Source organism: Dromiciops gliroides, chromosome 3 (genome assembly GCF_019393635.1).
Source record: "Dromiciops gliroides isolate mDroGli1 chromosome 3, mDroGli1.pri, whole genome shotgun sequence".
In the NCBI taxonomy this organism is placed as follows: Eukaryota; Metazoa; Chordata; class Mammalia; order Microbiotheria; family Microbiotheriidae; genus Dromiciops; species Dromiciops gliroides.
The window spans coordinates 441,759,633-441,903,811 of record NC_057863.1 but is presented as its reverse complement, the minus strand read 5'-3'; the positions used below and the strand labels follow the sequence as shown (position 1 = coordinate 441,903,811).

At 38.5% G+C, this 144,179-nt stretch overlaps 1 protein-coding gene across 1 annotated transcript; it reads left to right on the top strand.

Annotated features, from left to right (window-relative positions):
• The first annotated feature begins 37,733 nt into the window (after nucleotides 1–37,733).
• Nucleotides 37,734–137,416, top strand: ITGA6 (integrin subunit alpha 6). The gene is given in 27 exon segments (XM_043997948.1): nucleotides 37,734–40,024; nucleotides 92,004–92,128; nucleotides 95,881–95,960; nucleotides 98,308–98,563; nucleotides 100,901–101,032; nucleotides 103,551–103,667; nucleotides 104,998–105,208; nucleotides 110,500–110,693; nucleotides 110,828–110,916; nucleotides 111,563–111,681; nucleotides 114,075–114,173; nucleotides 114,997–115,058; nucleotides 120,237–120,397; nucleotides 120,560–120,703; nucleotides 122,561–122,676; nucleotides 122,786–122,845; nucleotides 122,847–122,977; nucleotides 123,102–123,184; nucleotides 123,287–123,366; nucleotides 123,519–123,596; nucleotides 123,685–123,787; nucleotides 124,903–125,076; nucleotides 126,382–126,483; nucleotides 126,569–126,679; nucleotides 126,780–126,878; nucleotides 129,010–129,135; nucleotides 135,105–137,416. Coding segments are annotated over 27 exon segments (3,399 nt in total). The 5' UTR covers nucleotides 37,734–39,839; the 3' UTR covers nucleotides 135,267–137,416.
• The last annotated feature ends 6,763 nt before the right edge of the window (nucleotides 137,417–144,179 follow it).

Genomic DNA, 144,179 nt, shown 5'->3' with positions numbered 1-144,179 from the left:
CATTTACATGATTGATTAGAGAAATGCAAATAAAACAACTTTGAGATATCATCTTATACCTAATGAATTAGCTAAAATGAGAGAAGCCCTTCATTTGGGAATGGCTAAACAAGTTGTAGTATATGATTGTGGTGGAATACTACTGTGCTTTAAAAAATGATGAGGGCTGCTAGGTGGCGCAGTGGATAAAGCACTGGCCTTGGATTCAGGAGGACCTGAGTTCAAATCCAGCCTCAGACACTTAACTACCTGTGTGACCCTGGGCAAGTCACTTAACCCTCATTGCTCTGAAAACAAAACAAAACAAAACAAAGAAAAACACGGAAAGACTTGCATGAAATAATGAAAAGTGAAATGAGCAATACCAAAAGAACATTATATATAGTAACTGAAATATTATCCTAAGAACAAATTTGCATGACTTTATCTTGAGTATCATAAATACTCAAACCACCTACAAAGGACTTATGAAGAAAGATACTATCCATCTCCAGAGGAAGAACAGATAAATAGAAGTATGTTAGTATATGTATGTGTATCTGTGTATATGTTTGTGTTTAATTGTAGCCTTCTCTAAGGCAAGGTGGAGAGGGAGGGAGAAAAAAATTAAAAGTGCACAGCAAAGAACAAAAGAAAACTTAGAAGGAAGCACAGAAAAACAGGATAGCTTTGAAAACAATGTGTAGTATTTATTTTAAAAAAGTAAAAAGTCTAAGATGAAAATTTATAGTTTTATATTGAATATTCTCTTTATGTTGTGCTGCGTACATGGAAATGTTCCCCCTTTTGTATTTAAGTTCAAATGAATAAAAATTCAAAATATATTAATCACTTTTATAATTTCTTCTAGCACAATGCTATCATATCATCTTTATGTACCACAATTTATTTAGCCATTCCCAACTGAAGGGCACCTGCTTTGAGCCCAGTTTTTTGCTACTACAAAACTTGTTTTTGCAGTTAAATTTACCCATGATTTTTAAGTGAGTTTTTTAGATGATATATCCTTCAATAAGAATATAGTAATACCTCCACTGACAATGTTTTCTTTTTATAACAGAAGCTAAAATATAACTTTTTTAAAAAATTGAAAGTTTTGGGGAGTTCCATGAACCTTGAATATTTATTTTTAAATGTAGGTTAATTTTTCTTTGAATTGAAAATGAGTGAAAAGCATATATTAAGGACTGCTTCCCCCTCCCCAAGCTGCCAATGCTTTCCCCTTTAAGACTGCCTCCATCTACTTGTTATGTATCTTCTATGTAGTTAATTAGGCACATTTGATCTTTCCCATTAGACAGGTAGCTCCTTGAGAACAAAGGATTTTCTAATTTTTAATTTTTTTGCTTCTCTTAATATCCTTAGTGCTTAGCATGGTGCTTGGGACACTGTATTTTGTTGTTCAATTATTTCGATCATATCTGACTCTTTGTGACCCCATTTGGGGTTTTCTTGGCAGAGATACTGGAGTGGCTTGCCATTTCCCTCTCCAGCTCATTTTACAGCTTAGGAAACTGAGGCAGACAGGGTTAAGCAACTTGTCCAGGATCACACAGCTAGTAAATGTCCAAGGCCAGATCTGAATTCAGGAAGATGAGTCCCCTGAGTCAGGCTAGTCACTTCATCCATTGTGCCACATAGCTGCCCTGGAACAGTATAAACACTTAATAAATGCCTGTTGTTTGACTTGTTACTGACTACCAAGCACTGTGCAATATAAGATTCTTAAGAAAAAAAAAGATTTCTTTTTTTTAAATAATGTTTTATCTTTTCCCCCACAAGTAAATAAAATTTTTAACATTCATTTAAAAAAAATTTGAGTGGGGGGGCAGCTAGGTGGTGCAGTGGATAGAGCACCAACCCTGGATTCAGGAGGACCTGAGTTCAAATCCAGCTTCAGACACTTGACACTCACTAGCTTTGTGACTCTGGGCAAGTCACTTAACCCTCATTGCCCCCCCCCCCAAAAAAAAAGAAACAGAAAAAATTTGAGTTCCAAATTTTCTCTCACCCTTTCTCACCTCCCCACTTCCTGAGATAATATGAAATTCATTATAGGTTATACATGTATAAAAATATTTCTAAGCCCCCATGGATTGCTTCCTTATTCAAAGCAATACTGGATGGAATTGGAGCCTTCTTACTCCAATGCCTTTTCAGAACCCTGAGTTCTTAAAAGCTTTATCAGTGGAGCCACGATCTGTCAAGGGCTAGTCAAGCCAGATGGGCTTTGTCTATTGTTTGCAGACTGGCATCCAGAGATTCGGAGAGTCCTGTGGCTAGAGGCTTGGCCACTGAGTGATGGATTTGGGGAGATTTTAATAATTCACAAAGATGTCTTCTAAGGCTCTGAGGGATTGAAATTGGTGTCAGTGTACTGAGTACCCATTCATGTCCATGAATTTATGGACCTTCAAAGTATTGAACTATTTGATAGAACTGAATTCCAGGACCACAGGAGAATTTGGACAGTCTAGTGGGGTTTGACCTTGACCGGAAACAGATTCATTCTCTGCTGGGGGTGGTGACTCATAACCATTCTACAAATGGAGGATCCAAGGCAAGGGGTAGGTTCTCCGAGTTATGAAGAAAGAAGGGGCAAAACCAAGATTATAACTCAGAATTCCCTAAAGGGTGGGGAAGGAATGCTGAGGCTACGGCCCCATTTGAGCATTTGAAACAGTTTGGCTGCTCTATTTTTCTCTCACAATCAAGCTAAGCTTTATTATTATTATTTTTTGTCCTTGGGATGATTATCCAGTTTTCTTAACTGTGTGCTTCAGTGCCTTGGACCACAATGCTTAGAGCTTCATCCAAAATCATCCTGAAGGAAGGATAGTGTCCTTTCATGTTCTTCTTTGTCTTTGCCCCTCACCGTATACTGGCTTGCCTAAAAAGGAGCTAAATGAAAGTTAATAGGCTGTCTGAGACTTGGAGTGCTAGTCAGTCAATTCCCAACATGTAATCTGGTTATAATTATAGCTCAAGGGAAGGTGGGGATGTGTTTGTATGTGTGGAGCAGGAAGGCACAATGGTGGTATTGCTGCCTGATGTACAGGCAACACTTCTCTCCTTAGTACAGGTGTCCCTGCCCCTTGTGCAACTGACAAGCTACTGGCAGCCTTGGGATTGCTTCAGATAAATATCCCCCAGGGTTATGTCTTCTGCCCTGAAACATGTGAAGACACAACCCACAGCTATCTGGGTGTGGGCCTGCATTAGTCATCAAGGACCTGGAGAGAAGTTTCCTTTAAAAGTCAAACCAACCTACCTACTTCTGTTTCTGGGAAAAAAAAAAAAACAACAATCAGGAGAACTTCACCTAGACTTGGGCCCAGTTGCTAATGCAAATAAACCAAAACAGGCTTCCAGAGATGCCTTCTCTAAAGAGAACTGGAGTTTCAGAGATACTCCCCCGAAAAGAGTCTAAGGAAACCTAAAGCTGAGATCTCCTGCATTTGAGACTTTTCAGCAACCCAGGAGAAGAGTTTTGGAGCAGGATTTCAGTCTAGGCATTATTTCCAGATTATTAGACTTCTTTTTTATTTTAATAAAGTATTTTATTTTTTTCCTGTTACATGTAAAGATAGTTCTCAACTTTAGATTATTAGACTACCACTACTACTTTGAAAGTTTTCATTTTTGGTGTAACATGGGAATAGACTGAATATATACTTTGGGTATACAAAACGAAACCTTGCTCAAACATCAGATCCTTGGCACAAATCACACAAATCTCTCAACAGCTTAGAATCCTTAATCAAGCTTTTTGAGGGCAGGGACTGTCTTTTGACTAGTTTTGTGCCTGGCTAATAGGAAGAGCATGATAAATATTTATTAACTGATTGAACAGAGGCAGAGGAAGTCATACAACTATGCTTCCTAGATACATTATATATTCATGTTGTCTTTCTTTAACTGGACCCTCGCCAAGTTAAGGTAGTCTTTTTTGGGGGGGTGGGGGGTGGGGCAACGAGGGTTAAGTGACTTGCCCAGGGTCACATAGCTAGTGTCAAGTGTCTGAGGTCGAATTTGAACTCAGGTCCTCCTGAATCCAGGGCCGGTGCCTTATCCACTGTACCATCTAGCTGCCCCCCAAGGTAGTCTTTTTAGTCCTATCTAATTGACTTCCTGAAGCTATTCCATGTATTTTCATCCTTCCTCAAGCTTCTCAAAGCTCTCCCTCCCAAGGACCTTGCCTATTTACTGATAACATTGAGGCTATAAAACAAGAGGACCCTCCTCTCTTCTATTTGTCTCAAACTCCAGTGACATCATCACCAGGCTCTGTACCTTTTTCTTCTTTTCCCCACCTTTCTCCTCACCAAGACCAATATATATGCCCCTTGATCTCATCGCCTCCCCCTTCTCCAGTAGATTTTTTTTACCTCAATAATTTTCCCTCTCCTTCCTTCCCTTCCTTCCTTCCTTCCTTCCTTCCTTCCTTCCTTCCTTCCTTCCTTCCTTCCTTCCTTCCTTCCTTCTTTCCTTCCTTCCTTCCTTCCTTCTTTCCTTCCTTCCTTCCTTCTCCTACCTCTCTCCCTCCCTCCCTTCTTCCTCTTTACTTCTCTGTTTCTATATCTTTTTCTTTTCTTTTTCTTTTCTCCCTCCTCTCCTCCATTCTTTTTCTTTTTCTATTTCTCCTCCATCCTTCTCTCTGTCTCTGTTTCTCTTACTATCTCCTGGTTCCTTCCCTTCTACCTTGAAACATGCCCAAATCTCCCCTAATCTTAAAAAACCCCAAACTCCTTTTCATTAGACTACTATACCCTCAAATGATCATTCTTTATATTGCTCTTTTCTTTGTTAACCAAAATCATAGTAAAATTAGTCTGCCTACATTTCCTCTCCTTTCGCTCTCTTCTAAACTCTCTTTAATCTGACCTTTGACTTCATCACTCAACTAAAACTTCTCTTTCCAAAGTTACCAATGATGTATTAATTTCCAGATTTGATGTTTTATCAGGCTTTCGATACTGTTGGCCACCCTTTCCTCCTGGATACAGTACGTTATCTTCTCTGAGTTTTTGGAATTCTGTGCTCTTCTGGTTCTTCTCTTACAGGTCTAACCTCTCCTTGTTCCTTTATTTATTTATTTGGTTGGTTCATCATGCATATCACACCCCTAACTGTGGGTGTTCCCCGAGGCTCTATCCTAAGCTCTCCATCCTCTTCTCTCTACATTCTTTCTCAGTTACCTCATCAGTACTTATAGATTTAACTATCATCTCTATACCAATGAGTCACACATCTCTATCTGTAGCCCCAGTCAATCCTCTGATCTTCAGTCCCACATCACCAATTGCCTATTGGACATTTCAAACTGGCTATCTTGGAAATATCTAAAACATGTCCAAAACAATTCATTCTCTTCCCTCCCCAAATCTATCCCCTTTTGTTGTTGTTCCATCATGTCTGACTCTTTGTGACCCCATCTGGAGTTTTCTTGGCAAGATACTAGAGTGGTTTGCCATTTCCTTCTCCAGCTCCTTTTACAGATGAGGAAACTGAGGCAAATAGGGGTAAGTGGCTTGTCCAGGGTCACATAGCTAGTGTCTGAGGCTGGATTTGAACTCAGGAAGAGGAGTCTTCCTGATTCCAGGCCTGTCACTCTACCCACTGAGCCACCTAGCTGCCCCTTTGAGGGCTTCCCTATTTCTGTTGAAAGCACTGCCTTTTTTTTCAGTTAATTCTTCATCCTCCTTGACCCTCCATATCCAGACACATGCCACATCTGCCTACTTCTACCCCCATAACATCTCTCTATTCATACAGCCACCACCTTGCTTCTGGCCTTGACCACCTTCCACTCGACTACTGAAACAACCTCCTCATTTGTTTCCTGGACACAAGTCTCTCACCATCCTATTCCTTCCTATGCTCTGCTGCCAAATCTCTCTTCCTTAAACACAAATCTGAGCACTTGGGCAGTTACAGCAGTTTTCTATTGCCTATAGAATAAGCTACAAACTCCTCTCCCCAGCTTTTAAATCCCACTCAACCTAGCCTCAGCCTCTCTCACACCAACCTCACTGGACCTGACTCAGCTCTTGCACTTGCAATCATCTCTCTGTTCTTCATACACTATCTACCATCTCTGCCTTTGCACCATTGCTGTTGTTCAATTGTGTCTCCGACTCTCTATGCCATGACACACCAATACTGTCTATGGGGTTTTCTTGGCAAAGATAGTGGAGTGGTTTGTCATTTCCTTCTCCAGTAGATTAAGGCAAACAGGGTTAAGTGACTTGTCCAGAGTCACACAGCTAGTAAGCGTCTGAGGCAGTATTTGAACTCAGGTCTTTCTGATTCCAGGCCCAATGCTCTATCCACTGAGTCACCTAATTGCCTTTGCACTGTATACAGTCCTTTCTCACCTCTGCCCCATATAATTAATCTTTTATTTCAAGAAATAACTCAAGCACCAATCTTCCATATGAAGCCTTTCCTAATACCCCATATTCCCTTCCTAAGTCTGTATTTATTCTCTTTATATTTAGTCTGCATATACATATATATGTATATATATATATATGTATGTGTATAAGTATATATGGGTGTGGTGTGTGTAAACACACACACACACACACACACACATATATGTGTGTGTGTACTTATTGTCTCTCTCCTTACAATTCTTTTTTTTTTTTGGTGAGGCAATTGGGGTTAAGTGACTTGCCCAGGGTCACACAGCTAGTAAGTGTTAAGTGTCTAAGGCCGGATTTGAACTCAGGTCCTCCTGAATCCAGGGCCAGTGCTCTATCCACTGTGCCACCTAGCTGATCCACTCCTTACAATTCTTGAATAGGAATTCTTTCATTCCTTATATTTGTATCCGTAGTTCACAGAACAGTGCCTGGCACATATGAAGCACTTGATAAATTCTTGTTGACTGATTAATTGAATCAGTAAGCAATTAATGAGTGTTTACTGTGTGCCTGACACAGTGATAAGCAGTGGAGATCCAAAAAAAAAACTGGGGGCAGCTAGGTGGCACAGTGGATAAAGCACTGGCCCTGGATTCAGGAGGACCTGAGTTCAAATCTGGCCTCAGACACTTGACACTTACTAGCTGTGTGACCCTGGGCAAGTCACTTAACCCCCCATTGCCCTGCAAAAAACCAAACCAAACCAAACCAAACAAACAAAAAAACCTAAAACCAAAACAAACCAAAACAAGACAAAAACAAAAAAATAAAAACAAAACAAAAAGAAACAAACAAACAAAAAAAACAAACCCTGAGGATAGTTCCTGCCCTCAAGGAGGTTATATTCCAGGACTGAATATAACAGATAAATAAATGGGTATAGTGGGGGCCTTTCTTCTTCCCTCACCCCAGCATGTGCAGTCACTATTCCTGGTTTCAGAGAACCATATGGAAGCCTGGAAGATGGGAAGGACCTGCTTCTGGCCGTGTATGAATAATTGCTGAGGGGCTTGCAATGGAAGATGTTGTAGAGTCCCTTAATTGGCACTGAGCCAAAAGAGATGTTGATCCATTGGATACACAAAAATGAGCATCCGATCCCTCCATCTTTCTCTTCTTTTCCAGCTGTGAAGCTTGTGGACTGTCCCCAGAAGCCAGGAGGAGTCAGAAGGAAGAGACAGAATTGCTTTTCCAGTTTGTGAGCCTTTGCCTCTCTTGTGTTTGTTCTTTTTTGATGTTAATCAAATGAGTGTATCATTGTCATGCCTGGTGTAATCTACAAAGTTCCAAAGGTCTGAAGGTTCCAGGAAGTTTACAAGTCCAGTAGCTGTTGTGTACCCAGAGCAGCAGGTATAGGTCCTGCATTAGAGAGGATGATCACCAACAAGAAATTTGACTCAAGCCTGATCCCTAAACAATGCCAGATATAGTTGTACAGTCCAGGACTGAGGTGAAGTATAAAATTCCTGATTAGTGATCTTGCAATACTACTTGATATTCTTTTTAAAAAAATTTTCTTTTTAAGTGAGGCAATTGGGGTTAAGTGACTTGCCCAGGGTCACACAGCTAGTAAGTGTTAAGTGTCTGAGGCTGGATTTGAACTCAGGTACTCCTGACTGCAGGGCCGGTGCTCTATCCACTGCGCCACCTAGCTGCTTCTGATAAGGCTTAAATATTAGCCTCTCATTATTTATAATTGTAATTTAAATTACATTCACACATAAAGTATAATTAAAACCATAGGTATGTTATAATTCTGCTAATCCTATTAATTCTGTTAATGCATGCTGTTATTCTTCTATGTTTGGCTTTTTGTATATGTGTGTGTGAAAAGGAATAAATTACCTATCTCACACCTGATTCATAAGATACTTTGTTACTTTCCTCTTTGGGGAAGGCCCCCATTCCCCAAGACACCATGGTAGAGGCTTATTAATGAGCCAGTGAGGGTGAGAATAGATAGTCCTCTCTCATTAGGTGCTGGGTTCTAGAGGACTGAACCCACTTCAATCATATGACTGGGCATAGAGAAAGGAGGGGTGAGTGCCCCCTGTGTGCTCATCCAAGTTATCTTTCTTTCTTTCTTTCTTTTTTTGGTGAGGCAATTGGGGGTTAAGTGACTTGCCCAGGGTCACACAGCTAGTAAATGTTAAGTGTCTGAGTCCAGATTTGAACTCAGGTTTTCCTGAATCCAGGGCAGGTGCTCTATCCATTGAGCCACGTAGCTGCCCCCACAAATTATCTTTCAATGTTAGACAGGAATATGCAAAATAAAAGCAGAGTAGATATAAGGTAACCTTAGAGGAGAAGTCGCTAATAGCAGGAGTGACTGGCCAAGGCTTCCTATAGAAATGTTGTTTAAACTAAGCCTTGAAGGAAGCCAGTGATTGTAAAAGTCAGAAGTGAGGAGGAAAAACATTCCAGGAATAGGATACAGTCAATTCAAAGACATGGAGATAGGAGATGGAGCATTCTATATGAGGAATTGCAACTGCAACTAGCTAGACCATTGAGTGTAAGGAATAATGTGTAAGATGACCAGGAAGATCAAATGATGGGGTTGGACTATATCATATTTGATATTCCTTCCAGCCCTGAGTTTTTGTCTATTTTTGATAATTTCCTAGCTTTTGGATAGAGTGGTACAAACCCTCCCCCTCCCACACACACATACATACATACATATTCATGTGTGTATTACTTTTATTGGGGCAGCTAGGTGGCACAGTGTATAGAGTACCAGACCTGCTGTCAAGAAGACTCCTTTTCCTGAATTCAAATCCGGTCTCAGACACTTATTGGTTGTGTGACCCCCAGGCAAGTATAATCATTTGTATAATTAGCTGGAGAAAGAAATGGCAAACCTCTCTAGTGTCCTTGCCAAGAAAACCCCAAATGGGCTCACAAAGTGTTGGAAATGACTGAAACAACCGAATGACCACGAGAACAGCATGTCCCATTTATGACAAAATATTGATAATAGTAGCAATTTTTGAAATAGCATAGGACTGAAAACAAAGGAGATGCCCATCAGTTTATAAAATGCTAAACAAATTGTGGAACATGCACGTGGTGGAATATTACTAAGCCCTAAGAAATGATGAATATAATGAATGCAGAGAAACATGGGAACACTTATATGAACTAGCATAAAATGAAGTAAAACCAGAAAAAACAATATGCATGATGACTACAAGAGTGTAGATGGAAGGTACAAAAAAAATTTTTTAACTGAACTCTGCAATTATCATGACAAAACTTGTCCCTGAATAGAAGATAATAAAATGGACTTCCCTCCCTTATTTGCAGAATTAAGGGACTTAGATTATGGAATACTGTATACATAGTCAGATTCAGTTGATGAGACTGAGGTGGTTATTTGGGTTTGCTGAACTGATTTTTTGGTCTTTCTTTTAAAAAATTATTTGTTATAAGGAATGGCACTCTGAGTAGGGGAAAGCCAGAATATATTTGGAAATGAAAGTAATATAAAAACAAAAGATATTGGAGTACCCAGAACTTAGAGATAGGCTGAACAAATTATGGTATATGAAAGTAATGGAATATAATTTTTCCATAATAAATGATAAAAAGGATAGATTTTGAGAACCTGGGAAGACATGTATTAACTGATGCAGAATAAAGTGGGAAGAACCTGGAAAGCAATTTTTATCATAACAAAAACAGCATAAAGTAAATTTCCTCAGATAGCTCTAAGGACCCAAAGCAATGAAATCTGTTAATTTTATAGGATTAATGATGAAGCACGATAGCTACCTTCTGACAAAGGCATGATGGTCCATAGGTACAAAATGAGATGTATTTTTAAAAATGCTAAGTGTATGGATTTGTTTTGCTTGACTATATTTATTTGTTACAAGGATTATGTTTTTCCCTTTTTACTTGGGGGGTGGTGGTATGTGTGATAGGATTTCAGAGGACATGATAGTGTTGTTGAAGAAAGAAAAGAGTGATTGAAGTCTCTTTAAAAATGCATGGAAGGGAACTGAAGGAAGTTTAGAGGGAAACAGACAAGCAAGACAGCTTTGAAAACATGAATTTCTTATATATATATATTTTTTTTTAAAAAGCAAACTATAAATAATAGAGATTCACACTTTCACATTTAATTTTCTTTTCTTATTCCACTTTGTATGTAGAAATTTTGTTTTTTTAAATTAAATTTTTTTTTAAATTTTAAGTTCAAGATAAAATTTTTTTAATTCCAAAGTATATTGATAACAATTTAAAAACAGACTGAACATATTCATAAGTATTCCAATATATATGGTGTTGTCCATATATATTCCCAACACTGGATTGGTGTTGGTAAAGAGGACTAGAGCAAACCATACTACACAGAAATAGGATCATATTCACCAAATTTTGGCATAACACAAAAATGGAATATCTAATATTATGGCTAAAAAATGGAGTTCCTAAATAGATTAGAATTCTGGGCTATCAGGATGAGATTTAAGAGGGATAAATGTAAAGTCTTATTTATAGGTTCAAAAAACCAAGCATGCAAGTACAAAATGGGGATCTGGTTTTATAACAGCTTATGGAGAAAAAAAAAGATTTTAAAGATTTGGCTTATCCACAAGTTCTTTGCACGCAGGGAGAGTATGTTTTTTTATGGATTCTCTCCTGGTACCCGACACAATGTTGGATATATAGCAGGTTCTCATTGTAATTGAAAAATGAGCAAATCCTGTCCTCTCTACCTCTAATATTACTACTAATATTTTGAGATTTATCAGAGGATTAGAATAATTTGCATAGCCTGACACTTGTCACTAAGGGAATGATGGGGGTTGAAAAGGGCAAATGAAAAGGGATTATAATTATTTAATTCCAGCTTCAGAAAGACTACTCAACAGAGGTGCCACTCTGCTTGAGTCTATCCCAACCTCAGGGTAGTGTTAAAATGATTCTATTATGTGGTGGAAGCATACTGTCTATACCCTGAGTCAGGGAAATAGTAAATGGAATTTATTTGTTCAAACTTAGCTAGGAGTAAGAGATGGAGACCTACTGAGGAGGTTGAATTAGAACATTTTGCCATCTGCCCTAGTGGACCTTTTCTATGCCAGCTTATGGGGGCTATTGGCTTAACTACAGAGTTGAGAATATATCAATTAGCCCTGAATACTATTGGCCTAGGTGGTCTCACTCTAAAAGAGTTGTAACACTTTACTGAGAAAACAATAGTAACTCTAGTGGGAAGTGGATAGTAGTTCTGAAGATGGAGGGCAGAAATAGTGGTTATAAAAAAGTTCTTAGACTCTTAGAAAGTAGATGCTAACAATGGGGGAGCTTGGTGTGATTTGGTCATCCTTGTGTCCCTCTGCTACTGTCCCACTGAAGTAGTTGCAGAGGATGCAGAAGTTCCTCAAGTATGCTGAGTTATTGCTGAGTTCCTAGACTTTAGTCTCCACTAGTACTGTGAGTCATTGCAGACTTTGCAGGTCTTGGGGAGGACAGTTGATTCTCTAACAATCTAGAGTTTCTCCCCTTGTTTGAGAGAGCCTCAACCTTTATGATAAATCTAGAACAACTATATAGGTCTTTGGAACTCACCAAAGGTATAGGTTGATTCTCTCTAGCTGTGTGTTAATTCTCTTTCTCTTTTTTTGGATCTCAAAAGTATTTTTATTTTCCAGTTACATGTAAAGATAGTTTTCAACATTTGTATTTATAAGATTAAAAAAAATTTTTTTTAGTGAGGCAATTGGGGTTAAGTGACTTGCCCAGGTTCACACAGCTAGTAAGTGTTAAATGTCTGAGGCCGGATTTGAACTCAAGTACTCCTGACTCCAGGGCCGGTGCTCTATCCACTGCACTACCTAGCTGCCCCTGTTTTTATAAGATTTTGAGTTCCAAATTTTTCTCCCTCCCTCTTTTCCCTCCCCTCTCTCCAAGACAGAAAACAGTCTGATATAGGTTATATAAGTACAATCACATTAAACCTATTTCTGCATTAGTAATGTTGTGAAAGAAGAATGAGAACAAAAGGGAAAAACCTCAATAAAGAAAACAAAAAACAAAAAAAAAGTAGAAACAGTACTGTTCAATCTGCACTCAGATTCCATAGTTTGTTTTTTTTTCTGGATGTGGAGAATACTTTCTATCATGAGTCCTTTGGAATTGTCTTGGATCATTGTATTACTGAGGAGCGCTAAGTCTATTACAGTTGATCATAGCACAATGTTGCTGTTACTGTGTACAATGTTCTCCTGGTTCTGTTCACTTCACTAGGCATCAGTCCACTTAAGTCTTTCCAGGTTTTTCTGAAATCTGCCTGTTTATCATTTCTTACAGCACAATAGTATTCCATTACATTCATATACCAGAACTTGTTCAGTTATTCCCCAATTGATGGGGATCCCCTCGATTTCCAATTCTTTGCCACCACAAAGAGAGCTGCTATAAATATTTTTGTATGGGTTAATTCTCTCTTTAGCAAAGCTTATTTCTTTTCTTTACACTATATGTTGGAGTGACTCCCTGGGTAAAATAGGACTACCCATCAGGAAGGGGTTTATTTGATTGCCTATGGACTTTGGCTTATTTCTGTATTATTTGTTGTGTGCAATAAATTTCTTCTGTGTTCCTTGCCTGGTTGGCTTGGTGCTTGTAAGGGAATTGAGTTCATGAGATCTAATAATAAACCAAATGAAGATGTTCCCTCATTTATCTAGATAGGGCACAAGCCATGATGTTATTATTGACGTCTCCAACATCGAATGAGGTCCAGATCTTCTCAATTAACACATGGGTTACATAAGTGAATATATGTTGATTGATTACCCAGGCAGATTTTGCCATATTATTATAAAGTTTCAATCTTTTTCTTTTGAGGCAATAAGAAGGAGTGAACTGGGTAGATGGGCTTTCAGCCCCAGCTTAGTCTAATGAATAAAGCATCAGGTTGGGAACCAGGAAATCTGAGTTAAAGTTATAGCCCACTCTGCCAGTAACTGGAATTATGAACTTAAATGGGTCTAGGTTTCAATTTCTTCATATGTAAAGTGAGAGGCATTAGATTAGATGAGACAATGGATTAGATCATCTCTAACATGTATCAAGTGGTCAACAGACTTAAAAGTTCAAGAATCGTTTTATAGGAAGATAAATAATATCCACATATGACAGGACCTCATATTTACAGTGTATTTATGACATATTCATTTTTATCCATTGAATTTTTATAAGCCAAAATTAAGTAATTACCATAATGGCACAGTCAAGTAGACAAAGAAGAGCTACGATGATCTCCATTCTCAAGACAGAGAAATTGAGAACAGAAAGGATTTGGATGCCCAGATTCTATCCGTGGTACAGAAATGGAATTGTGGAATAGAACTTAGCTTTCCAGACTACCCTAATCATGGACCATGCTGCCTTCCAGTCTCCTTTCATCAATCAAGTAGTCATATTCTTGGATGATGTGCAATAGCTTGGGAAAAAAATGGAGCGATTTGCTTACCTTTTCAGAAATCATAAGGCTGCAGTGTAGGCAAGGGAGCACCAGAACAGTGTCTTAGGAATAATTGCACTGGCCAGGACATTCCTGTCTTCCATTGCCATTCTAGTTGCTCAGCAACCACCCTCTGGTGGAGTCTTGAAGAGGGCTTCAAAGTCTGTCTTGGCTTAAATTACTCTGGTCTTTGAGCTGGTATGTTAATAAGGAGATAGGGAAGAGGGCATAGTGAGGCTACGCAGTGGACAGAAAGCTAGGCAGGCAATCTAGTTCATTGTCAGTTCTCCACTAACTATCTAGGTAACAATGGTTAGGTCACTTCCCCTCTCTGACTCATTTCCCTCGTTTGTAAAAATGAGGGGATAGTGTGTGAGTCCTAGGTTCCTATTCCACTTAAGTTTTATATAATGTCTAAATAGTTCTTTAGTCATTAGTGTCTTCCCTTGTGCATCTGCATTGTTCCCTGTGGACTGTGTAGACATTTCTATGAAGCCAGGATTCATTCTTTCAGCCACCATTCTTTCAGCATGATTATGTTGGTCAATTAGAAACAACTGTTGTGTCTCACATTTTTTTTGTTTGTTTTTGGGGTTTTTTTGTGAGGCAATTGGGGTTAAGTGACTTGCCCAGGGTCACACAGCTTGTAAGTGTTAAGTGTCTGAGACTGGATTTGAACTCAGGTCCTCCTGACTCCAGGGCTAGTGCTCTATCCATTGCACCACCTAGCTGCCCAGTGTCTCACATTTTGTGGAACAACACTACAGAAATAAACTTTTGAAAAGATTACTTGGGGCAGCTAGGTGGATTCAGGAGGACCTGAGTTCAAATCCAGCCTCAGACACTTATCACTTACTAACTGTGTGACCCAAGGCAAGTCACTTAATCCTCATTGCCCTCCAAAAAAAAAAAAAAGAAAGAAAGAAAGAAAGAAAAAGAAAAAAAGATAACTTGGCACATAAATGACTCTCCAGGACACTTTTTCATCTTCCAACATTTATTTGTACCTTTTCCCCTTCTCTATTTTCCTCCTTAGCAATGCCTTTTGTTTCTGTCTCCCTACTCCCCATCATCTATCTCCAAACTGACTATAGTACCTATAAGCATTGGTGATAAACAGAGCTAAAAAGGATGCTGATTTGTAGCATAAAACCATATGTGTCAGATGGGTTTTCCTTCTTTTCTTGCAGATCTGGAGGGCTGAAGACCCCACAATTGTCCCTAGTTAGCCTGTTCCAATGTTTTCGCAGTCATGAAGTTCTCCTTTGTAGCTGATGAAAGGACTTTACTTTTAGCCCAAATCAGTTGTATCTCACCTGGTCATAAAATATCCCTGATGAATATCCTTGTCATAAACATTCTTCAAATACTTGAACATGATAACTGCCAGGGGCAGATAGAGGTGGTGCAGAGGATTGAGTGCTCAGCCTGAAGTCCAGAAGACTTTTTTTTTTTTCCTGAGTTCAAATCTGGCCTCAGACACTTACTAGCTGTGTTATCCTGGGCAAGTCACTTAACCAAGTTTGCCTCAGTTCCTCATCTGTAAAATGAGCTAGAGAGAGAAATGGCAAACTGTCAAGAAAACACTAAACAGGGTCATGAAGAGTCAGACACAACTGAAACAACTGATACCTGTCAAGTATAAACTTTTTCTAAGCAACCCAGTTCTTTCTGGTATTCCTAAATACCAACTTTCCACTCCTTTAATTATCATAGTTACTTTTTTAACCTCCACTTTTCCTACATCTTTTCAAAAGTATAGTAACCAAAATCATACACAACACTCTAATGTTTGACTAATGCAAAATATATCCAGATATTTTTTGGCCATTGAATAACCTAATTCTTATTAAAATTTTGCTTCCCCCACACCCTCACACTATTGCATTGCTTATTCATACTTTTCCTATGGTCCCCTATGACCCCATGTCTTCTTCCCTTTATATTTGTTCCTGGCCAATGTTTTCCTGTCCTGGACTGGTGTTCTTGGATTTTTGTACCAAATATACCACTTTACATTTGCCTCTGTTGAATTTTGTCTTCTTTTTTCATAGGCCAACTTTTTCCATTTTGTCAAGGCTGTTTTGAATTTATTTTTTGTCTTCCATAGTTTTAACATTCCTACCAAATTTAAGGTTATCTGCAATTTTCATTAGCATATTCTCAATTCTCTTCATCTAGATGGTAAATATAGATATTAAAAAGAATAGACTGGGGCAGCTAGGTGGCTCAGTGGATAAAGCACCAGCCCTGGATTCAGGAGGACCTGAGTTCAAATCTGGCCTTAGACACTTGACACTTACTAGTTGTGTGACCCTGGGCAAGTCACTTAACCCTCATTGCCTCACCAAAAAAAGAGGAAAAAAAAAGAATAGATCTCAAGACTAATCTCTGTGGTACACCATTCAAAACAGCCATCCAGGTTGATATAAGGCAATTGATAGCCACTCTTTGAGTTTGATAATAATAACAATAATATTTATATAATGCTTTTTTTGCCAAAGCACTTTGTAGATATTATCTCATTTGTATCTCATTTGATCCTTACAAAAAGGGTGTGTGGTAATACCTGTGAGGTAGGTGCTCTTGTTATCTTTATTTCACAGATGAGGAATCTGAGGGAGACAAAGGTTAAGTGACTTGATCGGGGTCACATAGCTAGTAAATGTCTAAGGCTGATTTTGAAATCAGATTTTCCTGACTCCAGGTCCAGCAATTCTATTCATGCTGTCTCTGAAACCTGACCCTGAAATAATTTATTGATTTACCCCAAAACAATATAGTCAAAATTTGCCTATTCTTCTCCAAACTGTCAATGAGGCTATCAGGTAGAAGAGAATAAAAAACATTTTACTGAAATCAAGGCAGACTACAGAAAAGTGACATATGGAATATATCTGTACTGTCATTTTGTCATAGAAGGAAATTCAATTGGTCTGGCATGATTTATTCTTCACATCGACATTTAGGTAACTTCCTTCCAGAGACCTTTGTTGTGTTATGTATATTCCCCATTCTGGACATTGAACAGGAAAGCAATGGCACAACTGATCTTGATTTGACATATTTGAATTAAAAGCTCTATCCCACATACAACTTTTTGCAAAATTCTAAAGAATTTCCTTCATTCAAGTTCTATTTCTATGTCTAATCATGATGTGGAGGTACCCCTGGCTTCTCTATGCTAATAAAGAATAAGTTTCTACTTAACTGGATGGGTTTCAAGTACAGGCCAAATGACAAATAGCTTATCTGTTATCTGACGATTAATCTCACTGAGTACTGAAAGACTCATCCTGAGAAGGTTACTCACCAGAGAATGCCTTTTTTTGGATTTAAAAATCAGCTACTAAGACATGGAAGGATTATGAACCACCCTGATGAACTTATGGCTCTTTTAAAATGCATACCAATTAGATGAAAATGGGCAGAGATGTCACAGTGCAAGGAGACCAGGGCTTTGCCCCAAGTGCCACTTCTAGACAGGTGGGGTACACATTCTTCTTGTGGGAGATGGTTTCCTCCCATATTCCTTACCTCATGAAACTCTGCCATCCTGAACCACCACAGGGCATGACTGCATCTGAGTCTACATCCCTGAGGCTTCATCACCATGGTGTCCCTCTCCTTGAGCCTGTATTCTCCCACATCTCCCCTAGGGTGAGGGCTACATTCTCTGGCTGACTATTAACCTTCTTTTCTGATGCAATGACACCCAGGTTTGGACTGTACTCTGCATGAAAGCTACTCTCCCTCCCTCTAATGAATTTGCTCAACTAACAAAATTCCTACTTAGAGCCCTGAATAGCAATACCTCTTGGTAACACTGACAAAAATAAGTATTTTATTGCTTTTCCTGTTTTGAGGTTTCATGGACAAATGAGATTGTGTCCTACCACAATGAAATGAAATAGGTGTATATTTCTCTTAGTACAGTTTACTGTCAAAAAATATAATAAACACTGAAATATGATGTTGGTGGTAATCATATCTAATCAAGCTCCAAAAAGCCTGCCTAGAAGTTCAATTCCATTAAGTATACAGCTTTGGTTCACAGCTTCTAAACACAAGGCCTCTCTTAACACTATCATAAACATTGTGATTATGATAAATGCTTCCATATCTGCTTGTTTCAGGCATAAATGCTTTCCTTCTTTTTACAGAAAATTTGGGATAAGGCAAATGCCATCGATCCTATTTATATTCATTTGCAATCTTAGCCAACATCTAAATCCAAGGCTCCAGAGGACAGCAAAATATCTTAAATTAATACAACTTCACTGCCTAATGCCAGGGACTGATGGGAAATTGGCCTCCCCCATAGTGCTATAAAGAATATTCATTTTTCCATCTGGAAACTGAACATGTGTGAGGATATTGAAAACTGGTGTGATTTCAATAGCTATATAAACTTCACATGCTCATAAGGCATTTTTTACCTTTATGAAATAGATTTCATTGTAAGGAGACATCATGGCATAAAGATAGAGAGCTGGTCTTTATGATAGGGTTTTGCTCAAGCTCAGATCATCTGAGATGAAGGCACCCATGTGGGAGACAATAGAGACCCACTTCTGGGAGAAGTCATTCTGTATTCCCTTACCACATGGGTGGGAACAACCTCTTTCTGTTGGCCACAATGGGCTCCATCTTTGAAACCATCAGACTGGGATAGTGCCTGTTTCTTTTCTAGTGATGTTTGGGGCCGAAGGTCTTGCTCATTGACAACATGGTGACCATTCACTAAGCTGGGGGGAAAGGAAAGTGGCCCTTTCCTATCCCACCTTATGCCCAGTGGTCTCAAGGTTGAAATGAGCTTGGGGTTTTAGTCTTATTTTGTTCATCTTTTTCAGTTCTAAGCAGAGGCAATGGAGTCCCAATCCCTGGTGACCTCGGAGCCAGGATTCTAGGCCAGATGCTGTCTGCTCCAGAAGGAAACCCTGAGAATCCAGAGTGACAGGAATCAAAGCTAAGGAAGCTTTGGACTTGGAACTTGGTGGGATTATGCTATATAGAAAGTGAGTTAAACTGTGAACCTAATACCCCTCTGTTCTCCAGAGACTAAGGGATATATAAGGGGGAGGGGGATAATCCCCTCAGGTATCAGAAGGAAATGTTTATATATTTGTTCATGCTGTCTTTTTGAAGTGCTGGAGACCCTAAAATCAGGGGAAAATAATCAGTGGAGGATTGCCAATGGCAGAGACTAGGTACCTCCAAACTCCTTTAAGGATATTGAAGAACTCTAGGGGAGGGGTAATATGTAACACACAGGGCCTTCAGGCAGTGGGGGCCAGACTTTGTTATCATTGTTATTATTATTATTATTATTATTATTTATTTATTCATTTATTTATTTATTTTTAGTGAGGCAATTGGGGTTAAGTGACTTGCCCAGGGTCACACAGCTAGTAAGTGTTAAGTGTCTGAGGCTGGATTTGAACTCAGGTACTCCTGACTCCAGGGCTGGTGCTCTATCCACTGCGCCACCTAGCTGCCCCCAGACTTTGTTATCATGGATGGCTCTTTGAGTAAGAGGCAGAGAGGGATATGTTGCAAAATGAAGGTGACAAAACAAAAGATATCAATTAAAACTTTGTTTTAAAAAGATTTTCAGGAACTGGGTCTTGATCAGTTTTTTGTTGTACTGTTGTTTTTAGCCATGTCTGACTCTGTGACTCCATCTGGGGTTTTCTTGGCAAAGATACCAGCCTGATTTGCCATTTCCTTCTCCAGCTCCTTTTACAAATAAAGCAAAAAGGGTTAAGTGACTTGCCCAAGGTCACACAGCTAGTAAGAGTCTGAGGCCAGATTTGAACTCAGGAAGAGGAATCTTCTTGACTCCAGGCCTGGCAGAGCACCACTTAACTACCCTACTTTCAATATTAGTAGTCTGAGTCAAGTAAAAAAAACCTTATTAAGTACCTACTATGCCCTAGGCACTGCTTAGTACTGGTGATACAAAAAAAATTAAGGAGAAAGGTGAAACTAGTTGAGAGGATGAAGAAGATGGGACTAGTTGAGAACTGAAGACAGGAGATCCAGGAGGTGGAAATGAGGAGGAAGAGAATTCCAAAGATGGGGGACAGCCAGTGAAAATGCCCTGAGTTGGGAGATGGTGTATTATGTGAGAGGAACAGCCAGGAGGCCATAGGAACTAGGAGAAAAGAAATTCTCTCTTCTTTTTCAGAACTCAGATTTCAGTGACAGTTGCCAGAAGTTCCATGGAAATGTGGAATATTGAGAGAATGGGAAAGAAATAGAGATACCTCTGTGAGGGGAAATCTCCACCTTACAAATAGAAATCCTTTTAGTGGAGGCTAACATCCCAAACTCTCCCAGAGGCTCAGAGTTTTCTCTTTTGTTAGAACTGCTCTTCAGCAATTAATGGGCTTTCCATTGTGTTTCCCAACTGTTCTGCACAAGTGAACCAAACCGAGAACCCGTTGAAGTCATTGAAGCTAATACAACTGGAGCTATTGTTTCCATGGCTCCCATGAAACCTCTTTGCCAAACCGATTGGATTTACAGTTCACTCGATAAGCTTGTCCGCTCAGGACAACATAAGGCAGTGAACCTTTGCACATAGTGAAACTGGAGCTGCTGGGGGGGAAAAGTCTCCATAAGGAGGAGAGAAGTGAAGGCCTCCTTTGGGGGGTAGGGGAGAGGAGGGGCAGCTCAGCTCAAGCGTTGCAGAGTTCTCCTTCCTTCTTGGATACCTTGTGCTGTTCCATCCGGGATATTTCTATTTGGGGCAAGAATGAACACAGCTTGTATTCCAGCTCGGCTGGAAAACTGTCGTTACTTAAAAAGAAAACATCTTTTGTGTTAATGGAAATGTTAAGGCTGGGTATTAGCTGTGTGGAATATAAAAGGGCCTTTAAAATAAAAATGAAGTAAGTGAAGGGAATCAGAAGTGAAGTAAGTTGGAATCAGTGGCTGCCATAGTTTTGTGAAAAAGCCAGGATTTAACACACCGCTTGTGCTTTAGATCCATCACTAAGGTGCCTGGGAATTTGTCCAGAGAGCCATGAAATTATCACCCCCAAAGTCCCTGATAGCTACCCTAAAACAGGGCATTGTCACCATATCTCAGAAAATCTTCGGGCAGTGACGAGATCTTTGCTTGTCATAGTGTCATTGAAAATAATGGAAGGGTAGATGTAGTTAGCTGAGTAGAATTTAAATACCCCTGATGTCTTGAGGGATTCCTAATTATAAGCTATATTCAGAATAGGACTACAATTTCAGACACTTATTGGCTACATGACCTTGGACAAGTCATTTAAGCTCTTATTATCTCAGTTTTCTCTTCTGTAAAACAGAGATTACAACTAGGTCCCAATCTAATAACAATTATATTAGTAATTATTAGCATTTAATAACTATAATATTATCAAACATTTAGTAATACCATTGATAACGTGTTCATTGGTACTCTGAATAATTAATGTGTATTAATGATTATTCATATTAGCACAATAATGATCATTATAATGAATCCCATGAAACCGTTGCATCAGTTGGATTTGCACTACATATTTCCATTGGTATGAAATCAATGACCATATTATACAAAATTACAACTTTAGCGTGAATTCCAATAGGGATTCATTATTTGCACTCACCAGAATCTAGCTGTATAACAACAGGAATGAATGAAATAATTGATGTAATTTTTTTTTTTTTTTTGCAGGGCGATGAGGGTCAAGTAACTTGCCCAGGGTCACACAGCTAGTAAGTGTCAAGTGTCTGAGTTCAGATTTGAATTCAGGTCCTCCTGAATCCAGGGCTGATGCTTTATCCACTAAGCCACCTAGCTGCCCTATGTAAAGTATTTTGCAAGCCTAACAGTGCTATAGAAATGTTAACAACAATAACAGTAATTATTATTGCTATGACAGCAGGCATCATGATTTAGTAGATAGAGAGCTTTCTTCAGAATTAGAAAGACCTGGGTTCAAGTTCTGATTCTGACACATACTTGCTCTGGGTTATGTCAGTTAGCTTTTCAGCAGTCCAGGCAACTCTCTAAGAGTGTAAATAGCTGAGTTGTCTGTTTGTAGTGGGTATTCATTCCCCATTGAGAGTACCTTATATCAGTGATATAGCAAGTCCAGAGGAAAGATCATCCCTTTCACTTCTAAAATTCTATAGTTCTTTACTGCCACAACCCACTAAAATATACTATATAATCTTGGGCAGGTCATTTCTTTCTGGGACTCAGTTTCCTAGTTGTTAATAATAACAACAACAATAATAGTAATAACTAGTATTTATATATTTATATAGTGTTTTCAAGTTTACAAAGCACTTTACATATACTATCTCCACTTTACAGATGAGAAAATTGAGGCAGGGAAGAGAATAAGCATTTATATAGTTCCTACTATGTGCTAGGCATTGTGCTAAGTAGTTTTACAGATATCTCATTTGATCCTCACAACAACCCTGAGACGCAGGTGCTATTATTCTCCTTGTTTTACAGTTAAGGAAACTGAGGCAAACAGGGTTAAGTGACTTGCCAAGGGTCACACAGCTAAGAAATACCTGAGGCCAGATTCAAACTCGGGTTTTCCTGATTCTAGGCCCAAAACTCTTATCAAATGTGCCACCAGTTTCCTCTAGGTTAAACTGGATAACCTAAAATTCTAATTCAGATTTAAAAAAAAAAAAGATAACCTCTTGGGGCAGCTAGGTGGCACAGTGGATAGAGCACAGGCCCTGGAGTCAGGAGGACCTGAGTTCAAATTCAGCCTCAGACACTTAACACTAGCTATGTGACCCTGGGCAAGTCACTTAATCCAAACTGCCTCACCAAACAAACAAAAAAAAGATAACCTCTTCAGAATGATGAACAGGAGCAAAATACTTAGTTGCTTGCCTTCTGCTCTCACTGTTCACACACTGTTCTATAGGAGTATATGTTATGTGTTTGACAGACAGCTCCAAAGTCTGTGCTTTACTGATGTTGAGTTGCTTACTTGACTTCCTACATGAAGCATGTCAAATTTTATAGGGGTCTAACTGCATCACCTGTTTCAAACTAGAAATTGTGAGAGAACAGTCATATCTGTTTAGCCTACATCTTGCCATATCTAGCACTACGAGGAAACACATATTAATAAATAATACTTGGTAATTGTGATGATTAAGGGAATTTCAGAATTACAAGACTGAATGAATGCTATAAATGACGCCACCAAAAAAAAAAAATCTGTCTAAATTCATAAGCTTCAGGCTTTATCCAAGGAGCAAAATGAAATTAGCATGATTTAAATGTGTGTTGAACTCACTTGAACTAAGTATCTAGTCTTTCTTCAATAACCCATGAAATGCTTATAAATAATATTAGAGTCTTTTTGGATTTGAGAATAGGTATTTTCTATGGACTTCTTGTCCTTTCAGGCTTTAGACTGGGCTAGAAGCTAGAAATGAGACTTTCTTCTGCTCCTTAGGTGTAAGCCACACTGTGGCTTCCTTTTGAACTTGTTCCTTAATACACTGCTCAGAGCCTTTGATAGTTCTGACAGAGATATTATAAATAGTGAAAAGTTTGAACTATTGAGAGAATTACAAAATGTGACACAGAGACACTAAGTGAGCACATGCTGTTGGAAAAATGGTGCCAATAGACTTGCTCGATGCAAGGTTGCCACAAACCTTCAATTTGTAAAAAATTCAATATCTGCAAAGTGTAATAAAGTGAGGCACAATAAAATGAAGTATGCCTGTAATTGCTTTTTAAAAAATTTCTCTTCTGGATTATACTGAATTTTTCTAGTTGTCATCCTTATCTGTTGTTCCCTCTTTCCCTTCAGCAGCAAGGTAGTACAGGGGATAGAGCACTGGGCTCTATCAGTCAGAAAGACCTGATTTCAAATTGTCTCAGACACTTATTAGCTATATGATCCTAGGTAATTGAGTTTGTCTCAATTTCCTTAGCTGTATAATGGTTGTAAAGATAAAATGAAATAATACCCTAGAACTTTCCTCAGTTTACCTTATGTCTGAGATCCAGAACTAAGTAGTGGACTCCCAAACTGCCAGTTGGTACCTGTTCCCACTGCAGTGCCCTGAAAAGGTCTGGATGGGGGGACTGGTATGGGTCTGGAACCTCCTCTTGCCCCAGGGCACAGCCTTTCCTTTTTCTCTGGCATGCTCTGCATGTCCCTGGCCTAGGGCACAGACCCATCCCCAGTGTCCAAAGCCCTCTTTGTCTGTCTCCCTATCCCAACTGGGGCTCGAAAAATAACTCTGTGTGTCCTTTTCTTAGATTTCTCCTTCAGTTGAATATATCTTTCCCATTCTCTTTTATCTTTTGCTTTCCTTCTTTCCTCAGCTATTTGTAAAGCCTCATTAAACAGCCATTTTGCTTTTTTGCTCTTCTTTGTCTTTGGAATATTTTTTTGTTGCTGTCTTCTGTACAATTTTGCAAAGCTCTGTCCATAGTTCTTCAGGCATTCTATCTACCAGATTGAAACCCTTAAGTCTATTCATCACTTCCATTTCATATTCATAAGGGATGTTATTTAGGTCATTCCTATATAGTCTGATGGTTTTCCTTAATTTCTTGAATTTAAGTCTGAATTTTGCAATAAGAAGTGTAAAGAATTGTTATTTGAGACTTTTATGACCCCATCTTTTTTTTTTTCAGGGCAATGGGGGTTAAGTGACTTGGCCAGGGTCACACAGCTAGTGTCAAGTGTCTGAGGCCGGATTTGAACTCAGGTACTCCTGAATCCAGGGCCAGTGCTTTATCCACTGAGCCACCTAGCTGCGCTGATGACCCCATCTTTTGGCTAGAATTAAAAAAAAACTCAGCGCACACACTGGCCTCTGGGGCTCTGCAAACGACATGGTGCTCCACCCACTGGTTGTAGCCGTCGCCAAGGCACTGGCACCTCACGTCATCACCACTCGCCGATGCCTACATGAGCCTGGCAAAATTATAATGATTGGAAGCCTAGTGAGGACAGCATGTCACTGTCAGAGCGGCCAGCCAATTGACTGGGGGCTGCCTGGGGTTTGCTGTGAAGTGGGGGGAGAATTTGCCATTCTAGCTGGAAGCTGGAAGGCAACAGGAGTGCTGCTGTGTATTCTCAGCTGATTCCTGGGCGGTGGTGTTTTTCAGGTTGTATAATTTCCCTTTCCTCATTTTATTTCCTTTCCCTTGATCCTACTGATCCTGTTTGTGTTTTTTTAAAAGCACTTTCTTGTTAAAATAAATCCTGCTCTGTTTTTTTTTTTTAATTTTATTTTTTGCGGAGCAATGAGGGCTAAGTGACTTGCCCAGGGCCACACAGCTAGTAAGTGTCAAGTATCTGAGGTCAGATTTGAACTCAGGTACTCCTGAATCCAGAGCTGGTGCTTTATCCACTGCGCCACCTAGCTGCCCCCCTAATCCTGCTCTGTTTTGAGGGAGGCTGCTGGTCTCCTTCCTTGCCCCAATATTGTGGCAAGCCACTTAGCTAACACTCCCCAATTAAAAATTGGTCCCCACAGAAGCTCATTATCTGAGCCACAACCAGATCTAGGTCTTGTTTTAACTGATTGTATGGAGATTCTCTACCTTTGGCTGCAAAGTATATAATCAATCTGATTTTTATATTGACCAGTTAGTGATGTAGAGTCACCTTTTGAGCTGTTAAAAAAGAGTGCTTGCTATGATCAGTGAGTTAATTTGACAAAACTCTACTAGTCTCTGCCATGCTTCATTACCCTCCATCCTATTCCCTCCCCTTGATATTTACTCTATTTTCTATCTTCTTCCACCTTATCCCTCCTCAAAAGTGTTTTGATTCTTACTTCCCCCTCCCCCAATCTGTCCTCCCTTCCTTCATCCCTCCTTATCCCCTTCCCTCCCATTTCCATGCAGCACAAGATATTACTATATCCACTTGAGTATGTATGTTATTCCTTCTTCGAGCCAATTCTGATTAGAGTAAGGCTCACTCATTCCCCTACTCCTTCTTTATCTTCCCCTTCACTCCATAAGATTTTTCTTGTTTCTTTTATGTGAGATACTTTACACCCTAACATTTCTCCCTTTCCCTTTCTCCCAGTGCATTTTTATCACCTCTTACTTTTATTTTAAAGATGTCATCATGGGGCAGCTAGGTGACACAGTGGACAAAGCATCAGTTCTGGACCAAGGAGGACCTGAGCCCAAATTTGGCCTAAGCTGCATGTTCCTGGGCAAGTCACCCACCCACTATTGCCCCACCAAAAAAAAAAAAAAAACCTAAAACACCCAATAAAAAATAATTGTTTTACAGATATCATCCCTTCATATTCAATTCATATCTGTGCCCTCTGTATAAGTATATTCCATTCAGCTGCCCTAATATTGAGAAAGTTCTTATGAATTAGAAGTATCATCTTCCCATGTAGGAATGTAAACAGTTTAACATTTTAACATCCCTCATGATTTCTTTTTCCTGTTTACCTTTTTATGCTTCTCTAGGGTCTTGTATTTGAAAGTCAATTTTTCTATTCAGTTCTGGTCTTTTTATCATGAATGCCCGAAAGTCCTCTGTCCTTTGTTATTGAAGTCCCATTTTCCCCCCTGAAAGATTATACTCAGTTTGCTGGGTAGGTGATTCTTGGTTGTAATTCCAGTTCCTTTGCCCTCTGGAATATCATATTCCATGCCTTCTGGTCCTTTAATGTGGAAACTCTTAGATCTTGTGTTATCCTGACTGTGGCTCCACAGTACTTGAATTATTTCTTTCTGGCTACTTGCAATATTTTCTCCTTGACCTGAGACCTCTGGAATTTGGCTATAATATTCCTGGAAGTTTTCATTTTGGGATCTCTTTCAGGAGGTGATTGGTGGATTCTTTCAATTTCTATTTTACCCTCTGCTTCTAGAAAACAGGGCAATTTTCCCTGACAATTTCTTGGAAGATGATATCTAAGCTCTTTTTGATCATGGTTTTCAGGTAATCCAATAATTTTCAAATTCTCTCTCCTGGATCTATTTTCCAGGTCAATTGTTTATTGAAGGAGATATTTCATATTGCCCTCTGTTGTTTCATTCATTTAGATTTGCTTCATTGTGTCTTGATTTCTCATAAAGTCATTAGCTTCCATTTGTTCAATCCTAATTCTTAAGTGATTATTTTCTTCAGAGAGCTTTTGTATCTACTTTTCCATTTGGCCTTACAGGCTGTTGAATTTTTTTTCATGACTTTCCTGGATCACTCTTATTTATCTTTCCATTTTTTTCTCTGCCTCTCTTACTTTATCTTCAAAGTTCTTTTTGAGTACTTCTGTGGCCTGAGACCAATCCATATTTTTCTTGGAAGCTTTGGATATAGGAGATTTGACTTTGTTATCTTCTTTTGAGGGTATATTTTGATCTTCCTTGTCACCAAAGAAACTTTCTATGGTCTGCATTTTTTTCTGTCTGTTCATTTTTCTAGCCTATTTCTTTTTTTTTTTTAATTTTTTGGGGGGTTGGGCAATGAGGGTTAAGTGACTTGCTCAAAGTCACACAGCTAGTAATTGTCAAGTGTCTGAGGCCAGATTTGAACTCAGGTTCTCCTGACTCCAGGGCTAATGCTCTATCCACTGTGCCACCTAGTTTCCCCCTCTTATCCTATTTCTTGACTTTCAAGTCCTTAAAGTGGGACACTGCTTCCAGGACTCACTTTCTCAAGCTTCAGGGGGTCCAAGGTGGTATGATTTGAAGAGAGGCACATTCTGCACTCTGCTGGACTGTGCTCTGGTCTGTAAGTTACCTCAGGCCTGCTTGCTCTTTAACCTGGGAACAGAAATCTGGTTCACTGTACTTGCAAGCATGGCTGTGTCTGCACCTCTCACCCACCTGGGCCGCAGTCCCTCAAGACTGCTTCCTGGTTCTAAGCCCAGGGAACACAACAGTTCTACCTCAGTACCAGCAGAGACCCCTGCTATCTCCCTCCAGCCAACCTCTCAACCCCCTCAGTGGTCTGTGAGCTGAGTTCTAGAAGTAGCTTCCACTGTCTCTAGCACAGCATGCCTGGGGCAGTGCAGCCTATGGCTGGATCTGTATGGTACAGCCATGGGGCTGGGCTCCACTCTCACCCTGGTACAACAGACCTTTCCTGCTGACCTTCTAATACATCTTTGGCTAGAAAATTATCTCACCCTGTCCTTTTGTGGGTTCTGCTGTTCCAGGAATTATCTATGGCATTATTTGTAGCTATTTAGAAGGCTCGTGTGGGGAGCTCTGTGAAGTTATTGCCTTTATTCCTCCATCTTGGCTCTGCCCCCACAGTGAGTCATTTTTCTGAGACAGACAGAGAGGTCTGTAGGCATTAGGGTCTGGTCCTGGCCAGGAGCATGCCATGAGGAGGATCCTGTCAGCACGTAGAGACATTATGCACCAAGACAAGAGGAGGCCCCAAGTGTAGCACAGAGGAAGCAGAATAGGGTCCCAATTCAAACCTCCAGCCCAGTCAGATGAGGGCCTAAGGCAGTAGCTGGGTGAGTAAAGAGAAGGAATTAGATGTGAGAGATATGGAGGTTAGAAGCAAGTGATTGACTCTGGGATTTGTTCTATTTGATCCCAGAAGGCAGAACTAGAAGCAATGGGTACAAGTAACAAAGGCACAAGTTTAAGTTTGATATAAGGAAAACTTCTCAATAATCAGAGCTATCCAAAAGTGGAATGGGATGCCTTGTTAGAAAGGGGAGCTTCTCCTTTCTTGAGGTCTCCAAGCAAAAACTGCATAAGCACTTGATAGGTATATTATAGTATGGATTCTTTCTTCAGATATGGGTGTTTTGTGGAGGTCTCTTGTAACTCTGAAATTCTGTTGTTCTGTGATGTCAGACACTGTTAACATTTAACACAAGATAAGCTTTAAAAAAAAAAAGAAGTATTGGAAGTTTTAAAGAAGAATTTTAAAAATGATCATTATCCTACCACAAAAAACCTCCCCATGTTTAGAAGTTAGGTATATACTTGTAACTTAGCCACTTTTTCAAAAACTGTTTACCAGGAATATATATATATATATGTATGTGTGTGTGAATGGGTCGATAAGCATTTATTAAGTACCTACTATGTACCAGGCACTGTGGTAAGTACTAGGGATACAAAGAAAAGTAAAAAATAGCACCTTCCCTGGAACTCACATTCTAATGAGTGTGTGTGTGTGTGTGTGTGTGTGTGTGTGTGTGTAGGACCACATAAGTTAACCTTTGAAAGTAAAAAAGAAAAAATGCTAATTTTTAAAAAATGAAACACAAAAGAGTGACTCTTCCCATTCCGCCCCCCCAGCTTTGCATTATGTTCAAAATGCTACTGAGATTATTTACAATGATAAAAAATGACAGCATCTGACTGTTGGCCTCAAGCAGAAAGTCCTATAGAAAGAAATATGTGTATTTTGGTTATTTACAGGGAATATATTAGGAACTTCTAAAAATTCACAAACCTAGAAAAATCAAAGACCTAACTGTCTTCCACCCTCTCTACCTCCTCCTTCTTTACCAATCTGGCATTTGACCAACCATTTCTGTAGCTAACAGCAACCAGGGAGGAGTTTGGCTTTTATAAGGAAAGTAAACTTTGTCTAGAGCAAAGAGGGAAAGGTTCTGTTTACCAGGGGCATCCAAATCTGAACCAATTGACTCAGGGCAGAGTTTGGGAGGCCGAGGCAAAACTTTTGCTGGTGAGTTTTCTGGTACTTATCCTTCTCTGAACAGAAAGAACAAGCAACCTGTGTTAATTTTGAACAGTCCAACCCAACTGCCAAAATGTTACTGCCGGCTACTTCATGCCAGAAATCAAGCTTGATCGAGATCACGCTTCTTCAACTGCTACACATCCTGGAAGAGGCAGGAAATGTGGTCTCTATGGAATAATTCTCTGCCAACGCTAAAGAAGGGACTGAAAGCATACTCTTAGTAGAAACTAAGAAGTAGGGAAGTCCTGAGTCCTAATCCCCTGTATGGGAAAAAGCCCATCTTTGCTTCCCCATATTCTACCTCAGGATAATAGCCTTTGCCTCATGGCTATGTGATAACTTAAAATAAATGATGCTTCTAAAGAGTTATAGAAAGGAAACTAAATATGCATTATCAATAAACCCAAGTCTCCCCTTTACTGGAAATGAACATACATTTCTAGTAATATACATGAAGCCAGAATGTGTGAGCCTTCATTTTGGCTTTGTAACCTGGGACTTGCAAATTAGTTGTTAAAGAAATAGTTCTGTTATTAAGTGACTCTAGAGCTCCAGGATTTTTTTCCTCCTTTTGTTGTTTCATAGTATTTACAAACAAAAAACAGAATTATACCATTTTTTCTTCTTGAAAATTTTTATATTTTTAAAAAATTATATGTAAAAACAAATTTTTAGCATGTTTTTTTTTAATTTTGAGTTTCAAATTATTTCCTCCTTCTTCCCTCCCCTCTCATTGAGAAGGCAAGAAATTTAATATAGATTATGCATGTGCAGTCATACAAAACATATTTCCATATTAGTTACGTTACAAAAGAAAATTCAGACCAAAAAAAAGCCCAAGAAAAATAAAGAAAGCAAAAATAAATGCTCTGAGCAGCACTGGGATTTTATCAGTTCTTTCTCTGGAGGTAAATAGCATTTTTTATTATAAGTCCTTCGGAATTGTCTTGGATCATTATATTGCTTAGAATAGCTAAGTCATTCACAGTTTATCATTGTACAATGTTGCTTTTACTGTTTACAGTGTTCTGGTTCTGCTCATTTCACTTTGTATCAGTTCACATCTTTTTTTCACATTGTCTTTTTTAGGTTTTTCTGAGAGCATCCTCCTCATCATTTCTTTTTCTTTTTTTTCTTTCTTTTTCTTTTTTGCAGGGCAATGAGGATTAAGTGATTTGCCCAGGGTCACACAGCTAGTGTCAAGTGTTTCAGGCCGGATTTGAACTCAGGTCCTCCTGAATCCAGGGCTGGTGCTTTATCCACTGTGCCACCTAGCTGGCCCCCTGCTCATCATTTCTTATAGCACAATAGTATTTCATCACAATCATATACCACAACTTTCCCCAACAGATGGACATCTCTTCAATTTCCAATTCTTTGTCACCACAAAAAGAGCTGTTATAAATATTTTATACAATCTTTTCTACATCAGAAGTTAGTGTTATTCTCAAATATATTAATGACTTCCTAATACAGTTGTTCAATCTAGTTAAATTTTAATTATCTACATGCAATTATGTTACAGATTGTTTTCAGCAGTTTTAAAATTCAAGGTTAGTTTCCTTCACATAATGTGTTGCCAGCCAGCCTCTTCCTCTAATCACCCAGGCAATATGTTCTAAGGGGATATGAATTGATTTTACTATTAACTTAAGTAAAACATCTAAGAGAATAATAACCTGTTTGAAAGTCAGTAGGTACGAAGGTGCATTTGGAGTCAGGAAAACCTGTGTTTGAATCTGGTCTTAGTAATGGAATGGGGTAGTGGCCATTGAGAGCCAAGCCCTGATGAGCATTTGTGGTATGCTCAGACTTATGCAATCCCTCACTGAAACTTTGGAGCACACACAGGTATCCTGTGACTATTTCTGGTCTGCTTACTTTGTGGTGAAAAAAGGCTTTACCATCAGTTTTTTTTTCTTTTTTTCCCTTTTTTTTTCAGAGCAGTGAGGGTTAAATGATTTGCCCAGGGTCACACAGCTAGTAAGTGTCAAGTGTCTGAGGCCATATTTGAACTCAGGTCCTCCACTTAGCTGCCCCCTTTACCATCAGTTTCTGAGCCAGCAAAAATTGAGCATGCATACAAAAGATCCCAGTGACTGAACCTTTGTTCTGTTTCCTCCCTGGCTGCATTTGAGTAAGGAGGCAAGAACGGCTGTAAGCCTGTGGTTAGGGAGAGTGCCAGTGAACTACTCTCCCCACCCAGGCTAACATGAAGCATGAATGCATGGCCTTCCTGCTACTTCTGTCCCTGTTGTATTTATTCTTTCCTACTTTAGGTGGAGAAGTATTAGAGTCAGAACAGATTAGGATGTGACCTTGTAAGCTCTAAAGGTCAAGAGAGTACCAGGGGTCTGGGACTAGAGTCCATGTCAGAGTTTACGCCTAGCCAACCAGGTGAAAAGTGAAGGCCTGAGCAACCTGTTTGACCAGACCAGCAATGGACTAACACCTAGGTGCTGGTTTATAGTTTATGTAGCTATCAGCTATACCATATCCAGAAGTAAACTTAGTGGGACAAATGCTTTCTGGTATACCCTTTAAGATAAGCCCAGGGACCATTATGGTATAAGGGAGAGTGTCCCTTGGTTGGGTGGGGTGTTTTGAACTTCTGTTCTTGGATATCTTCTCAGTAAATATCCCTTTGTAAAAGCTAATTGAGTAAAAAATGGTAGAATGCTAATCAAAGGTATTGATAATACTAAGGACATATAACTGGCACTGGTTAGATGAGATAATTGACAATTGAGATCAAGGAGAACAATATCAGGATGCCAGTAGCATTAGAAAGGCTTTTATTTATTTATTTATTTTTGAGGGGAAAATTGGGGTAATACAGGAGTTATGGGTCGTGATACCATAAAAACGGGGGGGAGGGGAATGGTAGTGAAGCATTTTTTAAAAAAAATACACTAAAGAGAACAGAAAGCCTAAAGGGAGACAATCAGGACAGCTTTGAAGCTAATCTGTAGAACTCATTTTATACTGGAAAAAATCAAGCTGATTGTATATGTAATAGGGATTTGCAGTTTCATATATATATATATATATATATGAAACTGCAAATATATATATATTTGTTTTCTTTCTTTCTTTTTTTTTTGGTGAGGCAATTGGGGTTAAGTGACTTGCCCAGGGTCACACAGCTTGTAAGTGTCTAAGGCTGGATTTGAACTCAGGTCCTCCTGAATCCAAGGCCGGTGCTCTATCCACTGCACCACCCAGCTGCCCCAGTTTCATATATTAAACAAATCGGTTAGTTGTTGCTCTGCATTAGTGAAGACTATCTACAGTGGAACTTCCATTCACCAATGACATCACAGGTCCACATCACAGGCTGTACCCATTTCAGGGCTAGGAATTAGGGGAGATACAAGGTTTAGATAAGACAAGATTCCTGCCCTCCTAGACTGGATCTAGTAGGATGATGTAATACATAGATAAATAGTTGATTTTGATGTATGATAAATACATTAGAGAGATGTAAAGAAAATGTTTTTATGAGGTTGATGGGAAAAGGTTGTTACTGACCAGTAAATCGCAAATGACTTCCTGGTAGAAGTAGTATTTGAGTTGAGCTGTAAAGGATGACTGTGAATTCAACATTGCCATGATTTGCAGGAGTAGTGGGGGAGCAGGCAACAGAGGTTAAGTGACACTTGCCATGAGTTATTGATATGTTCAGTAGTTTGCTGTGGGGTAATGTTTGGTTGAACAAAAATATCTTTTTTTTTCTAGAGGTGTGGTTCTCAACAAATGGAAAAGTATCAAAAAGATTTAATCCAGTTATTCTACCAGTGGATTTATAGATTGGCTTTTAAAAAGAACAATTGACACTATTTTTTTTTAGAAATAATGGGGTTTTTTTTGTTTTGGGGGGGCAGTTAGGTGGCGCAGTGGATAAAACACCAGCCCTGGATTCAGGAGGACCTGAGTTCAAATTCGGCCTCAGACACTTGACACTTACTAGCTGTGTGACCCTGGGCAAGTCACTTAACCTTCATTGCCCTGCAAAAGAAGTCGAAGAAGAAGAAGAAGAAGAAGAAGAAGAAGAAGAAGAAGAAGAAGAAGAAGAAGAAGAAGAAGAAGAAGAAGAAGAAGAAGAAGAAGAAGAAGAAGAAGAAGAAATAATACTTTTTTGTTTTCTCCTTGGAGAAATTAAGAACAAAAATTAACTTCATACTTGGATCTTGGAATTCGCATTGCATATAGAACGAGTTACACACAGCTTCATTTTCCACTGATAGAAGGGATGGGGAATCATGTTGAATGAAGTTAGGATCTTACTCTGACTATAAGGAGAAATTTATTGAATTCATTTCTTCCAAAGATTTTTGAGCTTTTTTCTGACTGGTAAAAAAAAAAGGCTTTTTTTTTTCAGAAAATAAATAATGATAAAAAAGAATCTCATCTTAAAATATAGTATCCAGTGGCTCTTGCCATAAAACCTTTGATGAGGCCAATGTAAATAAATATGAAATATTCAAATAAAATTTACTTTTTAAACATTCATTTTCATTTCAAGGGCAATAAGAAAAGTTCATTTTGGATTTTTGTGATAATCTCTTCCCTCCAACCCCCCAAAAGGGGAGAATTTCCCATTTATAGTGCATCTAAACTACTGAAAGGCAGTGCTTAGGGGACTAGCCTTCAACTCTAGAAGACTTAGCTTTGAGACAAGTCCACAAAACATGCGACAAATAGAATCAAATTAATACAGCAGCATAATGTTTAATAAACCCAAAGACCCCAACAATGGAAAGCTCGCTGACTTTTGATCTGGAGAACATGGGTTCAAATTCCATCCTTGCCTGTGTGATTGTAGAAATATCAGTCTTTTGGGGCTTCAATGTCCCATCTGTAAAATGAAGGGATTGTATGAGATGTTCTTTAAGGTTCCTTCCAACTCTAGATCGAGCATCCTGCCTCTGATGCTCACTTGCTGTGTGATTATCTGTCACCTCTCATTGTTCCAGGCAATGAGAACATGAGTTATATAGAAGAGTTGTCATTTTGCATTGATGGAAAGTTTCTACACTTGAAATCTGTTTTCTGACCTATGGATAGACTCGCCTTGTCCCACCTCTACTGCATCACTCCCTTTACCACCTGCTACCCACCCCCACAATTAAAAAAATAGATCAACTTACTCATCTGTTCTTAGTTTACCACTTTCTAATTTCTTCTAGGATGCTGCAATCTCTTGTTCACTGTTTCTTAGAGTTTCTTCCCCAATCTTTCAAACATGATGAAGTTTTAGCAAAACCTTTTATCACTTACCGGAATTTAGTGAACCACTTCTGATTTATCCATTTCCACTTACTCTCCCGTCATGCCCCACAGCCACCATTTCTTTATCTTGTATCTTCAGGCTGCTGCATTCTCCCTTACATCCCAGACAGCTTCTTATCAAGTATCCTCCTCCAGGCCCACTGTAATCTCCAATGCTCTCCTGCTCCTTCCATCCTTTATCCCTTGAGACTGACATCATGCTCAGCAGAGCCCAAGGGATCTCCAAACCCTGCTTTTGGAAAATCTTTATCTCTTGCTTTTCTACTTCTCGCCAAACTCTGTCGGCCCTGAGGAAGTCACTGTTGAATCACAAGCTTTGATTGTTATTGTTATTGTTAATCTGTCAGGAAAAGCAGGAAATCTTCAAAAAGATTCTTATTAAAAATGAGTCCCAGATCTTGACTCATTCTCATCCATGCTTGGCATCCGGGTCAGGGGAAAGTTAGGCTTGACCTCATAGCAAATAGCAAAGAAACCCCTTTATCCAAGTCACAGCAAAACAGAAATCAGAAAAGGAATACATAGAAGAATATGTGTTAGACAATACAAGGTGAAGGAGGTGTTTGGGAGAAAGAAGACTCAGCTCATTCAAGGGTTTCCAAAGGGAAACTCTCCAGAGTCTCTAGAGTAGCAAGCTAGGACTAAAGACATGATGGAGACTGGTTCTATGAAGTCTTTTTCTTCAACAACCTGAAGTGAAATTGACCTCATCCATCTTCTTTCTTGAAGCTGGAAGCCAACTCAAAGATGACTTGAAACTTGACCAGTCTCAAAGGGGACTGGCCCTGAAGAGTTGTGAAGGGGCACTGGAGGATGCTGGTGGTCTCTCACCTCACAGGGCCTTCATCTGCACCAATAATAAGAGAGTCTCATAGCAATGGGCTTTGAGACAAGGATTACATTCACATGGTAGTACGGTATGTTGTTTGTACTTCATATTGGGAAGGTATTTCTCCTAAACCTACTCCTCTTAAAATCTCTAGCTTCTTTCAATGTAGTTCATGGGCTACTTTTATAGCAAGCCTTTCTGAATCATCCAGGCTATAAGTTCTCTCACCTTCCTCAAATTAACATGCTTATATTCACCTTTGGCCCAGCCACACGAATACTAACTGTCCCAACTTTACCTTCACCTCTCCATGCAGGTGTCTTTCACTGAGGACAATATAAAGCAGGTGGATGTTACAACCTAGAGTGGGACCTTGAGATCCTGGCCGCATACATCCCCACCCTCCAGGTGCTGAAGCCAGGTGTGGTCCCAGTGTATGCTGAGGATGGCACAACCACCAAATATTTCATAAGTAGTGGCTCCGTCAAAGTATATGCTGTTTCCTCTGTAAGGCTTCTGGCAAAGAAGCTGTGTCTCTGGAAAGCTGGACATAGTAGCTGCTAAATTCAGCTTGGAAAAAGGTCCTCTCAGATCTTTCAGGGGCATCAGGAGAAGCAAATTGGGCTAAGGTCCAGATCAAATTGAAGCCACTGAAGTCAAGGTGAGAGCTTGAGTTATAAAAATCAAGGGCTGAGGGGCAACTAGGTGGCACAGTGGATAGGGCACTGGCCCTGGAGTCAGGAGTACCTGAGTTCAAATCCAGCCTCAGACACTTAACACTTACTAGCTGTGTGACCCTGGGCAAGTCACTTAACCCCAATTGCCTCACTTAAAAAAAAAAAATCAAGGTCTGAACCTTTGCAAACTGCTGTTGATCAGTATGTTCCACAAAGTTACCTTGAGCTAATTGGCTCAGAAAATGCCCAAGAAGAAGAACATCTACTCTAAGCCTTCTATTCATCAATCATCTCTCTGACTCTAGAACCAGAAAGGTCCGCAATCCCCAACCACATGCATATATCCATCCTAAGGTGCCCATTTCCCATATCCCAGTCTCAGTCTCTCTCTCTCTTTATATCTATATCTATCTATCTATCTATCTATCTATCTATCTATCTATCTATCTATCTATCTATCTATCTATCTATCTATCTATCTATATCTTCTTCCATGGGAGTAGTCTTCAGTATGATCCTATTTAATCCTAGAGTTAGGTGAAGACCTCTCCCTTTCGATCTCCCCAATCTCAAACCCTCACTTCTGCTGCTTGTCCCATTCTTATGAAGCCCCTCTTCTTACTATAAGAGTTAGCATGCTTGAAAAGTAGCCTGGTGTGTGATATCCAGGCAAGTCATGTAAATTCTCAGCTTGTTTCCTCATCTGTTAAATGAAAGGATTGGACAGGATATATATGACTTTCTCCCAGAAAAATATAAACTCCTTGAGGGCAGGGTCTGTTTTGCATTTTTCTCTTTTTATTAGTACTAGGTAACCTTTTTATTGTGTCAAGGACCCCATTGTTAGTCTGATGAAGCTTAAGGACCCCTTTTCAGAATATTTTATAATGCTTTTAAAAGAAGCCTTTCTTAATCATCCTTAATATTAGTACTATCTCCAGTATATCATGTATATACTTACTTGTTTCCATGTTCTCTCCCCCATTAGACTGTGAGCTCTTTGAGAATAAGAATTATTTTTTGCCTTTCTTTGTATCCCCATTATTTAGGATACAGTACCTGAATATGGTAGACACTTAATAGATGCTTATTGACTTCCTGCATAAGAGATGATACATAGGATTATAAAAATTTTATTACTACAATATATGAAATTAACAAAAAGTATATATTGAAATACAATTATCAATATATTTTTAAAATTTGCAATATAGTTATGTATCTAGCAGCAGGTCTAATAATTACTATATAAAATAATCATATTATGATTGGATATAAATATATTACATATAAACTATCTTACAAATATGATATAATTACTATATAATTAATTCCAAAGTGGTGATGAGTATAAATGATATTTCAAGATATCTGCAACAACTGTAATGTAAAAATGAAAATATCTGATTTCGGTTGGTGACAAAGTCAAATTACTGCTAATTTACTGTCTTTACTGGCTACATCCATAATTGAAGGAAATGTTAAATTTCTGTTAGAGGTTAGTGAAAATAAAGACATGATTTTTTTTCCATACAAGTTTATAGGTCCCCTGAAATATGCAGCAGACTTGAGGTTAAGACCTTCTGTTTTAGTGCCTAGCACAACGCCTTACACATATTGGGTCCTTAAATGCTTATTGGATTGGATTAGACTCATTGTCCTCAAGGATATGAAAAGTTATCATGAGGAAGACTGACTAATATTTCTTGAGTTTACAATGGCTCAATAAACTGGAATTCATTCTGTGTAATCCTGTCAGCAACTGTTAGGTTACACTTGTTGATACTATAGAATTACTAGTATTATCTCTCACTATTTAGTTTGGGCTAGGCTTGACCTGAGTAATTTTTGACAGGGAAATATTACATGGACCACATATATGCTCATGAATTAATTGACTCATTCAGTAAGTCAAAAGATTAGGGAACTTGGTGTGTTATGGCCCTGTCCCTGCTATGGACTGCTTTGTCCTAGAGGATCTGGCAGTAACTACCAACCCGCCATGTTCTTCAGCAAGGAAAGTCAGGAGCATCTTTTGTTGTTTCCTACACATATCAGGCAATGTCCTCTGTGCCCTAATTTTACATCCAAGCATATCATATTCCCAAGAGGGCTTATTACTACTCTTCTTTTGGACATTTTAGATTCTCTGAAACATCTGATATCTTTGGCCTTTCCTTCTCTCTTAATTTATGCATCCAATCGGTTTTTTAAAAATGCTATTAAATTCTGTTTTCAGTCTCCAATCCTTTCCTCCTTTCCATCCCCATTCCCTGGCCTTCTCCCAGGTCTTCATTTCCACTTATCTGGACCATAGCAATAGTATCCACCCTGCCTCTTATCTCTCTCGTAAATTATCTGTGGCAGAAAAAATCATGTTAAATGAGAGATTCGTGTGAGATTTGGACCCTTTTAAGGTACATTTGCCAGTGCCAGTTTTAAATATCAGCTTTTTCCTGTTTAGTTTCCTCTTTAGGGGCTCAATATGTAAAATACATTTTGAATGACTGAAACCACAATGATTTCCCTGAAAAACATTTATCTTCACTCATCCATCTGCATGTAGCTTTTGAAATTGAGATTAGATGGACAGAGTCTATAGGACAACATATGGCAGAATGTAAGCAGGGGTCAGTAGAGAGCTCATTATAATTGTTATGAACTAACAAATATTAAGTGCCTTCAACACTCTTTGCAATATATACTGGTCCAAACTATGGGGTCTCAATCCAAACCAACCACCATCCCCCGGTTTAGATGCCAGAGAAAGTGACACCCTAGATAAGGCGAAGTGGAGTCTAGCAGCGGTAGAGTGGGCTAGATAACGTTGCAGGACCCTTCCTAGTCCAGTGATCCAACTAGTGCCACCAGTGCGACACAAAAGTCGCTCTTCTTCCACCTCTGGAGCTCATGGGAACAGGTAAGCCAGGGATGGTGAGCCACGTGTCGAAATGAATGAGTTAGAGAAAGAGCGACTTTCAGAGCGAAAGACTTTTCCGGGACTGGCGTTCTTGGCAGGGGCTGAGAGAGAGGGGGCTGGGTGAGACGTCCCTCAAGAGCAGACTAGTCCGTGCCCTGGCCGGAGAAGGTGCAGGCTGGGCGGGGAGAGTGCCGGCCGGCCTGGCCCCGGGAGGAGTGAGAGAGTCAAGGAGGGGAGGGGGGAGAGGCGGGGCCCGGCTTCCTTCGTCACTTGATAAAACGCCTGCGAGTCTCCAGAGAACAACGGGCTCTTTCAGCTGTTCGTGAGCGGGCTGCGAGGAGGAGACGCTGGACAGGGAGTACGGCTAGTCCCCGGGGGTGGGGCAGGGGAGCCGAGCCAGGGGAAGAAGGTGGTACTGGTGGTGGTGGCGGCGGCGGCGGCAGCGGCAGCAGCGGCAGTAGCAGCAGAGGCGGCGGCAGCAGCAGCAGGTCCCTTTCTCCTTTCCCTTCCCCGCCGAGCCGTAGTTGCCGATGGCGGCTGCAGGGCAGCCGGAGCTCCTCTTCTACCTGTCGGCGTGTCTGCTGCTCTGTCTCTGCACCGCCTTTAACTTGGACACCCGGGAGGAAAACGTGATCCGCAAGATCGGGGAGCCCGACAGTCTCTTTGGATTCTCCCTGGCCATGCACTGGCAGCTGCAGCCGCAGGACAAGAGGCTGTAAGTTCTCAGCCCGCCGCGTCCCTCTCCCCCTCCCCCCTTGCCCCTCACCACCATCCCTCCCAGCCCTGCCCTGCCCTCCCCTCCTCCTCCCTTCTTCTCCCCTCCCCTCCCCTCTTCCTCCCTCCCCTCTTCTCCCCTCCCTCTGCCTCTGCCTGCAAGAGCCCCGGAGGCGGCTCTTTTGAGAAGAACCGGAGCACGTCCACACCCCTGAGCGGCAGCCTGTCCTCTCATCGCCCCACCCGTAGCGGCTCTGCCCTGCGGCCGAGCAGGTCGGTCCCAGGTCTGTGTCTGGCTGGTGCTGGCGACCTGGGAGGGTTGCGGAGGGGGACAGGTACTAGCCAGTGCTGAACGCGCTGCCGGAGGCTCGGGGCTCCTGATACATGCTTCTCCTCCGCACGAACCCCCATCCTCCCGGGCGGTGGCGGAGGATGAAAGGGAAGGGAGGACACCCTACTTGGTCCCCTCCTGGGGTAGGGCAAGTGCTCAGGCGGCGGCGGCGGCGGCAGCAGCATTTCTCTGATTTCCAACTTTCACCCCCACCCCCACTCTATCCCCATTGCCCCCCGGGAGAGTTTATTATTTTTTGCGGGGAACCTGGCAGGTGGCGGCTTTTCAGAGGTCCACCTTTGTGTATATGTATATGTGTGCCTGGGAGGAAAGTTGTATCAGAAGATCTGGCTCTCCCCCTCAGAGCTCCACCTTTTTGTATGTGTGCGTGAGTGTAAGTGTACACTTGTATCACAGATCAGGGTCTCCCTCTTAGAGGTCAGCATTTGTATATGTGTATGTGTGTTCATGAATGGGTATGTGTGTCTATGTGTGCATGGGGAGAGAGTTGTATCAGAGAGATTCGGGGCTCCTTCTGAGAAGTTCACGCGTGTGTGTGTGTGTGTGTGTGTGTGTGTGTGTGTGTGTGAGAGAGAGAGAGAGAGAGAGAGAGAGAGAGAGAGAGCACGGGGCAGGGGGGGGAGGGGGAGCGCTGTATTCGCGAGCTCCGACGTCTCAGTTGAAGAGTTCGGGGGGCCACTTGTGGCAGACACGAGTTTGCTAGTCCGTTTTTATTGTGTTTCCTGTGGTTTACCTCTCAGGCGTGTGCGAGTCTTGGGAGAAGTAGATGGTACTTTCCTGGGGTGGCCGAATGAAGTCTTTAAAAACATTTTTTTAAAGGTGGAGTTAACCAACCACCTGTTAGCAGAAATAGATCAGCTGAGAAAACAAGCTATAAAACTAGGTCATGTCCCCTTCCTCTATAACCTCCCAGCACGCTGCTGCTGCTGCCCCCGCCAAAACCTCGAACCCCGTTCCTTTTCACTGGTCTCCCCTCCCCCTTCAGAAGTTAAAGCAAAAGTCCGATCTGGGCTTAGTCTCTGGGAAATAAAGTATGAAAAAGTGACATACCCCCCCCCCCTCGCCCCATCACTGTCTCTACCCAAGCCTACGGAAAAGTGGTAGCTTAGTTGCCTCAGCCCATCTTCTCTTTCATTCTTTCTAAGAAAACTTCACAAAGTATTGCTACCCACATGATCCAGCTTATTAGAAACCAGTGCGAGGCGGTTGTTTTTCTTTTAAGAATATAGTGCTGGGGAGAATAAAAAAAAAATTTTTTTTTTTGAGCTTGGTTGTAATCACCGTGTTGTTGCATTCTTGATCTGGGCTGGGGGGGGGGGGAGGAAGAAAAAGAAAGAAACAACAAAAGGTTTCCCCCTTCCCCTTTTAGTTGAGTTGAAGTCATTCCAGAATCAACAGACCGAAGAAAACAGAATGCAGTTTCCAGGACAGAACTTTTCTGCCTGGGAAAGGTACATAGAGTTATAAGCCTTTTTAGAGGAGCAAGGAATGAAGATGAGAAACTTAGAGTTTGCAAATACTCGTTGGGGACTGACTTAAAGAGGCTGTTCAGCATGGCATTTTTCTTTTACACCTGTTAGTGGAGCAAAACATTTTTAACTTAGTAGAAGTTTGAGGGATCAGGCCTTGGCACCGCTGGACTCCTGTAGAGCTTAGTGGTTAATTTTCAAATCTGAACTAAGAGAATGCAGTGTGACCTAACTGGTTCACCTTGTAGAGCTCTCTGTCTCCAAAGGGCGGGATTATGTAAAAATGTTGTTGTGTGTGCAGATTTGGAACCTTCATGGTCAAAGCTAGTCACAGGCCTGCCCAAGTAGTAAATAATTTGTTGGGGACATTTTTTCCCTACAAAATTCCTGGCAGATTTGATGACTGATTTGTAAATTCTAGATCAAGCCAAATTATAAACAACATTGGGATATGAAGGATTTCCTAAATTTATTTTCTGAAATTTGGTTAAGATGAGTTAATCATTTTCAAGTCTCTGATGTCTTCCTTTTTTATGTATCTGCCCTGAACCTTTAGAAAATTCTATTCAACCCATATTGAGACAGAACCAAAACCAGTTATTGCTCTCTAGGAATTTCTAAGTCAGTGATGTGTACCCAAATAAATGTGATGCATAATAGAATGATAAGAGCAAAGGAGAGATTGGGCAAAGTACTCTAGGAAAAATTAAGGAGAGAGAGATCATTTTTCTTCAATGAAGTATCAAGGAATTTTTTTTTTTGGAGGCTGTAGTGTCTAAGATAGTCCTTGAAAAAGAGTTTTAGATGTGAAACAAGTGCTTTCCAAATATGGAGAGTGGTCTGGGTTGAGAGTCCCGAGGGCAAGATGAGATGGGGAACTGCTATTGATAGAGAATGAGAGCCTCAACTTCGGTAGTGGGAGTATAAATGGAGACCATTTATAAAGTAAAAGAGATTGGGAAGGTAAAATCAACAGAACTTGACAACCAATTGGGTGAGGGGGAAGGGGTAAAAGAGGAGAAGGAAAGATGATTTTTGGTTTTCAACTTGGGAAGATGGTAATGCCATAAATAGAAATGGCAGTCAAGGGGCAGATCTGGGAGGAGCATCATGAGTTTAGTTCATTTGGGTACATACTGAGTTTGAGGGATTAGTTAGTTACTTAGAAATGGACATGTCTAGCAGGTAGTCACCCATAGGACTGGAACATAAATGATAGATTGAACCTAGAAAAAGAACTGGGAATCATGTGGGTAATTGAACCCACTAGAATAGATAAACTTGATAAGAGAGAGATTGTAGAGACTGTAGAGAGCAAAGAGAGGAAAGAGATTTAGGGATTAGCCATATTTGGGGAGCAGGCAGAGGATGATAGGAAGGATGCTAAGAGATAGTCAGGACGAAAGGAGATGAGAATAACCAGAAGTAGGGGATTGTCAGTAATGTGAAATGCCTGTGGGTAGGTTAAAAAGGATCTGAAATTCTTTGACTTTTTTTAGATTCTGGATAGAGTTAAAAAGATGAAGAATTTATGTTATAATCAAGTGAAAAGCACCCTGTCTAGGAATGTTCTTCTCAGAAGTTGACCTTAAAGTACTAGAAGGTGAGAAAGTATCTGGTTTTTAGAATGCCCACAAAGGAAATAGGACCCTCTTATGGGAACTGCTCACTCTCTTACCTTCAGAATTGTTGATACGGTAGGATTTCAAGATCTGGAAGTTTATCCATTTTATTTTTGTTTATTATCTAGTAAAAAATCTGCACCATTTTACAGTAGTCTTACAAAACTATCAATTACTTCTAGTGGGAATTTTTTTTGGTGGGGAGGTGTGTGATCACTCAGGGATGCAGAACCAGCTTAGCAAGCTGCTTGCATTGCTATGACTGGTAGTAATTTGGGGGGAGCATTTTTATTCTGCAGATAATGAAATCAAGCTATTCTTAGGGTCAGCATAATAAAAATAACCAGAGGGCTAGAGTGAAGTGAAGGGTCATGGGAGCTGCCAAAGGAAATGCACCGGTGACATAGAGCAAGCCTAATTTTATAGACTCTAGCCCATTATATTGTACTAGTGAGAGGCCATCCAATAGAATGTGAAGTGAAGCGAAAACATATTAATTGTGAATTTCAAAAGCAGGGTCCAAACAAATAATGGTTGAATTATCATAAATTCCAAATGTTGAACAAGTAGGCATGTAAACAGATGAAGGCCTGATTTTTAGTTAGAACCTTATGTTTAAATAGAATTATATTGAAAAGGTCTCCATCTCCACGACTGATACCACTAGTGGTGAAGACAAAATCATGATGAAGCCAGGTGTTGTCTGTAGGGTCTGATCGCTGGGAGTCTTTTAGCTGCATTACAGTCATAAAACATGAACTTTTCCAGATTAAGTCTCATATTTTAGATTCTTTTTTTTTATTTAAAAAAAATTTTTTTTTTATTTTAGTGAGGCAATTGGGGTTAAGTGACTTGCCCAGGGTCACAAAGCTGGTAAGTGTTAAGTGTCTGAGGCCGGATTTGAACTCAGGTACTCCTGACTCCAGGGCTGGTGCTCTATCCACTGCGCCACCTAGCTGCCCCTCATATTTTAGGTTCTTAATTCCTCATCTTTTTGTCAGCTCCTAGACAATATGTAGATAAAGGTATAAACTTTCTCATTCTGAATATTACAGCTGAAAGCTTTGTTGGCACTCTTTAGATTAATGTTGCAGGGTCACTGGATTCTGTTTTGGAGTTTATAGGTTGACGAAAATTTCAATGCCATTTTTACCTCAGACTCAGACTGGATCTTCTTATGTTGTGCTTTACACTTAGTTCTTTTTATAATTGAGCTCCATAAGAGGGGATAATTCAAAGGTTTTGTCTTTAGCTGAGTGGTGTGACATACAAACTTGGAGTAAAGAAGGCCTCATTTTGAATTCCTTTTTCAGTCACTTACTGGCTGTATGACTAGCCTCAGCCTCAGTTTCCCAATCTCTAAAATAAGGATAATAATAAATAGTACTTACCTCACAGGGTTGTGGCAAGAATCAAATGAGATAATATGTGTAATGGCACTTTGCAAATCATAAACCATTTATAAATATTAACTTTATCACAAGTCAGCTATCACCCCCTCACTAGAAGGAAAAAGTCTAGAAGAAGTGGGGGGAAGGGGAAAAAAGGAGATAAGTGACATGGATTCAACCTTCTAGACCTGGGAGGAACTTCAGAGATCTGCATCAACCCCCATAGTTTTACAGATGTGGAAAATGAAATCCAGACAAGTTATCTGCCCAATAGTACCCATTTAGTAATGGTAGATCTAGTCTTTTGACTTTTAATCTAGTGCTGTTTACAACTGTGCAAATTGCCCCAATACTTTTTTTTTTGTTTTTGTTTTTGTTTTTGCTGGGCAATGAGGGTTAAGTGACTTGCCCAGGGTCACACAGCTAGTAAGTGTCAAGTGTCTGAGGCTGGATTTGAACTCAGGTACTCCTGAATCCAAGGCCAGTGCCTTATCCACTGAGCCACCTAGCTGCCCCCGCCCCAATACTTTTTAATAATCATTCAATCTATTCATACTTACTTTGATGGATCCGTGATTTTATCTGCTAGAGCAGATAAATATCCCTATATGCCTTTCCTATGCTATCTTTGCCCATTTTTCTAAAAAATCCTGGAAAATCTGCCCTATGGCTAGAGGCTTTCCGTGTGTGTGTGTGTGTGTGTGTGTGTGTGTGTGTGTGTGTGTGTGTGTGTGTGTGTGTTTAAATTTCAGGGATACAGTGTAGCATTTGGGAGGTCCATCTGTTGTATCTCATCCTTGTTACCCAATTGGACCACTACCTTTTCTAGTCATTTCCTTGGTAATGTCTTTTGACACCATTTCTTCTGCATAAGTCATTGTTGGTAACTCGTTGCAGCCTGCTTAGACCTGCCAGGTGTTTTTACATCGCCCTTTGGATTATTTGTAATTTTGATTCTTTTGAGATCATGGTATTCCACAAGTTATAACTATCTAGCGTCACTGAGAAAATATTAGTTTTAAAGAGATGGGCTTTCGTAGTGAAGGCCCTTTGGGTCCATGGGAACCACTTTACCGTTTTTACAATGATGCCTAGCCTGAATTCATCAATTCTGGGCTCCACACCTTCCATGGGCAGCTCTTGACTAAAACACATATTTACAGAGGAATTCTAAGGGTTATTTGTGTTGCTACGTCTCACAATCTATTCAATAAGAATTTTTCATTCAGTGTAGATGGTCAGACCAGTTTCCTTTGCATTCCTATCAAATTTAGCCACAAAGTCCAGTACTGTGCTAGGACTCCAAGCAATAAGTAAGATATCATCTGCATTTATGGTCTACAGAGCAACAACTATTGGATTGTAAACTCCCTGAGGGCAGAGAGCATTTGTTGTCTTATCTTTGTAAATGCTCCATGTAGCTTCTTGTACATAGTAAGCATTCATCAAATAGTTGTTGAATGGATTAAGTAATACTGATACTTTTTTAGGTTTAATGTTGACTTAAAAGGTTGTCTTAGTGGTTTAAGTCTTAAGTCTGTCTAGTTAAAATTCCATTTCCTGTATTATAGGTAAGACCCAAGTCTTCCTAACTCCAAGGCCAGCTTTATCCACTATCCCAAGGTGCCTTTTTGAGATTTGAAAGCATTGATTAGATTTTTATTTTTGCCCATAAGAACAGTGCTTGTGGGGAATTATTTATAAATAGCATTAAGTGCTATATTTAAGCTTTTTAAAAACAGAACGCTGTATTTGAGTACTGCATTTGGAAACGTGTTAGGTTGTGCCTAATGCTTTGGGGACTGTAAAGCTGCTTTAAGTGGCTTTTTTGGTTTTCCACAAAAGGAGAATTTCTTGATTCAAGGCTTATTTGACCATAGAATTTATTGAGTTCATGAAATAATATCTTAAAGTCTGTAATCCTCTTTCAGTGTTTAAGGAGTAGTCATCCCTTGAGGCAGAGGGATGGACTTGATGACATGGGCAAAGTGCCTTCGAGCCTATGATTCATCTCTATTAGCTCTTCTGGTAAGACATGAATCTATGGCTGGAAGGCAAAATATCTAGACAGCTGGAGACATGAAAAGAGTCTCTGTACTTGGCACTTCTGGATTTCTTCTCCCTTTTGGGGATTCGCCTTCTCTTTTCCCTCTTTCTTTCCCACTACCACTGTTTCTTTTCCATGGCAGATATGTGTGTGTTGAAGGGGAAGGTCCCACATGCTACTTCTCGATTCCTGACTCTTTATTATAGTGTGTTAATTATTTTTGCCATAGTAGTTTAAAAAAAAAATGAAAAGCAGGACTGGGATGACTTTTAGACCTGGCAAAATTTTGTCAGTCTCTTTTACTCTTGGGGGGACATTTATATACTTTGATTTATTAAATTGTACCAAGGGGCAGCTAGGTGGTGCAGTGGATAGAGCACTGGCCCTGGATTCAGGAGGGCCTGAGTTAAAATCCGGCCTCAGACACTTGACACTTATTAGCTGTGTGACCCTGGGCAAGTCACTTAACCCCCATTGCCTCACCAAAAAAATGATCAGCTCATTAGAGTTACAAAAGTAGATCATGAGGCTAATGAGATCTGGGGAGGCTTAGGATGTTGGCATGGAGGGGCGGAAGGAAGCCTAGAGTCATTGCAGTGTAGCCTGTATGGCTTTGAGCCACCTACAATTTGGATTCATTGTATAGGTAATTCTGTCCCATGATCCATATCCTTTTATCATTACTGAGTGTTAGAAGCCTATCTTTTAAACACCAGTATGGTCTTTTTGCAGCAGTGATCAGAATGGGATAGATAAAAAATACTGATATTTCCTAAAGTTGATTTAACTACTACCCCCTCTTCCTATTCAAGTCTGGACCCCGCCTATTGTCTGTGTGAAGGAGGTTTAAGAGGGGTGTGTGTGTGTGTGTGTGTGTGTGTGTGTGTGTGTGTGTGTGTGTGTGTGAAATTCTGGACTAACTGTAAATACAACTGCATGTTATGATTTGGAGAATTCTTTATCCATTTTGCTTTTCCAGTGTGAATGATTTGTTTGTATCCCCAGTGTCTAGCATACAGTATGCCCTAAATAAGTGCTTCTGGTTTAAAAAAATGACCCCAGAATATTTTAAGGTTTTCTTGTTGAAATCAGTGTAAGACAAAATGTCACTTCATGTACAATAAACTTAGAGCAACAACAGATGTGGCTTGGCTCTTATACTTAAAACTTAAGGATATCTAGGAGGATAAACATGCTTTGCCATGGCATTTCCCTTGGAGCCACTGTCAGTAGAAGAGTTGCTTGGATTCATTATGGTAATTTGTATGTTGTATGCACCAAAGCCCACCATTACGGGCTAGCATCCCTTATTTTCCTTTATCCCTTTGCCTTTTGGAGTGGTTTGAATAGGAAGATAGAGGTTTGAAGGGGTAGCAATGATGACAATTAAAAATTAACCCCATCCAGCTCAGTGTTAATTACATAGACACAGCCATTACCACACAGTATGTGTGTAAATTTTGGGGTTGGGGTTTGGTTACATTTAGAAGCAAGTTTTTCCCCTTTTTTAGGCCCAATTCCACATTTTTGACTTCAGCATTTCCAGGATCTGTGATTTCTTTGGTGTGACACATGCAAACCCTAAGCCCCATAGGGGATGGTCTTCATAACTGTGGCTGAAAAATTTGCCACTTTGCAGCTAAGCTGCAAGGTGGTGGGTGGTGGGCCTCTCTGAATCAAGCTGGTCAGGCCCATAAACTCTGCAGCATAATCTTGAGAACCCAGGATCACCTCACTACCCCCCCTCCTAATGAACCCTCAGAGTAAGGCTTTTCCACAGTAGGTGCTTCAAAAGCTGTGGAAGAAAAATGCCCTTTAGACTGTTGATAATCATTAATAATGGGATTGAGTACCAGATGAAGTAGTTTTTTGCATTGAAGACTAATTTGAAAGAGAGAAGATGAATGTACAGAGAGTTGTGATGTGATGAAGTTCTTGCACTGGCCATTGTCATGAAGGTGGAACTCCCATGGAGAAGGATTGTATTATGGCCAAGGAGAATTCTTAATAAAGAATGCCAGCTGTCATTTTTCTTCCCTGGTTGCCATGCCTTCTCAACCTCATGTCAGAAAAGTCCCTTTTGCGTCTCTGGGAAGCACAATAAATAGTTTGCAAGCTAGTGCAGTTATTTTAGAGGTTTGATAAAAATTGGGCTGCCCCATTTTGTTTGATTCATTACATTTTAATCTAATATCCATCTACTCCAAAACTCAACCTAGTCAGTAAAGAAATATTGAAACTTCCTACAGTTGGGAGACACATAGAGCGTTTTGAAACACTGTTTTCCCAATAAAAACAAGTAAAATTTATCATGAAGCTGGTATTTAAAGGTAAACGGTGATCTCTTGGAATTAATTGAAAGCAGCTAATTGTTAATCGCTCCCAAATAGGGACAAGTTGGATGTGTTTCTCACAAACACAGTTCTCTTTCAGACTAGTAACTGGACTGATTACTATCTTATCTTTTCCTGTTTGGCTCCTCTGTGGAGAAAAACACAGCACAACAATTCCTAGTCAGTTTACCAGGTCAGAAGGTTGACATTTGTGTGAGTAAAATGATGGTCAGCTAGGGCATGCAGCTGTCAGTACATTTTCTCTTTTCAGTTCTAACAGATCTTTAAAATATAACTTCTCCCTCCCTTAACTCTTGAGACAAAAAGTAGAGAAGTGCAGAGAAAATCTTTGTCTGGTGAGAGTGTGAATAAACACTCAATAAAAATAGAGAATGTCTGGCTCATTAACGCGTGTGTGTGTGTGTGTGTGTGTGTGTGTGTGTGTATTTGGGGGCATCGCTAGTAAATGGTCTCTTTGGAACTGTTTGGGAAGTTGACATTTGTGACTTGTGGTACATCATCCTCATCAATGGGATATACTCTCAATGCACAAATGCGCACGCGAGCGAGCACACACACACACACACACACACACAATATGGTGTTCCAGAAGTCTTCGTGCAGGTTTAAACTATTAAAGCTTATGTGTGTGTGCATACACACACATACATAATACACACACACACACACACACACACATATATATATATACACACACAGTAGCCATAGTTGATGGATTGTGTGAAAAACAATGCATCACATATGTTTGAAATGCCTTTTCAGCTATAATTTAAGGCAAATATTTATGTTAATTTTTTTCTAAATCTTAGATGGGGAAATAAATAAGCAAGAATGTTTTGAAAGAAAAATGTTTGCAGAATTAATGACATGATGAATAATAAAGTCCTTGGTGAATACCTGTGCTTTGTTTTCTAACAACAACTAATATCTGTTCTGACTGCAACCTCAGTAGTGTCTAAGATCTGTCCTCAGTTTGAGTGTCTTCTTGAGGAATTCAAAATAAACTTCATTTGAAGTGCATGTCTTTGGCAATGTATGGCTTCCTTATTTTCATTAAAAATGGTCAGTGTTTTAGGTTTTCCAGTCCTCTAAAAGGGTTGGAAGTCTATGAACCAAAAGTGAATACATGAAAGATGAATTAGCAAGCATTTATTCAGTGCCAGTATGGACCAAGCACTATGCCAGGCACTGGAGATTAAAAAGACAAAAATGAAACAGGTGGTGGCCTCAGGGAGTTCACATTATTTCAATAGAATCTCTATAGAGAACTCTCAATGTGCAGACCCTTCCCTCCTCCCTTCTGCCCCCACCTTTGCAGACTGTAATCTGGCTCTGACTTGATAGATTAATGTGAAGCAATTAGGGTTTAGTTGATTTCCCTGGGGATCATGCAGTTCATTATCAGAGGCAGGATTTGAACCCAGTTCTTCCTAACTTAAAACCTAACCCTTTATTCATTATATCAACCAAAATCTGAACCAAAAATGTCATGGCCCAAATAATTTCTTGGAATCACAGCAAGAATTGGAAGACTTCCTTTCATATCGTATCATAGTGTACATCCTTCTGGTGATGTGCCCTTTCGCTAAGGTGTAATTAGTACTCATGATAAAACAACAGCATCTTGTCTTTCATTCAGAAGATCCCAGTTGAATTAAGCCATAACAAAGGCATGATACAAAAATGAAGCCTAAGGGATATGCCCATGGCATATGATAGGAAATATGGATGTTGTGAATCTTTGGTAATTTCAGGGAGTTGCCAGAAAAATGAGTGGACATTTGTTTAAATGTACCTATCCTGTACTGAATGGGGTTTTTTTTGTCCTTTGTAACTAACTACTAATAGGTTTCTCTATAGAGATGATATCATTCTACCAGTCAGTTGATGCCATGCTTTTTGATAGAATGTAAACTCGCTGGAGGGAAGGGGGTTTCATTTTTGTTCTTGTGTCTTTGGCATCTAGAAAAGCACATAGTACATGCTTAATAAATACTTGTTGACGAATTGATTTGTAGTTCTCTCTCTTTCTCCTTTTTTTTTGGAGGGGGGCAGGGAACTGAGGGTTAAGGGACTTGCCCAGGGTCACACAGCTAATAAGTTTCAAGTGTCTGAGGCTGGATTTGAACTCAGGTCCTCCTGAATCCAGGGCCAATGCTTTATCCACTGTGCCACCTAGCTGCCCCTGATTTGTAGTTCTGTTGTCGTCATAAATGATTATGGAGCATTTTAAGAAAAAATCTTATCCCTTTCCCTCAGTTACATGGCTATGTCTTCCAGTTCTACTGATAACTTCTATCACAATCTCGGGGTCAGGGTTAAAGTTAATTACCATAACAGGGCCATGGCCATAAATCAGAAGCAGTTTGGGGCCTCTTTCATTATAGGAGAGCCCTATTACACGTGGTGGGATTGGGGTAGGAGCAGGGTAACATGTAGCAATGGAAATGGTCCCACAGTAATTCATCTTTAGCATTAAAGATAGGAAAATAAGAGGGATAGGAAATGTGTGACTTGAATCGGGGAAGAGATACGTGATCAAAGGGAAGATTGTATTAGGGCTATACATCTTATATTTAAGCTACCAGGAACTTATAGTTCTATAATTAAATTCTCTTTGTATCACTCTTTTTCCCAAAAATGGGATCCAGATTCATACTGTTGAATTTGACTTTCAGGCTAAAATAGGTTACCAAGTTCAAATGAATGCAGGACAGACGAAGTCCAAATTGTATTTTTGTATTGGTTGCCATAAAGTAAGTATATGGAATTGGGAGCTGGTGATAAGAAAGAAGACTGTGATTTGGGGTTTTTTTTTTTTTGCTGTTTCAGCTGATTTCTCTGTAATCCCAGCATCCCTTATGTTACCTCATGTTGATTACTACTTTATTTATTACTAGGAGAGTCGTGGGAATCTTTGTTCTAAAGGGATGTAGTCAGCCCTTTGTATATCACGAAGTGTCCTATTACTCAAAAAATGAGGTGAGAGCTAAGGAGGTAACTTGAAAGAACTGATTAATGTGGAAGTGAAGTGTCATTCAGATTATTCATGAGCATGAGTCATAGATTAAAGAATTTTAGAGTTTCTGATTTAGCCCAATCCCATCATTTTACAGATGAAGAAACCAGCCAAGCTAGTGACAGAGGCAGGACTGCCACCTAGTTCTCCTGACTTGTCCAGTGTTCTTTCTGCTAAATTATGTTGTTACTTTAAAAAAAAAACTGATTTTTGCTTTCCTGGGATTTCTTTAATCAATGGCACATGACTTCATGCTTGATAATGTTGCCTTAAATTGAAGGAATCGGAAGTTTTACATCGTTATTGTCTTCATAATGATAATAATTAACAGAGCTGGTGAGAAAACACATTGGCAGAACGGATAAAAGCCCTGGCCTCAGGAAACCTAGATTAAAATCCTGCCCCTGACTCATACTGGATGTGACTCCAGGCCTCCTCCCCATTGTTAGAGGAAGTACCCTTTCAGGAGTACCTTACCCTGATGAAATCATAGGTCTAAAAAAAAATGGGCATTTTTATTATTAAAATTATTTTATTCTTTAAATTATTATATATCAGAAGCTAACCATTTCCTAAAAATGAATAGATAACACGCCCTTGTATTATAAAAACAAATTCCAAAAAAATCCTTGAGAATATAGCAAATGAACTTGTACTTGAACTGAGCATCTGATGCCCACAGTTGTTTAGATACTGACTTATAAAAATTTAAGACAGTTTCTAACATGTCAAAATACTGGATACTTTTAATATCCAAACTATGTAGATGTATAGAGATCTTTTTGGTGGAAGAAATAAAAACCACGTGAGAACAGGATGAAGTATATGCCATCTCCATAATCCTCTATGCTATCGGAGTCATTGTTCTGAAGATGCTTTTAGTGAACCTACAAAAGATGAACTTATAATAATAATAATAATAAGCTAATCTAATAGTGCCTACTATGAGCCAGGCACATAAAGCTAAGTGTTTTACATGTGTTATCTCATTTGATCCTCACAACCATCTTGGATTTGTTGTTGTTGTGGATAGAGTGCTGGGCCTGGAGTCAGAAAAACCTGAGTTCGAATTCAGCCTCAACTTGTTACTAACTGTGTGACCTGGGCAAGTCACTTACCCTGTTTGCCTCATTTTTCTCATCTGTGAAATGATCTGGAGAAGGAAATGTTAAACCACTCCAGTATCTTTGCCAAGAAGACCCCAAAGGGAGTCATAAAAAGTCAGACATGACTAATTGACTGCATAACAAAAAATAGCTATAGGAGGTAGGTTCTATTATTATCCTCATTTTGCAGACAGGGAAACTGAGGCAGACAGTGGTTAAGTGACTTTTCCAGGGTCACACAACTAGTAAGTAACTTTCTAAGATTGGCAGAGTACTTTAATATGCAGTCACATGTAATCATCACATTGAGGTAGGTTCTATAGTTGTTATTCTAGATCCTTTTACTTTATAGTCAAAGAATCTGAGGTCTGGAAAAATGTAATTACTTAAGATGATAGATTTATAGCTCAAAGGAACTTTGAAGATTATCTCTTCCACATTTTACAGATAAAGAAATTTAGGCCCAGAAAGAAGGTCAAGTTGATTTGCCCACTCTCACAGAAGTACTAAGTAAGTATTAAGTTGCAGGGCCAAAATTTGAATGTAGGTCCTTGGACGCCAAATCTACCACTCTTCTCCTTTACTCTCAGCAAATAACAGAGCCAGGATTGGAAGCCAGGTTTTTTATGCCAAATTGAGACCTCTTTCTTTGTTGTTGTTTGTTTGGTCGTATAGTCTGATGAAGCCCATGGACCCTTTCTCATAATAAGGTTTTTAAAGTGTGTAAAATAAAGTATGTAGGATTACAAAAAAATTTTGAAATGGTTATCAAAATATGAAAAAAAGAAAAGTTCACAATCCCCAGGTTATTAAGAACTTCTCTATTATATCAAAGGCAGAGACATTTATCCTATCACTGTGTCCTCATCAATAATCAATACAGAACCTTGCACGTGGTAGCTGTTCATTAAATACTTATTGATAAACTCATATTGTTTGGAATGGTCCCATCTTTTGTCTCCCTACTAAATTGTAGATTAAAGCACACTTTTTTTTTTTTTTGTGGGGCAATGAGGGTTACGTGACTTGCCCAGGGTCACACAGCTAGTAAGTGTCAAGTGTCTGAGGTCACATTTGAACTCAGGTTCTCCTGAATCCAGGGCCGATGGTTTAACCACTGCGCCACCTAGCTGACCCCCTCCCTACTAAATTGTAAATTCCTGGACAGCAGAAATGCCCCTGACTACCCCTTTAACATCCCTTACTGACACCCTCTACTGCAGGCAGTAGGCACTTGTTGGTATTGTTCTGGAGTGGAAACAAGTTATCCCTAAAAGCCCAACTTGAGTTATTTCTTTATATACCAAAATGCCTCTTGAAAGTTCCTCAAACAATCTGCAGAGGCCCAGACTTGTTTCACTTTACATTCCCAGGTTCTAGTGGAGGTTTTGATATGCCAGGAGCACATTTACAGGTTGAAGTTCAAAAGGAAGCACATTGTACAGGGAACACCCAAATCTGGCAACAGCTAGCCTCGGTAGGTAATAACTCTCTCATTGGCGTGGATGGCTCATTCCTTCTTTGTTTAAACTCTTTTTCCATGGCTTCCTTCAGGGCTGTCAGTGTCAGTCCATTTAATAGGTTTTTTCTTTTTCCAATTCTGTGACACATTTCCATGGTTTGGCCATTATCGATTCATCCGTCCAGATCCTGCTATATGTAGTTTAACCCACTTGCTATATGCTTTATTGGTGTTTTCATTAGATTTCCCCCAATATGATATTCCTATAGTATAACTCTTGGCTTTTCATATGGGAGTAGTGAGCCCAAGTTCATATGCCAAGAATAATATTTTAATTAACTTTTTTGCATCAGGTTCAGAAAATAATATCTGCTCAACATTGAAGCACAAGGACAAGCCATCCAGTGTTTTCATTTATATAAACAGGTTACTTACTGAGGGAGATAATGAAAGAATCAGCCAATGGAATAATGCTGCCAACCAGTGCTATTCTGTGGCAGCTGGGTGTCTCAGTGGATAGAGCGCTGGGCCTGGAGTCAGGAGGATTTGAGTTCAAATCAAGTCTCAAACACTTACTGACTGTGTGACCTTGAGCAAGCCACTTAACCTCTGTTTACCTTAATCCACTGGAGAAGGAAATGGTGAGCCACTCCATCGTCTTTGCCAAGAAAACTCCATGAAAGTATGGTCTACAGTATCATGAAGAGTCAGGCATGACTGAAGAACAAGAGGTGCTATTCTGCCAGAATCCTAAATTTAAAGCTATGACGTACCCATTTGTTTTACAGATGAAGAAACTGAAGCCCAAAGAGATGAATTATGTTACCCCAGTTCATATAGGTAATGGGTTGCAGAATCAGGACATGGGCACAGATCCTTGGACCCTAAATCTACATTCTTTCCACTCCACTATTGCTTCTTGTCATCTTGTCTGAAAACATAGAAAACTAATGTCAATTAGTGAAAAGAATCGATTTAATTCAACAAACACTTATTTGCTGTGTAGCAGTAGAATTCAGGTGAAATATCTACTTGTCCTCATATAACTTAGCGTGAAATGACAATAATCCCCAATCTTACTAAGTAATACAAAAAGTATGTGACATCATTAGCTAGTGGCTACAAAGCAAGATTGGGTAATTTTGTTTGTTTTAAATAGATTTTATTGATTTTTTTTAACATGTCCTAGATTTCCCCTGTGACCTTCTTCCTCCCTCTTCCTGAAAGTGATTCCTATAACAATTTTCTTTTAAAGAATAAGAGGAAGAAGAGAAAAGATGTCAGCAAAACTGATCAACCTATTGAAAAGATCTTGCACTTCAGAAAAGCATGTTGCGGGGTGGGAAATCATCTTCAAGTGCCTCTTCTTTGAATCTACACTCGTTCTTTATCATTTCATGGCATACATTGTTGATTGTTATGCAGTGGTTTTTTGTGTTAAAATTGTTTTCACTGTACATTTTGCATTGACTCATGGAAGTCTTTCCACGTTTCTTTATCATGTTCGTCATTTTTAACAGCACGATAATGTATTCCATTACATTCACAAACCACAATCCGTATAGCCATTTCCCAGTCAATGACCATTTACTTTGTTTCCAGTTATTTGCTACCACAAAAGGTGCTGCTGTAAATATTTTGGTGTCTATGGAGCCTTTCTTTTCTGTCAGTGATCTCCTAGTACTGGACTCTCCTGGTCAGAGAGTTTGGACATTTTAGCCACTTTATTTGCATGATTCCTAATTTCTTTCCAAAATGGACATACTAACTCATGGTTCTGCTAATAAGGCATTTGTGAGCCCGTATTTCTACAAACTCTTTTCCTATCCTTTGTCATCTCTGCCAGTTTTCTGGGTATGAGGTTTTTGATGTGCATTTCTCTTATTATTACTGATTTGGAACACTGCAAGATGGGTTAACTGCTCCTATTCCTATATACTACATACTCTAGCTAATAATTGTTTTCATTGTGATTTCATCAATATAGGGAACTCTTAGATGGAGAAACTTCCTTTACCAAGACAAGTGAGCTCTTTCTCTGCAAATCAGTCTCAGAGAGTTGCTTAGAGCACAAGAGGTTAAGTCATTTGCCCAGGGTCACACAGCTCAGAGTGAAATTACCTGCCCGAGGTCACCCAGGCAAGGGAAGTATCTGAGGCAGAATTTAAACCTACTTCTTCCTGACCCCCAAAGCCAGTTTTGCTTCCTAGACCAGGTGGTCTTTCCCGAATACTCCACCCAGATTCTAGAGGGGTTTGTTGGGGGCCCACTGAACACGTTTCCACATCCAGTCTGAATTCCTATTCTATCTGAAGAAGAAGCCGAGCTCTCAGCTGTTGGGATCTATTGATTTACCATCACCCTCAGCCCTCCTGATTGAATAGACAGCCCAAAAGGCCTCCTTGGGTTGGCTTTGGCTAGATCCCAACTATCAAACCATTGCCTGAACCCATTGTCCTTCTTGGCCTTGGACTTGACTTCTGTTACTGAATAAGATGTGCTCATCCCTTCTTCACTTCTCATTCCCTTAAACAGAAACCGAGGCCTATTCAAACTCCCTTTTTTCTGTCTCGACCCAGCAGTGACTCAGTGTGTGATCTGGGGGATGAGAAGAGACAATCTTCCACTTGGAAAGAGGTTGCTGCAGGCTACTTAGCCAACTGATGATGGGTTTTTTTTTTTTTTTTAGTGAGGCAATTGGGGTTAAGTGACTTGCCCAGGGTCACACAGCTAGTAAGTGTTAAGTGTCTGAGGCCAGATTTGAACTCAGGTACTCCTGACTCCAGGGCCAGTGCCTTATCCACTGAGCCACCTAGCTGCCCCCTGATGATGTTTTAAAATGTTTTGACATGATGGGTCTTTTAAATTTGTTTTTTAAAGCTTTAAATCCCATACTGACTTTAAATAGGAGTGATTCATTCCCTTCTGAAGATAATACAAGGGTAGATGTCTTTTAGGCTATTTGAGAGGTGCCTTTTTAAGTTCCCATGTATGCTTCAATTCAACAAATGCTTATTGAAGGCCTATTGAGTGGAAGCAACATGTTTGGTGCTAGGATACAAAACTGGGATGGGGGAGGGGGAAGAGGCAGTTACCTTCAGGAATTTATATGAAGGGACTATAATTGAAGTTAAAGTATGATAAACATCGGAGAAGTCACTGTTGTTTAGTTGTTTTTCAGTCATGTCCAACTCTTTGTGACCCCCATTTGGGATTTTCTTGGCAAAGATACTGGAATGGTTCTCTGTTTCCTTCTCCAGCTCATTTTACAGATGAGGAAACTGAAACAAACAGGGATAAGTGACTTGCCCAGGGTCACACAGCTAGTGAGTGTCAGGAGGCTGGATTTGAACTCAGGAAGATGAGTGTTTCTGCCGCTGTGCCGTCTAGCTGCCCCAAGGAGAGGTTATAGAATTATAGAATTTAGAACTGAAAAGGATCCAAGAGATGATGACATTCAGTCTTCTCATTTGACAGATGAGGAAACAAAGATCTATAGAGGAGAAGAGACTTACCCCAAAGGTTAAACAGCTTGGATGTGAAACAAGTCATCTGATTCCAGTTCAAGAGCTCTTTGTAGTTTTATACCGTGTTGCCTAACAGCAATGCATGAAAAAATTGAGTAGGGAGGGATTATTCCTCATTGGCAGTCTGGGAAAGCCTTTGTGAAATTTAGGACTTTAGTTGGGTTTTGAGGGAAGAGAAGGAATGAAAGAAGAAAACTTGCATTTATCTCTCTCTCTTTTTTTTTGTGGGGGGGGGCAATGAGGGTTAAGTGACTTGCCCGGGGTCACACAGGTAGTATCAAGTGTCAGAGGTCAAATTTGAACTCAGGTCCCCCTGAATCGAAGGCCAGTGCTCTATCCACTGTGCCACCTAGCTGCCCCCTTTGAGAGTATTGGACTTGGTGCCTTTTTTAGGGGGTGGGGCAATGAGGGTTAAGTGACTTGCCCAGGGTCACACAGCTAGTAAGTGTGGAGTGTCTGAGGCTGGATTTAAACTCAGGTCCTCCTGACTCCAGGGCCAGTGATTTATCTACAGCGCCACCTAGCTGCCCCCCATTTATTTTAAATATGTATGTATTTATTTTGTTAAATATTTCCCAATTACATTAAAATTTTTTTAACATTCATTAAAGAAAAATTGTGAGTTCCAAATTCTCTCCCTCCTTCCCCTACCCCTTGAGAAGGCAAGCGATATAATATTGACTGTAAATGTGAAATCATACAAAACATCTTCATATTTGCCAGAAATATGCATTTACTAAGCACTTTCTGTGTGCCAAAAACATTGTGCTGTCTTTTACAAATATCTCATCTATTCCTCACAAAACCCCTGTAAAGTAGTGTGCTATTATTATTCCCATTTTTATGGAAGAGGAAATGAAGTAGATAAGAGGTTGAGTGACAGTGCTCAGGGTAACAAAACTGAGTGACTGAGGCTGTATCTGAATTCAGATTTTCCTGACTGCAGGTCCAGTGCTCTATCCCCTAGTTTCTATTTCCATGCTCCGCTGCCCCCCCCCCCAACAGCTTGTGGTCACCATTCACGTTGATCCTCAGATAAGTCTGGCCCTATCTATCTCCATAATCTTTGTAAACCCAGGGTCACCTGTGCAGCTTGTTTAAACATGACTATTGTATCAGGAGAATAAAACCTACCTGGGAGGTGGAATTTGAGAATACAGACAAGCAAGCCCCAGTCATTTCCCATCCCTATATTACATTCGTTATTCTACTGGGATAAAGCATTGCCTTCAGAAGACCACTGAGGACAATAACATCGATATTACCTTTGTAAGTTAGGAACACTAGCTCATTTGTCAAAATTAATTAGATTATTGAGCTATCACTTTAAACAATCAAGGACTCAGAGGAAATGGGACTTAAAACAGTTGACTTTTAGGAAGCAGTGTTCAAAATACGGAGTGTTGCCTAAGGAATATAACTTGCCTTCGTTTTTCAGAGGAAAAAATATATATACACACACAGACACATACATACATACATGTATATACATATATATGTATATATACACATGTATAATAGAATCTTTTTTAAAAATTCTCAACATCTTAATTTCGAACTTACTATGTTTTGCTAAAATATAGCAAAATCCTCTAAGCCTAATCAGGTTATTTAGGGCTGTTTGCACTTACTACTGTGCTTTTTTTTTTTTTGAGAATTTGTATCTGTTTTTCATGCCTTTTCGGTCTCTTCCTTTGTTGTCTCGTTCTGCCTCTCAATGTGGCTACCTGTATTGGTCTGTCTCTTGCCATGCCATCATCACCAGTGTGCTTTGGATTCCAAAATCAGGCAGCCAAAATATTAGTGTTGTAAGTTAGGAGCAAGATGACTCTGAGTGAGGCCCTGAAAGAATCATTATATAATTAAAGTGTATGAGCTTAAAGTACACGGACTTCCTGTTATTTATTCTGGTTATGAAAAGGGCTTTAATTTTTTTTATATCCTGATTTGGCACCGTGTTTTGGACAGGTAAGGTATGAGATAACTGAGTTCCATATAGGTAAAAAGTCACTATGATATGATGAAAGGCCTTGATAGAAGAAATGGCAAAAGCAAAAGACTAAAATGCCTAATACTGCTCTCTGCTTTGCAAAACATAACACCTTGAATGATTAGATACCTCAATTTACTACTTTTTAAAAAGAGAATATTAATTTCATAAATGTGATTGTTTTTCAGTCGTTTTAGTTGTTGTCTGACTATGACCCCATTCGGGGTTTTGGGGACAAAGATACTAGAGTGGTTTGCTGTTTCCTTCTCCAGCTCATTTTACATGTAAGGAAACTGAGGCAGACAGGGTTAAATGACTTGCCCAGAGTCAAAGAACTATTAAGTGTCTGAGGCTGGATTTAAGTAAGGAAGATGAGTCTGACTCTAGGTCTGACACTCTATCCAATGTGGCACCCAGCTGCCCCAAAGAACTGAAGGAAATAGTAAATTGGGTGTTAAAAGAGATGGGGGGGGCGGGGAGGGGAGGGGAGGGGAGGAAGCCCTTAGACCTACAAAGCACATGTTGGAACCAAACCCAGTTTGCAATGACTGAATTATCTCACAGTTTGAGCCTTCAGGTTACAGGTCTTATATTATCAGCTTGGCTTCTTGCACTTTCATAATATAGGTGTGTCTCTGATTAAGGACAGAGTAGTTCATATAATAAAGACAACACCCAAAGTACATACGATATTTTTGTTATATAATCATTAAACCTTTACTGTAGTAATCCCAACTTCCTTCCAGGAAAAAATGATGGCCGTGAAGTCAGATCCATTGATTTTAAACAGTCTCAAAAGCCTCAGTTTAAATGGAAAGCAGCTACGTAGGAGTTGTCAGATCAGCAGATTGAGAGTAAGGAATCCTGGTTCTATTCCTGTCATTGATTTTTCAATGGGAACTCTTTCTCTACATATAAAGAGAAAATTATCAATACTCGCGCCCCATCTCCCTCCTCAACTGTTCATGGGAGTCTCCATACTAGTATATGAAAAGCTCTCCAGACTCTGTACAAGAAAATCAAAACTATAATAGCCACTAGTGGAGACAATGGATTGTCTGAATGATTCAACTCCGTGAGTATTTATGGAGTGGAGGACTAGTAAATCTCTGAATGGTTTATCTTACTGACTCTAGTTTCTTATTCATTATGAATCCTTTCTGTTCTAATAATTTGTAAAAGACAATCACTTTTAAAAACCCATAAGTTTTGTTTTTCTTCTTCCTCTTCGGATTTGAGGGATGGTGGTTGGAGTAGAGGTAGGAGGAAGGAATAATACTTTTTTTAAAATTCAAGAAAAATGAAAACCCACAAACCATCAGCTTTCCAATAAAGAAATTAAGAAAAAAGTGAGTTCCTAGTTCTAAAAAGTGTCCTGAAGAAATGAATGCTATTTCAGCCACCCCTGGCAGCTGTCAATGCTTCTCAAATGTAGCCAATTTCTGGAAGAAACCATAATGATATCTAACATTTAATCACTTCCTGCTTCTGATACCTGATTTTCCAGTTGCCAGCCTTTGCTTTGACCTTCATGAAAGTCCACTTGCTAGTAAACTTATGTCTTAAATAAATTGTTAAATAATTGTCTTCCTGATATAGCAAAATATAGTGTATTCATATCAGAATGGAAAAAAAAACTTTGGGAAAATGTGTCCATTTCTTTTTAAGAGATGAAACAAAATTGGTGCTCGCTGTTTTTTTAAATAATCTCTCAAACTCGGCTATTTTCCAGTAATTTTGAAAGTCACTTTAAGTTCTTTTGATTACACTTTGTTTGAGAGATACGGGAATGGGAAGAAAGGGAGAATGGATTTAAAGAAAACTCATATTTAGTAGAAGATTAGTGAGTCTGGAGTCGGAAGACCTTGGGAGCTAAGGGCCCTGGAGAAAGTCATCTGAATGACTCTTTGAGTTCTAATTTTCTCATCTGTGAAGTCAGAATAATAATTCCTCTACCTACTATATAGGAATATCAAGGGATCCATGAGAATATTTGTAATCTCTGTATCATTATTACCTAAATGGCCCTGCTATCTAGACAGGTACAGCAGATAATTATGGTTTCAGAGTCAGAATCTGGGTTTGATATCGAGCTTTGACACCCACTATCTGTGTGACCTTGGACAATCACTGAACCTTTTGGGACCTTAATTTCCTTATTTGTAAAATGATGTCATTGGATTCGATGCCCTCTGAAAACTTGGTCCCTTTCCAGCTTTAGCTTTTTGAGCCCTTGAAATGGATAAGTTCTGGACCCATGATACTGAAGCAGCCTATGGGTAGTACATCTACATATATTGACATAAGTGCCATAGGTGCTGACTTTATTTGTCACACACAGATACACAAATACGCACATGAGACATACTTTGGAGAACACTATAGCTATATATACACAGATGTACGCATGTACATATACATATTATATATGTACATGTGTATGTCTGAGTCTCAGCTTAAACCTGCACTGTGGCCTATTGGACACCTGTATACATAGCTGTCCAGAACACTTATAGACATATATACACTGATAAAAAGTACTCCGGGAAACTCTCCAAGACCATAAGGTATCGATTGACCTTGTAGTGCATGGATAGATGTCTCTATGTAGATAGACAGCAAAATTTAAGAAAGACACAGAAATCTGAGAACAGACAAACTTTTATGTTGCTTACCTTTACATTTTTGCTTGAATAATTGACTTTATGATGCAAAAAAGGATTCCCAAGTCACAGCAGTAAGTGCTCTTTCCAGAGAGTTTTTTGCTTTTTTACTTAGTCCTCTACTTTTAGACCAAAGGGAACGTGAATTGTCCCTGACGGCTTGAAGGAAGTTGCCTGGGAATGATGACTCATTACTCTTTTACAAAATCAATCTAGCATTACTGACTGACAGTAATCCCAAAGGGAATGAACCTGCATTGTAACAAATAGACTCTGCAGTCAAAATTGTCATCAGTGACATGAAACTAAAAGTTAAATGACTTGCTACCATGATAGATCCCTTGCCCCTGGTCCACAAATGGACAAGAGAGAAGATACATTTCTAAAGTGTTCTGTACAGCTTTAGGTTGAACAAGCAAAGGTATGGTGGACACAAATAGAAATGACTACAAAGCAATTGAGCTCTCCATTGCCTTAGGCAATGAATGACTTAGATGGTTATAACTGTCACCTTTGGTTATGAGAAATAGTTTACTATTATCTTTGTGAACCTCTGATGTCAAAGAATGGACTATAATCTCTGGTTACAGAGGACAGCCACTCCTAGAGGTAAAGTTATCTTAATGGAGCCATCACAGATATGGGCAGGGCAGCATAATAAATGAAAGGAGGACCTTGGGAGGCCATGGAAACACTTAGCTTCTCTATTGCATTCAGTAGCTCTCATCTCTAGCGGATGTGTGCACAGGACTGCCTTAAGAGCTAGAGACTGGCTTTGTACAGCCAATTCCAGTGATATGAAATTACACTCCCCGCTCCCCCCAGAATGTCAGTTAGATGCACCAGTAAACATTCACCAGGTCTCTATCTGTGAAAGTACTTTACTTGCCAAGTGTAAAACAGATCCTGCCCTCAATAAGCTTATAATCTATCTAGTGGAGGGAGAGAGGGGTACAACACATAAAAAATTAAACAATCCAGGGGGCAGCTAGGTGGCACAGTGGATAAAACACTGGCCCTGGATTCAGGAGGACCTGAGTTCAAATCTGGCTTCAGACATTTGGCTATGTGACCCTGGGCAAGTCAGTTAACCCTCATTGTCCTGCAAAAACAAAAAAAGTAAAACAAAAAGTTAAACAATCCAAGGTATGTCAGAATCAATGTGTATTTAATTGCCAAACAAGTATATTATTATACAGTGACCATTTTTCCTGTATAAAAAAATCAGGACACTTTCTTTTCTTGAAAAAGGGACCATATTGGAAAATTGATATGGTATGGTCATGGTGTAGATGAAGACAATCAAAGCTATGAGCTTATTCGATCAATAAATATTTATTAAGCATTTGCTGTATGCCAGGCACTCTGCTAAGTGCTGGATAGAGAATTTACTGGAAAAAACTACAACTCTAACTACAAAAATCCAGAAACTATGAGGACACTAAATTAAATGAATCAATGAAGCTGTAGCTTCCTTGGTTGTATGTACATCTCTATCCAAGAAACAACAGAGGCAGTGTGCTTTGTTGCAAGGAGCACTTAGGGGATTTGAAGTCAAAGACCTGGTTTAGAATTCCAGATCTGGCCCTTTTTGATGAGAAGGATAGGGACTGGACCTTCTGAATAATGAAACTCTCTACCAATGCAAGTTGGTATCTCATCTGTTAACATACTCTTTTTTATTTAAACATTTTAAAAAATAACTTTGTTTTGTTTTGTGTTTTTGTGGGGCAATGAGGGTTAAGTGACTTGCCCAGGGTCACACATTTATTAAGTGTCAAGTGTCTGAGGCTGGATTTGAACTCAGGTCCTCCTGAATCCTGGGCCAGTGCTTTATCCACTGGGCCAAGCTGTTCCCCTGTTAACATATTCTTAGAGAGTTACCTAGGACAGCAGTTTCCAAATTTTTTTGACTGGGCATTTTCATCAGTAAAACAAGTTTGAACATTTAACCCCAATATTGTATATGTTCACATATTTCAAAATCATATAGATGTGCTACTATATGAATAATTATGAACAATATAAAACAAAAAACATAGAAATTATAAACAGATGATATAAAGATGAATTAATATTTGATCCTAATGTCAGTAGAGAACTTAGTGAAATGTATTGATTATGGTGGTCACATCTATGCTTTAGGAAATACTTTGACAGCTATGCAGAGGATATATTAGAAAAGGGAGATAGCTAAGTTCAGGGGGACGAAAGAGGAGGCTATTAATTTTCTTATATTCCCGCTTGTTAAACTGCTGCCTAGGGGGTGGCACCGTGGATAAAATACTGGACCCGGAGCCAGGATTTATTAAAAATATAAAATAATATTTATAACACCATAATAGTATTGATATATAATTACATTGTTTTATTATTTATTATTATGTAACAATAATTATCACATTCTATAATATAATTATAATATATAATGATATTGATAGTCTCTACCAAGGCATGGAAGAATTGTGTTCTTTACAAATAAAGGCACTGCCCATGTGGATGATCTAAAAGCTGCTTAATAATAGCTGGCATTGGGGCAGCTAGGTGGCGCAGTGCATAAAGCGCCAGCCCTGGATTCAGGAGTACCTGAGTTCAAATCCAGCCTCAGACACTTGATACTTATTAGCTGTGTGACCCTGGGCAAGTCACTTAACCCTCATTGCCCAGCCCCCCCCCCCCAAAAAAAATTAAAATAATAGCTGGCATTTATACAGCACTTTAAGGTTTGCAAAGTACTTTACATATATTATCTTTACAAATTGTTATCCTCATAATATACCTGAGAGGTAGATACTCTTATTATCCCCATTTTATCGAAGAGGAAACTGAGGCAGACAGGTTAAGTTCTTTGGGGTCACACAACTCATAAGTTTCTGAGGTTGAATTTGAATTTGGGTCTTCCTGACTTTAGGTCTAGGGCTCTATCCACTATGCCATCTAGATGTTTACATATGAATGTGTATATGCATATATATATTTATGTATGTATATGTGTTTATCTATTGATCAGTTGATCACATGGACCTATATGTAGAGTGGTAAAACATGGGTACTAGCCAGTAAACTTAGCAAAAGCCACCCATCCCTTGGATAAGAATCAGAGCAAAGCTGTAAGGTTAGGTATGACCTTAACTTGGAAGACTGAGGATGAGGGTGGTGAGCTGAATTGTTATCATCCCAGCAAGTGCATTTTTAGGAAGAACCTTGAGTAAAGCTCAAATTTTGAGCAGCTAAGTGGAGCAGTAGATAGAGCCGTGGGTCTGAAGTTAAGAAAAGGAGGAAGAGGAGGAGGAGGAGGAGGAGGAGGAGGAAGAAGAGAAGGAAGAGCAGGAAAAGGAGGAGGAGAAGGAAGGGGAGGAGGAGAAAGAGCAGTGGTGGTAATGGTGATAGCGCTTGTAATGATTATAATACCTACCTTCCAGAGTTGTTGTGAGCATCAAATGAGATAATATAGGTAAAGTGCTTATTTGAACAGTGCCTGTCACGGAGGTGCTATTTAAATGTTAGCTACTAATAACGATAATAATATTATGATTATTATTGTTACTACTATACTACTAAAAATAGGCAAGTGAATTATAAAATTCCATTTTTAAAATGGCAAACCTATAGCTAGAAAACTTTGGTATCCAAAATGCCTCATTTCCTGAGGGTCCTAGAGAGCATATAGCTTTACTGTCATATGAATTCTTAAAATTTCACTAATTTCATTCATTTAAAATTCTTTCATTTCAGAAAGTAAAAACAGTATGCTAATTTACAAGATGAAAATTCACTTTCACTTACTCTTTTAAAAAAATCTTGATAAATCAGGGTTAAGGGTTCTGAATATCTGTAAAATAGAGATAATTTATGTTCCAGCTGCTATTCAATCAAAAAGTTATTGAATGACTTTTACCTGTGCAGCACTATGCTATGAGCTATCAAGGACACTAAAAACAAATTGCAAGGCACCATATGTGTATTCAAGGAACAAATAAAATTGTTGGGTTGATAACACAGATATGAGGCAATTAAAGGACAATTAAGTGATAATGATATTGACAGAAAATGCCCTGGGAAATCAGAGAAAAAGGAAATCAGCATGGACTATGTTACTGAGGGAGAACTTGGAGGAGATAGGAAGTTTGAGGGATTCCAGGATGGGGAAAAGAATTTGGTGGGAAATTTTGGGGAAAAACAGAGAAGAGCATGGATTATGGGCATGACGTGGGAGAGCTAGGAGGCCAGTTTAGCATGAATAGTAGGTTGTATTGAAGAGGTATAGAAAAGTAGGTGCAGTGGCTACTATGAGACTATGTTATAAAGGAGTCTAAAAGTGAAGTAAATTATTTTGAACTTATTTAATAGGAAGCCATTGTAACTTTTCTGGGAGGAGAATAACATGATAAAAAATGGTGGCCTAGGAAGATTCATTTGGCATCATCAGTTTTAGTTGTAGTGGGGAGTAACCTGTATCAGGGATATGATTGCTAGGAAGCTATCCTAGTCATCTGGGCATACACAGTGAAGGGAATACAAAAGTGAAGGGAATAAAAAAGAAAGGGTGACTTCATGTGAAATTTTCTATAAAGAAATAATAGCATTTGGTTAAAGATTGGCTATCGGGGTCAAAAGAGATGGAAACATCAAAGACAAGACTGAATTTTCTAGGTTGCTGGAACCATTTAAGATAATAGGATGCAAAAAAATTTAAAAATAAGATAATGGGATGGTTGGTAAGAGGAGTCAGTTTGTGGAAGTTCCTGTTAGCGGGGATGATGATCCAACTGGGTGGGGCTGATATGTTGAATTTTTTTTTTTTTTTTTTTTTTTTTTTTTTAGTGAGGCAATTGGGGTTAAGTGACTTGCCCAGGGTCACACAGCTAGTAAGTGTGTCTTAAGTGTATGAGGCTGGATTTGAACTCAGGTACTCCTGAATCCAGGGCTGGTGCTCTATCCACTCCGCCACCTAGCTGCCCCGATATGTTGAATTTGAAGCAAAGGCAGGATAGTTAAATGATGTTCAATAGCTGTTGAGAAGGCAGGAGATGTAATAAGTAAAGTATCTAGGTAGGTCAGACAATATTTGACATAAAGCCCTCTCCCCTATGTTTGGAAACCCTCATTTAATTCTTTTTCGGAAATCAACTTCCGATCTCCATCCCCTTCTGCCAGGACAGCAGTAGTGAGTGAACCGACTCGGAAGGAAAGGTCCAGGAATTTGGGATGTTTTCCTAGGGGTGGGCATTGAATTGTAAACTAGGTTGGAAAGTATTCTCTGTGCAGAATATGAGGCAAAGCTTTGGTATAGATCTGTTTTATTGGTCTTTATTAAATAAAAGTGCTTTGAGGGTGTGGAATTTTAAAAGAGGAAATTGGGAAACAGTACTTAGGGCAGGCATTAAAGTCAATTGGAATCTAAATAGGTTATTAGAGTTGATTAGGGAAACCAGATTACTGGTTTTTCCCCAGATAAGGAACCTTTAGAAACATGGGAGGGTTGTGGGGGTGCAAATCTGTAATCTCTCAATCTCTCTCTCTCTCTCTCTCTCTCTCTCTCTCTCTCTCTCTCTCTCTCTCTCTCTCTCTCTCTCTCAGATGGCAGATCTCTTGAACTGAGGAGTTCTGATCTGCCATGGGCTTAGCCAATCAGGTGTCTATACTAAGTTTAGCATTAATATGGTGACCTCCCCCCCAACCCCACCCCAAGCTGTGTAATGACCCACTTCCCAGACTTGTGAGAAATAGGTAAGATAACATGTAAAATGCTTTGCAAGTCTTTTTTGGGGGGAGGGGCAGGGCAATGAGGGTTAAGTAACTTCCCTGGGGTCACACAGCTAGTAAGTGTCAAGTGTCTGAGACTGAATTTGAACAAGGTCCTCCTGAATCCAGGAACAATGCTTTATCCACTGCGCCACCTAGCTGCCCCCCCTGCAAGTCTTAAAGTACTATCTGTGAAGTTATTGTTATTATAATTTAAAATCATATTGTGTTACTATGGTTCATGACTTAAATATGTCTCACTCAAGTACTCAGACATTCACACAAACACAGTCTAACCACATGTTTGTGGTAATGCATTTAGCTTGTATTAGACTTGGTTGAAAAGTACAAAATAAGTTTATTGTGAGACCTGGGAATTTTAAGGTCAGAAAGAATGCTGGGTTAGATTTGGTCTCAGAGAACTGGGGTTCACATCCTAGCTTGGCCTTTAGGGCAAGACAGACTGCGGAGGTCCTTTTCAGCTCTAAATCTATGACCTTGGGATTGTATACAGGTGGCTTAGTAATTGGCTATGACCAATAATGAGGTATTATTTGCAAATAAGTGCTCGAATTATGATAATTTCTAGTTGGTCACAGCCATAGCTTCATTGAAATGATGAAAAAGAGAGCAGTCAAAGCTTCAAGAATGCACTTTAGACTTCTGGTGTTTTAGTATGTGTAAAAATTAGACAGTCTCACTTGATGTCAAAACGGTGGCCTCGTGGTCTTGACCGCTTAAATATCATTTGTTAATAACTGAACAAATGGGATTTGGGGATCAAATATGGCTCCTTCATTTTGATCATTTTTTACATGTCTGTATGAAGCCTATGTTCATTATCTTACTAGAAAAACCAGTTAGTAGGAGTGAGCTAGAGGATAATATTACAGAGCATTAATCTTAATGCCTGTGCAGTCTTCTGCCTCTGATTGTACAACCATGGGCCAGGCACTTAAACTCTCGGTATCCCCAGGCAACTTTCCAAGATTGTAAGTTAAAGTCGTTGTAGGCCTGCATGTGCCACTGGAGGGTGTTTCAACACCCATGAATTGTCAGGTCTGGACTTGAAAAAAAAATCGAGTTTAGGTATTGCTGATTCAGATTAAAGTATAATCACCTCAATTTTTACCTCTCCAACACCCCCAAACCCATGTACATAAAGTTTAAATACAAAATACACCTTTCTATTTTGTTCAAACTTGACTAGTTCAGTTCAAAATTTAACAAGATTCAAGAGCATCTTACTTAAATGTGGAAGGTCTAGTCATAGTGTTCAAATTAGGGAGAATATCGGATTCTTTGGGGCAGCTAAAGTGGTGCAATAAATAAAGTTCCAGGGTTAGAGTCAGAAAGACTCATCTTTGTGAGTTCAGTTCCAGCCTCAGACACTTACTAGCTGTGTGACCCTGGGCAAATTATTTAATCTTGTTTGCCTCAGTTTCCTCAATAGTAAAATGAACTAGAGAAGGAAATGGGGAACCATTCCAGTATCTTTGCCAAGAAAACTCCAAATGGGTTCACGAAGAGACAGATATGACTGGAAAATGACCGAACAACAACAGATCCTTTCTTTTTAGACAATGAGTTTGTGCGTTGTAATTACAGAGGTACTAGATTTGAATTTTGGAATAACTGGGTTCAACCTCTGCTATTCACTTCCTGTATGACTTTTAAAAAGTCACTTCAATTCCCCTCCCCAGGCCTCAGCTTCCTCCACTGTAAAACAACATGGGACTGAACTAGATGTCCCATTCTCTAAGTTTTCTTCATCGCTGGAGCTTGTAACTACTCCTGTGTTCTCACAGTGCCATGGCCCATGGGAACATTCAAAGAAAACACTGCAGTTGGTGCACACCTGACCTCAGTGGCCTTAAATTTAATGAAAATCTGACATTTAGTTGGGAAGAAAAAGATTGGAAGGTCTCTTTTTGTCATGGAGACTATAAGGATTCAGGTTCTATGTATATTTTTCTACATACCATTAAAGAGGCCTGATACAGGGACTCAACTTTGTGCCATGCATCTCTTTGGCAGTTTTAGTGAAAACTAGACCTTTTCTCACAATATTTTTTTAAAAAAGTTCATAGGATAAAATATATAGGATTGCAAAGGAAAGCAATTATATTGAAATACAGTCTGTAGACAGGAAGAATGTAATCATGAGCAATCCAGGATTAGGTCTAATAATTAGTAATCCCTAAGTAGCCATGGGTGTAAGTGATATTTTGAGATATCTGCAACCACCATAATGTGATAAAGAAAACATCAGTGATTTCTATTGGTGACAGATTCACAGGTATTGCTATGAACATTGTGGTTTGTAGCCCACATTTATAATTGAAGACAATGTTAAATTTCAGTTAAAGGCTAGTGAAAATAAGGATGTAATTGTTTTCTTTTCCAAGTTCACAGGCCTCCTGAAATCTTTTGATGGAGTCCAAGTTAAGAATTCCTGTTTTAATGGGAAAGATGATCTTCTCATGGTCATTCTCATATCTAATCTAATTGGAACCAGCTTCCAGATGAAGGGCCAATGTATTGGATTTTATTTTTAAAATAAATTAATGATAAATTTTGTTTTGAAACAGCTGAAAGTCTCAACAAATCCCTTTATAAAGTTCATGCTTCACTCCGCCCCCACAACACTTATTTTATCAATTAACCATAAAAGGAGATGAGTCCTTTCACTTTGATCGGATGTGGTAATAAAAGTGACTGCTGTAGATGACCAGACTTTTCTTGTTTCTCCTTGTTGACTTTGTTTACAATGCTATTTTCATTGTATGTAATGCTTGCTTTTTCACTCTATCATCTTAAACAGTAGTCTGCTGTTTTTCTAAGTGCTTCATCTTCCTTATGGCACAGTAATATTCCCTTATACTCACATACCAAAATGTGCTCAATCAATTCTCAGTTGTTCACATACTTTTTTTGTTATCCTGATTAATGCTGCTACAAATATTTGTATACAGATGCTTCTTTGCTTGTTGCCCAAACCCTCCTGGTATTGGAATCTCAAGGTCAAAAAAGCCAGAACAGTTTAATAATTCTTCCTGCGTAATTCTAAATTGTTGTTCCCCATGGTTAGACCAAGTCCCAACTCTATCAATAAATAGCTGGGTGGCACAGTGGATATCCAGAGCTTAGAATGACTAACCCATGATGCACCTATTAAGTATCAAAGGAGGGATTTCCTCCAGCTAACAGTCCAGGGCTCTTTTTATTACATCCTACTGCCTGGCTTTTGATGGATACGATGCAGAGGTGTTTTGTTAAATGTTTGTCATGTTGTTAAAAACTGACAAACTTTTAAGTTTAACCTGCATTATTAATTTTTTTCTGTCACTTTTCAAACTCTAGACATCAACAAAACAATAAATCAAGCCTTAATTTGTTGCATTTGAGAATTTCTAAGGTATAAATGCTCACACTAAAAATTTTAACAGATCAGCTCTGGCCAGTATGAGCTGGTTCCTGCAGACACCTGCCTCTGTATGAAATGATATTGAGGTACAATTTGTAATGTTTAGTTCTTAAAAAAGATTGATTTTATATCTGTATGTCCCTGCCTACAGTAACAGACACGTCACTTTGGGAGAGAAGGGTCTCCAACAGTCAGAGGACATTGGGAACTGCTGTTCTAGTGTCTACTTTTAGAGGCCTTAGACATTTTGCATGATGCTAACTTACTTGATTCAGCTTTTACGCCAGGTATTTTTGGTTACTATTGTATTGGTGGTAAGTTTGATGGTTTTACAAACATGTTAAATGCCAGATATTTTTAAGTAGAGATCTAATTCTAAGATGGTATAAAACCCTGAAATTTAGTAGATAGAGTGCTAGACTCAGAGAGTCAGGAGGACTGGGTTTGAGTCATTTAATTCTACAGAGCTTTAATCTCCTCATTTCTAAAATGAAGAGGTTGTACATGGTGATCTTTAAAAAAACATTTTAAAAATTATTTCATTAAATATTTCCTTATTACATTTTAATATATTTTTGACAGTCATTTAAAAAAATATTCTGGGGCAACTAGGTGGTACAGTAGATAAAGCAGCAGCCCTGGAGTCAAGAGGACCTGAGTTCAAATCCAGCCATGGATGCTTGACGCTTATAGCTCTGTGACCCTGGGCAAGTCACTTAACCCCGATTGCCTTGCCAAAAAAAAAATGTTATAAATTCTCTCCGTCGCTTCTACTCCTCTTTCCTCATTTAGAAAGCAAACAGTTTTATATTGATTATACATGTGAAGTCATGCAAAACATTTCCATATTGGCTATGTTGCAAAAGAAAACACAAAATAAAAAATAAGAAAGTTTTAAAAAGTATGCTTCACTCTGCATTCAGGGTTCATCAGTTCTCTCTCTGGAGGTAGATAGCATTTTTCATCATGAGTCCTTTGGGATTTTCTTGTTCAAAGTAGCTAAGTCTTTCACAGTTGATCATCCTTACAGTATTACTGTTACCATATATGATGTTCTTCTGCCTCTGCTCTCTTAATTTTGTATCAGTTCATATAAGTATTCCCAGATTTTTCTAAAAGCATCCTGCTCATCATTTCTTATAGCACAATAGTATTTCATCACGGTCATTTACCACAACTTGTTTAGCCATTTTCCAACTGATGGACATTCCCTTGATTTCCAATTCTTTGCCACCACAAAAAGAGCTGCTATAAATATTTTTGTACAAATAGTTTGTTTCCCTTTATCTTTGATCTCTTTGGGATATAGACTTAGGACAAAGGGTATTCACAGTTTCATGGCCCTTTGGGCATGGTTCCAAATTGTTCTCCAGAATGGTTGGACTAGTTTACAACTCTACCAGCATTAATGTACCAATTTTTCCACATCCCTTCCAGCATTTGTCATTTTCCTTTTTTGTCATGTTAGCCAAACTGATAGGTATGGGGTGGTATCTAGGAATTGTTTTAATTTGCATTTCTCTAATCAGTAATGATATAGAGCATTTTTATGTGACTATTGATAGCTTTGATTTCTTCTTTGAAAACTGCCTGTTCATATCCTTTGAATATTTGTGACTATTTTTATAAATTTGGCTTAGTTTCCTTTATATTTGAGAATGAAGCCTTTATCAGAAAAACTTGTTGCAAAATTTTTCACTTATTTCCTTTTTTCCTTCTAGTTTTGGCTACATTGGTTTTGTTTGTGCAAAAGCCTTAATGTAATCAGAATTATCTATTTTACTTTCTGTGATCCTATCTTTCTCTTGTTAGTCATAAACTCTTCCATTATCCATAGATCTGGCAGGTACATTTTTCTATTCTTCCCTAATTTACTTAAGCTATCACCCTTTCTGTCTAAATCATTTATCTACTTAGTATCTTGGTATATAGTGTGAGATTTTTATCTATGCCTAGTTTCTGCTAAACCATTTTCTAGTTTTCCTAGCATTTTCACTAGATGTCGAGTTCTTACCCCAAAAGCTTGGATCATTGGGTTTATCAAACACAAGATTAGTATGGTCATTAACTACTGTGTATTAGGGACTGAATCTATTCCACTGATTCACCACTCTATTTCTTAGCTAGTACCAGATTGTTTTGATGATTACTACTTTGTAATATAGTTTGAAATCTGGAACTGTTAGGTTGTCTTCTTTGCCATTTTTTTTCAGTGATTATCTTGATATTTTTATGACCTTTTGTTCTTCTAGATTAATTTTCCTGCTATTTTTTCTAGCTCTATAAAATAATTCTTTGGTGGTTTTGATTGGTATCACACTCAATTGGTAAATTACCTTAGGTAAGACTGTCATTTTTATTATATTGGTGAGCAATTAATATTTCTCCGTTTGTTTAAATCTATTTTTATTTGTATTAAAAGTATTTGTAATTGTGTTCATATAATCCCTAGGTTTGTCTTGGCAGGTAGACTTCCAAATATTTTATGTTATCTGTAGTTATTTTAAATGGGATTTCTCTTTCTATCTCTTGCTGCTGAGTTTTGTTGGTAGTTTATAGAAATGATGATTTATGTGTGCTTATTTTATAGCAACTTTGCTAAAGTTGTTAATTGTTTGAATTAGGTGTTTTTTTGGGTGAGGCAATTGGGGTTAAGTGACTTGCCCAGGGTCACATAGCTAGTAAGTGTCAAGTGTCTGAGACCGGATTTGAACTCAGGTCCTCCTGAATCCAGGGCTGGTGCTCTATCCACTGTGTCACCTGGCTGCCCCTGAATTAGTTTTTTAGTTAATACTCAGGAGTTCTCTAAGTATACATCATATCATCTGCAAAAAAGTGAAAGTTCTGTTTTCTCATTGCCTATTTTTATTCCTCTGATTTCTTTTTCTTGTCTTATTGCTATAGTTAACATTTCTACTACAATATTGATTAATAGTGGCAACATCCTTGCTTCACTCCTGATCTTATTGGGAAGACTTCAAGTTTATTTCCATTATGGAAATTGGTATATTCCTGTTCAGTTTTCTCCAAAGGTTCATCATATCTAACTTTTCTAAAATTTTATTAATCTCCCTAACTTCTTCCTTATTTATTTTATGGTTAGATTTATCTAGATCTGAGAGAGGAAAGTAAAGGTAGTATAGTTTTACTGTATGTTTTTACTATCTAGTATAGTTTTTACTAGAAGAGTTTTACTATACTGGTATAGTTTTACTGCCTATTTCCTCCTGTAATTCATTTAACTTTTCCTTTGAGAACTTGGATGTTATGCCATTTGCTGCATATATGTTTAGTATTGATAGTATTTCATTGTCTATGTTACCTTTTAGCAAAATATAGTTACCCTTATTATCACTTAGTTCTGTTTTTTCTTGTGCTTTGTCTGAGATCATGATTGCTACCCCTGCTTTTTTTAAACTTCCGCTGAAGTATAATAGATTCTGCTCCAGCCCTTTATTAAATTAACTCCGTGTGTGTCTCTCTGTTTCAAGTGTACTTCTTGTAAACAACATAATATTGGATTCTGATTTCTAATACATTCTGCTATTTTCCATTTTATGGGTGAATTCATCCCATTCACATTCATAGTTATAATCGCTAACTATGCATTTCCCTCTAACCTGTTTTCTTCTGTTTATCCTTCTCTCTTTTTATCCTGTCCCTCCTCTCAAGTCTGTTTTGCTTCTGACCAGAGCTTTCTTTTATCTCACTTCTCTTTTATCACTCCCCTCCCTTTCTCTCATCTCCTTCTCTTATTTCCCTGGTGGGTAAGATAAGATATTTATTGCCGTGTGTGTGTGTGTGTGTGTGTGTGTGTGTGTGTGTGTGTGTGTGTGTGTGTTTCTTCTGAACCAATTTAGATGTTAAATTCATTTCAAGTATTGCCCACTTCTTTCTCCTCCCCCCACCCTTATTTCCCCCTCTGCTATAAAAGCTATTCCTTGAACTCCTCTTTTATGTGAGATAATTTCCCCCATTCTTCTTATCCCTTCTCCTTTTCCCAGGGCTTCTCTCTTTCTCATTTATCCATTTTAAGAAAAACATTCTGTCATAATTGACTCGTTCCCACACCCTTTAACTGCCCTAATAATGATAAAGTTCTTATCTTACTATATAGGAAGTTAAACAGTTTAACCTTACTGAGTCACTTATGATTCCTCTTTCATGTTTACCTTTTTATGCATCTCTTGAGTCTTGTATATGAAAGTCAAATTTTCTATTCAACTCTGGTCTTTTCATTCATTGATGGATTCTTGGTTATAATTCCAAGTCTTTTGTCTTCTGGGATATCATTCATATTCCAAGCCCTCTGTTCCTTTAAATGTGATGGTTGCTAAATTATGTGTGATCCTGACTATTGCTCTCCAGTATGTGAAAATGGTATCTTTCAGCTGCTTGATGTGTTTTCTCTTTGACCTGGGAACTCTGGAACTTGGCTATAATATTTCTGGGAGTTTTCATTTTGGGATGTCTTTTAGGTGGTGATACATGGATTCTTTCTATTTCTATTTTAGCCTTTGGTTCCAGGATATTGATAATTTTTTCTTGATAATTCCTGAAATATGATGTCCAGGATATTTTTTTGGTCATGATTTTCAGGTAGTCCAACAATATAATGAGATATTTCCCATTTTCTTCGATATTTTCATTATTTTGATTTTTTTCTTGCTGTTCCTTAATGTCTCATAGAGCCATTAGGTTCTACTTGCTCAATTCTATTTGGGGGGGGGCAGGGCAGTGAGGGTTAAGTGACTTGCCCAGGGTCACACAGCTAGTGAGTGTCAAGTGTCTGAGGCCAGATTTGAACTCAAGTCCTCCCGAATCCAGAGTCGGTGCTTTATCCAGTGTGCCACCTAGCTGCCCCCTCACCCCATTCTAATTTTTAAGGAGTTATTTTTATTAGTGATATTTTGTACCATTTTTCATTTGACCAATTCTGTTTTTTATGTTATTATTATTCTTTTTATTTTTAGTATTTTTGTGCCTCTTTTACCAACTGTTAATTATCTTTTCATAGTTTCCTTCCTTTGCTTTCACTTTACCTAATTTTGGTAATCTTTAAGTTTTTTTCCAGCTCTAAATCTATGGTCCTATGATTGAAATTCACATTTTCTTCTAAAAAAGTTAAGAACATAATCTTTATTTTAGTACTTAGACAGCAGGTACCATATGTTATATTTCTTTTATATCCCAGTAATATCCCATCATCATATCAGACCCAACCTAGATATCCAAAACATTCTAGTTTGTTGATTGATTGAGAAAGAATTGAAAAGATACAGCCTAAACATTAAACCCTAAGGTTTGTCCACTATATCTATGACACTACATTCTACAAAGCTCTAGTTCACAATTTTAAAAATTAGTTAATGGATGGTCAGTATGCTCAAAGCCTTAGATATGAGAGTATGTTATGTAATAGCTGATCAATAGCATTTATATAAAGCAATACATTTTGTAAAGTGCTTTATAACTCATTATCCTCTCAACAATCCTGGTGCAGTTATTAGTCCATCTGCACATGAGGAAACTGAGGCAAACAGAATTTAATTGACTTGCCCAGGCATATCTAGAAAATCTGAGGTTGGATTTGAACTCAGGTATTCCTTACTCCAGGTCCAGCATTCTAGACATTGATTACACACACACACATGTCTGTATACACATGATATACATGTAATATACATGTAAGTATGAAGTAGAAGTATATGCAAATGTTGCCAATTTGATATGTACACATTTTTTCATACAACTACTTGTGAAACTATATATATACATGCATAGCATATGTTTGCATTTATATATACACACGATATACATGTAACACACATATTTCCAAGAAAAACTTTATATGTACAAAGTTTTGTCATCACTTGCAAAACTTTGTAAAATTTTCTTCCTAAAAGAAATTGACATTAATATTCTCTGTTTAGAACTTAAAATCCTTCACACTCTGTTCCCTTCAATACCCTTGATCATGGATTTATCATTCTAGACCAATTTCTAATTCCTTCCCTTCACTCCTATTGTGTTCTGGTCAAACCAGCCTATATGCTCTTCCTTGATGGATGCTTCATCCCATCTTTCCCATGTCTTTGCACAGTCAGTCTATGCCTTGGACACTGCCCCCCTCCGCCACCTCTGCCTCTTGGAATCCCAAGGTTCCTTCAAAGATCAGCCTAAGTTGACCTCCTATTCGAGGCTTTTGCCCAGATCACTTGTTAACAATATTCCTTCCCCTTGATATTACTTTGTCTTTACTTATTGATGCATACCTTGTTTCTTTCTAATATTCCATTTTTGTCTTCGTAGCACTGATGCTTAGTATAGTGCTCGGCAAATAGGCATTTAATAAATGTTTTTTTAATTGAATTTTTTCCAAGTAACTATTGTTTACTCTCCGTTATTTGTGTTCCTGTAGGGTAGCAGAAGCAGGAATTAGTAATTTAGGGGAGAAAAAACATCTCTCCATTTATGTTTGGCTTGGGGTGAGTTTTCTTGTATGTATTGAAATATGGGGGGTTTCTATATGGTATAGCAGAAAGGATACAAGATTTAGAACCAGAAATCCTGGGTGTTAGTTTGTTTTTCCTATCAACTAGCTGTTTGACCTTGAGCATGTTATTTAACTTCTTTGGGATTCCCTTTTCTATTCCCTAAAAGAAAATAATTGGATTAGGCAATCTTTAAGGTCTGTTTTAGTTCTGAATCTATAAATTCACTTCAAGCATAATGAGGTAGTACCCTAAAGACCTTACATAGGAAGACCTAAAATGCTGCCATTGTTTGTTGTTGTTGTTTTTGTTTGTTTGTTTTTGTTGTGGCTTCCAGTTCAGTTTCTTATGTCACCAATTTGGGAGGTGATGATTATGATGATGATGGAGGAGGAGGAGGAGGAGGAGGAGGAGGAGGAGGAGAAGAAGAAGAATGCCCGTTAACACTTAGAAAAGATGCTTACCCAATAGCCGACTTTTATGAAATGGGCCAAATAGAAAAAAAATGACTCCATGAGATAATAATATTCAAATAAAATCAAAAGATTAAAAAAATAACATGTAAGCTAAGTACATTAAAAATAACTGAACTGAAAAGTAGATTGAGAAATATTCAGTGGATTATCTGAAAATTATAACAAGCAAAATGCTGTACAGCATTAAGAAATCATAAATGAAACTTGCCCACCTCTATTAGAACCAGATGGATGGGGGTGGCTAGGTGGTGCAGTGGATAAAGCACCAGCCCTGGATTCAGGAGGACCTGAGTTCAAAGCCAGCCTCAGACACTTGACGCTTACTAGCTGTGTGACTCTGGGCAAGTCACTTAACCCCCATTGCCCTGCAAAAAAAAAAAAAAAAAAAACAGATGGAAATGTTAAAATAAAAAGAATCCATTCGGTAGTATCCTAAGAAACCTCTAAGTGGAAATTTCCAGGAGTACCACAGCCAAAATCCAGAGCTTCCAGATCAAATGAAACAAATGTTGGGAACCAAAAAGATAGTTTTAAGGTACTAAGGAACCACAGTAAGGATCACAAAAGACTAAGCAACTGCTAATTCACATGAGAGCTTAGAATATATTACAAAAGGCAAAAGATAAAGGCTTACAAGCAAGAATAATCTACCTGGCAAAAAAGGGGAAAAAATAAACCTTTAATGAAATAGAAGACTTTGAAGACTTCTAAGTATTCATGATTTTTTAAAAATTGAGTACAAACTTTGAAATCCAAACATGAAAGTCAAGAGAAAACTAAAAAGGTAAATATATTTGCAAGGGACAGCAAGATAAAGAATCATTTATGTTCTAATACAGGAAAAGAAACAAGGTGTCATCTTGGTCACTCAGACTGAAAACTTGTAAGGGCTTCAGTGGTTATAGGGAAAGTTAAATAAAACACAGATCCTGGAGCAGTTTCCTTTTTTTTTTTTTTTTTTTTTAGTTTCAAGAAAAGAAGAAAATAGAAAGGAATGGGGAATATATAACTGAACAGGAAAGGAGAAGAAAGAGGAGGGAACTTATTATATCACATAATAGGAATTCATGAGACAGAGACTACAGAGACATGGGGGAAGGGGTGGAAGAAATAGACATCTCATGAGCCTCTTTCATTTGAACTGGACAAAGGAGTATTAAAAACACATGTACATGAACATATACCCACACGCGTGTACACACACACAGAGTTTGGTGTACAAATGAATTAAGCTCATTGGGGAAATAGGAAAAGAAAAGAAGGGAGAACTGTTATGGCTTTTTGTTGTGGGTATAGTGAAAGGCAAAATAAATGCGCGTGTCAGAGGGTAGTTTGTGTTGATGAATTTACAAGGAAATAAAGAGTAAAAAAACATGCTTGAGGGTAAGGCAAAGTGAAAAAAAGACTAGTGACAGTAGAAATGGATCACTTCCATTCTTTATCATTAGTGTTAGGCAAATTCCTTCTCTTTCACTACTTTCTTTTATGTATCAAAAGGAAATAAGATAGAAAAAAGTATAAGAACACAATATAAAGGGAAATTCATACTTAATCATCATAACCATAAACACAAATGGATTAAACTCACCCATAAAATGGAAGTCAATAGCATAATGGATTAGAAAGCACACTCCAGCAATATGTTGTATATAAGAAACATAATGGGGGCAGCTAGGTGGTGCAGTGGATAGAGGACCAGCCCTGGAGTCAGGAGGACCTGAGTTCAAATTTGGCCTCAGACACTTGACATTTACTAGCTGTGTGACCCTGGGCAAGTCACTTAACCCCAATTGCCTCACCAAAAAAAAAAAAAAGAAAGAAAGAAACATAATGAAATATAGAGATTCACATACAGTTAAAAATGAAGGGATGGAACAATATATTATATTTTAGGTGAAATAAAAAAAGCAGAGGGTAGTAATCGTGATTTCAGACAAAGCAATAGTAAGACTAGATAATAAAAAACAACAAGGCTGAAAACTACATTATAATAAAGGTACCATAGATAATCAATATCAATACTTATATTCACTGAATGGCTTATTATAAATACTTAAACATGAATACTTATAAATGGCTTATAAATATTTAAAGGAAAAATTAATCAAATTGCAGGGAGAAGTGGACTGTAAAACTATAAAGGGGAGAGTGTTGTTTAGTCTACGCCTTTTAGCTCTGAACAAATGTAACAAAAATTATAAACAAGGAAGAAGTTAGAGACTTAATAGAACTTTAGGAAAGTTAGTTATGATAGATTTCTGGTAATTATTGAATTGGACAAAAGACATTTATATGATTCCCTAGGGATAAAAAAGCTGTGGATAACTCCTTTACAAAATTGACCATCATCTACCAAGGAATAAAAACCTCACAATGATGCAAAAAAAAAGTTTTAAAGATATCTTTTATTTTCAACAATGCATTAAAACTTAAATTCATTAGAGGGCCTTTGAATAAAGGATTAGAATTAATTGGAGACTAATCTTAGTCCAAAAAATAGTGGATCAAAGAGCAAATCATAGGAACAAAGAAAATTTCATAAGAGAAAATGGCAACAATGAAACAACATAACAAAACTTAGAGGATAGAGCTAAAACAGTCCTTAGAGAGAAATTTATATCACTAAACACTGAAGTAAAAATTAATTGAAATAACAAACAACTTCATCAAATTTACAGGGTATAAACAATCCACATAAATCATCAGCATTTGTATATATTTACCACAAAACTCAGCAGGAAGAGATAGAGAAATTCCATCCAAAATAACCACAGGATGTAGAAAATAGTTGGAAGTTATCTGTCAACACACACACACACACACACACACACACATACAAGAACTATATGACTACAACTACAAAACACTTTGTAGAAATAGACCTAAATAATTAGAGAAATATTCATTGCTCATAGTTAAACTATGCCAATATAATTATGATGACAGTACTACCTAAATTGATTTTGATTCAATGCCACAATAAACTACTAAAGAATTACTTTATAGAGCCTGCAGAATTAACAATGGAAGTCAAGAATCTCAATAGATATGAGAAAAATGGGAAAGAATGGGGTCTAGCAATATCAAATTTCAAACTATATTACAAAGCAGTAATCATCAAAACCTTTTGGTACTTAAAATAAATATAAAGTTAAAATATAGAAAAATATAGTTAAAATGTAGAAAAGTTCATCAGTGAAACAGTTTATGTATACAACCTATAGAAGCAAATGAACCTATTAGCCTAGTATATACGTGAAAAGCAACTAGGTGGTACAGTGGCTAGAGTATTGGGCCTGGAGGCAACAAGACTCATTTTTGTGAGTTCAGATCCGGCCTCAGATACTTAATAGCTATGTGACCCTGGAAAAGTCATTTAAATCCTCTTTGCCTCAATTTCCTAACTGTAAAATGAGCTAGAGAAGAAAATGGCAAGTTACTCTAGTAGCTTTGCCAAGAAAATCCCAAATGGGTCATTAAGAGTCAGATATGACTGAAAAATGATCCAGCAACAAAGTATATGTGGAAATTATAATTTTATTCGGTAAGTTCAGAAAAAACAAATAAAATTCTATAAATAATAAAATTGGGAGGGGGCATAAACTATAGTACAAAGGTGATGAGGTACACATGTAGAGAAAATGTATGGCAAAGGAGTTGCTCACAATTCATGGTTACTATGAGGCATTTTCTTCCTCATGAAATTCCCTTAGGTAAAACTTTCTTCCCAGCCCCAAGTTGATTTCTTTGAAGCATCCCTAATGAGCACTTCCCTCTTCATCAATGGGTTCTTCTCCCTGAAGTTGACTTTCTTCTAGTAAGTATCACTCCCAGCTATAGATATATTGTCTCTGGTCCAGTCTTTTTATTCCCTTCTGGATGCATGGACTCTTACTGGACTAGTCTCATTGACATGATTATTGGGGCAGAGGGAGAAAGAGAAATTCTCTTCTCCCCTTTCATTCCCTGTTTCAGTTCTCTCTCAGAGCCTTGGCTTTAGTTCTCAAATGGGAATTCTCTAACATGGAAGTCTTTCACCCCTCTACTGGTTCACTGCTTGATTGCCTAGCTCCTGAATGCTTCGCTTTTTTCATATGTATGGGCCAAGAGGTGTGACATGATCATCTTAAGCAATTACAAGATGTTTCCTATGTGGCATCAGCGTTTTTACCCACCCATTGGCCAAAACCCTGTAAATGTCTCAAATTGATTAAAGATTTATTCACATCTGGTTGATACTTCTGACTGATTCAGTCCAAGTATCTGGACCCTGTATGATTATATTAATTGGCCTGGAGTGGAGCTCCACCCTTACACTTATTTGGTTAATTATCTCTAGCTCAGAGACGTTGTTTTTTTTTAAATCCTAAATATTTTGTCTTGTATGTAGCCTGTGGAATTAGTGATAAAGGAGAGTGGCGACTCAGTAGACAGTTAGATTGCACAAAATCTTAAGGCAGGAGTAAAAAAACCAGTCCTCAGAAATAACTGTTTTGGTACTGGTTAAATGTCGCAGTGCCACAGTAGTAACTATTATGTCATCTACTCATTTTTATAAGTCTTAATTCGGAAATACTAAAACTCAATTTTGTGTGATGAAGCAATATTTCCTCTTCTTTGGATGAGTTGGTCAGCTGAATTAAGGCATAATTGGGAATCTCCAAGGACCTAAATTATTTCCAGGGACCATGAAACAAAGGTCTCCTTTTCCCTAGAATTAATGATTTTAAAATGCTACAGGAGGATGGATTTGAAATTTGAATGACTGAAGAATTTTCAGTGATGACATTTAGGGTACTTGGAGAGACCGGATGGTGGTCGGAGAGTGGACTGTGTAAATTATTTTGAAGCTTGACTTAATAGCCTCAGAGTAGGTCATGCTGTTCTATCAGTTCAAATGATGTCATAAAAATTTCAGTTTTTCATCCTGACCTTTTACAGGAAGAACTGTGGTTTTATGGTTTCTGAATTTTATTTCATTTTTTGTTTTGTTTTGTTTTGTTTTAAGGTTGAAGGTTTTTTTTTTAAGACTGTCGGTAAACTTGCTATGGTTTTGTTGTTTGGTTTTTTGCAGATTTTGAGGCAGACAAAATCTCAGTGCAGGTGATCATCTGCTGGTCCTATAAAAGATGTGTTGAAAATAGTTGTGTTTTTTTTCTTTTTTGTGGATAAAAATGCCCAAGTATAAACCAAGATGCTTGTTCTTTTTTCAGCCTGGATAATTATTTTTTCTCTTGTTTTGATCTGGCACAGTAGGCTAGTCCGACATCTTGATGTTGCATGCCTCTCCCATTTTTCCATTAAAGCTAAAATGCGCACACCTTCACCACTATCATTATGGATTTTAAGGTGATTGTTATGAGCATGCCTTTTATTAACCAATAGGTCAGGACTGAGAGAGTTGTTTTGGAAAAGAACAAAGAAAGATTGAAATTATTTGACTTTTCACTTCAGCTAGATTGCCTGCTGGATTCCAGGGATCCTCTTAGCGATTCTGACCCTATGACACAGAGGGTCCTGGACTGAAACAGGCCCCTTCTGAGTGTCAGAACCCCCCCCCCCCGCCTGGGGGAAGTGAGTTGGGGAGTGGGGAAGGATCCTTGGAAGATACCTGAAATCTAAAACGTTTTAGCATCCTAGCAGTCTTCTGTATTTACTGACCTTTTCCCTCAAGTATTGCCTTTTATATGAAGCCTTTACTGATTCCCTCAAGAATCTAGTTAGTGCCATCCTCCTCAGAATTACCTTGCATTTATTTTTTAATGTTTTGAATGTGCTTATATATGCACATGTTGACTCCTGATAGTAAAATATTGATAATCAGTCAATATAAGTTAAGCGGACAAAGAGAGGCCAGAGATAATCCCTGCCCTCAGGAAGTGCTTGTTTCCTTTGCATCCCCACCATGTAGCATGGTGCTTGGCACATAATAGACCACTTTAAAATGCTTGTTAATAGGTTGTTTCTATGCACTATATCTGTTTCTATGACTGATTTTAGGCTGCATTCGGACCATTGTGATATAATGCTATACAGAGTAGGAGTCTTGTTGCACTGAGCTGACCATATCTGGATTATTGGGTTCAGATCTGGGTAATTAATACACGTGAGGAAAGACTGACAAAATAGAGCTCATGCAGAGGAGAGCAGTCACAATGGCGAGGCCTGGACATCATGCTGTCAGAAAGGTCAGTTGAAGAAAATGGTGGTATTTATCCTGGAAAAGAGGACTTGAGGAGGAGGTGATTATTGCCTTCAAATATTTGAAGTGTTGTCCTTGGGGAAGAGGAGTTAAGTTTACTTTGGTTCCAGAGGGCAGAACTGGGAGCTACGGGGAAAAGTTAGAGATGAAGACTGGCTCAATATAAAGAAAAACTTCCTGACAATGAGTTGTTGTTGTTCAGTCTTTTCCGTGGTGACCTCATTTGGGGTTTTCTTGGCAAAGATACTGGAATGGTTTGCCAGCTTACAGATGAGGAAACTGAGGCAAGCAGGAATAAGTGACTTGTCCAGGGTCACACAGCTAGTAAGAGTCTGAGGCCGGATTTGAACTTATGAGGACGAGACTTCAAGATTCCAAAACCAGTGCTCTATCCAATGCACCACCTAGCTGTCCCCTGACAGTTAGAGTAGCTCCCAAATGGAAATTTTTAGCATCTCCTGTGCTGATTAGTGGCATCCTAAGCCTCTGATAGGCAAGGAAGCTCTTTTCTCTAATTCATTTATTTGGACTTGAGATCTTCCTCCAGTAAGCTGCTGCCCTGGAGTTTGTTGTGAGCAGAACTGAAAGAATCTGGAGCCCAAATTTACCTCTTGAATTGGCTTATGTGCCTTTCTGTGGTTACTAAACCTAGAGCAGATTTGTTGAATTTGGATGTGGGTAACTTCAGGTTCACTCCCTTTTACTTTTCTAAGTCCCTTTTTCCTAATCACACCATCTCCTGAATCTTCTTTTAATGTTTGCCAGAGTTCAAATCCAGCCCCAGACACTTACCAGCTGGGTGACCCCAAGTCACGTAACCCTGTTTGCCTCAGTTCCTCATCTGTAAAATGAGCTGGAGAAGGAAAAGACAAACCACTCCAGTACTTTCCCCCCAAAACAAACAAACAAATAAACGAACGAACGAACAAACCAAATGGTGTCATGAAAATTCAGACATGACTAAAAAATGACTGAACAACAATCTTGGAAAACTGAGCAGTTCTTACATGAGCGAGAGCAAGGGGCCCTCTGCTGTCTGGTTCTTGTTTTTCCTCCTGTGCCCCTCATTTTTCCTTCCTCTGGAATGAGGAAGATAGTGACTTACCTGGGTGAAGGAGGAGAAGGTCTGGCTAGAGGGGCTTGGGGGTGGGACACAGAAGGGAGCATTTCAAAGAATTTTGCACACAGACTTTTTGCCATTTACAAGGTAGGCAGTAATGAAGGCAAACCCAACTTTGACAACATAATATAGTAGTACTCCATTTCTTTTCCTTTTGACTTTTTTAAAGACAAATTTGTTTTCTCTGTTCTGAAGACCCTATCACCATGCAGATATATGCACTGTTTACTGTATACTAGATTATAAGCATAAAAATCAGCTTGACATTTTAATATACATGAGCACATAAATTGTTTATATTCCTCTGATGATCAGTTGGCCTCTGATGAAGGGGTAATCTTTATTCTTACCAAAGTCAACCTTTGGCTTGATGTCCCCATCCCTTCCCATCTCCTACAGCATATTATCCTGATATTCTCTCGCCTCTCTCTCTCAACCTCTCTCTCTCTCTCTCTCTCTCTCTCTCACACTCTCTTTTTGTGAGGCAATTGGGGTTAAGTGACTTGCCTAGGGTCACACAGCTAGTAAGTGTTAAATGTCTGAGGCCGGATTTGAACTCAGGTCCTCCTGAATCCAGGGCTGGTGCTCTATCCACTGCGCCACCTAGCTGCCCTCTCTCTCTCTCTCTCTCTCTCTCTCTCTCTCTCTCTCTCTCTCTCTCTCTCTCTCTCCTCTCCTCTCCTCTCCTCTCCTCTCTCCTCCCTCCCTCTTTCTCTCTCTCTCCCCTCTCTCTCTCCCCTCTCTCTCTCTTCTCTCTCTCTCTCTCCTTCTCTCCTCTCTTTTCCTATCCTCTCTCTCTCTCCTCCCTCCCTCTTTCTCTCTCTCCTCTCTCTCTCTCTCTCTCTCTCTCTCTCTCTCTCTCTTCTCTCTCTCTCTCTCTCTCTCTCTCTCTCTCTCTCTCTCTCTCTCTCTCTCTCTCTCTCTCCTTCTCTCCTCTCTTTTCCTCTCTTTCATCCATATCTGGCCCTCCCTTATCCCTCTCTCTGTTCCCATTATCTCTCTGCCCCTCCTTGTCTCTCTCCCCTCTCTTGTCTATCTCCCCCTTTCTTCCCCCCCTCCTTCCCTTCCTTTCTCTATCAACTCTTATTTTTGATTTCCTGTTTTCCATCTCCCCTACTTACTGTTTCCTTTTCTACTGCCTACAAACACGTCCAATTCTCACACTCCCAACCCCATCCTTGCCTCCACGTAATCTCTCGCTCCCTTCTAAACTTTCTGCAATCTGGCTTCAAGCCTCATCACTCTCTGTAAATCTCTCCCTCCAAATTCAGCAATGATCTATTAATTTCTAAATCTAATGTCTATTTCTCAATCCTTGCTTTTTTTCCCCTTCTGTAGCATTTGATACTAATGACCATTTTCTCTTCCCAGACACTTCTCTCCTTCCTGGATTTCCCTGACATTTCACTCTCTTGGTTCATCTCTCACCTGCTTTCCAATTTCTTCTCCTTTGTTGGATCATCCTCCTTGCCCCCTCCCCTAATGTATGTTGGCTCTGCCCTGGGCCCTCTTCTCTTTTCTTCTACACAGTCCCCTTAGATACCATATTAGCAGTCATGATTTCAAGGATCACCTCTATGAAGATGACTCAGATCTATTTATCTAACCCTAGTCTTGCTCCTGAGCTCCAGTCCTATACCACACACTTCCTAGTAGATTTTTCAAACTGGATGTCTCTTAGGCATCTCAAACTCAGCATGTTTGAAACAGAATTCATTATGTTTTCCCCAAATCCAGAGCACACCTGACCAGCACAGGGCTTCTCTGTGTTCCCGTGGCCCAGCCCAGAACTCCATCCACCCACTTGGATTCAACCAGGATTTCCCTTCTTCCCAGGGGTGAAGCCCAAGGACCACAGACCTTGGCATCGCCCATGCTGTTACGCTTTAATGACCCCTGGCCTTTTTATGAGCATTTCATCCAGACTCTCCTCTATGTATTATCTCTCCCAATGACAGTGTAAGCTCTTTGTGAGCAGGGTTGTCTTGCTTTTTTATTTGTATTCACATGCTTGGCTCATAGTAAGTACTTAAAATATGTTTTTTTTTTCATTTCATTCCCAAACCTGGATTCTTTTCCAAATTTCCCTGGAGGGCTTCACCATTGTTCCATCTCCCAGCTCCCCAGTGTAGAACTCATATCCTCAAGGAACTGTACAACTTGAGAACAGGGACTACCTTACTTTTCTTAGCATGGAATTTTGTATATAGTAAGTGCTTAATAAATACTTAAAAAATAAATGCTTCATTCATTCATTCATCCTTGACTTGTCATTCTCATTTATCCCACGTATTTGATTTGTCACCACATCTTCTCATCTCTCCTCTTTCTACAGGATCTCTTGTATTGTCCCTTCCTCCCCACTCATACTGCCAACACCTGGTCCAGGCCCTCTTCACCTCTCACTCTTTACCTTTCATTAGCCTCTCAATTGGTCTTCCTACCTCATCTCTCCATAGTGAATCTTTCTTCCTCACAGGTGACAAAGTGTTTTTCTTAGTCCATAAGTCTGACCATGTCACCTCCCCTCTGCCCAATACACACACACACACACACACACACACACACACACACACACAACTCTAGGTGCTCATTATTACCCCTTGAGTCAAATACAAAATCCTTCTTGGCATTTAACAGCTTTCACAAATGGCCCAATTCCATCATAGTCTACAATCCAAACAAGTCTTTTTATTGTTTCCTTACACAACATTACATTTCTTGCCTCCAAGACTTGCATAAGCCTGGAATGCACATCTTGGCTCACCTCTGCCTCTTAGAATTTCTTCTTTGCTTTAGAGCTCAAATGAAGGGTTACCTCTTTCCTTCCCCCTCCTCTTTCCTCCTCCTCCTCTTCCTTTTCCTCCTCCTTCTCTCTTTTTCTCTCACCCTCTCCTCTCTTTTCTTCTCTTTATCTCCTCTTTCTCCCTCTTTCCCCCTCCCTTTCTCTTTCACTCCTCTCTGCCTCATTCTCTCTTCTCTTCTTTCTCTATCTGGTCCTCCTTTTTTTCTCTCCTCTACTCCCCTCTCCTCCCGTCTCCCTTCCCTTCTTTTCCCATCTTCTCTTTCTGTGTGTCTCTCCATCTGTCTCTGTCTATCTGTCTGTCTCTCACACGCACGCACACACAATGGAATGGTTGGGAGGGGGAAAATAGAATTTTATTAATTGAAAAAATTAATTAAAAAAAAAAGAAACAGGGAGCCTAGACCAGCTTCCAACTGCTGGCACAGCATTCAGCAAGAGCTGTAGAAAATTACATCTGCCAGATCTTTCCCCTAAATGCAGCCATAGATCAGAACAACAGTCAGTCAGGTGACAACATGAATCGAACGCCTGCTATTTGTGGAGCACCATCCATACTAGATGTTCCTGAGATGAGGCAAAGAACATCCCTTTGCCTCAAATAGCTTGCTCACCACCTAAAAAAGATCATAGTACAGTACAGACACATTAGGAACAGTTTGATACTCTCACCTTTCATTTGTGGTCTTTCCTTTTTTCTTCATAACCCTAACAAACACCCCTCCCCACGAACCCCTATTCTAAACACTCTATCCTTATTCTCTTGGCACTTAATCTTAAGGACTTTTGATTTGTTTTTGTTTTTGCATCTCTAGTGCCTTGTGCATAGTAAGTACTTAATAAATGCTTGTTGAGTTGAATTTAATTATGGGGATCTGTAAAGTCTTAATATTTCATGTATGCAGGTTTATCTCTTCAACTAGATTTATAAGCTTCTTAAGGTTGGGAACTGCATTTCATTTCCTTTGTCTTCTTACCCCAGTGTCCCCACTCAAGTCTCCAAAGTGCCCAGTGGATATACAATAGTAGGATATATAGTATAGGTGGTCTTGACTGATCCCCTCTATTAAGCAGTCTTGGCTAATCCCTGTCATATCAGAGCACTGGGTGGGACTGACAAAGACTCTGTGTTAGTCATCTATGTCTTTCCCATTTACCCCTTCCCCTCGAATGCCTGTTGGTGCTCTTCACAGAGCAGATAGTTAGTAACTATTTGTCAGATTGGTGACAATACCGTATGATGTTATTAGACCCCCCAAATTGGACAGACTTAAGTAGATCTTACTACTTAGCAGTCTCTTCCACACTATTCCTCCTTCATCTCCCTTCTCCTATTCAGAAATATACAAGTCCTCCAGGTTAATGTAAGTGACCCTCTGGTAGGGGTAGGGTGGTTGTAATAGTAATTTTTCATTTTCTCCTTTTTGATTCTCTTCTAGCACCCCCTCTCCTCTCATTCATTTCCATACTTCCACTCACTTTGTTTGTTTTCATTTAACTACTCCTGATTGTTCCATAATGACCCTGGGTTATCTGCACAAAACAGACAGCAAAAGTGACGCAGCATTACTAGAATTACTCCTCTCTAAGCTTTCTTCCAACTCTAAAATTCTTTCCTTCTAAATATGGTCAGTTTTACTTTGCTGCTCCAACTTTTGGAGCTGCTGGGAGAGCATTAAATAGGAGATAGGAAAACCATCTGCCATACTAAATAAGTCCTTTATAATAAACAGGTTGATAGGACATCTCTTTTTTTTTTAAAAAGTTTTTTGGTGTTTTTTTTTTTTTGGTGAGGCAATTGGGGTTAAGTGACTTACTAAGGGTCACTAGTAAATGTCAAGTGTCTGAGGCCAAATTTGAATTCAGGTCCTCCTGACTCCAGGGCTGGTGCTCTATCCACTGTGCTACCTAGCTGCCCTGATAGGACATCTCTTGAAGCGGAATGCCGACTTTCTAGGACAGGGTTGCTTAACCTGGTATCTGTGAACTTTCAAAAATATTTTGATAACTCTTTAAAAGGAATTGGTTTTCTGTCAGCCAGCCAATAACCACATATTAAATGCCTGCTGTATGCCAAGCACTCTGCTAAGTGCTGAGGGTGGAAAACAGAGTGTTCTTAAGGAGTTCCCATTCCAATGAGGGACACAATATGCAAACAACTATGTCTATTTAAAAAACCTATATCTATAGATTTTGTTTTATATATCTGTTGATAGATATGGAGAAATAGCTATAGATAGATCTCTATAGATATAGCAAATTATGTATTTTATTTTTTGTGTTTAAAAATATTCTGGGAAGGGGGCTGATAGGTTTCATCAGGCTGTCAAAAGGGTCCATGACATAAAACAGATTAAAAGCTTCTGTTACCCCTTTAAATTCAATTCAATAAATGTTTATTAAGACACTGTGCTAAGCACTGGGGATATAAAAAGAGGCAGAAGACTGGCCTTGCTCTCAGGGAGTTTACAATCTAACATGGGCAGAGCCTTGAAAGGAAAAGTGAGAAGAGAAGCCACATCTTAAGGAGTAAATGAACAGATTCTGAGAGAGCAGCTGATATAAGTAAGTGGACAATAAGGCTGCTCTCAAGCCTGTAGAATCTACCATGTCTTTGACCGACCATTATAAATGTTACTTTCTGGCTAATCTGGGAAATGTTCATTTCTCCATGCACTCAAACACCTTCTTTACTTTTATCTTGTCAACAGGTTGTTGGTAGGGGCCCCTCGAGCCAAAGCTTTTCCGTTACAGAGAGCCAACCGGACAGGAGGCCTGTACAGCTGTGACATCACATCCCAGGAACCTTGCCAACGCATTGAATTTGATAACGATGGTAAATTCTTCCTGACTTTATTTAGACAAATACAATTTCTGGAGGTCTTGTTAGTGAGGGATCATGTTAGAGGGTAGTGACCTTATTGAGAATTTATCACCCTTCCTCCTTTAACCCTTTCCATAATGGCTTATTGGAGTATAAGTCAAAATAGTGCCGACTTTGGGGTTAGAGGACCTGAGTTCAAATCCCACTTCTGCTATTCACTTGGGTGAGTCACCCACTATCTTTGGGCATCTGTTTCCTATCTATAAATGGAAGTGTTTGGACTAGGCAGCCTCTAAGTATTTTCCACCTCTAGGGAAGGAAAACATCTTTGTTCTAAAATGGCATTAATAGTTCTACAGGTTGATAGTTTTTATTTAAAACTTTTTTTTTTCATGAAGTAATGAATTCCCAAATCTCAGCTTCGTGTTTAAAAAGTGCGACTTTTATTGCTTCAGTCCTAACAAGGATTGCCGACTAATTAAAAAAACACCACCTTTTGCTAATAAAGTGTACTGATGTTGCCACCTATTGACAAAATGAGGTACTGCATAGGGCCATTGTTTAAGAATGAATTCATAGTAATGAGAAAAATGGAGTTTTCCACATTTGATATGAAAAAATATTTGAAAGTAAAAGATGATTTTAAACTCCAGATTTCTTTCCTGAGGTGAGAGTTGAAAGCATGATGAAAATTCTGAATGTTCAGTTAGCAACTTGTGAGAAATAACAATAGTACCTCCTATTCATATAGTGCTTTAAGGCTTGCATACCTACATTGTACCATTTGATCATTACAACAGTCTTTTGAGGTACATGGGTTATTATTCTCCTTTTACAAATGAGGAACAGTGACCTGGCACATAATTAATAAGGATCACACAGTTAATAAGTATCTGTCAGAATTTGAAATGTAGATAGCTCTGATCCCCAAGACCAGCATCCCCTCTACTATCTCATACTGCCTTTTTATCCGTAGCCATAGGGAGTGGGATACTGTTCACTGTTTTATTGTCCTTTAGCACCCAATTTGCTGTTTTCCTGAATTTCTTTGGGGGCAGCTAGTTGGCACAACGGAGTGCCGGGCCTAGAGTCAAGAAGAGCTGAGTTCAAATCTAGCCTCAGACACTTATGACCAGCGTTATCCTGGGCAAGTCACTTCACCCTGTTTGCTTCAGTTTGCTCATTTGTAAAATGAGCTGAAGAACAAAATGGCAAACCACTCCAGTGGTTTTTTTTTTTTGCCAAGAAGCCCCCCAAAAAGGATCATAAAGAGTCAGATATGACTGAAAGTGGCTAAACAATAATTTTTTAGTGGTGCCTTGCCAGGAGACTTTCAGACATTTATCCTTGAAATGTTGAGTAACCCTATTCTTTTACAGTTATAACTAGACTATAATTATTTTTTTTCTTTTTTTTTTTTTCCGTTGAGGCAGTTGGGGTTAAGTGACTTGCCTAGGGTCACACAGCTAGTAAGTGTTGTGTCTGAGGCCGGATTTGAACTCAGGTCCTCCTGAATCCAGGGCCAGTGCTCTATCCACTGTACCACCTAGCTGCCCCTAGACGATAATTCTAATTCTAACCTCTGCATACTTTTTACAATGTGAAAAAAAGGGACATAGGTTCCTTCCACTTGCTGCTGTTTTAACTTTTCCCATTACAAAAGACCTAGATTGCAAAATCATTAACTATAATCTTTATATCTTAGTGATAAGAATTAATACTATTGCCTTCCTGGGGAGAAGTGCTGAAATCAATGGGAGGACTTGTACAAAACTCCATAGTGGGTTGCACTTGGAAATGGAATTAGCACTTGCTTATACTTAAATGTTTCCCACTTGACTTTTGTACTTTGCTCCAATAGAGCTCAAATTTGAGGTCCCTGATTAGCTTAAATAATGAAGATTACTTTTGTCAGTGTGCCAAGGCCTGACGATTTGTGAGTCGGTATGGAAACTTCCACCCTCCCGTGATAGCCTTAGAGAGTTGTTGGAGGCTTGACAGGTTGAGTGACTTGACTGAGGTCACAGTGACTTGCACCTATCAAAGGCAGAAATTGAATAGATGTCTTTCTGACTCAAAATTCAGAATCCTTTCTTCTACAATACATTGCCTCGAAGGAAGATAATTCATTGGTTAAAAATCAAATAAAAATTAATAGGAAGGCCAGTCTTGGTTGATAAATTTTAGGGACTTAGAAAGGAAACTTAAATTGTCAAATTAGAAAACATTCATTAAGTACCTAATGTATACCCCACACTATGTTAAGTACTGGGAGTATAAAGAAAGGCAAAAGCAATCTTTTCCTGTGAGGAGTTCATGATCCAATGAAGGAGAAAGCATGAAAACAAATTGCTAGCAAAAAGAAAAAAAAAGTGAATTGATTTCTTTTCTACTACTCATTTATTTCAAGTAAAGAGAAGTGTACTGTTATTCATTATTATAGAGTTCTACTGGTATTCTTTGACTGAATATCTTGGGCTGAGCGGCACCTACTTTTTGGTGTCTTGGCTACAAGTTGGAGTTTCAGAAACACTTCTGTGCTTTGTAACCTCTAGGAACAAGTGACACTAATATGGAGGTGTGGAATGTTAGATCTTGCCATCATCAAGGAGCATTTATTAACAATTCTTGTACAGATTTATCTCTTTATTTACCTTGGCTTTAGAGTGATATTAATATCTTTTAGTATTTGTGTTGTTGAATTCAAAGGGTAGGAAAAAGACTTAAGAAGTAATGATATGGTATTATATGTTTCAGCCATATATGGGGCAGTTAGGTGGCACAATGGATAGAGCCTTAGCCTTAGAGTCAGGAGGACCTGAGTTCAAATTTGGCCTCGGATACTTACTGTGTGACTCTGGGCAAGTCACTTAACCCCATTTGCTTCCCCCCCCAAAAAAAAGAACAGTAGGTCTTAACTTTATATAAGAAATGTTGCGCTTGCTGATTTTAGAAAAAAAAAACATGGATATACTTGCACGAAATAATGAAGAGTGAAATGAGCAGAACCAAGAGAACATTGTACAGTAGCAGCAGTATTGTTTTTAAGAACAACTTTGTGACTGAATCATTTTGACTATTATAAGTACCCAAATTAACTACAAAGAACCTATGAAGGAAGATGCTATTTGCACCCAGAGAAAGAGTGGATAAATAGAAGTATGTATAGAATAACACATATATGTATGTATATGTGTGTGTCTAATGTTAGCTATCTAGGGGGGGCAAGAAAAAAGAAATTTACATGATAATTTTATTATATATGTAAAAGGAATAGCAAGTTGTATGTAATAGATCTTCAGCTTCATGTGCAGTCATTTTATTCTACTATGTTACAGAAATACTTGTCTTATTTCTTAAATTAAAAATTAACATAAATATAATAAAACATAACATATGATATGTTCTTAAGTATCCTTACAAATAACTATCAATTTGTGCAAAGTCAATAATAATTTCTATGTATCTCTGGGGAAGATCTGGGAGCAGAAAATCACTATTATGTTTTTTTTTTAATTTTTATTTTTAGTGAGGCAATTGGGGTTAAGTGACTTGCCCAGGGTCACACAGCTAGTGAGTGTTAAGTGTCTGAGGCCGGATTTGAACTCAGGTACTCCTGACTCCAGGTCCGGTGCTCTATCCACTGTGCCACCTAGCTGCCCCACTATTATGTTTTTTTAAAGAAGCAAGCAGGTATTTTTGTTCATGTTCTCAAGAAACTGCAAAATGCTCAATATGTGTATGGTTATCTTTTTACATCATAGCTGACCCTTTATCCGAGAGTAAGGAAGACCAGTGGATGGGTGTCACTGTCCAGAGTCAGGGGCCAGGAGGAAAGGTGGTGGTAAGTACTAAGAAACAGAGGTTTAAGGGACCAGCTATTTTAGACTTTGCTACTGATGACCGTAATGATCAATAGAAGTGGTTTATTTTCTGACATACTTTGAAGTAGGCTTGTCTTGCCTTTAAAAAAAATTATAGGGGCAACTAGGTGGTACAATAGATAGAACACTGGCCCTGGAGTCAGGAGGATCTGAGTTCAAATTTGGCCTCAGACACTTATTAGCTGCGTGACCCTGGGCAAGTCACTTAACTCTTATTCCCCCACCCCATTGCATACAAGTATAAATGGCTAAAACAAATTTATTAATTATAAATGTATGTCAAATATGCTAAATCTACAAGATATTTAAAAATCACAGACCTTGATAAGTTGATATTTACACAATAAATTTGCAGCCCATGTAGGTAAATTGAAATACAAGGTGGCATATTGTATTGAAGGCCAGCCTTGGAATCACAAAGACCTGAGTTCATGTCCTACCTCTGACATAGACTAGCTGTGTGACTATGAGCAAGACATTTAAACTTTCTAAGAATCCTCACTTGAAGTAACTTTCACAGATGAAATAATGGGACTGGACCAAAAAATTTGTAATGTTACAAGAAGTATAAGATTTATAAAAGGTTAGTATGAATCATCATAGATTGAATGAATTTACATTCTTTGCAAAGAGGAATAAGGGGCATTTTAAGAAACAAAGACATAAGTAATCTTCATTATCTAATGGTAGGGGGTTTTTTTTTTGGGGGGGGAGATAAGGAAGAAGGGATGGAGGAGGATTTAGTTATTGACATTTCTAAGTGTTTTCACTGATTTTTCAATACATATCTCCTGGAACCCTGGAGGTTGCCATGGGTTTTATAATAAAATATGAGAAAACAGAGAGTACTTTACCTTTTTAGACTATACATTTCCCCCTTTTTAGGGTAACACATAGTAAGTGAGAAGCAGTGTGTTATAATGGGTAGCTATGGCCTTTAACATGAGGAAGACCTAGGTTCAAGGCCTTCCTTTGATTGTCTTCCTGTGTGACTCTAGGCAAATCACTCAATCTCTCAGGACCTGGCATTTTTGTAACTTGCAGAAGAATTGTTGTTCTCCTTGGTAGAGGGATTCCTCTCAGTGGGAGTACCATATACCAATGGTTTATGTTTATACAACATCCTCGTTATAAGTTCACACACTTAGATACATGCATATATGCATGCATACACTGATGTGTATGCATATATGTGTAAGTGAATATATACACTTATATATGCAAACATGCAAATCTATTTCAAGAATCAGTGTTTTGGGTACATGTGCAAATGTGGCAAGGCTTTCTTTTCTCCAGAGCATAATAAAATTCTAAAAAAAAAGTAAAAAAAGAAAATAATTTCTAGTTACCAATTTGTTACTATTGAGCTGATTAAAAATGAAGAAAATAAGAAGGTATTTTCCATTTCTTCTCTGCATTTTAGGAATTAGCATCTAACAGTTGCAGTTGAAACTTCCCCTTGGGTGAGAACTAGAAAAGTATTTGAGTAGCTAGAAGTGAGTTAGTTGTCATCTCACCAAGGAACTAGAGGATGCCTTTTGATCAGATCCTAAAATGATGAAGAGATTACAGTTATCCCTTCCACATCACAGAAGTTGAGGAGTATATCACCCCTGAGATTTGGAAAATCCATGTAAAATTTCCCTTCATACCAGAGAAGTCTGAATTTTTTCTTTTTCTTTTATGGGGTGTTAACAGTATTGTAAAATTTGGGTTAGGGTATTTGGTCATAAGTTCTGTGTCATCCACCAGCCTTAGTGTGTCATCTGTGGCTTCCACTAAACTCCCTCCAGATTCCCATTTAATTTCTTTTCTCTTCCTTCCTTCCTTCCTTCCTTCCTTCCTTCCTTCCTTCCTTCCTTCCTTCCTTCCTTCCTTCCTTCCTTCCTTCCTTCCTTCCTTCCTTCCTTCCTTCCTTCCTTCCTTTCTTTCTTTCTTTCTTTCTTTCTTTCTTTCTTTTTTGTGGGACAGTGAGGGTTAAGTGACTTGCCAAGGGTCACACAGCTAGCAAGTGTCAAGTGTTTGAGGTCGAATTTGAATTCAGGTCCTCCTGAATCCAGGGCCGGTACTTTATCCACTGCGCCACCTAACTGCCCCCCCCCCATTTAATTTCTTAAGCCAACCTGTGATATATTGAAACCACAGTGGGGAATGTCATGCTGTGGAAGGGATAACTGTATTATAATTCATAGAATTAGCTCTTGTTTTTATTATTCTTGGTCCCTTTGCAGTAGACCGCCTCCAAAGCTTAGAGTTATGAACTATTTTTATAGATTTAATTGTCCCTTTATCTCCTATACCTCACAGACATGTGCCCATCGGTATGAGAGAAGGCAACATGTTAACACCAAGCAGGAGTCAAGGGACATAATTGGGAGGTGCTATGTGTTGAGTCAGTCCCTTACCATTGAGGATGATATGGATGGAGGAGATTGGAGTTTTTGTGATGGCCGTTTGAGAGGCCATGAGAAATTTGGTTCCTGCCAGCAAGGTGTATCTGCAACTTTTACTAAAGATTTCCATTACATTGTTTTTGGAGCCCCGGGAACGTATAATTGGAAAGGTAAGAGAACCTATCTCTTTACAGACAGACATTGTTATTCTCCTAAGGGCCATGGGAGAAACTGGGGGTGGCTGGAATCTGTGTATCCTTTTCATGAAACACACAATTATCTATAAAGAAATTAGTTTCTTTTAGCCAATATTGAATTGAAAACAAATAACGAGACATAGTAAGTAGGATAGGGAAAAGGTAGGGAAAAATATGTGTGTGTGTGTGTATAGATACACACAAATATGTGTGTATGTTTATGTGTATACATAAACTCATACACATACATAATGATAGTTAGACAGACATAATGTATATCTATATACATACATATTTCATTAAGGTTTTTACTTTTGCAAAAGAATTTTTACTTTTCTAGGTTGAATTTTGGGCACAAAACACCATGTCTTGAAGCTAGAGTGGTCATTATCTATAAAACCAGTTTTGAGGATTCAGAGTATTTTAACTGCTACCATAATTCTACAGTGAGGATTAAGTTTATCTAAAGGAATATTTTATTACTAGAAAACAAATGGAGATTTTAATTTTAAAAATAGCACTAAGAATTATCTGTAGGATATTTATTTTGGAAGAAAACAACATCAAAAATCTGTAATGATTTAGCACCCAGGGGCAGCTAGGTGGTGCAGTGGATAAAGCACTGGTCCTGAATTCAGGAGGACCTGGGTTCACATCTGGCCCTCAGACTCACTAGCTGTGTGACCCTGGGCAAGTCACTTAACCCTCATTGCCCCGCCCCCCCCCAAAAAATCACCCAATAAAGGACACATTTTAGCAGTTTTTAGCTATAAGAAAGGAAACCACCAAACAAGGGGGCAGGTTTATTTGTGCAGATGCCAGGGGCAAATGAAATCAAGGAGTATTTTAAAAAGTTGATTCTTTGGCGTGTCTACACCAGACTAAAAAGAATAAGCAAGCCCCGCCCCCCCAGCCGAAGAATGTAACATAGAAGAAGCAAGGGTAGGTTGAAGCAAAATAGCTTATTTTTTTTTCTACCTCTAAATTACATGATTTAAAGGGAAAGGTTCATAATGCCCCATTTTTATTCTTCTTCAAAGTCTTAATTTTTTAAAATCCATGCTTATTTCTTTTTTTATTTGCTGTTTTTAATATGTATATATTATCTGTAGGCAAATATGATACATGGAAATAATAATTTTCCTTTCAGTGTGACTATAATGGTTACCACTATCAAGTTTGATGTCTGACACTCCTAAGTCTTAACAGGAGGTGAATATTTTTTCCTCATCATTATCTGTAAGCATCAAGAAAAGTTAAGGAGTGACAGGTGAATGCATAAAGCTCTGTTGTAGTGGGTGTTTGTTTGGTTGCACCTTTTCCTAGGATGTCATATGCCTATAATAAGGTAAAGTAGTCAGTTCAGTCAGTACCAGTTGGATTAGGAGATGCAGAGATGATCACTTTAAGGAAAAGCTGTGGGTTTGAGGAGACAGGGATGGAGTCAGTTATGAGACTGGTGTTTAAGAAGTAGCAATGAATTTGAAGGCAGCAGCCTTGGATTGATTGGTGTTGCAACTTTTCCACATTCTTTCCCTGTCTCCTTGAACAAGTTGCTTAACTTCTTTCATTTTCTTCAGCTGCAAAATGATCATAATAATACCTGACCTTCCTACCTCACAGGGTTAGCATGAGGATATCTTATGTAAAACAATTCTAAACCATAAAGTACTATGTAACTGTCTGCTCTTATTATTATAAGTCTCGAAATAAGAGTAGATATAGGATGAGCTTATTTCTGGGGTGTGTTTTTGTTTCATTTTGTCTTGTTTTTTTGCAGGAGCAGCAGAGTGTTTGAGTATGTGATACTTTAAAATTAAATATATATTTTTAAAAGTCATAATTTGATTGTACCTTTCTTCTAGAAACTTAAAAGCAGATTTTGATTTTTAATATCACAGTAAAGAAACTAAATTGGTTTTGGTTTGTTTATAGAGGAAGTAAAGTATTAGTTTTTACTAGTTTCTTATATGTGCATACATATATTCTATTTTTTATAGAAGATATGTTTTCATTTTGTTTCATGACATCATAGAGATTTCATTAAGATTCAAGGCATCTATTTTTTTTAAATTACCACAATCCCAATTTTCTTGACTCTTTAGAATTTACATGGATGACAGTAATATTCTTTTCACCCTAGTTATTATGATCCATGTCATCATTATTCTCTCTTGCTTCTTAATGTCTTTTAAACTCTGATCATTTCTCTTCAGTAATCGCATGGAAAATGTGTCAGGAACCATTTGTTTTCATTCATTTTTATCTTCATTCCCCCCCTTTTTTTTTTTTGCCATTTCATTCCTTCAGGAATTGTTCGTGCAGAGCAAAAGAATAACACTTTTTTTGACATGAATATCTTTGAAGATGGGCCTTATGAAGTTGGTGGTGAGACTGACCATGATGAGAGTCTAGTTCCTGTTCCAGCTAACAGTTATTTAGGTAGGAATAAGTATAGATGACAAACATTTCCAGACCAGTTTGGTGCTACATGACAATCCTGTGTCCCTCCTTCTAAAGCTCCATACCCCAAATCTTGGGTAACTCTCAGAATTTCAGGGTTCCTTAGATTCTGCCTAATAAAAGCCAGAGGGAAGGGTACTTATCTACCCTTGCTTTGGTTTGGCAATGGAATTCTACCTGACTTGGGATTCCTTAAAGAGAATAATAATGCTGATCTTTCCCCAAACCGGTGCCCTCCCTGAAATTCCTTGGTATGGGGTGTGACCCTCTGTTTTGTACATAAAACAAAGGCATCATAGTCGTCGGTGGCATTTAATTGTGGGCCATACTGAAATGAAAAAAAAGATAACAAGATATGAAATTTTGTGTGGAGTGCTAACCTTCTCTACCAGACTTCTTTATGAAAGTATTCTTAAGGGTTTCATTATGTTTGGGACTACTAAAGGGAGTGGTAAAGACCATATATTTCTTATTTTGTGATTTAAAATCATTCTCTGAAAGGTAAGTATAATGGGAAGATCTGTAGACCCAGGCCATCCAGGTCTTGGCATGTGAGATTTAGTTTTTAACTTGAGCTTAACTACTGGAGCTATAATGAGGACTTATAAAATGGCGATTATGTATCAATCCATTAATGCCTAAGGCTTTTTGGTATTACTAAGGGCTACTGTAAATTTTTCAGTTGCACTATGGTAATTATAAAAAGGCTTTTAAAACCTCTTAATTCTTAGTGTAAGTTGACGTGAGGAACAGTGACAGTGATTTCATGGCAAAAAAATAAGGAAAAAAATATCAACCAACCAAAACTAAGCTGAGGAATTTGTCTCAAACAAAGAGAAAGAATGAGGATAGAACTGATACAGAGTCCTCCTTGGTGTAATAGAAATAACACTGGGTTTGGCATGAGAAGATCTGACAATGAATCTTGGCTTTGCTACTTGGCATTGGTATGACCTTGGGTAACTCCTGTTACCACCTTGGGCCTTTGATTTCTTACCTGTGAAATGAAGCGGTTGGACCAGATGATACCTGAGGTCTTACCAGTTAAGTCCTACAATCCTACTGCAAATAAGGAAGCTTGAAGGAGAAAATGAATGATGGATTGAAATTTTAGAAAACTACCTTCTATGAAAACTTTGAGCTTGAACTTTATAGACATGTGGCAGATCCAATAAGGAATCACAAAATGGAAGGGAAAAATAAAGCCCTTGACCTGAAGGCATTGTTTTGGCAACTAAAAGACCGAGTTAAAGAGCAAGGAAAAGACAGAAGACAAACCAAATGGAAACCAGAACTGACAAAGATGAAGATCAAGTGAAAATGCCTCAAAAGTAGGAACTGTAGGAGCATTGAAGGCTACTGCTGACACGAACTCAAGACTTTGAAATGAATGAGGTCACCATTTTGTATTTCTGCATTGACTGATTGTGGGACAGGAAAGGAAGGCTGTTGGAAATGGTTTGTGCTCCTTCCCATTGTGAATCATGCCCACACTCATAATACTTTCCAAGTTAAACATTGGTGGGAGAACACAAATTTGGTATTTAGGTGTGTTTTAATAAACCATCCTCACCTTTTATTTTTAAAGTCAGTTTCATTTGGAGATCTATGCAATGTGGGAAATACTAAGCGTGTTGGCCAAAATAGACCTTTGTTTTAGCTTTTAATTCAGTTAAACAGCAAACCTTTATTAATCAGTCAATCAATCAAGCCTATATTAAGGATTTACTATGTGCCAAGCACAGGGCTAAATAATGAGGATACAAAGAAAAAGTAAAAACAGTGCCTGCTCTCAAGGAGCTTGTGTTCCCCTAAATGTTTTGACCACAGTTTTGCTGTCATTTCTAAACATTTACACCCCTGCCTTTGCCTCTTTTTGAATGAATAATCATTGCATGGAATGGGAAGACTCAGTCTATGTAGATTCAACTCGGCTGAAAGGCAAATCATGCTATCTTGTGCATACATAAGGGTGCATCTATTATGTATGGCTCTCATTATAGCATAGCTTATAACCCAAGTGCTGCACTCATTCCAACACCGTCATGAAGTTGAGCCTATAGTTATAAACAGAATAAATGTTTTGTGATTCAAGCTATGTAAATGCTAAACAAGATAGATATTTTTCTTTTGAAGCCTTTAATATCCCTTGAAATTAGAGGATAGCGATGATAATTTTTATCACTTATCACTTTTTTCTCTTGCTTGCGTGTTAGGGCTTCAACAGTAGAACAAGAAAACAAATCCATTGCTGTTGGTTATGTGTTTTTGGCTGTCTGTAGATTTATGGCTTGATGGAAACACTCTCTTGGTTATTATTTTTTGTGAATAAAGGGATAGATATCTGAAGTATGAGGAAGTGACCCCACAACTTAGAGTCAGTCCATTGACTGATGTCATATCTTTGGTTATCTAAAGAGAGACACAACAGTTATCACCTTGTTTACCAAGCATAATTGCTTTTTTTCTTTGATTTCTTCCCCATGTGTGTATACAGGCCTTCTCTTTTTGACCAGTGTTTCCTATACAGATCCTGATCAGTTTGTTTATAAAACACAGCCCCCCAGTGTAAGGGTCGACAGATCTCCTGATGTGATGATGAATAGCTACCTAGGTCTGTGACCCTGGAGATGATGACAAGTAAATTGTCTTGGTCATTTTTTAAAAAGATAAATCCACCTTGATTTACATTGCCAGCATTTTTTTTTTACGTCTCACTCCATTTCAAATAAAACCATAATAAAAAGCTTTTGATGGCAGGGATTTAGCCCTTGAGTGAGTTTCAAAGATGGATTGGTAATGGAACATTCCAGTAAAAACTTCCTATAGCTTTCATATATATGTCATTTTAAAGTCAGCTCCTAATTTGAGAATTGGAACAGTAGTGGTGAAAGTTTCCATAGGTGAGAGAAAATAGAGGCTAAGCTGATACCTACTTGTCTGCATTTGCTATGCTTTTGTTGTATAGGATTAATTTCTCAATTTGAATGGTTCAGTATTGGAATTTATGCCTCAGACCTAACCATGTTACCCCCTCTCCTCAACAATTCTCGTCCCTCTGTAAGTACACACACATACACACACATGTGTATACACACATATGTGTAAGTGTATACATACATATATATATATACTTGTGTGTACACACACATATAGGTTTTAGTACTTATATTACACTAACAGGTTTTAGCAAACATTTTAAAATAATTGGCTACAGTCCCTGTTAAGTTTGTCCCCTGAAAGTTTCTGTGAAAAATCACAACTTATTCACCTCTATTGTTGATACCAACTTCTCAAATACTACATAACGTCATCAGCATTACATCATGCTTTTTTTTTCATGTCCATGACCAAGAAGTAAGCCTCCTTGAAACATCCATGTGCTATCTATTGTGTATTAAAGATTTCTCTTTTGATTGATTACAGAATAGACTGAATGTAGAAGATTTATCAACATAACAAAACCTAATCATTGCATTATATACAATGTGGAATGGTAAAACCCAACTTACTGCAAGGATTCAGCTCTGCTGAAAGTCAAACCATGCCCTCTGTGTGTATACACAAAGATGTTCTGTATTATGTTTGGCTCTCTTTTTAGTGTATCCTATAAGCTAAATGTTGCACTTATCCCAATTATCATCATTAAAAGGAACTTACAGTTCCATTTATAAACTGTATAAATGCTTCATGCTATGTAAATGCTAAACAGAGGAGATATTTTCTTTTTGAAGTCTTTAATATCCCTAGAAAGCACTGATAGTTCTTATCATTTCTTTTCATTTACTTGGATGCCAAGGCTCTTGACTCTGTAGTCCATTTATCAGAATAAGGGGTGGGGTGGGGCAGGGAGGAGGTGGTAATAGTGGAAACACCAGTGACACAAGCCTTTCCTATAATAGAAAGTTGTTGTGAGATTGTGTATCTCTGTCTTGCTTTCCTAGGTTTTTCACTAGACTCAGGAAAAAGTATTATCTCTAAAGATGAGATCACTTTTGTGTCTGGTGCGCCAAGAGCCAATCATAGTGGTGCTGTGGTTCTCCTAAAGAGAGACATAAAATCTGCACATCTTTTGACTGAGCATCTGTTTGAAGGAGAAGGGCTGGCCTCTTCGTTTGGCTATGATGTGGCAGTAGTGGACCTCAACAAGGATGGGTAAGGATTTCTCAATGGAATATTTTTGTCATATACTAAAAAGCATTGCTAACTGGGTCTTAGGCAGGACTTGAAAATAACTCTTCAACTTTTCTTGGATGGAATTGTGGTTTTTTCCCCATTAAGGATTTTCTTAGTTCTGCTGACAGTTTTTTACTAAGCTGCCATCTTTTCTCCATTATTTCTGCTATTTGGAGAAAATGCATATGATAACGGTGAGCATCGTCACATTTGTTTGTACTTTACAATATGGTTTTTATATTAAATACCATTGACCAGATATGTTTTAGGCCTGCCTAGTTTTCTAATGATCTTGAGATATTAGATCCCTCTGAACTTGCACTGCTGCTTGATTAAAAAATAAAAGGAGGGGAAGCTAAGTGGCGCAGTGGATAGAGCACCAGCCCTGGATTCAGGAGGACCTGAGTTCAAATGTGACCTTAGACACTTAACACTAGCTGTGTGACCCTGGGCAAGTCACTTAACCCCAATTGCCTCACCAAAAAAAAATAATAATAAAAGGAAATAAAATTATAAAAAACAACAAAGCAGCTCAACATGTAAGCCTTTGCAGATATTCTGTGACACTGGGGTTCATAAGGAGTAGCCGGAATATCCCAGAATACCCTGGAGAAAGGAGGACTGGGAATGAAGAAGGAGAAAGATTGTGTGGAGGCTTTCAGCATTCAGGCCACCTTAGATGTGGACTTTCATTCATACTGAGAATTCCATTCCAGTGTACAGCTATCTTGAACTTGCTTTTGGACTAAATTAACCCCAGTAGTACCATGATCTGTATTACTTAGTATATGGTACCTAGGATTGCTGTTCATCTAATGCTGCTGAACGTCTCCATCAAAGTGTACTTTTGGCATCTCAAATTAAACACATCCAAAATAGGACTTATTATCTATCTTTACACTCCAGAAACCTCTTGGTCCCTCTTTCAAACTCTCCTATTTTTGCTGTTGAGGTTGCCACCATCCTATTGGGCATCCAGGTTCATCCTTAGCTCTTCTTTACCCTACATATCTAATCATTTACCAAATGTCATCAATCCTATTCCATATTTCACGTCCATCCTCTTCTCTCCACTTAACAAGACTACCACCTTCATTCAGACCTCTCTCACATTGTGCCCATACTATTACAATAACTTCCTAATGGTATCCTTGCCTCTAGTCTCTCTCCTCTTAAATCATTCTTCACACAACTACAAAAATAATCTTCCTAAGGCATATGTCTGACCACGTTACACCCCAGTATAAAAACTCTAAATGACTCTAGGATAGAATACAAATTCTTCAGCTTGGCACTCTTTTTTTCTAACCTTATTTCATATTGCTCTTCCACCCTAGCCCCAGTTGGTCTATTAACATTTTGTTGTTGTTCAGTCATTTCAGTTGTGTCTGACTCTTTGTGACCTCATTTGGGGTTTGCTTGGGAATAAGACTGGAGTGGTTTGCTATTTTCTTCTCCAGATCATTTTTTTTTAATTTTTTTTTTTTGGTAGGGCAGTGAGGGTTAAGTGACTTGCCCAGGGTCACACAGCTAGTAAGTGTCAAGTGTCTGGGGCTGGATTTGAACTCAGGTACTCCTGAATCCAGGGCCAGTGCTTTACCACTGCGCCATCTAGCTGCCCCCTTCTCCAGATCATTTTACAGATGAGGAAACTGAGACAAACAGGGTTAAGTCCCTTGTCCAGAGTCACACAGCTTGTAAGTGTCTGAGGCCAGATTTAAACTCAGATCTTCCTGATCAGCATTTTTTAAGTCATGTTCTGCACTAGGCATTGCATTAAGCACTGAGGATACAACAAAAGTTAAAAAGGTCCCTGGCCTCAAGTAGCTCACATTCTAATTGGGCAGACATTAATAACTAGGTTCCTACAAGATGCAGAATGCTTTGAGAGTAAGATGTAAGAAGGCTAGAAAGGTAGAAATGCATAAGATTGTAAAAAGCCTCAAATACTAAAGAGAAGATTTGATATTTGATTCTGGTAGTAATTTGATTCTGGTTATTGGAGTCTATTAAATTGGGAATAGGGTGAGGTGGTCAGAATAGACCTATGCTTTAAGAAAATCACTCTGGCCACTGAGTGGAAGTTGAATTTGTTTTATGAACTGTCTATTCCATCTCCTGTCTCTTTGCCTCGCCCAGTGTGACCCCCCACCCCCATACTCGGAATGCCCTTCTTCCACTCAGAATCCATGGATCTTCCCGCTTGTCAGAGACTCTCTTCAGGACTCAACCAAGATGCTACCTCCTGCAGGAAACCAATCCCCAGCAGTCTGGAATGCTCTCACCCTCCTTAAATTATTTCATATGTACCTATCTGTACATATATCTCCTCCACAGAATGTGATCAATCATTAACAATCAACAAGTATTTATTGAGTGCCAGTTCTGTGCCTAGCACGGTGGTAGGCATTGGGGATACAAGTGTTACAGAGAATGAAGCAATCCCTACTTATATTTTTTTTTTGGTGGGGCAATGAGGGTTAAGTGACTTGCCCAGGGTCACACAGCTAGAACGTGTCAAGGGTCTGAGGCCGGATTTGAACTCAGGTCCTCCTGAATCCAGGGCCGGTGCTCTATCCACTGTGCCATCTAGCTGCCCCAATCCCTACTTATAGTAAGCTTACGTGACTAATGGGGTATTTAAGCATATGGAGGACATATATAAGCATATGTAGAATTAATATAAAGAGAATAAATACAAAGTAGTTAAAGACAAGGTAGTTTGGGAGGGAGGACACCTAGGAGTTTGGGGCAGGGGGTGAGGGCAGGGAAGGATCAGGAAAGGCTATGGTGCTTGAAGGAAAAGGGGACTCCTACATATGGTGGAGCTGAGAGAGTGTGTTCCAAGCATGGAAGACAGCCAGTACAAAGAAAAAGAGATGGGAGATGGAGAGACACCTGGGAGGGACAGAGAGAGGATTAGTTTTGCTGGATTTAAGAGTTGGGAATGTTTGGAAATATAATGGGGCCAAGCTGTGGAAGGGTTTCTATTTTGTCCTAGAGGCAGTAGTAGGAAGGAAACATGTAGATGGTGAGTAGTAGAAGGTCATGGTCAGTACTTTGGCAGTAGTGTATAGAATGGATTGGGGTTGTGGGAAATTCCAAGTAGGTAGACCAGTTGGAGGCTGGTACACTAACCCAAGTGAGAGGTGATGAGGGCCTGAACTGAAAGGGTAGCTCTGTGAGTGGAGAGAGGGAATCAGATACAAGAGGTGCTGTGAAGGTAGAAATGGCAAGATCTGGCAATTTATGGGATATGTGGGATAAGGGGGAGTAAGGTATTGAAGATAATGCTGGGGTTACAAACCTGGGAGGCTGGAAGGATGGTGTTGCCTTTGCCAGAAATAGGGAATTTTAGAACAGCAGAGGATTTGGGAGAAAGATAATGAGTTCAATTTCAAGACATTTTAGCTCTTTAAGGGCAAAAACGGTTTGATTTTTGTCTTTATATTCTTTGTGTGTGTGTGTGGCAATTGGGGTTAAGTGACCTGCCCAGGGTCACACAGCTAGTAAGTGTTAAGTGTCTGAGGCCAGATTTGAACTCAGATCCTCCTAACTCCAGGGCCGGTGCTCTATCCACTGCACCACCCAGCTGCCCCTTGTCTTTATATTCTTAGTACTTAGTGTACAGTATCCTGTGCATTGTAATTACATTTAAAAGATTTGTTATCATATTTATCTTTCTATAAATATTGACTATCTCTTCAACTGGATTTTAGATCTTTGGAGGGCAAAGACTGTGTCATATATCTCTCTGAATTCACCCGTGCCGGTCACAGTGCTATAATACAATTTTTTTCTTTTTTTCTTTTACTTCTTTTTTTTTTGCTATAATGCAATTTTAAAAAATTAAAACCAACAAATATTCATTAAGCATTTACTAAAGGCCTCTGGCACTCACTTCCCAAGGCTGGTTTCTAATCTCAATCATGTGAAACTTCTTTCTCCAAAGTAGGCAGTGCTCTATTAATTGTCAAATCCGATAGTTTTTCCAGACCTCAGCCTTCTTAAACCATCTGCTGCATTTCACACAATTGACCACGCTTTCCTTCTGGATACTGTGCTTGCTCTGGGTTCCCATACCACCCATTTCCTGGATCATCATCCATATCATATTCCTGAGTTGTGTATATACTCCAGGGTTCTGTTTTTCAGCCTCCTTTTCCCTCCACACAATTTCTCTTGGTAACCTCATCAGCATCCATGGCTTTAACTGTCATTTCTATGCAGATGACTCACAGATATGTATATATCTAGCCCCATTCTCTCCCCCAAGTCCCACATGACCAGTTTGCCATTGGACATTTATAAATTGGATGTCCCAGAAACATCTCAAACTCAACATATCCAAAACTGAACTCATTATATTTTTTCCTTACTTCAGCTCCTCATCACCTTTCACAGGTTAGTGTAACAGCCTCTCGACTGATCTCTCTATCTCAAGCCTTTCACAACTCCAATCAGTCTTACAGACAGCTGTTGAAGTGATTTTCCTTCAATACAAATCTAACCATGTAATTTATCTATTCCATTAATCCCAGTCGCTTCCTATTGCCTCTGGTTTAAAATAAAAACTCTTCTGTTTGGCTCATAAATCCTTTCATTTTGTCTCTAACAGATCTTTCCAACCTCATTGAACATTCCTTTCTTTCTTGGACTCTGTGGTCTAGCCAATTGGCTCCCCTTTTTCTTCCTCACACATTATTCTCCACCTCACATCTCCAAGGCTCTGTTCTTTGGCCTTCTTATCCATAATAATGATAAGAACTATCAGTGATTTCTAGGAATTTTAAAGACTTCAGAAGGAAAATATCTAATCTGGTTAGCATTTACATCCTCTCTCTAAGAATTGGGGTGCAATCCTCAGGAGATTTTGATTAAACCAAGATTCCTAAATTCTCTCTTACATGAATTGAGACACCATGAAGAAACTCAGTATGAGAGTTAACCCAGGACCAAAATTTCTTGTCCTATATAATAGCTACCTTTTCAGGTATCTCAAGAACTGGACCAGATTCTTAGGTATGAGCCAAAACATAGGATGATTTCCTGCTTCCTCTGAACCGAGAGTACTTCTTTGACACACCATTTCTTTCAGATATAGTCTTCAATATTTAATTTGATGACTAGAGTGATTTTGGACTTACCTCTGTGCTGTTGATGACAAGCCAACCATGCATCTTAGCCATATGGGTAGGAGCCTTATACCCCTAAACTTTCAAGCATTTTGACCTAATCATATATAATTCTTCCCCTTATTATATTTGAAGCTGGCAAGATATAGTGATTGGAGCACCGCAGTATTTTGATAGAAATGGAGAAGTTGGGGGTGCTGTGTACGTCTACATTAATCAGCAAGGCAAATGGAATAATGTCAAGCCAATTCGCCTTAATGGAACCAAAGATTCTATGTTTGGCATTGCAGTCGAAAACATCGGTGATATTAATCAAGATGGATACCCAGGTGAGACAATGGATGATGACATGTTGATGGTCTGAATGTTAAAATGGTAACTAGCATGTCTAAAATTTTATAAAAATGTTTGTTTGTGACTTTTGAAAATGTAAATGCCTGTCAAACTGTTATGTCATCAACAGATATTGCAGTTGGAGCACCTTACGATGATTTGGGGAAGGTTTTTATCTATCATGGCTCTCCAAGTGGAATAAATACCAAACCAACACAGGTGATTCAATATCATTGACCATTTATTTCAAATTTGGTTTTGTGCCACAATATAAAATTCTTAGATCTAAACTGAATTTTTTTTATTTGGGAAATATCTGGGAAATTTTCCTCTGGAGACAAACTCTATGACCTATTTATTTTAATTTTAAAATATTATAAATTAATAGCTAGAGATCAAAATAATCCCAAAAGAGGAATAGTTTTGACCATACAGCCTTTCTGAATTTTCCAAAGTAACCCTCTAAACCAGGATTTCCTTCTACAGCCATACTAAATGCAGATTTCGGCTTGTATCCACCAAGGTGGAATGAAGTGGAGAATTATTGCAATTACCTGGATGATTCAAGCCCTCAAAACTGCTATTAAGGAAAATGAGAGCTTTTTAAAAAAAATTGAATTATCCAGACTAGCTTTGTACATGGAACAAGCTAATCAGATAATTACACACTTCTCCTGTGTAGATGCAACATAAATTGGAAACCTTGGATGAACTAAAATACTTGAACTTTGGGAATATAAATTGGGGTGCTTGTAGATGAACTTTAAAGGAACATGTGCCAAAAGAAATTTTGTATTTCTTTTTCAAAACGTGACTAAAAAGTTCATTTGAATAATCTAGTATTCTGTTCACTTTCTCATTTTAGGTTCTTAAGGGTAACTCTCCGTACTTTGGCTACTCAATTGCAGGAAATATGGACCTTGATAGAAATTCCTACCCTGATGTTGCCATTGGCTCACTTTCAGATTCAGTGTCAATTTTCAGGTACATGTGTGTCTCTAATTAATCACACAAATTGACATTTTTAAATGACATATTTTAAATGATAATTCAGATTGAAATTCTAAAAGCTTTGTGTTTGTGCTGCAAAGGCAAATATTGTTTTTTTAATTAATTTTGAAGATGTTCTTTGGCTTTGAGAGTTACTTAGGTTTTAAAGAAAAACCAAAAAGCAATTTTCTAATACTGTAAATGTTTCAGTACTTCAGCAGTCTGCTATTTCATTAGCATGAGAACACATTCCATGGATGAGCTCCCAATCCATTTATAAATTGGTAGAACCAGAGAATCATAAGCTTTTCTGCATCACAGATCCCGTTGGTGGTCTGGTGAAGCCAATGGATCCCTTCTCAGAGTAATATATTTCAATAATTGAAGAAAATGCCAAATGTCATTTAGAGGCACAGTGGATAAGAATACTGGGCCTGGAGTCAGAAAGACTCCTCTTCCTCAGTTCCAGTCTGTCCTCAGACACCTACTAGCCATGTGACCCTGGGCAAGTCACTTCATACTGCTTGATCCATTCCTGCCTCCTCCACACATACTCTACATTCCAGTGACACTGGCCTTGCTGTCCCACGTAGCATTGGGTCTGACTCTTGGCATCTTCTTACTGGCTTCCCCCTGACTGGAATGCTCTTGCTCCTTGCCTCTGCCCCCCAGCTTCCCTAACTTACTTAAAGACTCAGCTCAGATTCTACTGAGTGAAATGCCTTTCCCAGTCTCATTTTCCCCTTTCTCCTCTCCCCCTTCTGACTCTCCTGCTGGTGTCTTCCCTCTGAGAGTACCTCCCATTTGTATTGTAGCTACCTTATTTGTCTGTAGTTGTTTGTGTGATATCTCTTCCATTAGAATGTGAACTTCTTGAGGGCAAAGAATGTGTTTTTGCCTTTCTTTGTATCCTCAGAACATAACACAGTGTCTGGGACATAGTAGACAGTCTGTCGGTACTTGTTATTGGACCTAGCCTCTATTGTAAGCATGGTTGACTGTGCTCTATGTGCCTAGCCTTTGAGAACCCAGGGCTGGTTCCTTACCATGCTCAGGTGTGAGAATTATGCCTTAGTAGAGGTCTATAGTAAAACCTGAATCATATTAGATTAATTGGGGGAAAGAACATTTAACGAAGTAATAAATTTTCTGAATTAAAGAATATTTTTAATAGAAATGTAGTGTAAAACTTTGACTATACAGAAAATAGCTACCCAGAATCCCTCAGCTTCTAGAATGACTTTAAACCTGAAAGTGGGTGGGTACACGTGCGCGCGTGCGCGCGCGCGCACACACACACACACACACAGCCTAATTATTTTACAAGTGAAGAAGCAGCCCCTCCCTGAGTACTTGGCAACTAAGGAACACATCTGGAGAAGAGGGAGAGAAGACAAAGGATCCAAAAAAGAGAAGAATGGAGGGAGGAGGAAAGTGGTGGTGGTGGCCATGATTAGAAGTGGCATCGGGGGTGGTGAGTGGCAGACACCAGCAGTGATGAAGAGAAAGAATAGTTCTGTAGTCTGGGAGAGCAAGCAGCCACCCACACCTCAGGACATCATCTTTGGGCTGGTGTGCTCGGATGTCACAGTGAACGCACCTGTTCCATTGCCATCTCCAGGGCTCAGCTGTGTTGTCTTTCCTGCTGCGCTAATCGTAGGCCCCTTCTTGTGACATGGATTCCAGTCTTTCTCTAGAGAAACAGAAAGGGCAGAGGAATAAAAATTGTGCTAATCACAAAAAAAAGAGAAACATGGACATCTGTTTATGTCTTGGAAAGGGTGAAAACAGGAAAATATTGATAGATCAGTAGAGAGTGAGCATCAACCCTTTGTGATATCAGAGCTGAGACAGAACAGCTGTTAAAATAATTTGCCAAAGAATTTAGGGGTTTTTCTTCTTTTTGAAGAAATCAAATCCTTGAAGCTAAAATGCCTGTTATCAGTTACCTTCAACTTAAATTGCCTTTAACACTTCAACACATGATTCATCAGACTGAGAGAGGCAGCATGGAAGAAATCAGGGAACTATAGCCTGTGGGCCACATCCAGCCTACAGCTGTTCTCCCCCCTCCCCTAAGCTGTAGTTTACCACCTTATTGTATAATAAAAAGAAAACTAGATTTGGAGTCAGAAGACCTGTCTTGAAGGTCTGGCTTCTCCTACTTGGTACTTGGGTGAGTCAAGGTAAGTCACTTATCCTACCTGGGCTTCAGTATCCTCACATGTAAAATATAAGGATTGAGTTCTAAGTCCTGGCATTCCAAACTTCCCTGCTGTGTGGTGTATGCCTGACCTTCACAGGGTACAAGGCAATTTGAGGAGGAAGTTCAAGGTGAAAGCCAGCAGAATTCTGAGTGTGTTCTCTTGTTTCTTCCTGGATTCTAGATCTCGACCAGTGATCAACATCCTGAAAACAGTCACAGTAACACCTAACAGAATTGATCTAAGACAGAAAATGGCCTGTGATGCACCGAGTGGAATATGGTAAGATGGATAGTCGTGTGCCATGGGCTTGCTTCTGTCTGTTCTGTCCTGCTTTGGGAAGGATCAGCACCTTCTGTCAGACTGACTTTGTATTTGTATATGCATATGTGCAATATTGCATCTTCCTGTGAATTTTAATTTCCTTTATTGGCATACTTTGATACTGCAATGACAGTATTTCTCAAAATTCCACAAGCAAGCACAAGATGTGCTGGGGCATGGAAAGAAGAAACCTTGTATTATCCTTAGGTGGAGCAAAGGATAGAGCCATGGACCAGGAGCCAGGATAGACCTGAGTTCAAATCCTACCTCAGACACTTACTAGCTGTGTGGACCTGGGAAAATGCTTTAGCCCATTTTTGCCTTACTTTCCTCAGTTGTAAAATGAAGATATTAATAATAGTTGCTTCTGAGAGTTTTAGAGACAGCTAGGTGGTACCATGGATAGTGCACTGGACCTAGAGCCCAGAAGACATGAGTTCAAATTCTGCCTCAGACACTTGTTAGTTGTCTGGTGTTGGGCAACTCACTTAACCTCTGTCTGCCTCAGTTTTCTCAGTTGTAAAATAGGGATAATAATAGCACTTACCCTCCAGGGTTATTGTAAGAATAAAAGGAGGTAATCTTTGTAAGGTGTTTTGTAACATTCAGAGTAATATGTAAATGCTAACTATTATTATTATTCTCCTAAACAGTCTTAATGAGTCATCCTTTTTAAAAAAAAAAAACTAATTTGGAGATATGTGAAAAAAAAAGTTTTTAACTGATTTATCCCACCATGATAAGGCATTTATTAAAGAATTATTTGCTTGATTTTATACAGCCTGAAGGTTAAAGCCTGTTTTGAATACACTGCCAGGCCCAGTAATTACAATCCTTCAATATGTAAGTACCCGAGACTGTATATATGTATATATTCTTTGAATGTATGTTTAAAGAAGTTTCTTTCAAGTTGGAGAGCTTCAAAAATTCTAGAAAAAATACAGCTGTGGCAAGCAAAAGAAATTTCAGGGGTAAAGTGCTTTTTATTAGAGGCCATGAGACGGTGTAATGAGATCAACAGAGGACTTGGCATCAGGAAGACTTGAGTTCACATCTTGCCTCAGATACTTTTTAGCTGTATGACCCTAGGCAAATCACTTCTGTAGGTCTCAGTTTCCAATAAAAAGAAAATAGTAGCACCTACCTCTCAGGGTTATTGTGATGATAAAGTGTTTTACATATATTATATATTAAATTTATATTTATTTAATAATGATCTATTATACATTGTGATTAATAATCGATATCTGTTTATATTACATATTTAATAAACTTTTAGGGTACTGTATGAACATCATTATTATTATTATTATTATATGAGTATGCCTAGTTCTCCCTCCTTCTTTAAAAAAATATAACAGCACATATCTTAGAACCAAATAGTAGAAGAAAACCTTCACTATAGGTTCTCCAAAGTAAATCAGTTAATACCAGGATATATATATATATATATATATATGTGTGTACACACGTACACATACACACACGTATATGTATGCATACACAAATATACACACATACATTTATGTGTATACATACCCTGGGTTACTTATCTAGTGCCTCCCCTCACCCCCACATTCTTCCATGGGCTGAAGGACATAAGCACCACCAATTCTTTTCCTTGCTCATCCATTAAAAGGACAGATATTCTACCTCTTTGAACAACCTAAATTCACTTCTTCCACAAGTGTTTGAGAGTCTTAACTGTAAATTTTTGCTGATAAAATGTTATAAGAATTTTTGATAGGATGAAAGTTTCCCCTTTTTTGTAGTACATTTAGTTACTGAATTTGGTCCTTGATTCGATGTGGTGGCACACCTCACTTTTATTTGAAGCACATTAGGCAAAGACAGGTCTTTATGGTAACATAACATCCCTATGAGACTTCCAGTGAGCGACCTCATTGGTTGGCTGCATAGTTGAGGCAAATATGTAGGAATTTAAAGGCAAATTAAATGGGTATTTAAAACCCCAAGGTGAGAAGATAAGAGTTTAAGAATTTTTGTACTGGGTCCAATTTATGAATTGTTCAGTCTAATCTTTTGATACATGTCCTAGGGACGTGATTGTTCTCTAATATACCACTCCCCAAAAGGTTAGGTATATACCTACAGGATAACTCTAGTTTTCATGAACAAATCCTATTGCGTATCTCCCCTCCACTAATTTATCTAAATCCACTTACATTTTTTAGCTTGTTCTACTTTTAGGAGTAGGAATGGGAAAGATAATTATTTCAGTGAACTTACTGGCTACTGTGTAGAATAGTTACCCTCCCACCTATCCCCTTTCCCTCAAATTTACTCCTCTCAAGCTTCAAGGGATGTCCTTTGGTACATTCTAGATTTTTGTGAAATTTGTGTTTACCTAATTTACACAGCCCCAGATTATATACACTTTGATCATATGTTTCCTCTTAGCCTCTAGCCATACAGATGAATTAATGAGTCACTCAGCAAGCACTTATGAAGTAGTGTGCCAGGCACAGTGATGGGTGCTGGGGATTCAAAGAAAAAAATGATACAGTTCTTGCCCTCGAGAAGTTTGCATTCTATTAGGGAAGACAACATGTCAAGATAATAGGCAGCCCCAGGGGCAGCTAGGTGGCACAATGGATAAAGCACTGGCCCTGGGTTCAGGAGGACCTGAGTTCAAATTCGGCCTCAGACACTTGACACTTATTAGCTGTGTGACCTTCGGCAAGTCACTTAACCCCCATTGCCCTGCCCTCCAAAAAGATAATAGGCAACCTTAATTGGTTTCTGCTCATTTCCCTTGAGACTTTACCTAGTTGCCTTGAAAAGCAAGTGCCTTTCTCTGGATTGTCTCCAGTTCCATTAGGTCTTTCTCATTATCCTTTGAGTCTTGCATTTGGTATTGCAAGTGCAGGTGCACTGTGACTTTGTTTGAGAGTAGTACACTGATTTCCTTTTAATCTTACTTGTAATACTCTCCTTAATACTGCCCAGTGTTCTCTTAGCCTGCTTGCCAGAACTTAAGCTCATATATACAAGGAATGGTCTGCAATGGATTTGAGTGTAGTTAGGATTTTTTTTTTAACCAACATGAATTATTTTGTACTTCCTTATTTGAAAAATCACATATCCTTTACCATTCTTTGACTAGTTAAAGGAGGCAGAATGATACATACAGTAGAAAGAACACTTTGGTTTGGAATCAGAGAATTAGATTTTGAATTCCAACTCTATCATTACTATTGATGTGACTTTGGGCAAGAGACACTCCCTCATTATCTGTAAAGGGCATTGGACCAGATAATTTCAAAAATGCCTTCTTGTTCTAGACTAATGATCCTATGATGTTAAATCTTGTTAAAATTCTAGTGAGAGGGCAGGTAGGTGGTGCAATGGATAAAACACCGGCCCTGGATTCAGGAGGACCTGAGTTCAAATATGGCATCAGACACTTGACACTAGCTGTATGACCCTGGGCAAGTCACTTAACCCTCATTGCCCTGCAAAAACAAACAAACATACAAAAAATTCTAGTGAGAAATCGTTTTATGTAAAAAGGAAATCTATTCTTCAAAGCACTTAGTTGCTTCCTAGAAATGAACTATTTTAATCTTTGGAAGAATAAAGTATGGTAGGTTTTCACCATTATTTTATGAATTATCTACAATGCCTTGCATTTGTGTGACTAGTCTCAATCAAATATTTATTGAATGCCTGAAATATAGATTTATTTTTATCTGTGTGTTTTATATTTGGATATATGTATATATATTAACCTTTTTCAGGGGATATTCAGAGATTACCTGCTATTCATGGAAATCCCATAGTATTAAAAAAATTCAACTCAATTAGAAAAATGTATGCAAAGCTATAAAAATTAATAGTTAATCGCCCCTCCCTGTATTTGAAAGAAAATATGAACTGGTGTGTGGCAGGGAAGTTTTTATTGCACAGGCCTTAAATGTACTAATCCACTTTTACAGATACTCATTATTTAGTTTTAATGAATCTTCTACTTGGCTTGCTCTCAAAAGGTCAGCCCAGAGATGGCTTGAAAATATTTTATGATGATGTAAACTGTCTGGAGGGTTAGTAAGGGTTAAAGTAGAACTTGGTACATAAATGGTTTTAATGCACCCAAACCCTTCCTGACTTTGTGCTTTGAGGGGCACTCAGCACGTAAGCCTTCATCTAGTTCATTTTAATGTTTGCAGGTCACTGATAAATGGATAATGTCAAGATTGTGGAGTGCCTTAAAATGGGGAGCACTCCATTTGGCAGCTCTGACATTTAGGACTTCTTCAGATGGACGCAGAAATGCCTACTGTTGAAACAATATGTCAGTGTCTCTAAATTTTGGTCTTGCCTATCTCTCTGTGTAGAAATAGTATCAGTTGCAAGGAGAGAGATCCACATAGCTGTGGAAGTTGTGTGTGTGTGTGTGTGTGTGTGTGTGTGTGTGTGTGTGTAGGTTCATATGTGTGTCTTAAGACTTAGAACTAGTTATCATTACTGTTTTTAACATATGGTATGGCAGAAAGAGCGCTGGCTGAAGTCAGTGGACCTGGGTTTAAAATCCCACCCCTGCGATGCTTACAACCTCTCTGATCTTAGGCAAATCATTTAACTTCTCTGGTCCTCAGTTACTTCATCTGTAAAATAAGCAGATTAGAATAAACAGCCTCTGAGGTCTCTTCCAATCTAAAATCTATGATTTTATGATCCCATAAGAACAACTGGGCCAAAAGGTGGTTCCCTTTCCCCTTCTCGACGCCTCTTCCCTGTCTGATTCACGGTGTAAACCTGGGCAAATTACTTTATTTTCCCAGGTCTGTTTCTTTAAAATGAAGTGATTGAATTCATATTATCAGTGCCAATAACAATAATAACTAATATTAATAATAACCACATTATTAAACCTAGCTTACCTCTGAGCTATTCCTCTTTCTGGTCAGTTACCATTTCCTGAGTGAATTCAAGTTAATTTACGGTAGTCAAAGAAACCTAATGGAACAAGTTTGCTGTTTGGGAGTAGGATGGGTGGGAAATGCATCCCAAAGTCAAATACAAACAATATTTCAACTATCTGTGTCGTGTAAAGAAGCAGTCTGGGTTCAAAGCCTATGACCGATGTTTACTATCTTTCTTTTTTTTTGACGCTTACTATCTGTATGACCTTAGACAAGTCACAGTTTTTAAATTGGACCACAATTTTATCAGCTGTAAAATGAAGGGAGTTGGACTAGGTGAAGTCTGAGGTTACTTTTAGCTCTAGCTCTATGATTCTCTATTTTAGAGACCACATAAATAGAGATGATCAAATATTATTTGTAATATCAATATCTACCTCAGAATAACTGTGTGTAGGAAACTTGTCAATGGAAGCTTTTCATCATTATAGGCACATTACATTGACAAAAGAACTACAGTTATAATTGTTTTTAGAAGTCAATTCCATCATCAAAAGACTACTTCATAACTGTAAATCTTTGTATAAAAATGCAACCAGTATGAAAGAACTGGCCTCATAAATTTTTTTCCCACCACTGTAGTGCTTTTGTTTTGTCTTGTCTTGTTTTTAATCTTTTTTTTTAGACAACCATCTACTTGATGAGCTTTAGATATTCACCTACCTATAGGCAGTGGAATATTTCTACTTTTTGAAGAGAACTTTGACCCCCATTTAGCCCTAGAATTCTATGATTGGCTGTAATCACATCAGCCACAAACTAACAGAAAATACAACGCTGTAGAATTTTGGGTTGTTCTTGAACACCCTCGGGTGGCTTGAGTTGAAATTAATTTATAAATCATTAGATTTTGAATATTTAAATAAATCATTAGTAGGAAATATGATAAGGGGGAAAAATCACATTTCCACATTGAGTGGCAGGTTAGCCATCTTGGTAAATGGAAGAAAAATGTTTTTTCCTCTAAAGTTCAAAAAGAAAGGAGGTTTTAAAAGAACTCAAAATCTGCTCATATGTTTTGAGTCAATAAAAGTAAATGTTTCATAGTATCTCTTTACTTGTTGATTTTACTTAGCCATTGTGGGCACACTTGAAGCTGAAAGTCAGAGGAGGAAATCTGGCTTATCACCAAGAGTTCATTTTCCAAATCAAGCTTCTGAACCTAAGTCTTCCCATGCCTTGACTCTGAAAGGGCAGAAACAAAAAATGTGCATGGAGAGAACACTCTGGCTTCAGGTAAGGGATTAAGAGCTTAAGGAGGGAGGTTTAAGGCACTTATTTGACTTAAGAGGGGTTTTACAGTAGTATATACAGATTTTTTTGAAGTAGTAAATCGGTATACTTAAATTCAAAATGAAATATTCCTCAGAAATGTGGTGTTACTGTTATATTTTTCAGGAGAACATCAGAGATAAACTACGTCCCATTCCCATAACAGCTTCAGTGGAAATCCAAGAACCGAGTTCACGGAGGCGAGTGAATTCACTTCCAGAACTTCTTCCAATTCTGAATTCAAATGAACCCCAAATGGTGACCTCAGAGGTAAATTTGCCTGACTCCCCATCATGGCAGAGGTTTTTTCCTACAGTGTTAAACAATCTAGTAAAATGTCTTCCCGAGGGTATAACTAGAATGTGACTAGATTGAGACGATGTTCCTTTATGTGAACACGTAACATTTACATGTGTTACATATTCACTATATGTTACATGTTAAACTCAACCAATTATAATCTAAGCAAATAATGACAAGAAAAATAATCTCTGCTTCTAGAGTACAAATAATTGCCTAAATTTCTTAGTAATTTGGAAAAATCACCATCTCACTGATCTTTCAAACAAAAGCCATGTGCATGTTTGTTAATATATGTACATATTACATATATACATTTACTGTAGCAGCTGACACGTCTACTATTTACTCTTATCTCTAGTAATCTAGAAACTAACAGGGATCATAGATATAGCTATGGTTATAAATATCAGTATGTGTATATATGCACATACATGTATCTATGCATACATGTGTATATATACACACATCTATCTATATATTTATTTTTATATCTAATCTCCATGTATACACTCTTGTTTGACACCAATAAAATGATTTCTTTCCTTCTCCCCTCCCCCCCAGGTTAGGAAAGCATATAGATAATTATGTCTATAGTTTATAGTTATTATAGTATAGTATAGCATAGTATAGTATGGAGTTATAGTTTATAGGCTGAAATTATTTTTAATTGCCATTTTTTCATATTATAACCAACTAAGTTTATTATTTCTATAGAGTATATTGTGTATTTCTCCTGTCATAGTGTTTTTGTATGGAAGACCTTTTCTACCTTTGAAAAGTCACAAAACTGCTCTTGGTTGGTCTGGTTCTTATAATCAAGGGGCAAGTCTTACTGAGAAAGGGAAGTGATTACTTTAAGCTGTGATCAGCAAGAGGAAAGGGACAGTGTTATACACCGTTATATTATGTTAGAATTGGAGAAAGTCACAGTCTGAATTGTTAGAGAAACTGTACCAGGTTAGGAGTGGGACAGGGGAAGGGTTAGGAATTGATAGTGTGCAAGTTTAGAGAGGAGAGGATTCATTTATTTATCTCTTGCTGTCAGTAGGTTTATGTTCATGCTGGACACAGTCTCCCCTGTGACCTCTGCTGGTCTTGATGGATTTATTGGAGGTCACTCTCTCAGAGTGAATAGTAAAGGTGTAAGGTTTTTTGAAATCAGAGGCAGGTTAAATCTAAAGTTTGTACAATACCATAATGTGTAACACTGCCTCATAAACTCTTTGGACTGTTATTGAAAAGGATTTTTGTCACCTTTAGAACCCATTTCTAGCACATTTCTTTCTTTTTGGCAGAAGCCTCTCTCTCTGTAGGCTTCTGTCAAAAGCAAAGAGGAAGAAAACTTTGTTGTTGTTCAGTAGTTTTCAATAGTGTCTGACTCTTTGTGAAGAGTCAGTATGTTGGCAAAGATATTGGAATGGTTTGCCATCTCCTTCTCCAGCACATTTTATAGTTGAGGAAACTGAGGCAAACAAGATTAAGTGACTTGCCCAGGTTCACTCAGCTAGTAAGTTCCTGAAGCCAGATTTGAACTCTGGAAGATGAGTCTTTCTGACTCCGGGCCTGACACTCTATCCACTGTACCACAAGACAACTTAAACCATGATTTCTTCTTATGTAATTGGGGAAAAGTTATTAAATTGCTATTTACTATGTCCTTTCAGACCCAAGTGGGAATTGGATATGTCACAAAGGGTTTCTCCAAAGGTATTAGTTGTCATACCAGAATGTGAACATTATGAAAGAAGCCGTTCATTTACTTAGCCTTCTGTCTGTGTTTTTCTGAGTGATGTTAACTTACACTCATTTCTGTTTTTTCTTTAGGTCCAGTTCTTAAAAGAGGGATGCGGAGATGATAACATCTGTAATAGCAATCTGAAATTAGAGTACAGATTTTGTACACGAGATGGCAACCAAGACAAATTTTCTTATTTACCAATGTAAGAATCACTTTTGTAGCATTAGCATAAACTGTGACAAGGGCCATTTGATGAGGAAGGATTTCAAGTGTCTTGAGAATGATACTGTTGTCTCTCTGTCTTTTTATAGTCATGATGGCATTCCAGAGCTCGTTCTCAAAGATCAGAAGGATATTGCTTTAGAAATAACGGGACAATGGCCCATCAAACCCCAGGAATCCTACAAAAGATGGGGATGATGCCCATGAAGCCAAACTCATTGCTACTTTTCCTGATACCTTAACTTATTCTGCATACAGAGAACTAAGGGCTTTTCCTGTGAGTATCCTTAAAGACAAAAAGGGAGGAATAAAATGGGTATGTGTATTTCATATACACGCATAAATCTTTAGCATTTGATAGTTTGACCTAACCGTTTTTTATTTTTTATTTTTATACTTTCATAGGAAAGCAATTGAGTTGTGCCGCCAATGTAAATGGTTCCCAAGTAGACTGTGAACTTGGAAATCCCTTCAAGAGAAATTCCAATGTGGGTGCTTTTTTTTTTCCATTTTATTTTTTTTTAAATATCATTAAGATTTTGATAGATCAGATTCATGTTAATTGGCATACATGGGTTTCTCTTTTTTAGGTTACATTTTATTTGATTTTAAGTACAACAGAAGTCACCTTTGATACCACAGACCTGGATGTGAATCTGAAGTTGGAAACGTAAGATTTCTTTTTCCTCAGTCACTTTATTTAGCCTTGCACCATGAATGTGTAGGCCTTTATGAATTGCTTCTGATCTGACTCATGAAAGAAGTATAATTATAATGAAAAAAGTGTTAAAATAAAACCTCATTGTTTCCTTTTCACTTCAGAACAAGCAATCAAGATAATTTGGCTTCAATTACGGCTAAAGCTAAAGTGGTTATTGAACTGCTTTTGTCGGTCTCTGGGTAAGTGTTTGTATTTAGCATAACAAATCAATGTTTGAAAGAACCATTTACAATCTTTACTGAAACCCAGTGTTTTTTAATTTAACAGAGTTGCTAAACCTTCCCAGGTGTACTTTGGAGGTACTGTTGTTGGTGAGCAAGCTATGAAATCTGAAGATGATATTGGAAACTTAATAGAATATGAATTCAGGGTGAGTTATAGCAAATGTGTGTAAGATATTGTGTTCATATAAATCATTTCACTTTATTTTACTTGTCTCCCCATTGTCTACCAAATAAACTCCAGATTCCTTAGCCTGTTGTTCATTGTTATTCAGTATTTCAGTCATGTCTGACTCTTCATGAGCCCATTCGGGGTTTTCTTGGCAAAGATATTGGAGTAGTTTGCCATTTCTTTCTCCAGTTCATTTTATGGTTGAGGAACTGAGGCAACTTGTGATTATTTATACTAATGATAATTTTTTAAAAATATATTATTTGGTTTTGGAAGGGTAAATCTTTTTCAACAGGTTTCACCTTCCTATTTTTATTTTACTTAAGGAATATAAAAAGTGGATTATATTTTGTAAAACAATACTGACTGTCGTGGGAAAGGAGGCATGTTGGACAATAGCATTGAAGTGATTGGAAAATTCCCTGGGACTAGCTGTAGAGCAGATGATTCAATTGTCCAAATATCTGCTTGACTTTGTCCATATCATGTTGAATCATGCTGTAAAGTCATACATAGATTTTCCTTCCCTGTGACTAAAATCCTGAGCTCAGAAATATAGCAATTGCATATAGTGAAAGCCAGTTATAACATGCCTTATCTGTCATAGAGATGTCATTCCTGACCCGTGATAGCAGCAACATGAGGTGATCCCAATGGGCATTGTCGCATTTGAAGTTAATGGTGATAGGGGCAGCTAGGTGGCACAGCGAATAGAGGCACTGGCCCTGATTCAGGAGGACGACTGAGTTCAAATCTGGCCTTAGACACTTGACACTTACTAGCTGTATGACCCTGGGCAAGTCACTTAACCCCAATTGCCTCGCCAAAAAAATAAAAGAGTCAGTGAAGTTAATGGTGATGACCTGATTATACAGATACAGATCAGGAGACTAGTGTACTTTGCCCTTGTCCTCTGCATGAGCAAACATGGCCCCAGAATTTGTGCTTCCGATGCCTCTCTGTGCTCTCATTCAATTTTTGCATCAAATACTCTTGACATTTTCCACCTGCTCATGAATGGTAACTATTGCTGTAAATTTGCATTGAGAGAATTTACTCTGAGATAACATATGCATTTTTATTTCCAAATAGGTAATTAATTTAGGTAAACCTCTTAAAAATCTTGGCACAGCATCTCTAAACATTCAGTGGCCCAAAGAAATTAGCAATGGCAAATGGCTGCTTTATTTGATGAAAATAGAATCCAAAGGTTTGGAACAAATAAACTGTGAGCCACAAGATGAAATTAACTTTCTGGGACTAAAGGTATGTTAATAAGTTTTTTTCAGTTTAACGTCAATATGTCAGTGAAATGGGAGAAGTTTGCTTTTCATGCGTTCACCAAACTTTCCTGAAAAAATTGACAGAATAAATAACTTTGCCTTTCCTCCTTCCTCATATTTTTCCTTTTAGTTATGTTATCAAGTAAGAACGAAAAATTTTTAAGGTTAAATACCCAGTTCCAAAGGCTAGGACTGCCTTTACTTAGTACTCAATTCAATAAATGAAAACTTCTGAAATTTGAAGGCCAATAATAGGATAAAATCTATTGAAAGCTGAGATGAGTCGGGAGGCATGTTGGTGTGGTATTCATGGTACAGTGGAAATAGAGCTAGACTTGTAGTCAGAAGAGTCCTGGATTCTAATGCTGCCTTTTGACACTTACTGGCTGTGTGACCATGAGCAAATCACTTCTCTTCTCAAGCCTCAGTTTTTTCCTCTGTAATATATGAGATAATACTATTGGCATTCTTTACTTTACAGGGATTGTTATGAAGATCAAGTGAAATAATGTACAGAAACCCTTTGCAATTCTTAACTGTGTTATAGAAATGTCAGTAATTATAATGAATATTTATTTAGTCATGCTAGAGACTTGGACAGGCAGTTTCAGTCTGCTTTGTCTCAACTATTATATCAGCCAGAGGGCTTTTGTAGGACATTTGTTGGCCAATGAAAATGTCCTTTAGGATAAAACACAAGTGTAAGGGCTTTTGTTGTTGTTCTGGAACTATGAAAAGGTAGCATAGTGTGACAGAGAGCTGCCCTTAGTGTCTAGAAAACCTGGGTTCTAATCCTGCCTCTGAAATGTAATCTCTATGTACATTTGTATATAACATCTCAGTACCCCTGAGCATCTGTCTAAAAAACTCTTAAGTTTCCAAGCAGATGCTAATCTACATTAGTAGAAGAATTTCCTCCCTGGGAATTCCCTGCACCAGTGTGATGACAGGGGCTATTATGCCCTAGCTAATTCTTTGAAAAGCTTGTTCTTTTCTTCAGCATATATTTATGTAAGCTAGGGATGATGTGCCTGGTCTTAAAATCATTAAATATCAAAAAGTTTAGATTATGAAAACCTTTTCTGGTTTTGTACAGAAATTTTAAATTCTATTTTAGTCCCTTAAGGAGAAAGAGGAAACTGTGTGACTATAATATAAAAATGTGGATTTGAAGTCATTTGGGGAGGGATGATAAGTAAAAAGGTCCAGATTGTATGTAGTGGAAAGGAAAGGCAGAACCACTTGACCATTTGAGATCTTCCTGGTGATGATTCTTCTCCTTTTTCAGGAATCTTCTCACAACTCAAGAAAGAAACGAGAGATTGCAGAGAAACAGACAGATGATGGCAGAAAATTTTCATTATTTGCAGAAAGAAAATATCAGACACTTGTAAGTGTTCTCCAAGAGATTTGGCAGATTATTAGCATTCTTTGGCACACTACATTTCAACTTTTCAATTTTAATTTCTTTCTAGAACTGTAGCACAAATGTTAACTGTGTGAACATAAGATGTCCCCTCCACGGTTTGGACAGCAAAGCTTCTGTTATCTTTCGGTCAAGACTGTGGAACGGTACATTCCTGGAGGTATGGCCTCACAATGGGACACTTGTTTGGAGATACATCTGCTTTCTTATATGGATCAATTGTTTCTTTGACACATTGTATTATCTTTGTTCCAAAACAGGAATATTCCAAGCTGAACTACTTAGATATTCTCCTTCAGGCTTCCATTAATGTTACTGCTGCTGCAGAGAATATTAAGGTCCCAAATGCAGCCACTCAAGTAAGTAGTTTCCAAATCATTTTGACCTTTTCCTGGGCTACCTGGCAAAACTGAAGTTGACCATGTTTTTTTGTTTGTACCATCTTCCCTCTCGTCATTCCTCTCTTCACTCCTCCTTATACATCTGCCTGTGCCCTTAGAGAGGTATATGCATTTTGATAGAATCTTGAGTCATATCAAAACCTAGAAATCACCCAACCTCGACATATTAAATTGTTAAAAGTATTTGTAGAGGGGGCAGCTAGGTGGCACAGTGGATAAAGCACCAGCCCTAGATTCAGGAGGACCTGAGTTCAAGTCTAGCCTCAGACACTTGATACTTACTAGCTGTGTGACCCTGGACAAGTCACTTAACCCTTATTGCCCTGCCCCCCACCCCCTGGCCCCCAAAAAAGTATTTGTAGAATGATATAGAATAATTTTATTTTAGAGTTTAGAGGAATTGCAAGAATTATGTAGGTCAGGGAATCTTAACATTTTTTTATGAGTCATGGACCCCTTCTCAGAACAAAGGTTTTAATGCATCAAACTCAGGGCTTGATGTCTTCTTTTGCTATTTTTTTTTTTTAGATTTAAGAAGGCAATGATAGAAATATTCATGCTGCAGATTACACTTAAAATGGTGTTATGTGTTTTCAGAGAGCTGGTTGTTAAATATTTACTAGCACAATTTTGCTTATATCAGTAATTCTTCTGCCCTCTATGGAAGAGATTCTTACCTTTTTTTGTATCATCGATCCCTTTGACAGTCAGATGAAATCTTTGGACCCCTTCTTAGAATAATATTTTTAAAAGTACAAAACATGAACCACAGGATTATAACGAAACCTATTATATTGAAATAATTATCCAAATATGAACATTTTCCAAGTTCACAGACTCCCTGACCTCAATCTACAGACCAAGAACCCCCATTCTTGAGTAATACAAAATACATTTACTTCCTCATGCATACAAATATCCAAAAACTGATGAGATCCCCTTTTTCTCAAAGCCTAATATTCCTAGTATTCTGACCGATCAGTAAGTCAGTTCAATAAGCATTTATTTAAAATCTACTGTGTTCAGGCCATTAGTGGGGCTGGGATGGGAGGAAATATAAAGTGTAGCTAACTATTACTGGGATAGTGTCATAAGAGAAAAAGACAAATGTAGGTAACTCTGATACCCAACAATGCATGATTGCCTTAGAGAAAGTATCAAAGTGCCATGTGAGGAATGACAGGGAAGGGATTGGGGAAAGAGTCATGGATGAGATAATATTTGATTTGGGCTTAAGAGGTTGGTCAGGAATTTACCAGGCAAAGGGGGTAGAAGGATGTTGCTGGTGTAGGGAGCAGTATTGAACAAGCAAAGAAAGTTTGTGCAAGTCAGTTTTCTTGACTAGGGGAGGAACCTCTTTGACCAGGGCATATCAAAACTTAGGGTCTTAGAGTTTCCTCAGCCATTGAGAGGTGAAATGAATTTTGTAGAATCACATAGCCAATATGTGGTGGATGAGGGACTTAAATGTTAGGGGTCTTGCTGATTCCCTCTGCCATGTTGCTTCTACCTGAAGAAAACATCTCTTCCAACTTCCTTGACTTCCACCAGCCTTGGTTCACTGCTACCTCTGAAGAGTTTTGGAATACTTATTGTTAATAAAAATTCTTTCTACCTAATTTAACAGTTCTTTTCCTTACTGAACTTTTTTTTTTTTTAAGTGAGGCAATTGGGGTTAAGTGACTTGCCCAGGGTCACACAGCTAGTAAGTGTTAAGTGTCTGAGGCTGGATTTGAACTCAGGTACTCCTGACTCCAGGGCCGGTGCTCTATCTACTGCGTCACTTAGCTGCCTCTCTTACTGAACTTTTAATGGGGAAAAAAAGAGCTTTATAATTGTGGGCTCATAGCTCTTTTAACTCTGCATAGAGTGAATCAAGCAGGATTGGAGAAGGAAGCAATGTGAAATGTATTACACAATTAATAAAGGAAAAAATTTCCATTTAAAATGAAATTTACTTCATAGATATCCTTGCCTACACTGCTTTTGGGGACAAAATATGACCTAGAATTGGTCTTCAAACCTCTTATTCTTTGCATTCCTTCACACACCATACACTCATCCTCACATGATTTCTTCTATCTCCTAGGTCCGTGTTACAGTATTTCCTTCAAAAACGGTTGCACAGTATTCTGGAGTGCCTTGGTGGATCATTCTTGTGGCTATCCTTGCTGGAATTCTGATGCTTGCTCTATTAGTGTTTCTACTATGGAAGGTGGGTTTTGTTTAGCATTTTTATGTGCATTTTGTTTCATGGTATTTTTTTTTCTTTTTTAGTGAGGCAATTGGGGTTAAGTGATTTGCCCAGAGTCACACAGCCTGTAAGTGTTAAGTGTCTGAGGCCAGATTTGAACTCAGGTACTCCTGACTCCAGGGCTGGTGCTCTATCCACTGCGCCACCTAGCCGCCCCGATCAATGCTTTTTAAAAGAGTGAGATCAACATATCATAATTACCTGGATATTATGGAAAGTTTTGATGTATGAAGTTCAGCCACCTTAATGTATATAACCATAGAACACATAACTAAGTATATTTTAGCAATACTAGATTCATCTTTCTGTTGCTTGAGACTGGCATGCTCTTCATTTGGGATCAAATAGATCCTTAATTGCTGGCTACTGTAATCTTGGCAAGTTTTAATCCTAACCCCCAACCACCATCCCCACCCCCATACCTCCCATGTGAAAGCACCATACAAAGTGAGCAAAACTTGGAATCAATTTTTTTAAAGTACCACTCATGCTTTCCATGCTAAAAATAATAGAAGCCCATGGAAAGTTTTCATTTCTTTTTAATGGTAAAAACACCTTCTCCCCTCCTTCTGAAATTTTACATTAAAAAGCATTCCTGGGCAGCTAGGTGGCGCAGTTGGATAAAGCACTGGCCTTGGATTTAGGAGGACTTGAGTTCAAATCCAGCCTCAGACACTTGACACTTACTAGCTGTGTGACCCTGGGCAAGTCACTTAACCCCCACTGCCCTGCAAAAAAAAAAAAAAAAAGGCATTCCTCCACATAGTTTGTACTCATCCTCATATGGTTTCATGTGTGTGTATATACACACACATACATATACATACATGTATACATACATGAGGGTTTGTGTTATATATATCTTATATGAGGATTCTATTTATGTGTATCCATATTTCCTATAGTATCCTTTATGAAGATTCTGCCTGTATGTATACCATTCTTCCTAGAGATTATAACCTATAGACACTATTTTAGGACCTGGGTTTTTAGTATTTTAGTAATGTACAATTCTGTCATCTCATATTACAATTTTTGTTGTTGTTTAGTCATTTTCAGTCGTGTAGGATTCATCATGATCCCATTTTGGGGTTTTCTTGGCAAAGATACTAGAGTGGTTTGCTGGTTTCCTTCTCCAGCTCATTTTACAGATGAGGAAACCAAGGCCAACAGGGTGAAGTGACTTGCCCAGGGTCACACAGGTAGTAAGCATCTAAGGTCAGATTTGAACTCAGATCTTTCTGACTCTGGCACTCTAAGCACTGTGCCATCAAGCTGCCCTCATTACAATGTAGAGTTACAAATAAATTAATTACAAATCAAGTTCACCATCTGACAGGCTATCCAAAATACTATGTCCTCTTTCTGCTATAACATATGAGAACTCTGTGCCCCCCAGTCCCTGCCACTCTGAAGTTGTTTTTCCCAAAGCGAAGTCATTCTTTAGACCTTTCCCAGAGAGTGTTTTTGGAGTTCTTGTTATCAGTGAATCCCAAGAGCCTTTGATTCATAGCTTGAAGCGAACCTTTTACTGCTCAAGCATCAGGTTGATACAATTAGATTTTTCATATTCTAAGACAAGTCTAACCAAACCATGTCAAAATAAAATCAAGAAAAATGAAGTCAAGAAAAAAGCGTTTTGGAAGTGCTTCTAGTTATGCTCTCTAGAAACACCTCCAGGATAACCTTCTAGATAGGCTAACAGCTTTTCATCTAAAAATCGGTGTCATGGAAGGGCACTTAAAAGACATGACTTTTAGCCCCATAACTCTCATCAACTAGCTGTGTTGCTTTGGCTAAAACACATAATCTCTCTTTGCCTCAGTTTTCTTATTTGAAATGGTAGGGTTTGATTGGATAATTTTTATGGTCCCTCTCAGATCTTCCATTCTATAGCTCTATTTTCTTTTAAGGTTTTGTATAAAGAAATTTGACTTCTAGAATACACATATGAATAAAACTTATTATTTCTCTACTTCGGGGATCCAGACCTGTAAATTCTTAGTGCGCCAGAGCTAATATATGTCAGAATCAGGACTTCCTGATTCCAAGGGTAGTGTTCTGTCCACTAAGTCAGTGGTGTCCAACTCAAATAGAAAAGGATTGGATCTGTATATTGACTGCTTAGAAAACCACAAGTTGGGGCAGCTAGGTGGTGCAGTGGATAAAGCAGTAGCCCTAGATTCAGGAGGATCTGAGCTCAAATATGACCTCAGACACTTGACACTTGCTAGCTGTGTGACCCTGGGCAAGTCACTTAACCCTCATTGCTCCACTAAAAAAAAAAAAAAGAAAGAAAGAAAAAAGAAAAAGAAAAAAAAGAAAGCCACAAATTAACATTATGTTATATTTTTATTTGTTTTGTTAAGCATTTCCCAATTACATTTTAATCTGTTTGGGGATCCACTCCCAAGACTTTGACACTTGTGCCTTAGGTCACACTGTCCCTTGATTAGTATGGATAATTGAGAGATCACTAGGTGGTTTCACAAACAAGCAAAATTTCCCAACATCAACTAAGTATATCTTTTTCTCCATAACATTTGTCAGCATAAGAAGTTAAATCTGCCAAAGGTCACAGATCCATCAGGCCAAGCTATATTTCAAAGTATAATTCCAAGGCCTTATGAACCAAGTATAAGTAAATAGACCAAGTTCTCCAATTATATGAAGGAAATTACAGTGGAAAGTGGAATAATGCTTTTATACTCATTTAGAGTGACCTAACATAATTCACTTAAGTTTCTACCACTTGAGGGTTTCATGTTCATCCAGAATTTGTGAAAATGACAGCAATCATTCTTTCACTGTGCTGTCTTTGAATTTGTATTGTAATTCACTCCACAAATCCCTATGCCTCAAATAGATGGTATTTGTTCTGCAGAATTTATTGTGAAAGGAGAAAAAAAAAATTCTCAGAAGCTCTTTTCCTAGGATTTGTGCAAAGTTTCACTTCAGAGAATTCATTTCCTAACTACTGTCTGAACAAACAGCATAGGTCAGCCTTTTGACCTGTTGCAGAGGGGCACAATGCACCTTCTAGATGAAACCAAAGCCACAGCTTGGTATGTTTAAGACTTCTGTATGGGGAAAGTGCATGCCTTGACATTTTTTCTTCTGAATAAATGAAATCAATTCACCTCTAAAATGTTACCTATATTGGTTCCTTAGTTGTTGGAGTAGGAAAAGGACAATCAGCAGGAGAGGTAATATGTCCTGGAGGGATTAGGTTGAATGTTATCCCAAATATTTAGCATTCTCTTACCTACTGGCTGCTGAGATTGGTGTCTTTGTAGATGGTCTATAAGAGTAACGGATCAAGTTCTGAGTTTTCTTTTGTTTGGCTGTTGTACATCAATCTGTGAAATTGACTAAGTACCTTGCTTCCTTATAGTGTGGTTTCTTCAAGAGAAATAAGAAAGATCATTATGATGCCACATATCACAAGGCTGAGATCCATGCTCAGCCATCTGATAAAGAGAGGCTTACTTCTGATGCATAGTATTGAGCTACTTCTGTAATTGGTAATTGATCAATGTTTTTTTCATTGCTAGCTGTGGGACCTGCTGTGGTTGTGGTGGCTAATGTTAAGGGAAAGAGCTTGCTGCTTTTGTTCCATTAACAGATGAGTTTCCATGTATCTCCATGTGCTTGCTTGCTTTTGTTTATTTTCATTATTTGCATTTGAATGCTGACATGCATTTTTTTAGAAAGTGTAAGAAAAAACCTTCAGCTATAACTATGAATTCCCCTCCTCCCATCCTCTCCAATACAACCTAAAGCAGTAGCAAAAATTTGAATTTTTATATACTCTTAAACAAATAATACCCCAAATTCCTATAATCATTTATAGCTTGCTATCTATGTGTATGTGTGTGTGTATATATATATATATACATGTGTGTGCATGTATGCACACACATACATACATACATAACTATATACTCACTACTGAATGGTGAGCAAAATTGGAGATTTTAAGCTAAGAAATTGCTACTGATGTTTTTTATTGTTGTTAGTCATGGAATTGCCTATAACTAGAAGTGATGTTGGCTGCTTTATTAACCTATGTTGCATGCTGAAAACATGTTATTTCTCTTGATGAAAAGGGGTTTTCATCATTTTAATTTTACCTTATTTTTTCTTCATCATCATCATCATTTTAATCTACTTACATTAAATGGAGGGGGGGTTGATAGTTTGGAATAAATTGTTGTTATTCAGAAATGTTGTGCTGCTGAGAACAAGAGATGCAGCCTTGCTTTGCCGCTGCAAACACAAGACAGGCCAGAGCCCATTTCAGCATATTACAACCATAATTTCTCTAATTGAGATTTGAAGCTCTATGCACCAGTGGAATAATAATAAATATAAAGAAATTTCAGCTCAACAAAATAATTTAGACTGTCCACTGAGTTTAAGATAATGGACTTTGACCTCTATATTCTCTTTTTAGAGGTTTCACTCAAGTTTTTGGTTCTCCTTTTACTTTTCTTATATGTGGACCCTTTTTCTTATTTTTTTGGACATCTTGGTAAACAGGAAAGGATATCTTCCCAACTTCCTGTTCCTTTCCATGGTTCATTTTGGCATTCCACTCAAATTTCGGTGGCACAGTACTTCTCTCATGCCATTGAATGTTAATTAAATTATTGCATTTTTAAAATATGGTAACAGCAGTGTTTTATGGTAGGTAAATACTACTGTGATCTGGTCTGGAATTATAAATTATGAAAAAAATGTAGAAGTAGCCTTGAGATGAAAGCTCTCCTGCCATTTTTCCCCTGTTGCCATATTAATACTTATTCATTTTTACCATAGTATTTTAATAAGACTGTAATACCATTCAACCTAAGCATTCTGTTCCTATAGGTGGTTGCATCATAAACAGTCTAATCTTTCATAATATCTTCATCATCCATCATCTAGCTGCATTTCTAAATTGGAAGACTCTTCCTGTACTACCACACTGCACTACAAATAGTTTTTGATTCTGAAATAACCTGGAAAATTTCCATTCAGATTGCATCGTCTTTCAACAGAGCAGGGTAGATAGCACTAAAGTACTTAATTCACATAGTACTTTCAATGGAAAAGACAATTTGTATTTTCCAAGAAAAAAGAGGAGCCATTCCAGTGTGTTTTGAGTCCCACAGCAGCTCAGATAAAAGATTTAGGCAGTGTATAATTCAGCTTAATCTTAGCACATAGTTACTTCATTATTTATAAAGAAAAGAGATTAACTTGTAGATAGGTCAACATGTCCCATGCAACTGAGATGATATTTAGCTCACAGGAGACATGATATGAGCAATGAAGCTTTAAACAGGAGGCATAAAGGTTTTTAAATATGCCAGTTATACCATACTGGTATATTCAAATACTGGCTTGCAAAATGTTTGTGATTTAACCTCAATTTGTTTTGGCAAGAAAACCATTTCTCTCTCTTTTTTTTTTTAGGCTTGATTTAGCTCCTAATCTATTTCCAAAATGCCCTTTAGGCTGAAACAACTCCCCTAGTGTGATCTTAAAATGAGTTATAATTTAAATAAAATATGGTGATTATGTGTTAAATTGTAGAAGCATTTTCCCAGTGACATCTAAATTGTTAGAATAGAAATGGGGTTCACTGTTATTAAAAATTTTTTTTTCAAAAAAATTTAGTCAACAGATTTGAAAATGGACTTACCCTACAGTTGTCAAGCTCTTCTACTCCACTCTCACCCCATTATTCTTCCTTTCTCCAACTGCAGCCATTTTTCTTTTCAAACATATGCGTTCCTTTCTTAAGGAAAATTATTTCTTTTCTACCAAGTGTTGGCATTACTTTAAAAGGAAAAAAAAAAGTTTAGGTATTTCTGCTTAGTACATTTTTTTTTTTGTATTTTATAACTGAATATTTTTGCTCCCCTTTTCTGCCTCTCCTCTAGTGTGGATTCTTTAAGCGTTCCAGGTACGATGACAGTGTTCCCCGATACCATGCTGTAAGAATCCGGAAAGAGGAACGACAGATCAAAGATGAGAAATATAATGATGGCCTGGAAAAAAAACAGTGGATCACAAAATGGACTGAAGATGAAAGCTACTCCTAGGGGGAAAAAAAAAACAGCACACTCTCCAGACTGTTCTCTTGTTTTCCAACTCAGAAATTTAAATGGATTTTGGTAACTGAAGATTGGTTTCAGACTTACTACAGACAGTATGGACCTACAGTTTTAAACTGTGGATATTGTTACGTATCTCAAGGCTTTTATTTTGCACAGCTAAATTTGAGACAGATGGAACTGATTTTTTTCAACTGCCTTAATTTAAATTTCCAGATCGCCTTTCATTTTGGTGTGGCTGACCCATTATGAGAAAGGGTATGCGGAATTGTACTTCCTGCGAGATCTTCCCATTAGTGTATTAGAAAGAAAGCCACCATCATCAGTCATGCTGATATCTTCTGGCATGTAGTAAGTTTCATAATTCCAGCAATGCCTTTCCAAATGTTTCTTCCACTAGAATCGGAAAACTTTAAATCAACAATGGTTTAAGCTCAAGTACTGTCTTCAAGTAAACGTGCAATATGGAAGGTGATGCTGCCACCCCACCATCTTGTTTTTAACCTCAGATTTGTGTGAATACTGCTCACACCAAAATACACAGGTTATCATCTTCTCTTCTGACTAACACACACACACACACACACACACACACACACATGAGACAGGCTTGAATACTAGTAATTTTTTGTATATATTTTAGCCCTGGTATTTATTTTTCTCATAAATCATTTCACCTTTGACTAACACATAGGCCAAAGACTATCCAATTTACCTTTCTTTGATTGGTTTAGGTGATCCAAGTTAGTACATAGGTGGTTAGTGGTTTTGACCTAAATCTTTCACTGCAAAAAGAAAATAATAATTCTTTATAACTATACCAGAGATATTTTTTTAATAACTTAAAACATAACTATATATTGTAGCATCTTCCCCTCTCTTCTCTTCTCATCTTCATTCTTCCTAAACTCCATATAGATCTGGGTTTGGTTAAGAGATAGGATTTAACTCTGATTGTTTTGTCTTTACTGAACAATCAGGATCCTCTTTTTCTTTGTTTGTTTGGGGGCATTTTGTATGCCCTCCAGCACCTGTTTTCAGAATATCACACACTTGCTTTAAAGAAGTCTTGGAGGAAATGGACTTGTTTGTCCCAATCCCTCACTCCTCCAGATGCTCTCTATTAATAGCACTTGGAAAAAGGCTAGGTGCATATGATGGATCTGAACTGATCCAATTTGAGACTACTGAATAATGCTCTAATGTCAAAACAGTGATTTTATCTTTCGGACATGATAGCATGACTTTTAATTTTTTGGTTACCATCAGAGCCCGTCAAAAGAGTGCATTGATGTTTTTCTCCAACCTTTGTTCCCTGAATGACTTTGTAATTATTAAGATAAGAACTTTACAATGCCTTCAAATTGCTTATTGGATTCTACTGACATAATAAGGCAAATGCTGTGCTATATATATTGATTATATCTTGAATAGAAACAGGCATCATAAAATAGTTTACTTAACTATCATGTTCCAAAAATGTTGTTATATGGGGAGGGAAAGGAGGAAGGTGCTAATTAGTTTAAAACTAGTATAAAAAATTTCCTAAAATACAAAATACTGTTATGTGTGCTTTCATTGGTTTGGGCTATTTTTTTTCCTTTTCAGGAATGATATGCCCTTAAAATTCTTATGTATTTCAAAAGTCTTCATTCACAGAAAGAGACATTTACACAAATTATATTTTGTTTACAATTTTAGTCTCAAAAAACAAGGTAGTATCAGTGTTTAAACATTTCAATTTCTTGCCTGGATAACTCAAGATCCCAATGTAGTGGCTTTATAAGCTACTAAGAGGCTGCTTATGTTGGCAGTGGTTATAGGCCTTTGTTATAAAAAATGAATGTCCTGAAGTCAATGTAGTTTTCAACAACACAAAATACAAGACTGTTGTTGCAGTGTTAAATTTAGAATCACTAAAAATGTCATCTCAAGTCAAGTCACTGGTCTGTTTGCATTTGATAAATTTTTATACTAACTAACGTTGTGAAATCATTCCATGATGAGAACATACCTGTGGATATTTGTATAAAAGTGTGAAATAAAATTTTTTAATGAAAGTACTTATTACTTAGTCATTGTCATGAGGCCCAGCTTTGGTATTATAACATAACAAACTTTTGTTGAAGAGTCTTAATTGCCAGATTTTCTCTCTTCATGAAACCAGTTGTAGTATAAATTATTTAAATACTTTTAAGGTACAAAATCATCTGAAAGTTGTCCAAATATGATTTTGACTAGTATTTGATGTAAACGAGTAAATAAATGCTCAAAGAAAAGGCAATATAAAATCTGCAATTAATAAGAAGATTTGGATAGTTTAAACAACTTTATAAAAATTTACAATGGCATAGCTATTTTATGTAAGGCTATGTTAATGAAGGAGGCAGGATATCCCTTTTTTTTTTTTTTTTGGTTTATATTATTTACCAGATCTTTAGTATATTCTAAGTCTGATACTTACTACCTGGGGCCCACTTTCCTCACATGTAACATGAAGATGTTGGGTAAGAAAGCCTCAAAAACCCATCCGACCTCTAAAGCCATGATTCTGGGTCTAGATTCATTTTGGACAATGATGAGATAGTGTCTTTGACAGATTCAAAAGGTGAAGTAATCAAGTAGGTGCTTTTCCTTTGGCTGTCGATACATTTTAGAATGGTTTTGTTGAAAAAATTTAATTATTAGTAGCTAATCTAGTCTGAAAAATTATATAATTGGACTTATGAAAAATTATAGGTTTAGAAAAATTATAATTGGGTCACAAAGTCCTTTCGTGGTCGCCATTCAAATGTGGAAATATTTTTGATGATTAGGGCTAATCTGGGGGGACTAATCTGACTGGGGTACTTAATCTGGGACTTTTGACTGACTGGCTATCTGACTGCTATTAACTTAATATGGGCCGTTTATAAAATTCCCCCACACTGCTCCACTCCCAAATTGATAAACAAAAGATTAAGAAGCCTCTTAACTAAATAATCCAAGCAGAGTTTATTTATGAGATACTATTTAAAATTAAGAATACAGGGAAATAAAATGTACAACCTGACTGTATTCTGGTGCTTCCTTCCACCTGCTGAGCCTGGAACCTTTTTAATACAATAAGGGCCTTAGCCGCCTCTTGCCTCAGGGTATGTTCCACTTTTCTGTAACTTTCACTCTTTTTCTCCTTTACTTCAGCTTCCCTGCTTCACTTTCACTTCTAACTCCACCTGCCTTAATCTTCCCTTTCTCCAACCTGTACCCTGTGCTGACCGCTTCTGTGCTCTCCGCTGCCTCCTGTTCTGTCTGTCTGTCTGCTCTGTCCTCTTGTCCTTTGGCCTCTCTTTTCTCTGTTCCCGTTCCTTCTCATCTGCCTGCCCCTGTCTCTCTGCTAATCTTGTCAGATTCCTTTAATCTTGTCCGTAGGCCTCTCCCTGTGTACCAATGGACCTTCTTCTAACTGGAAAGCCCTTTCTCACTTTCTCTAGTGTCCTTGTAGCAGCCTCCCTGTCTGTCTTCTCCAACCTTTGCCGCCCCTCTAATCTTGTCAGCCGGCCTCCAGTCCTCCTGTCTGCCTTTCTTAATCTTGTCTGCCAGCCTTTCCTCCTTGCTCCTAGTCCTTTAGCCTTCTCCTGGGTCCTTGTAGCCCCCTCTCTATCTAATGGGGCTTTTTGCACCCACACACCAAGCTAATCCACCAGTCAGAGCTGCGGCTGGGGCTGGGGGAATGCTCAAGCATCCCGTGCCTCAGCACAGGCTATGCCAGAGCCCCAGCCTGGATGAGCCCAGGATCTCTGGGATAGCTCCGCTGAGGGTGGAGGGAGCTACGGCTCCCTCCCTCCCCCCAGCTGTCTGACCTGGAGTCTTGTACAGCCCTCGGGGCTTTTTGGCTCAGCTGAAGCAGAGGGGGAGGGGCACCAGCACCTCCCACACAGAAGAGACCCTGAGGGCTTTCTAATCTCAGCCTAAAGGTAGAGTCCCTAAATCAAAATAAATTTCCACAGTTTTCTTCCCTAGTGGAAGAAAAGCCTAAGAGAGTACTTGTGTAGAATATCTGCAGAATGGATACTGATTCTGGGCCATGTTGTGTAATAAAAAAAAGACTGGACTTGGAGTCAGGACACATAGATTCTCGTTCTAACTCTACTACTTACTATGTCATTGTCATTTAACCTGAGTCCCGGTTTGTCCATCTCTAAGATGGGGTGGCTAGGTGGCACAGTAGGATATAGGAAGACTTGATTTCAAATCTGGCCTCAGACACTTACTAGCTATGTGACCCTGGGCAAGTCACTTAACCCTGTTGGCCTCAATTTCCTCAACTATAAAATGAGCTGGAGAAGTAACTGGCAAACCACTCCAGTATTTTTGCCCCAAAAAAATCCCAAATGGGGTCACAAAGAGTCAGACATGGTGGAACAATAATAATAATGTAACTCACCTGACTCATTAAGTCACCAGGCACATTAACATATTTACTAGAATACACAGATAAGAGTCATGTAGACATAGTTTCAAACCATACTCTGAACTAACTTGGGCATAGTTGTGTTACTGTCTATATCTCTATAGAGAGTACTCAGATCTATGAGATCACATACACCAAAGAACTGAAGCGGTCTATACCAAAGTTTCTTACACTGTGGGTCATGACCCCATATAGGGTCATGTAACTGAATGTGGGGGTCATGAAAAATTTGGCAGTAAATATTTGATTTGTAACCCTATTTTACATAACCAGGGTCCCCTAAAAGTTTTTCTGGTGGAAAGGGGGTCACAAGTAGAAAAAGTTTAAGAAGCCCTGGTCTATACTGAAGTAACTGAGAAGCCCAGGCTGGTGTTTGGACAGTATTATAGGCCTTTGATACTATAGATAAAATGGCTGGGAGCAGCTAGGTGGTGCAGTAGATAAAGCACTGGCCCTGGATTCAGGAGGACCTGAGTTCAAATCCTGCCTCAGACACTTGACACTTGCTAGCTGTGTGACCCTGGGCAAGTCACTTAACCCTCACTGTTCTGCCCCCCCCCAAAGATAAAATTACTTCAGTCAAAAATAAACAAGAATGTCATCATAGTATTTACTTTAGAATTGTTTGAAATGTCCTGTGAAGTCAAATCATTATTATAAGTATCTAAAGAGATAATGTAGGTTAAAAAGCACTTTGTAGGCTGTAGGACTTTATTACAGATGTAAAGTATCACCATCCTCATCCTCATCAACACTGAGAATTAATGACTTTTGAGGGCAGCTAGGTAGCCCAATGGATAGAGCACCAGCCCTGGATTCAGGAGGACCTGAGTTCAAATCAGTCCTCAGACACTTGACACTTACCAGCTGTGTGACCCTGGGCAAGTCACTTAACCCTCATTGCCCCACCAAAAAAAAAAAAAGAGCAAATTAATGACTTAAGAGGAAACTGCCTACTCCTGTGAAGTCTCTGATACGGTATTATTTAACTCCACTGACTTCCTACCATCACTGCCTGTTTTAATTCACCTTTTAGACTCAGCTCCTGCCTAACCTGTTTACTTACCTCCTAAGTAAATTGATGCTTCATGTCTACTCTTTGAAAAACAAGTCTTTTTCACTGTGACTTAATTCCCACTCCAGCAGCTTTATTAAACTTCTCTGGTAAGATTCAATTCAAGTCAATAAACATTTATTAAGCACATGGACTATATGCAAGACACTGTACCTATATGCATAAAGACAAAAGTGAAAGAGCCTCAGTGAATTTACATTCTATTACAGTTTGCACAAGTATAATATAAAGTAGGAAATGAAGAAAAGGTGGGTAAAGGAGAGATCACAAAGTGTGTTCAATGGACTGTGCCAAGCGATTGGGTACATGAATAAAAACTGAAGATGGCCCCTGTCCTCAATAAATTTACATTTCACCATCTATGGCAAGGCTTCTTAAACTTTTTTCACTCATGATCCCTTTTTGCCTGAGAAATTTTTATGCGACGCTGGGTCTATAGGTATATAAAATAGGTTTACATAACCTTTTACTGTTGCCAAATTTTTCACAACTTCCCCCCTGCCCACATTCTGTTACAGGAGTTTAAGAAGCTTTGGTCTATGGCATGTGCACAGATAAGGATAATTCATGGTAAAGAATGAAAGGAGCAAAGAAGAGAGTCATCAAAGTGTTCTGAGAATATTTGAGGAGGAAGAGATTTGTAGGAGAAATAGGAAGGTTATACCTCACATGAGTATGAATAAATATTGTTACATATTCCAAGAGGAAAAAGTAATGAAGGTGTGCATTCCAGAAAAAAATGGAATGACTTGTACAAATGTAAAGAGGCAGGAAATGAATGGTTTGTAAAGTCCGAGTAATAAGTAATACCTAGGGGTAAGCTAGGTGGCACAGTGGATAGAGCACCAGCCCTGAAGTCAGGAGGACCTGAGTTCAAATCCGGCCTCAGACACTTGATACTTACTAGCTGTGTGACCCTGGGCAAGTCACTTAACCCCAATTGCCTCACCAAAAAACAAAAATCTAATAGGCCCATTTGTCTAGAATGATAAAGTATATGAAATAGATCTTGATAGATTATCAAATCATTTAACAAAATGAAGATAAATCACATATTTGGAGTGTCAAGTTGTTGATCTGTCCTAAATAATCACCTTCATTAATTTTTTTAACTTGGTATTTGTCTGAAAGTTTTCCCCATGTGCTTGAAATACATTATGCTATAGTTTCTTGGTTCATCTTTGAAGAATAGGGGAATCTTGCCACCCTCGAGAACCTGTCAGAATGCTAATGGATTCTAGAATGTTTAGGAAGGTGGGGAAAATGTAAAAACTACCAATAAAGGAATTAACAGTGAGGATGGTCTAAGGTAGAAAAAGACAGTTTAGCAAACTGGTTTCTATGTTATATGCCCAAAACGGAGAAGGGGGACATTAGAAAACAGAAAACAGATACAATACTCTAGGGTTAGGGTTAGTGTTGGATCAGCTTTGGTGACACTTTTTGGTGACATCAGCTTTTCTGACACCAAAGTGAAGGAGCCGGTTACTGGCAGTTCTTAGTGGGGAAAATGAGTACCAAGGGACTCTGGAGCACCTTGTAGTTGTGACCTCAAAAGAGTTTATATAAATAAACAAATAGATATTTTCTTTAGTTCCTGATTATGGTCAAATAGAAAACCGGTGTTGCTACTTCTGTCATACCTTAAAATAAATATAGCGGTTTTTTTTCTAGGTCTGGAAAGTTGTTTGATCCAGCTGTTATAATTTGGGAGTATTATTGAAGTGCTGACTGAGACCATCTCTGGAGTGGCTGTTACTACTTGTCCCCATCTCTGAGGAAAGTAATAAAAGGATTAACAGCTAAGTTGTCTGTCTAAAGAGAAATAAGTTGCAAATGCACAGATCTTAGCAAGAAAACTGGCCTAGCACAGGGTAAAGGTGGGCCAGGCACCATGATGGGGAAAATGGAACAGATAAATACTTGATGATTACATTGAAGTGAGCAATGTCAAGTGCCATTTTTATAACAGTCAGCAAAGCTAAGTGTCAGGGTAAAAATCTTCTCTTTGGTCTGGCGCTGCCTGTCAGTTAGGATATCTACAGACACATTTGGTAATAGAAGCTGGGAAGGATGAAAGTGTGGGGAGAGGTCAGATGATGATGTTTTCTCACATGGAAATCACATCTACTCATATTTAGATGAGAGGATCTCAAGGATCTACCATGTCTAGGTAATAATAATAGCTAGCATGTATATAACACCTTAAGGTTGGCAAAACCACTTTTCATATGTTATCTTAGTCGATCCTCATAATAACTGGGGGCTAGGTGGCACAGTGGATAGAGTGCTGGGTTTGGAGTCATGAAGACTCACCTTCTTGAGTTCACATCTTACCACAGACCCTTATTAGCTGTGTGACCCCAGATACGTTTGCCTCAGTTTCCTCATATATAGAATAAGCTGGAAAAGGAAATGGAAAACCACTATAGTATTTTTGTCAAGAAAACCCCCAGGGGCAGCTAGATGGCACAGTGGATACGAGCACCAGCCCTTAGAGTCAGGAGTACCTGAGTTCAGATCCGGCCTCAGACACTTAAACTTACTAGCTGTGTGGACCCTGGCAATGTCACTTAACCCCCAATTGCCCTTACTAAAAAAAAACAAAAACAAAAACCCCAAATGGGGCCATCAAGAGTTGACATGACTGAAACAACCTGAATAACAACAAATGCTATTATCGTTTGATAGGTGAGAAGGCTGAGGTTGAGTTAATTGACTTGTTCCATTGTTATACAGATAGTAATTGTTCTTAGGCTGGGATTCCAACTCAGATCTTCCTAATTCCAGACTAGCAATTCAGTCAACATAGTTCCCATCTGTTATATGGTCTATAACAGTCTCATTTCATTCTAATTTTGAATTAGAAACACCAGACAAACCCCAAATCAAAGCCCAGCCTACCACAATAGTCTCAACAAACAGGTCTTGCCTTCATAAATTTATTTAGCCATTGAAAATAAAAGATATTCAGCAAGGACATAGCATTGATTCAGTTGGGTACATCTCTGCTTCTGTTGGAAATTTTGGTCTTCCAATCAGACACCTGAGAGAGGTGCTAGTTATTCCTTTGCTGGGCTTTTGTGCTATTTTGCCACCAGAAAGCTATGTCAATAGCCTAAGTCTTACCTTTAACAAAATATAGCCTACATGGCAATAAATCAACATGGCAGATATTGCTCCTACCACACTCTACCCCTTGGTAGCAAGGTCCCAAAGTTATTCCAGAATAGTGTGTCAAGCTCAAATAGAAATGGATCCCAGAGGATTGTATATTAACTTATAAAACCACAAATTAACATTATTTATGTTGTGTTGCATTTTTATTTACTTTGTTAAACATTTCCCAATTACATTTTTTGGGGGATGAGAC